At 43.6% G+C, this 125,891-nt stretch overlaps 2 protein-coding genes across 4 annotated transcripts; one reads left to right on the top strand and one right to left on the bottom strand.

Moving 5' to 3' along the window:
• Positions 1 to 17,617: 17,617 nt before the first annotated feature.
• CYFIP2 (cytoplasmic FMR1 interacting protein 2) lies at positions 17,618 to 112,723 on the top strand (the record flags this gene model as incomplete). Of its 3 annotated transcripts, XM_080942033.1 has the most annotated exons (31): positions 17,618 to 17,734; positions 19,518 to 19,607; positions 23,124 to 23,201; positions 24,970 to 25,071; positions 29,015 to 29,196; positions 30,957 to 31,053; positions 32,190 to 32,318; positions 34,126 to 34,230; positions 36,262 to 36,353; positions 38,232 to 38,349; positions 41,558 to 41,677; positions 42,314 to 42,439; positions 46,484 to 46,650; positions 47,136 to 47,283; positions 49,348 to 49,422; positions 50,390 to 50,543; positions 53,949 to 54,105; positions 54,538 to 54,634; positions 55,865 to 55,941; positions 58,986 to 59,094; positions 61,236 to 61,355; positions 65,398 to 65,597; positions 68,040 to 68,127; positions 84,450 to 84,593; positions 86,068 to 86,158; positions 87,197 to 87,327; positions 100,260 to 100,332; positions 101,171 to 101,265; positions 108,037 to 108,275; positions 109,717 to 109,864; positions 112,556 to 112,723. In XM_080942033.1, 31 exons carry the CDS (start codon positions 17,618 to 17,620, stop codon positions 112,721 to 112,723), a joined length of 3,837 nt encoding a protein of 1,278 aa, XP_080798159.1. The 3 variants fall into 3 exon arrangements, with proteins under 3 accessions (XP_080798159.1, XP_080798160.1, XP_080798161.1); XM_080942034.1 differs by lacking the exon at positions 49,348 to 49,422; XM_080942035.1 differs by lacking the exons at positions 23,124 to 23,201; positions 49,348 to 49,422.
• On the bottom strand, positions 70,171 to 70,821 carry FNDC9 (fibronectin type III domain containing 9; the record flags this gene model as incomplete). Its single annotated transcript, XM_080942217.1, has 1 exon — positions 70,171 to 70,821. One exon carries the CDS (start codon positions 70,819 to 70,821, stop codon positions 70,171 to 70,173), a length of 651 nt encoding a protein of 216 aa, XP_080798343.1.
• Positions 112,724 to 125,891: the final 13,168 nt, after the last annotated feature.

Consider the following 125,891-nt stretch of genomic DNA (forward strand, 5'->3'; position numbering starts at 1 on the left):
TGATGCGGGGACCGAAATGCTGCCCAAAAGGAGGATGCGCTCCTGAGGATGCGCGAAGGGCAGGCGCCACTTCTCCCAGCCTGCTGGGGGCGCTTGGCTTGGCGCCCGAGGCTGCAAGGCTCCGGGTCCCTAGAGGCCCAGCTGCAGGCCCCGCGTTGCCCCCTTTCCTCTCGGCCGTACTGGGCGCCCTGGGCAGGCAGCGTCTCCCGGGAGTCGTGGGTACAGCGCCGAGCCTCAGCCGCAGCCGTAGCAGGTGCGTGGCCTGGGCCAGGGCCGCCCTCCCGAAAAGGAGACAGGGATATAAGGGACACCTGCAGGGGCCACGAGCCCAGCGTGGGCCACATCCCTGCGCCCAGGTGCTGCAGATCACCGGGCGGTCCCCGCCTCTGCGGTCGCGGCCGTCATCTTTCAGCCAAGGCCAGAGAGAGCTGCCTGGGCCCGCCTGGCAGGCAAGGGGATACTGGGCGCCCGCGGTGAACCGAAGCCGGGTGGGGCTGGGGCCGCAGCGGACAGTTTGGGAGAGGAAGGCTCTCATAAGCCGTGAGGCATGGCTGACCTGCATCGAAGCATTCTGGCCCAGGGTAGAGTCTCTCCTCTGACTGACTGTGGGAAGAAAGAAGGTGGGGTGATGGAATCCTAGGGGACAAGGTTTCCTTCGTATTTTGCTGCCCACGGGTCTGTTGTGGGAGATTTCCACATCACCTTCAGGAAGGTAAACCCTCCTGTAAGTACAGGAAGGGAGGGAATAGCTTGTGGCTAAGGGTGGGGGCAGGGAGCGTGGTTCAACCGACGGATGGTTTTCTCCTGAGACTGTCTGGGTGTTTTTCAGCCCAGACTTTGAACTTGGCTAGCCCAGTTCCTTAGTGCCCACAGCCCCACAGTTGGGCAGGAAGCCTTAAGGGACAGACTACGGACTGTTGGTTCCTAAACTACCATTTCTACCTCTTGCCCCCTCCCCTTAGGAGTGACCAGCATTACTCTTAGGCACAGGCCTGGCTAGAACCCATGCCTAGCACTCAGTGCACCCTTGTTGGAGGACAAAAATATAGATTAATATCTATAGTCAGAATTGTAAAGTCCTTAAAGTAGTTGTCCCCTCCACCATCCCCCTCTGTGGCTTTCTCCCCCCTCCACAAAATGCTCTGTGCCTCCCTTCTCTCCTGTCAAACTTGCTTGAGAAAGGAGCCAGTGAGTGGTGTTTATCTTGAAGAGCTAAATACAAAAGGTTTCCCCATTGGATGCAGAGCAGGTGCTTCATAAGTCATGGGATCAGAAAGGAAGCTGAGGTAGGAGACATTTTAATAGGAAGCAAAGTCAAAATATTTGGTACCTCTCATGGTTGACTTTCTGATGTAAGCTAGATGTGGCACTGATACTGTGGCCCAAATGACATATCTGGCAGCTGTCAGCTTCGTTTTCAGTCAGGGCTGCTTTGGCCTGGTGGAGTACTGTAGGAGAGAGAGAGAGACAGAGAGACAGAGACATCACCAGAAGGTTTTTGTTGATCACCAGTCTCTACTTGCAGGGTGTGAAATTTACCCATAGAGACTTCCTCGCTGGAGCTAGCTGCCATCTGCCCTGACAGTTATGAAGCCACAGACAGCAAGCTGCTGCTTACAAAGCCAGTGCTGCTGCGTACTTCTGCTTGCTGAGCTCCAGGCTTGTGGCATTAGCTCACTAATCTTCTTTATTATATTTCCCGGACAGTTCTGACTGGTTATATAGGGACCCAAGACTGCCTTGTTCCCTCTGTGGTGGAAAATGGAAAGTCATGAGTTAGGCATTAGGCTAGAAGGGTTGGGGGGGGGGGTACAGCTGTGTAGGTTTGGAGACTCTTGCTCAGATCAGATCACATGGAGAAGCAATTTAACTAGTGAAGGGCCCTGGTAACGGAATGTTCACCCTCCGATTATGGTGCCCCCTCAGTGATCACTGAGCCTCTGAAGCCACCATTGACCTGAAAGCTAAATTAGGTGATGAATAGGCAACAAACTAATTAGCATTGGGAACAGTGTTGCTGGAAAACAGTATAGGGCTCCTGTCCTCACATCTCAGCTTCAGCCTCCATGCTCAAAGGAGGCTTCTTTGGCCCACTTTAGCCCCAGGGTTCCACCAAGAGCTTCACAAAATGCCCTTTTTGTAGTCTCCATGTGGCCACCATAACAATGAGTCTATTTCTTTACTGGCAAGTATTAATTATTCACTTATAGTTGACGAAACCAGACGTCAGTCACCCAATTGGAGCCTTTGTGAAAAGCCTTTGGTCTTGTCAAGTTGAGAAGCAAAGCCATATCTGGAGTCCAGCAAATGTCCTTGTGTTTGTAGCTGGAGGTGGTTGGTGGATGGGGAAGGCAGCAGTATGTGTCTTGCAGGCTCTGAATCCTGTGAGTCCCAGGCCAGCTGTGGTGGGGGAGGGGCTGGTACATCTTTGGATGTTCGTATTAAACGAAGGATGCATGAAAACACTGAATAGAGTGTGTGGCGCACAAGTGCTCTCCTATTTATATCCTTATTGTTGTGATGCATTATTTACAAGATAGCTGAGAATCTGGTTCGTGTGGGCAGTTAATTTATGGTCCTCTCTGACTTCTCCATTTCCGGGGCTTACCTGAATCTTGCTTTTTCAAGGGGACTTGGTCTGCAGGATCAGTTGAGGTACGTGCCAAAGACACTGGAAAGGCATGTGATCAGACAAGGTGTTGGCCAGGGCTTCACCTGGCAACTGCTGAAAGTGAATGTGGTTGAACTTGAGTAAGCAGGAGGAAGGGGTGGGGGTAGGTGAGCAGTGGTAATTCTCACATTTCAGCACACAGAGCCTGGGAAGAATGTCTTCCACTGTGTATTCAGCATTTTGCAACCAATTCGAAAATATCAAGGGCAAGCTTGGCTTTATGTCTGGGACAGAGAGCAGCACGGTGAAGTTAGGATATGGGGATTGCTCCTTGGCTTGCTGTGTGCCTTTAACATGACCACTGCCTTTTCTGACTTCAACAATTGAGCAGTGGAAAATAGTCCACTAAGCCTGTCACCTGTCTGTCACCACCAAAGCCCTGGAATGAGATAATGTCTGTGAACCTCCAGGTGGAGAAGAAGTCATTGAAAGAGGAAGAGAACGGGGTTCCTGAGCATGGCTCTTTTGGATTCGTGCCTCCATTCCTGAAGGAACTATTTATTAAGTGTATTTTGAGTGTCAGTTTTAAGAGCTGGTTCTGTGGCTTCTCTGTTCCTTGGAGCCAAAAGGAAACTGAAAGGCACTTTGTGGCTCACAGGTTTTTTAATGTCCTTCTCTGTATAAAGACACATCAGGATTCACTCAGTGTGTGGGGGATACCTGCCAGGATGCAGAAGTTTAGGCCATAGCGTTGGAGCTATGGCCATTGACTACAGACTGTGTGTGATTTGCTTCAGAAGACATCCACTTAAGCAGTGCTTTTTGGGCACTGGCAACAAAGGAGAAATGAGTCAAGTACAAATTCTTGAGAGAAATGGTTAGAGAGGACAGAGCTGACTGTAGCTGACTTTCTTAAAGGGCTTGTGCTGCCTGGGTGGTATTTTGAAAGCCTCATGTCATCTCAGAAGCAGTATGATGACAGAGGAAAGCAAATAGAATCTTCCACAGGAAGAGACCCAGTGATGACCTCATGAGGGGAGTTGATTGGGTGCTGGCCTCAGCAGCCAGTCTCCTCGCAGTAGAAATTCTCAGACTCCAATCCCTTGGTGGAATGGAGGGACTTTGTATGGTTGTTTTTAAATAAGTTACTTTTCTTGTTCTTACAACAATAGAAACAACTTCAGGAAGAAAGGATTTCTTTTGGCTTACAGTGGAAAGGGGTACAGTCCGTCGTGACAGCAGGAGCATGAGCAGCTGATCACATTACATTCTGAGTCAGGAAGTAGAGAAAGATGAATGTTGGTACTGGGCTTGTTATTAATTAATTATTATTATCACTATTTCTTTTTATTGATTCTGTGATCAAAGCCCATGGGATGGTGCCACTGCTCAACACTGAGGGTAGACTTTCCCTCCTTAGTCAAACCTTCCTGGAATCACTTTCAGAGTTTACATCCTGTTATGTTGACAGTTATTATCAACTGTGACAAGATGTGAGATGCTTTCCACAGAAAATAAAGGTGATGACCTATTAGGAGACTTTGGGAGACTCCCAAGTTTGGACCAGTTTCCTCTGGGAGGATTAAGAAACAAGCTAGGGTTGACTGAGAGACTTGCCCAGCTTTCCCTGAAGGCCCATGTAATGGTTTGTATATGCTTGGCCCAGGAAGTGGCACTGTTAGAAGGTGTGGCCCTGTTGGAGTAGGTGTGTCACTGTGGGTGTGGGCTTTAAAACCCTCAGCCTAGCTGCCTGGAAGCCAGTATTCTGCTAGCAGTCTTAAGATGAAGATATAGAACTCTCAGCTCCTCCTGCACCATGCCTGCCTGGATGCTGCCATGTTCTTGCCTTGATGATAATGGACTGAACCTCTGAACCTGTAAGCCAGCCTGAATTAAATGTTGTCCTTATAAGAGTTGCCTTGGTCATGGTGTCAGTTCATAGCAGTAAAATTCTAAGACAGGCCATAAGCTCAAAGAGCATGCAGGGCAGAACCTCATCACAGAAACTCATTATCTCAGTACTAAGGCATACTGAGAAATCTTCTGTTTGTGCTTTTAAAATGTGATGCTTTATGACTGACTCCAGCAAAGTGTGAGTCATGAGGTAATAATTACAATCTAAAAGTCTCCCCTCAATGTCCAATTCCGTTACAACTCTATGTGGGAAGGAGACATGTGGCACTTCTTATAATAGGGACTGACTGTATGATGGAAATCACCTACAGAGGTTTTCTTAGATTCTTAGAAGAGTAGACAAGTAAGGCTTCTGTAGATATGGTACCTCAAGAGACCCCGCTATTGTTTCAAATTCCTTAAAAAAAAAAAAAGAAAGAAAGAAAGAAAGAAAGAAGACATGAATTTGGGTCACTGACTCATGTAGTCAATATATCATGAAACACTGATGAATACTCAGTGCCCAGTGCTCCTCCCCCTGTGCTAGTTGGAGGAATCAGATCCAGAAATGAAGTCTATTCCTGGCATCAGTGGTGACCCAAAGAATTTGTAAGTGTGTGAAGCAGTTTGTGACGGAATGGAAGACAGAAAGTTTCACGCTATGAGTTCTGTGGAATGTGGGAGAGTGTAGTTGCTGTGAAACAGGCTGACCTGTTTATTCTTGTTATTCTAGAAAATTGGCTTCCAAAAGGCCATTTCCATACAAGCATGTAGTATACTTCTAGCATCCCCCCCTCCCCGTCACCTTTCTCCTCCTCCCCCCTCCACTTTAGTTCTGTCTCTTCCTCTAGACAGTTTTGCTTCTCCTTTTTTGTCTATCTGTTCATATGAGAATTTATGCATCTGTATAAAATCTAGGACCCACAGATGAGAGAAGACATATAACATTTGCCTTATCTAAAACTGACTTAATTCTCAGGATTTAATGAGCTCCAGTCTCGACCATTTTTCTGCACACAAAATGGTCTTAATTGTACAGCTAAAAACCCATTGCATTGCATACATAAGCAACATTTTGTTATGCTTTCAGAATAGGTTGATCTAGACTTGGGTCTTGACACAGGGTAGGATTTGAGAAGGGGACCGAGTAAGCTACTAAGCTTAGGTTTGACCAAAGGCACACAGCCAGGATATCCTTGAAGAGACGGGTGACCCTGTACACTCTGGCCACTGTAGGCAGATGGTTTAAGCTATGGAAGTGAAGCTTTAAGAATGCCCCTTATATGGAGCTAAATGTCCCACCTAGCACCAGAATCATTTGCCTATGGATTAGAAAGGCCCAGGGAGAAAAAATTAAATTAGGTAATTTTTTTCTTTATTTTTCTTTTTTAAAGTCTACATGCTGTATGGTAATCACATGATTGACATCCTACATTGCTTCAGTATAGTCTCTGCAGAAAGGATGAACATATTAGAAGTGACATGGTGGGGGCATTGAAATTTCTCCTTGTGCTTTATAAAATGTAGCTTGTTTGCAGATCTACTTCTACAACAGAGTCTGATATCATTGTGGAGGCTACTAGCTCTTCAGTTTTCCTATATTTTCTTGTGTATGTGTATAGGCACGTGTGTGTGTGTGTGTGTGTGTGTGTGTGTGTGTGTGTGTGTGTGTGTGTGTGCATGCATGCAAATGGAAACCATAGATCAACCATGCAACCATGGGTATCATTCCTCTAAACGTTGTCTATTTTGCCTTGATGATGATAATGATGGCTATTTTGGAGACAGTTTTCATGGGCAAGGAGCTCAGCAATTAGGCTGACTAGTGAGCCCCAAGGATTTGCCTGTCCTGGCCTCTCTGGCACTAGCAATACTAGCAAGCACCACCACCACCAGGCCCAACTCTGACTGTTTAAATATGGGTCCTGGCAATCAGACTCAGTTCTGAATGCTTGCACAGTAAACACAGTACATACTGAGCTGCCCTGCCCCCCATCAACCCCCCCCCCCAGAGCTCCATCTCCATATTTCACAGTGAGTGATTTGGGAGCCAAAGTCAGTCTTGTGTTCAGGTTTCAGGTCCCTAGTGATGGAGGCAAGTTCTGCATCCTCTAACCCAGAGACTAAGCCTGAAAGTCTCCTCTTGGCTTCCTCAGTAGATGGTTTCTTTAGCCAGATCATCTAAAAGCTTCTTTAGCCAGAGTGTCTGAAAGCTTGCTCCCCTCTCCACATACAAGTCCCATTAGGGTTCCTCATGTGGCAGTGTGCTGTAATCCCTAGTAGGGGCAAAATCAGGTGGGCACCATGGATAGATAGCCTCCCCGTGCATAAAGGACTGGAGACTGTGGTCCTGAGCTTGCAGCATCTGCTTTCCTTTTAGTTGTCACTAAAAAGCCTTCCTTGAGCCACTCACACAGGAAGCAACTGAGAAAAGCAACCAATGAAATGGCAAGGCCCTTTGCCCCAATGTCTACTTCTCTGCTTCCTTGTAGAAAAACAAGCAGGGCGAATAGGCTTTCTGTAGGAGCTCAAATGGAGGCTGACTTGGGTGTCTTTGCTTCACCCTCTGGCAGGGCCTTTGCTCCCAGGGGATAGGCAGTGAGGCACTGCTTAGCCAGCAGGTGCTGTGTACTAGCTAGAAGTCTCAACTGCTCTGTGGGTTGTTGTATTTCAGAGTAAAATTTAAAATTCTGCTCCAAGCAATACATGTACATGCTTTTGAAAAAAGAAATGAAGTATTGAAAGACTCTGTGATGCAGGACAGCCTTGCTGAGCAGGGCTTCCCTTGGGGGCTGTTTCTTCCAGTAGCTGCATCTTAGTCTCTAATGTGTTTAGACTACTGCTCTAGGCTTAAGTTTTTTCCACATTGATGGTCACCCTGTTGCAATAAATCACACCCCGTCCCCAGACCCCATTTCCCAATCTACTGAGATCTCCGTTTTAACCTAAACCACATATAAAACATTTATATTAATAAGGTTTGTCATCGATGTGAGCAAGCCAAAAGTGATATTCTATTTCTTTTCTTATTCGGTGTTTTGTTCATTGGAAAGTTTAGATTTTTTTTCTTAACATCAAGTTAAATGTCAGTTGTTGTATCAGACATTATCTTCCCAGATTGCTGTGTTAGCTCCTAACTGAATTCAAGAGTCCTGTCTGGGCCCCAGTTTTTGAGTCACTGGGAAGAGAACTCTGTAGGATAACTACTCTTATTTTGTTGTTTATTTTGAACTTCAAAATCTATCTCACCCCTGACTCAGCAATTTCCTATTATCTGGAAGTCTTTTCTGCAGAGTGAAGCTGAGATGAGAATTGTGGGGGTGGGAGTGGTTGTGGGGGTGGTTATGTGCACCTGTCATTCCAACACCAAGAGAACTGCTGTGAGCTCTAGGCCAGTGAGACTGGGTCTCAAACAGACAACAATCAGGCAGAGAAGAGGCTGAACAGCCAATTTAGGGGCTCTCCACGGGACAGGGTCACTTTGCTTATCCCTCCCATTGTTTTCTGCTTCATCTCTGGCTTTCTCTGTACCCTATTTGTTTATGTTATACTCATAGGTTCATAAAAATACTAATTTTGGGAGAGGCAGTGACAACTTTATTAAGACATAGTTGGATTGCTTGACAACTCACCATTTAAACCTATAGTAACTAACAAACCTGTGCAATAACAGATAATTTTAGAACATGTCTGGCATCCCAGAAGGAGACCTCATACACCAATTTCCTCCAAACCCACACCCAGTTCTAGGCAACCACAAGTCCATTTCATGTCTCCATAGATCTTCTAGACACACTGTATAAATGGATTCATGCACTATGGATCTTTTCGTCCTTAGCATGGTGTTTTCAAGGTTCATGCATGCATTTAGGATCATAGCATGTATCTGGACTGAAGTCCTTTCTGTTGCTGAATACTATCATGTTGTACAGTGGTACCAGTTTTCTCTCTGGGTCAGTTGGAAGACATTTGGAGTGCTTGGACTTTTGGGCAATTGTGTATAACATTGCTATGAATGTCCATTTACAAAGTTTTGGTTTTATTATATTTTATTCATTTATTATTTATGGACTGTGTGTGTGAGTATACATACACACACAAATGTACATGAGCATGCACTCATGAATAGCAAGTTTGTGGATATTCATAAATAACAAGTTGCAGGAGTCAGCTCTCTTTTACTGTGTGGTTTCAGAGACTGAATTCGGGTTACTAGGCTTGTCAGCAGGCACCTTTACCTTCTCCAACCCCTCACAGCTTTTTTTTCCCTTTTATTTAATTTCATGTAGATGGGTGTTTTGCTTACATGTATTTCTATGCACTACATGCATACAATGCTTACAGAAGCTAGGAGTGTTGGATCCCTTAGAACTGGAGTTATTGACAGTTGTGAGCTTCTATGTTGTTGCTGGGAATCAAACCTGGGTCCTCCAGAACAGCCAGTGCTCTAAACCTCCAAGCCATCTCTCTCGAACCAGTTGTAGTGAGTTTACTTTGCAAAGTAAAAAGCAAAAACTTTAATTACAGAAAGCAAAAACTTTCAACATTTTCATGATGTTGTTCCTTAGCATGTAACAAATTAATATACCATTGGATTGCATTGTGCTAGAATGTTTGGTTGTTAAAATTGATGTCTGAGTTACTTCATTTGGGGGAAAAAGTGTGAAATGATTTTTGACTTGCAATTAGGACAGAATTTTCAACAATTCTCTAAATGACTCTAAACATGCTTTTGTTTGCTGTTGTTTCTTGATTTGTTGTTGTTTAGTTGGTTGGTTTTTTCATTTTGTTATTTGTAGTGTCTGCTTATGAAGTGGTGTTCTCAGCACTGACAATCAGAAAAACAAACTGTAGACAAACTGAAAAACATTGACAATATCCTGCATCCTACGGTGTGAAATGTTTATGTAAAAACAAATAAGTACAGTGTCCCCTGAGATAGCTCAGTGAGTAAATAAAGGGTTTGCAGGAAGGCAGGAGAACCAGATTTTGGTTCCTCAGAACCTGTGTAAAATGCCAGTGGGCATGGAAGCTGGAGACTGGCTCCTTTGAGCAAACTGGCTAGCAAGACTAGCCAAGTTTGCAAGTTCTGGATTAGAGAGATATATAATCTGTACCTCTGTATATATGATAGAGAGTGGTTGTGCAGTACATGCAGTGTCAGCATTGGTCTTCCACATGCATGTTCACACATGCACATACTAACATACTCATGCTTCTACATGTATGCACACTACACGAATTTATCTCATCAATATGTAAATTGACTTAATCTTTGATATATGATAACATTATAAGTAATGCCAAGAAATTGTTTGAAAATAAATTTCCCTGTGGTTTATTACTATTAAACATTTGATTTGCACACCTGTTTTAAATGCCTGTATACCCATAGTATACATTTCTTGGGTTGAAAGAGATCATAGAGAAAACATTTAAGAAGACCCAGTGTACGTTATCCCCCAAGAACAGCTCCAAGTGGCTCCCAAGGGTTGACAGCTGGGATGCCTGACCTTTGTCTACGCAAACTGTTCCTATATAGCTCTTCTTGTCCAACCCACTCAGAGAGGTTCCATGGCCCATTATGGTAACCCTGGTATCTCTGTAAGATGAGCATACATAATTGTTTTTCTGCTCTGCTGGTTCTGAGGTCTGAAGGGGCTCCATTCCATAGGGCATGGGTCACCATGGAGCAGTACCCTGCCAGGACCACCTTCCATTCCTGTAAAGTTTCCTGCCACACTCTGCTACACACAGGATGGATGGAAAAGCAGGCTGTGCCCTTGGGATTTTGCTTGCTCACCCAAATGCCATCTCATTTTATCCTAATGGAACCATCTCCCTTTTAATTGTTTTATATTTTAATATATCTTTGTATATGTTTTCTATATATATTATATATGCACATATATGTATGTATGTGGGCATGTGTGTAAATATGTGTGTGTGTGCATCCTCTACCTGAATAGCTGGATAGATGGAGAAAATATTTCCTGGCCTCTACATGTTTATGAATCTCCCAAATGACAGTTTCCTAATTTTATCTTTCCAATTTAGGAGAATTTTTGATTCTGAGGAAGGGAAACTCAGCCAACCTGGGAGGGAGATGATGTGCATAGCATTTTCCAAAAAGGTACAATAGCAGGCATGGCCTAAAATAACACAGAACTAGAAAGAAAGATATTCTGTGAACCTGGCCTCTGCCAAACACTAGCATGAATGAAAGCATTTATTTCTTAGTAATGGTGATCTGAGAGAAACATCAGATAGTAGCAGCCCTCTTAAATTTGTGGGACAGTGCTGATGGGAAGGCAAGATGAAAGAGCCATACAGAGCTAACATCTTAGTGACCACGCCTGCCTTGATGGGGAAGTAGGGAAATCATGGCAGTGTTCACCTTGTCCGTGGTTTAACCACCATGACCTTCAGTGCTGGATAGGGAGAAGCCATTGCTTTAGTCTGAGCAGAGGGCTGGATTTCCACACAAGACAGTTGTGTTGATTCTTCTGAAGACAGGAGATTGTAATGTGGCTGTGTTAGCACAATCAAGAAGACCCTTCAGCTTTAACTGTTACAAAAAAGCAATCTCATGCAAGCCAGTCTTTTAAAAGAAATTGGTAGGGTGCAAGTGTATGTGTGTGTGTGTGTGTGTGTGTGTGTGTGTGTGTGTGTGTGCATGTATATGTATGTGCACTGGTTAGGTTTTGTCTGTTTGACACAAACTAGAGTCACTTGGGCAGGAAGAATCTTAATTGAGGAATTGCCTTCATCAGGCCTGTGGGTGTGTCTGTAAAGTATTTTCTTAATCGCCAATGATATAGGAGAGCCCAGCACACTGTGGGAAGCCCCATCCCTAGGCAGGTGGGCCTGAACCTTATAAGAAAAGTCGCTAGCAAGCTAGTGAGCAGTGTCCCTTGTGGTTCCTGCTTCCGGGCTCTTGCTTGAATGCCTGTCTTGACTTCCCTCCATGATGATCTGTAACCAGTAAGGTTAAATGAACTCGTTCCTCTCCAAGTTGCTTTTGGGCAGAGTGTTTTCATAGCAACAAAAAAGACAAACTAGGAGAGTATATGTGTATACACATTGCACGTGCAAGGAAAGCCACATATGCATGTGTGAAAGGCAGGACAGCTTTGGAGTTGGTTCTCTCCTTTCACCTTTATGTGGGTTCTGGGAATTGAATCCAGATCTCCAAATTTGCACAGCAAATGCTTTTAGGTGAGCCAGCTTGCTGTCCTGTTATGTTTTTTCACAGTGCTTATCTTTCAGCTCCCACCTGACCTGCTGTTCTGCACTTGTGTAGAGAGCTCTGTCTGTTTCAGAGAATGGAGGCTTGCCGAGATTCATGAATTGTGACTAAGAGCCCAGTAAGCTGATAGATAATTCGTACTTTTATCTTTTGACAACTTATTTCCTGAATACTTAATCTGGTGCAGGCTGCTTTGTTAAGTATTCTGCATGCTGTAAAGTTATAAAATACTCAGAACAAAGAGCAGGCACTATTATAAATTGTGGTCCATTTACAAATAAGGAAACTGGGGTTCCAAGGGTTAAATAACAAGGTTATGGTTCAGTGGCTCTTCAGTGCTGAACAACAGGTCCAGACCCTGTGCTCAGACCCACCCACTGCTATTCCTCCTAGGTAAAACTGCTTTACTTTCTCTTTCCTTCCAGAAATTGTCAAAAAGGAACATAGCAGTGAGATCCTACTTTAGCTGCAAACGGCAGAACCTGCCTTTCCAAAGCCAGGTTCTCCTAACTCCCATCATGCACTGGTGCCAGGACTTAGTGTTACAGTCTGTCAGTCATCTCAGCCTTGGAAGCTCCTCTGCCTTCCCTCTCAGAAGCAAATGACTCATCAGCTTAGAGCTTCTTTGTCTCTTGGGACAGCCAGGCCACTGACTTTAGGTTGGTTATGAAGACACTGAATTAAACTAACTTCCCTGAATCCTCAAGCTGAGAAATCACAACTGCCTGAGGTAAACCAGGCCTCGGGTGAATTTGGAGTAATTTATTACTCTCCTTTCCAAAATGACAAAACAGCCCATGAGCATGGACTGGACACATGGAGCTTTCTCAGGTTGCATAACAGGCTGGGCTCCCGGGCCAGAAAAGGCATGCTTGGTTTCACATATACCTCTGTTCTAGAACATCTTCCTTTCTGATTTATTTAGCTTTGGCACTGACTTCCAGCACTTGAACTAAAAATGTCTGATTTCCACCTCCCTTAGGCAATGGATGATCTACAGAGGCAAATTCATTGCAGAAGCTCTGTTCCCAAGAAGAAAAAGAAAGCTTCGTTATGTAAACAAAGACTTTTAATTTGTTGGTTTTTTTAAAGGCTGCTCGCTTACTGATTTTCTTCAAGTAAACTATGGGATGCTACCGCTTTCAAGGGGAAAACCTTAAGGGCTAGTCTGGTAAATGGATGTTTTATGAAGCAGGTGAAGTCCTGAAGAAGCCCAGGTTTTAGGAGAAAGGTGAGAGAAAGGACCACAGTAAATGACAGTGGGGACAGGGAGGAAAGGAGAAGGGAGTTCCAATAAGAACTGGGTGCCAATACATTGAGCTGGAGGCTTTTATAGAAAGTTCTAGACAGACACACAATTGGATGGGGGGGGGTATTCTTACCAATATCACAGAGCACTAACTTACTCTTGCCTGATTATTAAAATTATATTTATGGTTAAAGGACAAATTACATGAATCAGGGATCAAACTCAGATCACCAGGTTTGGCTGCAAGCTCCTTTACCCACTCAGTACTTTTATCTACCATGATTATGTTTTATTTTTCCCATTTTGTATTATTGGGAAATAAACCCTGTATCACTTTGTTCCTATTTCAGTAGATATTTCTAGAAAACACTTTTAAAACATAATTTTGATGCTATATTACAGATAAAATTAGCAGTTTCTCCCTAGTATCAAGCTGCACTCTGGATTCAGTTTCCAGCTTGTTTTTCCCTGAGTGTTACAGTTTTGTTTTCAGGGGGGTGAGTTCAAAATAGTTGAACCAGGATCCAAATAAACATTGTGTCAGATTATTAAATCTCCCAGCTCCTAGCTGTTGTGAGTCTTCTGCACTTCCCACACCCCCACTTTGCCCCTCCCCTGCACCCCTTACACCCCCCCCCCCAGCTTCAGCTTATTTGTTGAAGACATTGCTATGTTGCTGGTATGTGTTATAATGTGAATTGAAATCAAAGGATCGAAGAGATTCTGGTGTTTCTTTTGGGTTCAGCATTCTTCCCAGGTGATGGTGTATCCATCCTTTAAGCAGCACCCGGTTAACCTGGCTGTTTTCATTCAGAGATGCTGGCCCTCTTGAGGACCAGTGCATAGATCCACTTAGTCATTAGGAGTTGGAAAGCAAGTGCTCCAGTTGGCATTGTTTCAGAAAGGAAAACAAATATTGTCTCTTTTCTTCTGATTTAGTTACCCTACACAGTAGTCTATCTTGTTTAGGAAAGGCAAGTTACCTCGTTGTGTTTTCCTGTTTTCAATTTAACAGTTGGATCACAGGCACCATCTAAGTGATAAGAGCCAGGAACTCTTATGATCTCAGTGATGTAAAGGCATTTACTCTTGTCCTGATCCACTGTGGCTTAGCTAATGGTTGCATGGTCCCATCCTGGGAGAGTGAAAGCTCAAGTCAGGATCTCTTCTGGATCTGTTGCGCACACAGCCCCAGTATCTTAGATAGACAGTTTCCTTGCTATGCCAGGAAAATTCTCAACCTTCTCAGACATTTTCTGCCCCAGACCTGGACCCACATATTTGGTTCCTTAGTAGAAAGTCATAATTGTAGACTGGAATCCAAGCACTGAAGGTGCTTGTTGCTTATGGGTTGGGATTTGTTTCTAGGTCTTTTTTTTTTTTTTTTTTTTTTGGTGGGCAAAACCACCCAAATATATTTATATGCTTTATATCTGTACATATAAACATCATATTTATATCTTTATATATGTGTCATGGTGACTTTGTAATGTGTTTTAATTTTACATGCAAATATAAACACATACATGCATGCATATTAACATGTAAGTTCTTCTGAGGACTTCTTACCCATATTTTTGCTAGTTTCATTTATATGAAATTATATATATATATATATATATATATATATATATATATATATATATAATATATATATATATATTAAACTATTTGGACAAAAAGCAACCTGGGAAGAAAGGTTTTATTTTAGCTTACAACTCCAGACTGCAGTCTGACTCCTTGGGGAAGACATAGCAACAGGAACCCAAGACAGCTAGTTACATTGCACACTCAGAAGCAGAAAGAAATGAATGCATGCATACCCCCTTATATAGTTTAGGACACCTTGCCTAAGGAATGGTGTTGCCCACAGTGAGCTGGATCCTCCAACATCAGTCAACTCAGTTAAGACAGTCCTCTGTAGACATGCCTACAGGACAACCCACTGTAGCTAATTGAGACTTCTCAGAGGTAATTTCACATTATATCAAGCTCATAATGGAAGCTAGCCACCACAAAATCTTTTCCTGTGGTATTTGGGTCTTAGTGACTTTCTTCAGTGGTAACAATGTACCTCCTTTCAGCTACATCAAGACTGCCTTTGTCTCAACACCAGGAACACATCTCATAATCACTCCTTTCCTCACAATACATTCAAACATCACAGTAAAACACCAATGTGGCATTGAAAACAAAGTGAACTTGTGTTTTTTTAAACTTTCTTTTCCCCTTCTTTAATTTTTGTCATTCTCAAGATGTGTCCCAGTTGGATCTACCATCTGATTACTGAATTAGAGGTTGGAGAGATGGTTCAGTGGGTAGGAGTGCTTGCCACACAATCACCCATGTAAAAAGCCAGGCATGGCCTTGTATGCCTATAATCCCAGTGCTGTAGGAGACAGGAGACTCTGAGGTTTATTGTTGTTGTTTGTTTTGGGTTTTTTTTTTTTTTTTTTTTTTTTTTTTTTTTGGCTATCAGCTTAGCTCTGGATTCAGTGAGAGACCCTGTCTCAAGGAAGTAAGTAAATAAAGTAAATGGAGAATAGGAGATCCTCCAGTGTCCCCATTGGCCATCATAAGTACCTGGTATACACATGCACACACACACATATACACAGACACACACAGACAAAATCATAGAATCACTTGGAACAGTTCTTTGTGTGACTATTCAATCAACTTGCTGACAAACATACTCATTTCTTTCTTTTTATCCTTTTTTAAGTTACACACTTATTTTATAATAAGGTAAAATCTGGAAAGCCAGATGTATTCAGGAAATGCTAGACTGTTTCCATGCCCCTGAAAGCCTTGCTCTTCTTCCTTCTCCTTCCTCAAAGCTCAGCTGTCTTATATAGCCTTCCCTTTGCAGCTTTGTTCCAGTAAGTGTGTTTGTGAGCATGCATGCATCCTTCTCTCAGATGAATGGACTCCTGAGATTCACATACACATCCCAGAGCTCACCACTGCTTTGTCTTATTGCTACCCAACCTTCACTGAGGAGGGTTTCAGCAGTCCTGTGGTCACTGATGTTTTTTCAGGCTGCCGAAAGTACACACTCTATACCCCAACCAACAGCATGATCAATGGCCTGCTCTATGCAACCTGGCCAATGGCCTGGTGGTCATAGCAGTTTGATCAGTAAACTGAAGTATGGCTTTCTTACTGAGATGGAACAGTATGCTTTTAAATAATGTCATCTTGGTCTTAGGGGTAGAGCCTCAGAAGATATTGATAGAGCTGTGTACATAATTTTTGGTGCAAGCAGAACCAAAACCCATTAATATCATGCTTCTCTAAATACGGAGTGTCCAGTCATCTCTAAAGCAGGGTCCCCATGGTACATGGCTGAGAGGATATGTAAGCCAGCAAATGCTAGCTGTGTCTGGCACCAAGAAAGGTTTATATTATTGTCTGACATAATGAAGGGAATTGTTGGTCTTTGTAGTTGTAGATCATGTACCCTATAAATCATTTTCCCTCCCTCAAGTAGACTTAATAGGAATTAGAGAGAAGCTAGAGAGATTACTTAGAAGTCAAGCAGAGAATATCCAATAATTTTTTTTAAAAAAAGGTATCATTTTTGGAGGCTGTTTATGGGAACATGATTTATACCCTAAGTCATACATTAGAAGTTTTTGATCAGTTTCACCTCTAAATTTGTGTTTAAAAAAATGAATCTGCTCACAGGGTGCTATATTCTTAAAGCAGCAATTAGCTTGGGTTAGTTAGCTGCCCAGCTGCCCAGCATACTCCTTGCTGCTTCACTGCCTGACAGAGTTATCCCACTAGCCGCATTCTGCCTGGATCCAAGACACAAAAATACCTAGTGAGGACTGGTTTGCTTTGATGTGGTCCATAAAATGTTCCCAGGTCAAGGGAGACATGACAGCTTCTTCATTGCCTCAAACAACTCTTGTTTATAGGAGTTAACAATTATATAGTCCCTGCTTAATTATCCTATAAAACCCAGACCCATGTCCCCTTGATCATCCTGGCTGTTCTTTGATGGATCATCCTGACGTTCTTTATCCTGTACGATTATCTAAGAATGAAGTTAATGAATGTCCTGGCCCATGTCCCCAAGCCCAGAATCAATCTAGACTCTTGCTTACTTGAGCACATGGCTGTTACATGTCACATTACTTCCCAGAACTGTGCTTCTCTGCTACTCATGTGGGGACACATTCTAACTTGCGTGAGCTTTAGCCAAGACATCCTCAATATGTACTTATCTAATTTATTATTTTTGTGTGTACACATGTCATGGTGTCTGGTTCAGGCCATGGTGGGTGTGTAAAGGTCAGAGGACAACTTGTGCAGATCAGATCTCTCCTTTACTACGTGGGTTCCAGGGATTGAACTCAGGTCTTTTGGCTTAGCAGTGAGTGCCTTTACTCACTGAGCCATCTCACTGACCAATGGACTCAGATTATAAAGCAGTAGGTAGAAGATACTCATAAGGAAGTGGTATTTGAGAGTGACCTTGGTGACACTTGACCCTTTCTAACCCCCAGAAGGGTCTTGGACAGGGTAGAAAATATTTGGAAGTCCCTGAAATTCTCCCTTGTCGTTCTCTTCCTCTCCATTAGCGTGGAAGACAGACACTGCAGCCATGACCACCCACGTCACTTTGGAAGATGCCCTGTCCAATGTGGACCTGCTGGAGGAACTGCCCCTCCCAGACCAGCAGCCATGCATCGAGCCCCCACCATCTTCCATCATGTACCAGGTAATGGAAATAGCAGCATGCCATGGAGAGACCTGGATTCTGGAGGTCTTGTAAGAGGACCTGCCCTGAAGTACAGGGAGGAGGAAATCTGTATTGTGAAGGTGAAAGGTCAGGAGATGATGAAGTCCCTCTGCACTCTAGGAGCCCAGTGGAAGAAATAGATTAACTAACAAATGTGTACCAGGACCATTTCCTTCCCCTAGGGAGCCTTTGTTGATCTGTTCTGACCCCAAATTCCTTCTGGACTGTTCCTGTTATTGCACTACCAGGATTATGGCATCTCTGAGCTCATGAATTAAATATCACAGCTTAAAAGACTCCAGAGTCTGCCTGGGTAATTACTTTTCCTTCATGTGCATGACAAGAGCTCACATAAGCCCACACTGCAGCCCGTGGCTTGGGGAAATGGGTCAAGGTTGTTGGCTTTAGCCCTACCTAGATCAGATCTTTTGATAAACCCCCATTCCATTCCATACAGCTATGACTCTGGCAGGCCCAGTGAGGAGGGCATTCATGCAGCTAGAGGCAGCCTGGCCAAAGACCCTTGTCTGGGTGTACCAGGCTGAATGCCATGTTAAGAAGAAATGTGTTAATTTGGAAATTGGGGCTATACTGGGCTTTTTTTTTTTTTTTTTGTGCTAAGTCAACTGATGAACTATGAATAAATATAATTACATTTTTTTTCATTTCATTTAATAGTTAAATGTATTATTCACATACTTGAAGATTCATTTCCTAACTTTGATTTGTTTGTAGCTTTTAACATAGATCACAATTTTAATTTTATAAGTATATTTTAATTTTAGTTATATATAGATTTTCATTATAAACAAAATGGAAAATATAGCATAGAAATTTCTTATCCCAACATACCCTTCTCTGTGTTCATAAACATTTTATTTTATTAAATATATATGCATATATTTATTCTTTTTGCTAAAATAGGAAATATATCACGTATATTTCATCTTTTCCTTAAAATGTATTGTGGAGCCAGGTGTGGTGACTCACAGCTGTAATCCCAGCATTCAGGAGGCTGAAAGAAGAGGATTGCTGTGAGTCTGAGACCGGCCTGAGCTATAAAGAGAGCCTATATCTCAAAAATCACAGTGACAAAAGCTTCTGTGAATAGTACTTGGGCATCAGTGCAGTAAGGCCACCTTATGGTTAGGTGGCCCATGGGTCTTTCTAGCCCATTGTACAGACTGACATCTATTTCAGCTTTTGCTGGGTGTTTCCATTTTTCCCATTTGTTTAACTGTAAAAATTGCATCAGTGGCCTGACTTGTCCACTGACACCTGTGCACTCTCAGGCAAGTGTGTCAGAATGGTTGGATAAAAGCCATGCATGCCTTGACTTTTAGCAGCTGTTTGGACTTGCAAGGTTAGCTGGAGTACAGTTTCCTTGTGCTTAGATTTTTTTTTTAAATTCATGATGACATAGCTATAAAACAGATTAATGTCAGTACATTTATCACATGAACAAATGGGCAAAGTTTATCAGCAAAGAGCCTTAGTAACTGGAATTTAATAGTGTCGGTGCGGAATTAAACCGTTACTTCTGAGGCTTGGTTGAGTGAAATTGGTCACCAATGAGAAACAGGTGCTGCTCATCTGTCCTCAGCTGAGCTTTGGGTATGAGGTAATATTTGAAGCCATGGGGTAGTAGATTTCCATAGAAAGCTCATGGTTTTTGTTGGCAACTGTTTGTTCCCTAGACGCCCAGCCAGCTTGGATGTGTTTTCCAACAACCAAATGCCCTTCCTGTCCTCTACCCCCACAGGCTAACTTTGACACAAACTTCGAGGACAGGAATGCATTTGTCACAGGCATTGCAAGGTACATTGAGCAGGCAACGGTCCACTCCAGTATGGTAAGTCTCTGTGACCTACATGTGCAGGTGCATACCCTGCGGATGCAGGAGGAACCATGGGTAGCTTCCCATACCAGACCTGTGTTTAGCTACCCCAATATGCTCGGCCTTAGTCAGCTAGCCTATGAAATTAAGTTTCTCCTAAAAATGACAGTGACATGGTTTTGCAAGATTTTATTTATTGACTCAAGGAAGCTGCTGGCCTAAATCATTCATAAATGGAGTCAGGTGTTTTCCAATCCTCTTATGCTCTGACCCTAAAAGGACAGAATTTTCTTCTTCCCTTTTATCCCCATAGACATTTGCAGAATTCTAGATTCCTCATCTGTGGGACCCTGCATGTATTTCCCTGGATCATTTTCACTGTGTGGGATATGCATTGTGTGCCTGCTATGAGCTGATTCCAGAGTTAGTGTGGGGCCAGTCTCAGTTCTCAGTGAGTCAAGTAGGAAAGAGACTAAGTCAACCAAACACCTTTTCTATGTAAACATTTCAGGTTCATTGTCTCATTTAATCCTCAAACAGACCCTGTGAGGTCATTGGCAGCCCCAATATCTCAGTTGACCAATACTGGAGCCTCTCAACTGTTAAGAAATTGACTCAGGGTCTCACAGCTGAATGGTCGTAGTTCTAAACTTAGGACTCTCTGGTGACAAACCTTGACCCTCTGTACTATTTTTTGCAGGCAAATAAGGAAATATATAAATGTTCCACATTGTGATGTAAGTTTGGAGTTCAGCTTTTCAAGGGGCCTTGAGAAGGAAGCTTAGAAGAGGAAGCCATTTTTTTTAGTACAGCCTTAAAAGAGGGTAATGATAGGTATGTGTTGTGCACACTGCTCTTTGAAATGTATGCAGGGCAATCTGCTGTGTGAGAGCATCAGAGCCTCATTATAACCCTGGGGCTTGTAAAGGGATCATTATACTTATTGTAGAGATGAGAAGACTGAGGTCTGGAGAAATTAATAAGTGAGTTGCTCATGGTCGTACAGCTAGTAAGTCCTTGCATGAACCTGAGAACAGTCCTGACCTCTTTCTGTGGTTCTCTCCATCCCACAGAAGGTTGAAGCAGTCAGAGATGAGATGGGGAGGGGGCTAGCAGGTGTTTATACATGAGCAAAGATAGAATTCTCAGAATGCCCAAAATTGGGGTATGTCTGTGTGTGGTACTGTATTTATAGAGTACCTCATTTATAGAGAATGAGGTCTATACATGGAGATTATATTCCATGCCTAGGCTACCATAGCAAAATACCATAAGTGCATGGTTTAAATGATGGGTGTTTCCTTTCACAGCCCTGGAGGATGCGATTCCTGGACCAGATGTCAACAGGGCTGCTTTCTTCTGATGCTTCTCTGGTTACTCTGGCCTATTCTTCACACACTTCTGGTTGTCAGCTGTCTCCATATGTACCCAAGTTTCCTCTCTTTATAAGGATGACAGTCAGATTGAGTGAGAGTCTGCCCTTAGCTCCAGTCACCTTTCAAAAGGGCCCACTTAGAAGCAAAGTTGCAGTCTCAAGTCTAAGTGGCATGTGAGGAGCCTATAACAGGACTTCCATTCATTTTATCAAAGTGCAGATCAGAGGCTGGAGACGAAGCTCAGTTGTTTGGGTGATTGTCTAGATCTCCAACACCAAGTAAAGTGGGCGTAGCCTGGCAAAAGCTTGTAACCTCAACTGTGGGGAGGTAGAGGCAGAAGGATCAAAAGTTCATGATCACTTTCTAAGCTACTTGGGAAGCATGAAGCAAGCTAGGACTAGAGACCCCATCACAAACAAACAGAATAAATAAGTAAATAGCAGTGGAAATTTTTCAATCACAGGAGAGAAGGAGCCAAACTTTGGCTCAGCCATGCTTTATCCATAATTACTCTTGGAATGAGCTGTAAAGAGGAACAAATGGAACACATGCACTGGATGAGAGTCTCAGAATGATTATTACTGGAGGCATGAAAGGGTGGGGGCAGGGATTTTAGGGGACAGCTGAAACGATCATGCATGTGAGAGAAACCAGACATCAACTCCAGCTGGCATGTTTCTTTAGGGTGGGGGGAACCAGAACCAGAACCAGAACCAGACTTAGGTGTCTCAGAAACACCAGGTCAGAGGCTCAGACAGGCAAACCTGAAGGATAGACTGGCTCTAAACATGATTCTATTTGTTTTCTGATGTTGCTGTGACAAATTGCATAAAATTACTGGCTTAGTAGATAGATTGCTTGCCTAGCATTCATAAAGCCCTGTTTGGTCCCTAACACCCACAGAAACTGGGTATAGTGGTAAATGTCATAACCCTAGCTCGTGAGAAGTAGAGACAGGAAGATCAGAAGTTCAAGGTCATCCACAGATGCCTAGAAGTACATAGCTCTAGAATATATAATATACATATATTATACCTATATAATATACATACATACATATAATATACATATAATATATGTATATAAAAGGTGACCCTAAGAAGAACCAATAACTCAAAGTTCCCAAGGCCTCATCCGGAGCTCTTTCCGACATACCATCTTGACCTCTGTATTCTGGGCTTGTTATGTAACAGCCATGGCTGAATTGTCCAGAGGGCAGAGTACACATCTTGGTTCTCAGTCCTGTTTCTGGCACAGAGCCTGGGACCTGAAGATGCTTGCTACAGCCTTTTTTTCTTTTTTTTTTAACTGAATGAAATTATGTGCCCTGAGGGCATTTGGGGGCTGAGAATAGCCACGTGTTCCTTACATTACTGTCAGTTCCTCTTTTAGACATGTGTCTCAAATAGAAGAGAAAACAGTCTGGGTTGTTTCCACCTCAGGGACAGCATGTTACTGACTTCTTAATTAAGAATGGAAACTGTTGCTGTTGAATAGACTCACAATAAGTAGCAAACTCCAAGTTAAATACATTTCTATCCTAAAAATGTATTATAAAGTGAAATGATAAATAGATTTTAAAATGTAAGTTCATTTTCCCTAGATATATTTACAAGGAGAGGAAACATAATACTAATTCTTGTCTCCTAATAGTCTTTGAGGTATGCTTTCCATAATTGGAAACCATTTAAAATATATGTGTTGATATTTTAATCATCTTCACAGTATTATACAACTGTCACTGCCATATAATTTCATTACCCCATACAGACACCCTAAATGATTAACAGTCATTCCAGATCCTCTCCCCACGTGTTCCCATCAACTACAATCGGTCCATCTGTAAAGTTCTCCCTCTTGCAGGTATTTCGTCCAAAAGAATTGTAGAGTATGTGGCTCTTCATCTGGCTTTCACTGAAGTTCATATTTGATCAGATATTGTAAGATGTAAGGTGTATGCAACTTACCTGGGGACTTTGATGGAATATAGGTTCTTATTCATAGGCTCAGGCAGACTTGTCAGCAAGCTCCCCCTCCCCAGGTGATGCTGCTGTTGCCTGTCATGGTCCACATCCTGGGTGGTACAGATGAAAGTCTGGAGACATCTGTGGCCCTAGTGTTATGTCTCCCTGATGAATGTGCTCTGCCGTTCCAGAATGAAATGCTGGAGGAGGGCCACGACTATGCTGTCATGCTGTACACGTGGCGCAGCTGCTCCCGGGCTATCCCACAGGTGAGACCATTTTCTGCACTGCCCTCCAACTCGAGCCCAAACCAGAGAGCCAAGTTCTATGTGGTAGGGAGTAGATCTGGGCTTTTGACCCAAAGGGCTTCTGTAATGCTACTGACAAGCTCCACACCCAGGGTCTTAAAACCAATTTTCTGGTACATACTGTGCACAATATTTTATTTCAGAAGCAGTAGATGCCTCTTGCCACCTAGGCTGTTGCAAAAGATCTAAAGTAGCAAGCATGATATCGTCTCACTTCTTCACCTAAACCCTCTGCTTCAGATGGTTCTGGGTCTTTTTATTGCCACAAACATATTTTATAAATCCATATTGTTACCACAAACCCACATTGTTTCTCATTTTTTACACTCTTAGACTTGATGAAAATGCAGATAGTTTTATTATTACTGATATTTTTGCTTAATTAGTGGGTTCCATTGTAACAAAATCAACAATCAATGTGCACATCAAGTAAAAAGAGGCATTCTTCTCTTTTCCTTTTAACCCTCATATTTAGGAGCAGCTATTATTAATAAATTTTTTTGTACTTTCACATTTTCCAAGCCTGGTTTGGTTTTCCTAAACAGTTGTCTTAACATTTTTTTTGTTACCTTTATGTATTCTTTTCTTAGGAAGGTATGTATGTACCATGGCATATATGTGTCAGTCAGAGTACAATCTGTAGAAATTGGTTTACCCCCATTTAGACAATCAGGCTTGAAAGCAGGTACCTTTCTCCATTGAGCTGTCATCTGGCTAGCCTCAGAATTTTGTTTTTCTGGAGAAAGGTACTAAACTGGAGCTGTGGCTCATTGCTAAACATACTCAAGGTCTTGGTGCCTTGAGGCCTCAATTCTTTCCCCAACAGTGTAAAAACACAAAAACAAAAACAAAATAGGTATCAAATCATACTTAACTGTTCATGTCGTTTTTGCCTATCAGGTGTGGTGGTACCTATTCATAGTCATTCCAGAGATCCACCTTAGCCCTTCTAATGTTTGTAATGGTATATGTATACAAATTTATATGATCGTATCATTTTGTCCATTTAATGATCCACTGTCAGTTATCTAGATACTTATAACCATAAAAGATTATCCTTGTCCAGTGTATGTGGTGTTCACCAGTAATCCCAGCACCTAGGAGGAGGAGAAGGCAGGAGGATCTTTAGTTTCAGGCCAGCATGGGCTACATAGTGAGTCACTATTTAAAGAAAAAAAATGCACTGGCTCACTTAGCAGGCTTGCAGCATGTGTGTTCACAGAACATATGGCATGTGATACTAAGGGTACATGCTGACTAAAAGCACCAGGCAGAGGAAATGGGTTCCTGGATAACACAGCTTAGGTTATCCATCAGTAATTTGGATATGGCTGGAGAGCTTTGCTCCAAGCATTCACATAACAAGGGTAGACTGGTTCATACAAGGGCAGACTGGTTCATACAAGGGCAGAATGGTTCATGGTTTGTGCATCAGGATAAGGGAAGAGAATATTGCTGATCTCCATCAACACATGTATAGCCAACTATAAAGGTATAGGCCAACAGGAAAAGGAACAGAGCCCAGTATTGGGATCAGCTGGCTTCTTTACTACAGCCAGTCTCCAGGAAGCACCTGTGGGGCCTCTCAGTTGTCTACAGCTCCCTCTCATTAGGATGACCCTACCCATTGTCACCCATAATAAGATGCCACATGTGCACTACAGGTGAGCCATACTCATGAGATAGCAGCGGGGAGCCTGGATGATGAAGCTGCCTCTCATTTTCACAGGTGAAGTGCAATGAGCAGCCCAATCGGGTAGAGATCTATGAGAAGACAGTAGAGGTGCTGGAGCCAGAGGTCACTAAGCTCATGAAGTTCATGTATTTTCAGGTGAGTGGGGTGTGGGTGGAGGTGAGTGGGGTGTGGGTGGGTCCACAGCAGAAGGCTCACAAAGTCCCCCACCCCTCTACATCTAGACTTTGGTGCCGTGTCATTTTGTTTCTATCCAGCTAATATTTTTGAGAGCCACCTACACCCCTGTGGGTGAGCCAAGCCAACAGGTGTTCCCACCTCCACAGAGGATTCGTCCTAATAAGTATGTGTATGCTTTGAGCACAGAGTGACAAAAATACACAGTAGTTTTTAGGACATGTGAAGGGCGTGAGTAAAATACGATTTACAACAGTTGTGGGTTGCAGAGTATCTACTTGTTTAGGGACAAGGCATGGAGCTATGACCTGGGTGGTCATGGAAATGGCTCCAGGAAGATGGTGCTGCAAACCCCAAGGCTGGTAGTGTTTTCAAGAAATGGAGGATAGGAAGGGGGAGAGCTACAAAACAGTTAAAGCAAGGAAGTGATCCAAAGGGCAGCTGGAGGGGGACAGGGACCCATGAGACTAGCACTGTGGGCCTGGAGCTTTGGATTGGATGATGTGGGCTGACCTGAGCTTTTAGGATATCTGACCAATAGGTAGGAAATGCTTGGGAGATGGAGGTAGGAAGTGGCTGGGATAGAGGAAAGAGGAGCTGGGAGGAACTCTAGAAGAGTCATTTTTAGAGGAGGAAGAACAGGGAGAGCACCAAGGGTCTTTACAGTGATGAGGAAAGCTAGGCAATAGCATAAAAGGACAGGAGGTGTGAGCAGCCAGTCACTTCCTGGAGTCTCAGTGGAAACTGCGAGGATGGCAGGGAACACTTCAAAGCTGGTCTGTACCCCACAGTGGGTGACATAGCATACACAACCCACACCCTACATATTTTCCATTCATAGAGTGTTGACAGTAACCAGGACCCACCATGTAGTCAGTGTCTAGGCAGAAATGGGACAGCACTGGGGAGGTGCCTCAGTGTGGGTAAGGAACAATGCTAGGTCAAAACCCAGCTCTGCAGTTTTCTAACTGTGTGTAACTTACTTCTCACATGCACACATACACATGTGCGCCCACACAGACAGGTGCATGCACACACCAGCACAGAGAAATGAAGCCTGCTTCTCAGGGTGGTGGAAAAGATAGACACTCTCTCTGTAGGAGCCCAGGAAGGCCCTATGACAGCTTCAAGAGTTTCGTCGTGGTTGTTAGAATCGCAGATGGCCTGACACCCCTGAGCCTAAAGTCTCTTCTGGGAAGCAAATCCAAGAGAGAAGAGCCATCAGAAACTAGGTGTGAAATGAAGCACTTCCCCAAAAGAGGTGCATATGGAAGGAAGGGTCTGGGATGATTCACAGCCACGTGTCCAGCACTGTGGCTGTGAATGAAATTCTTCAGCAACACGAGGCTCACTCCAAGCAGCCACCATGGCCATCATAGTAGTTACTCTAATGCCTGATAAAGCATCTCCAGGAATCTGAAGGAAGGGCAGGCTTACTTGGCTCACAGTTTAAAGGTACAATCCATCATGACAGTAAAAGCGTGTTGCAGGAGCGTGAGGCAGCTGGTCAGGTTGTGCCCAGGTCAGGAAGTGAGCTGGTGCTCAGCTCACTTTCTTTTGTTAACTCAGTCTGGGCCATGCTATATACCTTGCACACATTCAGGGGAAGCTTTCCCTGTTCAGTTAGGCCTTTCTGGAAACATTCTTCATAGACACATCCAGGGGTATGTTTCCATGGCGAATCTAAATCCCATCAAGTCAAAAGTTGAGAGTAACCATTACACCACTGCAAGCATTGCTGGTGGTGAACAATTCCATCATGAAAGAAAGCCTAACCGAACTGACTGTGGCCTGCTGGTCCTTGATGAGAGGAGCTGGCAGTTGGGCACGGTAGGCCTTGGGAGTAGAATAGAGCTCACATCTGCACACAGAACCTCTTCTCCACACACCTCCTTCCCTGTGTTCTTTTTCTTCTTCTTCCTCCTCTTCAGCTTCCACTTAATCCTCCTCCTCTTCCTCCTCTTTCTCTTCTTCCTCCTCCTTCTCCTCCTCCTCCTATTGTTCACTTCCCCCTCCATTACTACTGTTGTTTCTTCTGGCTTTTGAACTACCCCCCATCACACACAGACACACACACACAGACACACACATACACACACACACACACACACACACACACAGGTGACAGATTTTTTTTTTTGAGATATCATATTTACTCTTGTGATTCCTCCAGGCAGAATGTCCGCCTAGCATGCTTTAGTGTCCACAGAGCTGGATGTTCATCACGCAATCTATTCTAGAATGTTTTCACCCCTCTGAAAGAAATCTCCTGAGCCATCACCCCATACTACCTCATCATCTTCTCCTTCAGCCTTAGGCAACTACTAAATGACTTTTTATCTCTGTGAATTTCCTGTTTGGACATTTCCCTACAAATGAAGTTATTCAGGACATGACTTTTCAGGCCTGGCCTTCTGCAGTTGGCAGGGTATTTTTACCTGTCATCTGTACTGTAGCAGGTGACAGAATCTAATTGGTTTTGTTGTTGTTTTTATTTTGTGATGGAACACCATGTCACTGTTACTGTGCACACATATACACTGTATTTTTTTCACCCATTAACCAGGTGATAGATGTGGGTGTTTTCCTCTTCAGGTCTGTTAGGGATAAAAGCTAGACACATATAAGAGCTTCTGTGTCATTATAGGCTCTTCTGTTTCTCTTGGGTTGTGGCTGGTTAGGGTTTTGTTAACTTGACATAAGCTGGAGTCATATGGAAAAAATGATTGACTGATGAGATTTCTCTACTGATTGATCTATAGGCAAGTCGGTGGAGACTTTTTTTTTTTTTTTTTTTGATTATTGATTGGTGTGGGAGGACCAACTCACTGTGGGCTGCAGCACTCCTGGGCATGCTATCCTAGATTATCTAAGCAGCAGACGGACGAATCAGGCTGTGGGCCCTCTGTGGTCTCTGCTTCAGTTCCTGCTTCTGTTTTCTTGTCTTGGGTTCCTGTCCCAACTTCCGTCAGGGTGGACTGTAAGCTGTGAAATGAAGTAAATCTTGTCTTTCCCATGATGCTTTTCACCATGGTGTTGTTTATCACAGCAGTAGACAGCAGACTAGGAAAAGCAGATCCCTGTGAGTAGAGTGCTGGGTCACTCAGTGTCTCCACCCTAGGTGTGCATGTTTCCTAACTGCCCCTGCAGTCTGCTGTTACCTCTTCAACCACTGTATGACTGAGGCACACTATCACTGTCTGATGCAGGCCATACTAGAATGCTAGAGCTCCAATGTTCCCCAGATCATTTGGGGTCAAAGCACAAACCCTCATAAGAGCCTCTAAGAGCATACAGCCTCTCCATTGTTGACTCTGTTGCTTCCCTGTGCTCACTATAGCCCAGGCCAACCCCACGCTTCCTTAGGCCTTGGACAGCCTTGGGGCCCTTGCAAAGCAGCTCATGCTTCCTTCCTTCCCTTATCCCTATCTTTCTCCTCTTTCAAATTATTTCCTTAAAAGGTCATTTCTTGGTGATTTCAGTCTTTCTCCCTAGAGGAACAGTTCTTGTGAGCCCTTCCCAACCTCCATCCCTTCTTCATTTCCTGCCATATCAAGTATGAAATTCTGCTGCAAAGAATGTATTTTGTTTTCTACTAACTAATTGGAATACAATTCTTAGGGCAGTTTATTTTCCTTGTTTTGATTTTTACTTGACCTCAGTCCTTAAATGGCTGCATAGTATATAGTAGATGCTCAATAATCAGTTGCTCGTTGGATGAACCAAGATCTGTCTCTCCCTGTATTTCACACATTGGGAACATGGTGCTTTTTAGCACCTAATTCCTAAGGTATACTCACTTGAAACAGGTCCCAGCACGCTATTGCATTAGCTTCAGAAACAGGGACATCTTAGAGAAAGACTGGCACAGCAGCTGAGCCCTTACACTGTTTTCTGTCCCCAGCGCAAGGCCATTGAGCGCTTCTGTAGTGAGGTGAAACGTCTGTGCCATGCGGAGCGCAGGAAGGATTTTGTCTCCGAGGCCTACCTGCTGACCCTGGGCAAGTTCATCAACATGTTTGCAGTCTTGGATGAGCTAAAGAACATGAAGTGCAGTGTCAAGAATGACCACTCTGCCTACAAGAGGTCAGAAGCCCTGCCTGTTCCCTGGACCCTTCTCACCAACTTATTTCCTAATAATAGAGTAGCCTTTCTCAAACCCAGCTGTTGTGTCAGGGTGATCTGAGGAAGACATGTCCAAGCTGGGACTTCAGAAGAATTGATGTTGGTTGGCTAGACTTGATGTCCCAAGATGGAATCTGGTCCTCACCTTCCCCCATCTAGAGGACAGAAGCGATTTCTGCCATGTCTACAGGACAGCAGAAAGATTATCATATGGCATTGCATTGTTGTTTTCTGTGAGAAACAGAAGCCATCTTTTATGTCCCAGAACTGAAAAGTCCAGGCATACATTTCTCTAGTTATCCCAGCAGCCTAATTTGGCTGGATCTCTTTTACCACCTCTCTGCCAGACCTGCCTCTCCATGGTCTCCTTTCTCAGGCAGGCCCCTGCTGTGGCTTCTTGTGAGCCCATAGCATAACTCCAGGTTTTCTGAAATGAGCACCTCCTTCCTCATGCATGCCACGTTCTCGCTAAGGTTGCTAATTGATCCAGTTTGCTAATCTCTCTGTCAGACACTGGGTCAGGTGGAGGCAATCTGAGTGTATGACAGAATTAGTTGAAAAAAGGGTTTAGGATTTGGAGGTGGCTATTCATTTCCAGAAGCCAGGATATAGCCACCCAAAGACAGGGAACACTGCAAAATGGCAGATCCTGGCGGAGTTGGTTGAGACTGTGCTGAATGCCAGTGTCTTCCTATACCTCCTGGAAGGGTTGCCCACATCACTGTCAAAGAAGGACCCTATCCCTGTTTCACCATACCTCTCTCAGATTTCAAGTCAGCTACAGAAAGAGGAGGGCAAATGTGAAACCTGGATTGCCCAATAGTTAGAGCCCATCTCAAGGCCAACTCAAGATATCACAGATGGTCACCAGCACAGCATCCTTCCCCATGTACTTCCTGTTATGGCCCACCACTTCCATCATGACCACAGCCAACATCTGTGTCCTAAAACCTGTTCTCACAAGTTATTGTGACATGAGCTATGCCTTGCTGGGTTAAGTTGGGACACGGTTAAACCCAGCCTGTGTTCTCTGTTTTCCTATGCAGTGCTGTGCATGAGAATTTTGAAGGAAAGCCAGAGCTGTGATCTGTGCTACAGGAGAATCATCAGCTGGGCCGAGTGGCATAGGACTGAAATCCTTGGTAGTTTTCATCAGTTCAAGGCTTAGGCTATAGAGTGAGTTCAAGGCCAGCCTGGAAAACTTAGCAGGACCTTATCTCAAAAGTGAAAAATAGTAACAAGGTTAGGGACATATTTCAGAGGTCAAGTGTTCGCTCAGCATGCACTATGCCTTGCGTCCAATCCCTGGGACTACAAACCAACCCAAAAGTAGGATGCTGAGGTTCTCCTATAATGAACAGAACACATGGAAAAAATGAAGCTTTCTGCCTGTGATCGTTCTACTGGACTCACTGTGCAGCTTCCTGGAGGTCCTGGCCAGGCTCAAGGACACTGCCCCCACTGTCTCATTTCTTCCTGGTTTCCATTAAATGCCCTGAGACTCTGGTAGGTTTTTGCTTGTGTTTTCATGCCCTTTAACTCCCAGCAGCTGTCATGAGGGTATAATCGGCCTGAGAGAAAGGCCTGCCAAACATATTTTCCTTTGACCTTGGGGTCACCTTTAGTGTTCAGAGCCTCATGACATTAGGATGGGGTCTCTTGTTGGCTGGGTGGGAGCAGGCTCCTGTGTACTCTGTTATTGCTTCTTTTCTGTTTTTTAGAGCGGCCCAGTTCCTAAGGAAGATGGCGGACCCCCAGTCCATCCAGGAATCTCAGAACCTGTCCATGTTCCTGGCCAATCACAACAGGATCACTCAGGTGAGGACAAGCCCCCTGTTGGTCCTGTCTGGAATCCCAAGGAAACAATACTAGAGCCCAAGGCTCAGAGGACACCAAAGGACAGGACACAAGCTCAATCCACATTTGTCTCCACTGCCCTTCATGAGAGTAAAGCTACAGCCAGTGACCTCCCCCTTCCTGGCTCTCTGGAAGCTTCCCAGAAAGAACTGTGGGCCTCACATTAAGCTCTAGGTTGAGAACAAGCCTTAATATAGGTCCATTATCATACTTTGGCAAAGTCAGAGATTCAGTTTACTCATCCGTAAAGTGGGTATATTATTTTGAGACTTTTATGAGAATATACCTCACAGGACTAGCTTGGAAAATAAATGAAGTAGATATAAAAAACCCTCAGAACATGACCAAGAACTTGGGAAGGCACAGTTATAGTTACCACCACCAGTTTGCCAGGGTGTATCCACTGGGCCTCTCTCCTTCCATTGTGACCATCATAGCTGGATCTATCTCTTCAACAGTTTGGTAACAAGAGTGTCTGCAGGACCCAGGCCAATACAAGAGGGACTGTGATGTTCCCAAGGCATCTCAAAGGCCTGGCCATAGTAGTAGGGCCTTTTTTGTCACTAGAGAAGGATATGAAGTCTTAGCCCCCTGCTGTCTGTGGAGAGTTCCCCCAATGCTATCCATGAGTATCCTGTAGTAGTCCAGTTGGTCTCTGGGGAGAAAGGGATACAGAGAAGCCTTCCTTACCTGTTTTGATGCTCCTGAATCCTGCCAGGAAAGAGATACCTACCTAGTCTTACTTCTTCCCTGGGTGGTTTCCCCTTTCTTTGTCTGAAGAAACCTCACAGAGACCCTCAAAACTAAACTACAATTACTGTGGGTCTGATCACTGTAAAGCTGGGCTCAGAACTGGCAGAGTTAGTGTGGGAGACTCAAGGGGTTAGGTTCCTGCTGGGAGAGGTAAACAGGGACAACCAGTTAATGCCTAACATTCAACAGGAGTCAGGTGCCAGCAGGTGCTGGCAGGAAAGCTCCCTCCTCCTGGGACCTCAGTAGGGACCAAAGTGCTCATTCATTCTGCCCAGCTCTGGGCCTTCTGGGTGGTTCAGGAAGATGTTTGCTCTGCTTGACCAGTGGGTGGCGATGTTGTTTAGTGTCTTCACCAGCAACTGGAAGTGATCCCTGGCTATGAGGAGCTGCTGGCTGACATTGTCAACATCTGTGTTGATTACTATGAGAATAAGATGTACCTGACACCCAGTGAGAAGCACATGCTCCTCAAGGTAAAACTTCCCCTTCTCACACTGCTTCCTTCCAGGTGTGTGTGTGTGTAATTCTTCAGGAGCCTTCCATCTTTTTTCTTTTTCTGAAGACTTATTTTTATTATTTTAAATATGCATGTGTGGTGTGTGCATGTGAGTACTTGGATCCTTAAAGGCCAGAAGTGTCAGGTATCTTAGAACTGGAATTATGGGCTATTGTGAGCTGCCCAACATGGATGCTGGGAACCAAATTCATGTCCTCTCCAAGGGCAGTAACTGTTCTTCACACACTGAGTCATCACTCCAGCCACACCTTCTTTTCTGACAAACTGTCTCTCTCTGGGATCTGGGGTTCACCCATTAGGCCTCGATATCTGACCAGCAAGCTCAGGAATTGGCATGACTCTACCTGTTCAGCATAGGGGTTCCACATGTGCACCACAAAACCAATTTTTACATGGGTGCTAGAGATTGAACCCAGGTCTTAGACTTGTGCTACAAGCACATGACTGATGGGGCCATTTTAGCCACTATGTTCAAGACTGAAAGTGATATTGGGGTTCTTTGAGGGCATCCCATGGTGGAACTATTGTGTACAACCACCAGGATTCAGTCTTGGAGCCTCTAAAGATCTAATCCAATGATTTTCCAAGAGGCCTTGTCTTTATGAGGTTAAGTTTCAACCCCTTTTTATTCATTACTTCTATATTTTATTTTTGAGACATTCTCTCTGTAGCCCAGGCTGGCCTTAGATTCTCAGTTTCTCACCCTCAGCCTCCCAAATGTTTGGGTTACAGGTATATGCTACCACCTCCATCAGGTTTCACCCACTTAGTGTCATTGCCCTATGACTTTGAGGCTTAAATGCTTACATGAGTTCAGGGGAATGAAATGTATTGATATCATAGCACAGGGCAGTGTGTGGCTTTTGTGACTTGCTCACTCCAGCTTCCTTGGGTTATCAGTTCACAAGCCTTCCTCTCTTCACCTGCCTTGAACTGTGTGCATGGATCTTTGCAGTTGGTTGATGAGCTTAGATGCCACCAGGGGGCACTGGAAGCCCTTACAGGACAGTTGGTGCTGTTGCAGGACAGAATGCACCAGGCAGGAAGCAGCTGTCATAGACATCCTCTGCTTCTTCTCTTAGCTACGCCCACCATGAGAAATAACAAAACAGAAAGGAGTGACTTCCTGTGTCTCCACAGCTGTCCCTGTTCCTGTGGCTGCTCTTTTACCTAAAGGGACTAGTAAATGGGCTGACAGATCAAGACTATCAGCATCTTCAGATGGAGGTCTGCTCTTTGACAGTGGCCCCCATGACTCTCCCAGGAGCCTTTACATTGTTGTTTTTCTGGGGTATTTTATGTCATTTATCATTATTCCAGTGTCTGTCTCCTGACACCTCTGGGAAACAATAAGGTCTTTCCTATCTCAGAGGATTCATAAGTGCACATTTGGATGGAGATCTGGGGCTAACCCTTTGCAGATAGTCTTTTCAGCATATGTGTGTGGTTCCAGCAAGCTCTCTAGCCTCTCTATGTCTCTGATTCTTCATCTTTAGAACCAAGACTACACTTGTTAAACCCATAACTGCTGGCCCAGAATATACTGTAATAATATATTAACTTTCTTATTGAGATTAGGCATGTGCTTTTGTTTTAATTTGGAGATAATGTTATGATTTTGAAGTAACATGCATGTCCTTACAAGAGGGCAGTGAATTTGTGCATGTTCACACGTATGTGCACACTTGCATCACTAACCCCTATGTTTGTTAGTCACTCCAGAGATATGATGAGTTTTGTACTTGGCCCCTTTCTTATTCTAGGTGATGGGCTTTGGTCTCTATCTGATGGATGGAAATGTCAGTAACATCTACAAACTGGATGCCAAGAAGAGAATCAACCTTAGCAAAATTGATAAGTTCTTTAAGGTTAGTAATTGGAGCTGGGGCAAGGCAGGAGAACCGAATTGCTAGAGCCTAGATCCCTGGGGGAAGGAAGGGATGGAATTAGCCAGAAAGCTGTGGAGATGGTCATGGACATCTAAAGATTCTCGGGGGAGAGATAAAAGCACAGGCCCCAGCACTCTCACTGAACAAGGTCTACTGCCCACATATGGGTGATGCCCAGCCTCTGGACTCAGCTGGGATTCCATGGAAGCCGTGTAAGTCTTCCTGCAGGCTCCATTTCCCTTTTCTAAAATCTTTCATCTAAAGACAGAGTTAAATCCTAGAAGACAAAGCCTGTCTTAATTTTTATTATACCCTATAGCTCATGGAAGCAAGACTAAAGACTAGAATTTTTTTTTAAGGTTTACTTTTATCTTACGCGTATGGGTGTTGTGTCTGTGTGTGTCTGCACCATGTGTATGCAGTGCCCACAGGGATCAGAAGAAAGCATTGGATGTCTTAGAACTGTAGTTACAGATGGTTATGAGCTGACATGTGGATACCTGGCTTCAAACCCTGCTCCTGAAAGAGCAGCAAGTGCTCTTAACTGCTAAGCCATTTCTCCATCCCTGAAACACTAGACTCTAAGTGGATTCATATTTGCCATTTTAGCTTCTCTGGAGCCCATGACAGTCCACCTGCCTGCACTATTTAGGCACAGTAATTAACAGCATTCTGCTTAAGTGCATCTCCTCAAGCACCTCTTAGATCTGAACATTTGGCCCTAAAACATTCTAAGAAAAACTTGCAGGTAAATTTTAAGTCTTTGGAGTTTGAACAAGCAGATGTCACATCTGGTCTCTCATTCTGACTTGACTGTACTTTTGAGTCCTACAGATGTGAGATCTGTCCTGAGGGATGTTGTGTTGTGACAGATACTAGGTGAGATTTAAGGAGAAATGTCAGTTACAGGGGTCTTGTGGCTTGATTTGTTAGCTTTTCTCCAGAGGTGCCCCTGGTTAAAACAAGCCCCATGTTGGAAAACTGCTATGTCTGCCTTCAGGCAGCAAGAAGGAAGGTAGAACTAGGCCTACACAGAGCCAGGGTTTAAGCTGGCTCTACTACCTTATGAGTACCTTTGAGAAAGTCATAGACTAGGCCTCCTCGAGCCAAGGGTTGTGATCCTGGCTCTCACTCTCTATCTGGTCTGGTTTTCTGAACAGACCAAGCTCCCTATGTGCTAATCCCTGGGTTGAGTACTATGGGAGACTGGACCGACTCTACTTGGTTATATGTGGATGGAGACAGTACTTAGAATTAAACTTAGGGCCTTGCCCATGAGAATTAAGTCCTCTATTACTAGGTATATTCCAACTTTTTTCTTTTCTCTCTCTCTCTCTCTCTCTCTCTCTCTCTCTCTCTCTCTCTCTCTCTCTCTCTCTCTTTCTCTCTCTCTCAATGTTTTAAGACAGATTCTCACTGCGTTGCACATGGAGCCTGTGAATATAAGAACCTCTTGCCTTTGAGTCATGAATACCTGAGATTACAGGTCTATGCAGCCAGGCTCGGTTGAGATAGTGTTTGTAAAGTGCCTGGTCCTGTGTTCACTTCAGGAGAGTCAAATGTAGGAAGACAGTAGCCTTCCCTTCACATGTCCTGAGCTATCTGCACTTTAATGTTAGGTATCAGGTGACAGTCTCTGGTGCCAACCCAGGCAGTAGCCTGCTGCCATCTGCTGTTAGTCATGTTTGGAACAGCAGAAATCTTCTGAGCTGTAGAAAGGACCCTGTGTAAGGAGGCTAGCTATCTGGTCCTTTGCTTCATCTAGTCACCTATGTGACCCTGGAAAGACTGCTTTCTGATGTCAATTGCTTGAAGTATACAGTTTGTTGAAGGCAGGGGAAGGACCTGATGCTTGCTGGGATTCCTCTGGATGCCAGGACCCCATGGCTACCCCATTAGGAACATTTCAAGCTACTGGCCCCATATCCATACTGAAGCCTTCCACCCTGACGGTACAGCAGCCCCAACCTGCAGGTGCCATCTCACATGCTCTGTTTGCTTCCTTTGCAGCAGCTGCAGGTGGTACCCCTTTTCGGCGACATGCAGATAGAGCTGGCCAGATACATTAAGACCAGTGCTCACTATGAAGAGAACAAGTCCAAGTGAGTGCCTGCCGTAATGTCTCTTGGCTCCTGTGAGGACGCCCAGCCTGGGCAGGAAGCTGAGGGACCACTTCAGTCCTTCCTTCCTCTCCAGAGCCCTGGGCAGGTGGATTCCTGCAGTGCCAGGAGGGGGAATAGCTTGGGTGCTCTGAGCCCTTTTGCACCAGCCCTTAGCTGCCAGGCTCTAAAGGGCTCAGAGCACAGCCACATCCCTTGTCCTGCTCTGTGGTGACCCCCTCCCCTCAGTGGGACAGCAGGAGTCTAATGATGGCAGCAGTCATCACCCTGGTTCAGGTCTCTGCTCAGGTTTTGTGACTCTGCAGTAAGTACCTGGTTAACAGTGTGGGTGTGACTTGGATGGTTTCAGCTGTGGCCTGGGTTGGTAACTTCCCACTGTGTCATCTAATAAGCCATGGTTCTAGGGAATTTATGCTAAGGCCTGGGGGTAAGTCAGTGGCTCCCTGGGGGAGGTTAATCTGGCTCCAGCCTTAGCCCCTCTGATCTCAGAATCAGATCTACATGCATATTAACTGCAACTAAGAGACCATGGCTTATCCATGTGGATCTGTCCTTGCTGACACTCTTTGGTCAGTGTCTTTCTTAGTTTTGCATTGCTGGCAATTAAACCAGAGGTCTTTTACATGCTGGGCAAGCACTCTACTACTGAACTACAGCCTTACTTTTTATTTGGGGTCATTACTCATTAAATAAATTCTGTCTGTAGTCTAGGCTTACCTTGGCCCTGTGATTCTCTTACTGTAGCCAGTCTGAATAGCTGGGATTAAAATGATACCAGCAGAGCCTGGGTGTAGTACAAGCACCTATAATCCCAGCAGTTGGGAGCTGGAGGCAGGAGGATCAGGAGCTCAAGGCCAGCCTCAGCTATAGTAGAACCCTGTCCCCCCAAAACTAAGATATCTGCTTCGAGGTTCTTGACCTATATTTACCTGGAGTCACAGAGATAAGTCCTTGGGGAAATTCATGTATGGCAGTCTTAGAGAGAGAGGCTGGTTGGGCAGATACCAGTTTATCTCCAGGCAGAGTCAGAAGTTTGAGCAACAGTGTCCTTATACAAGTAGCTCAAGATGAAAAGCTAGCAGAGTCTAAGCTAGAGGAAGGCTCACTACTCATAATCCTGAAGAGATTCCCTTTGCATCTTCTTTTGAATCAAAGTTCTGTCCAAACCCTTCACCTGCCTACTGGCTTCCCATTTTCTTGGGTTGTCTATTGAGCCTCTAGTTCTGGACAGAGAAAGGGGGCAGAGAGTGAAGGCTTTTCTTTATTTATTTTCTCCTCTCCATTCCAGGGTGATTTCCCTAATGACGTCTTTCAAGAAGACACAAGAAAAAAGAGAGGAGAGGAGGGAGGAGAAAGGGAAAAGGGAAGGTAGGAAGGAAGGAAGGAAGGAAGGGAAGAAGGAAGGAAGGAAGAAGTAGTGGGGAAGAGGTACCAACCACACCTCTCAAAATGATAGGAAGTCTCTCATCATGGGTACATCCATGTCACCAGGTCCTTGTTGGGAAAGACAGGGAGGTTGCCCACCTTGGTTTTGCTTGGCTGTGATTTTTATCCTTTTATGGCCACAGAGGCTGTGATCTTGACTTTTGCCTTCTCACTTACCTGGTGAGTATCTTTGCACTGGTGTCCAGAAACACCTGTGGTAAAAACTGGAGAAGGCAGAGACAGGATTCTTCTTTCTAGCCATGGTGCCTACAGAGCAAGCTCTGGGACACAGGTGGTCACTTTACCATTTGGTTTCACCCGGAAGAGCCAGCTATGTTGTCTTGACCAGGAGCAGCTAGTGTGCAGAAGGAGCCTATCCCACGAAGGTGCCAGGAGCCGGGACCCACACACAAATCTTGTGGTTTTCTCCCCCAGGTGGACATGCACTCAGAGCAGCATCAGCCCCCAGTACAACATCTGTGAGCAGATGGTTCAGATCCGGGATGATCATATCCGCTTCATCTCTGAGCTGGCTCGCTATAGCAACAGCGAGGTGAGTTCTGTGGCTGGTCCCAGACCCACAGCTGTACAAAGAGGCTGGGCAAGAGCAGGCAGAGTGGGGTAGGGGGAACACACTGCTGGTGGCAAGCAGATGCCTTGCTGGAAGTGTGGGTTCAATGTCAGACTAGGATGGATGCTCAGTATCTCTGTGCCTTGATTCCTTCATCTGCAAAAAGGGCAAATTTGCTAGTTATGCCTGAAGAGGATGGGAGTGGAGAGGGAGTCAGTGATGGAGAGAATATTGTTAACAGATACAGAGGTACAATTGGATAAGAGAAGAGATAGTTTCTTTCTTCTTGGGGTATTTGTACTTTTATTAAATAGCAAATATTTAAGAAAATATGGGTTTAAAATAACCAAGTTTTAATATTCTATCATATAGTAGAGTGCCTCTGTTTGATAATAATTATGGTCCTTCATATGAGGAAAAGCCATCAGAGGTGATAGATATACCAGGTAGCCTATCAGATCATCACATAGTGTATACATGTGTTGCCTGTTTACACTGTGTCCCATAGATATCTACAATTACTGTGCCAATTAAAAATAATTCAGACATCTTTTAAATGGAGGTAATGACAGAGTTTAGGTTGAAAGAGTCATTAAGATAATCAATGGGGTGACTGGCACATGTATTAATGCCTGGAATAGAGTAAGGTAGAATAACCATTCATCGGCTGCACAGGATTCATCATCCCATGTCACCTTCAATGGCTAGAGATGGTGTTGTGAATGCTCTGCTCCTAATGCTGTTAAACATGCATAGCTATGTAATAATATATGATCTTTGCAAAACTAATGTCAGTGGAATCCAAGAAAAAGAAAAAAGCCATAAAGGGCTGTGGAGATGGCTCAGTGGGTAAAATATTGTCATGCAAGAAAAGGAACAATTGAGTTAGGATCTCCAGAACTAACACAAAGCACACGGCTGCAACCTCAGAGCTCCTGCAGAAACATAGGATGTGTGTGGACAAGACAGCCTGGAGAATGCAATGGCAAGCAACAAAGAGAGCCTGTAGCAGAGAAAACGGAAAGTGCAAGCTGACACCTGCAGTAGTCCACATATGCATGTTCCATAAAGATAAGACCGTATCAACTATATAATATTAATTCACTGACAAAAAATTAGATATACAAAACCAATCCAATAGAATTCTACCATCTCAGAACTAACTTTGATAATATATGTCTTTGTAGGCACCTTCCCATAGATGCCTTTCTCACAGGTACATAACAAGTGTTTAATCCTAAATAGGTCCCCAATCTTCCATATTGTGGCAGTTTTGCTCACTGGCACCACCGTGTGGCCAACGTTCATAGCAATTATCCTTTTCCAAACCCCAGCTCAGGAAGTTTCTGTGATCATAACCCAGCTCGTTTGAAATGTCTGACAAAATACAGGCAGTGTGGTCAGTAAGCCCAGAGTTCACAAGGACCAAATCTAGTCCAAACCTTTATCTGTCTTTCTAGATGTGTCAGTAAGCTGATATAAGCAGGGAAATCATTTGTCCTGAGACTAGAATTTCTAGTCGTAGTAGTCGTGGTAGTTGTAGTATCATTATCATTATCATCCTAATAATTACCTCCTGGTATTTATGAGGGATTGCTTCAGGATCTACTATTGATACAAAAGTCTCTAGATGTTCCAGTACCTTATAGAAGTTGCTGTTAACCTACTTGCATACTTGAATATATCATAAATTGTCTCTATTATTTATAAAACTTAATACAAGGTGTAAATACCATATAATCTAGCTTCCTTTCTGTTACTATTGATAAAATACTCTTGATAAAAAGCAACTAAAATAATAAAGAGTTTTTTTTAATTTACAATGCTAGGTTAGGGATCTGTCACTATGAGGAAGTCACAGAGGTAAGAACTTGAGACCACTGCTCATGTCACATCTACAGTTAAGTATAGAAAAAGTACATGCTCTCTTCCTTGCTTACTTATGGTTAGCTCAATTCCTCTACTCAAACACAATTCAGGGAAAACTCCTATTTAGGGAATGACACTACCCACTGGAGGCTGGATCTTCTCACATCCAGTTAACTTAAGGCAATCTCCCATAGACATACCTACAGGCTGACCCACTGTAGACAATCTCTCATTGCAACATCAATTCTAAGTTGTATCAAGTTGGTTGACTAAAACCAAACATCACATTGTAAACAGTTGATTTTCTGTATATAGAGGATAGTAACAAGATCTTACAATACAGATACAGCATTTTAAAAAAATATTTCCCACCTAACATTGCAGGAATTAATTGGATATAGACGTCTTCAGATACACAGGGCCAAACGAACGTTTCTATGTGTATATATTTCACAGTCCTTTATGACTTTCAGTAGTAATGCTCTACAAAACACTATAAAATTTGAATTAAAAAATAATGAGTCATTGTCCATAGAGAAAAATCAGAATTCCTGTAAGCCTCTTGCCACAGTGTTTTTATCAGCAGAGAATGTTGTTTGATCTCCATTTCTGTCTAAAGATAGATAATTTTGGATGATTCATTGAGATTAAATGAGGGTCAACAGCACCATGACTTCTGTTGGAAAGAAGTGTTTTTATACATATCTATCATGGCTTTCCTGCAGGTAGAGCACTATATAGCACAGTGGTTCTCAACCTGTGGGTCATAATTCCTTTGAGATTAAATGACCTTTTTCATGGGGTCACCTAAGATCATCAGGAAGCCTAGGTATTTACATCATAATTCATAACAGTATCAAAATTACAGGTATGGAGTAGCAACAAAAATAATGTACGTGTTCGGTATGGAATATTATACATACAGACATCTGTGGCAGATTTTCTTAATCAGGACATCAGAGTAGGTGAGCCGTGACACCATTTTGGTGATATGTGATTCGCACTGTATGTGAGGTAGAACATGAAGCCAGGATTCCTCTGACATCACAGTGCTATGTGAAAGTCATTGCTTGCATATTTCATATCCCTGCAAAAATGTGACAGTTCCTAGTGCATACGTCCTATTGTAAATACAGTCGAGATAGGATTAAAGCCTTTGCTGCAGGGCTAAATGGGGATCTACGTGACACTTCCTGTGGCCTTCAGCAAGACAGAGAGAGCATAACAGCTGCACAGTTCTTGCAGGGACTCAGAGGAGGATTGCTTATGAGGCCCAGGTGCATGGACTATGAGGTGAGTGCGAAGTTCTGTGTCCCCCCAGGTGGTGACAGGCTCAGGGCTGGACAGCCAGAAGTCGGATGAAGAGTACCGGGAGCTATTTGACCTGGCCCTGCGAGGCCTGCAGCTTCTATCCAAGTGGAGTGCCCATGTCATGGAAGTGGTTAGTATCCTGAGGTGGCAGGCCTCACACTGACCTGATTCATAGAGCATCCATGACCTCTGCCTCTAGTTTGTATTTTGTCTTTCAACATAAAAATATACCACACTACTTATCCAATTGAAATATACATCGAGCATATTTACAGAATTGTATGACCTTAGATTAAGAATATCTTCTCACTTAAAAAGACAAACTAACACAAAACCATATCTGGGACCCAGCACCAATATTTGTTGGTTCCCAACCTCTTGTAACCCCATCACAGCAGATCATATGCCTCCGGCTTCTGTGACACCCACACCCATGCACATCCCCACAGACATATAGACATATAAACATATAAACAACATTAAAATTAAATCTTAAAACATATTTTTAAAAACTCACATCTATCACCCTGACCATCCAGCCTTCGATATTCTGTCTCTTTGTTTCCCTGTTTTAGAGATTCATCATATATAGATCCGTAGAGCACCTGTTGTGTTTTGTGTCTCGAGTTGTTTACATTGTGTTTTCTGGGTTCATCCCCAGCCTGCACAAGTCAGTATGTTCACTCCCACAACCCATTATTATTGCTAGACCATTTTGTTTACCATTCCTCAGTTGATGGGCATTGGCTGATTCTTCTCTCCCCAGTACTCTTGGAAGCTGGTTCACCCCACAGACAAGTTCTGCAACAAGGACTGCCCAGGCACCGCAGAAGAGTATGAGAGAGCCACGCGCTACAATTACACCAGCGAGGAGAAGTTTGCCTTTGTGGAGGTGGGTGTGCGGATGCCCTACTCTCCCCACCTACTCCTGGACTGCTGCTTTCTGTGGCTCCTGGTTGGTTGTGATCCCACAAGTCTGTTCTCATTTTAACTTGATGCCCATTATCTAATTTTTATCCCTTCCAGATTGTTCTCTGTCAAAAGCTACTAGGAAATAATGAGGGATTGAGGTAATTTAAGATGCCAACATAGACTATGGAGGCCTCCTGAGGCCCCACCCCTAGCAGAGAACAGTTACTAGTTCCTGGAGTAGTAAGACTGGCTTTTCTTTAGGAGTGTGGCTATTGGTTGGTTCCCCATGCCCCAGTGGTTGACTCCATGTGCATGGGTGTATGGGTAGCACTGATTGTACTGAGTTAAACCATAATAAATAGTGAACAAATAAATGTTTATGAAAAGAAGATATAAAATTGGAAGGGAGGTCCTGAGGGAGGCTGGAGGGAGAGGGAGTGAGGATAAATACAATCAAGATATGTGTCTTAGGGTTTCTGATGCTGCGATGAAACACCATGACCAAAAAGCAAGTAAGGAAGAAATGGGTTTATTTGGCTTACACTTTCACATTGCTGTTTATTAATAAAGGAAGTCAGGGCAGGAACTCAAACAGGGCAGGAACCTGGAGGCAGGAGCTGATACAGAAGCCATGGAGGGGTGGTGTTGCTTACTGGCTTGCTTCCCCCTGGTTTGCTCAGTCTGTTTCCTTATAGAACTCAGGACCCCCAGCCCAGGGATGCACCCCCCATAACAGGCTGGGCCCTCCCATATCAGTCTCTCACTGAGAAAAGATCTACAGCTGGATTGCATGGAGGCATTTTCTCAACTGAGGCTCCTTCCTCTCTAATGATTCTAGTTTGTGTCAAGTTGACATGAAACCAGCCAGTACAACCAATACATAGTGTATGACATTTTCTAAGAATAAATTAAAATTTTAAAAAGTATATGATGAGGGCTGAGAAGATGGCTTAGTGGGTGAGGGCACTGGCTCCACAACCTTGGGGGACCTACCCAGAACCTAGTCACAAAGCAGATCAATGATCCCACTAAAGGATAGCTGGACTAAACACTCAATTCCCTTGCATTTTTTGTTGGTGGTGGTTTTGTCGACATAGAGTCTCATTAAGTTGCCCTTGCACTCACTTGATAATCAAGGCAGGTCTTAGGACTACAGACTTGTTCTGTCAAGCCTGGCTGAGTTTTAGCTTTTTCCTGGAGTACTCACACCATAGATGTTCCTTCAGTAGCCATACAAAGGAGAATTTCACACAATCTTCAAGTCTCCCTGAGAGTTTCATTGTTCTGTGTCCTCTTGGGCCTTGGCAGTGGCTGTCTTACGAAGGATCTTGGTCATTCTAATGGTCATACAGGTGACTATCATTAACCCTCTTATTCTCTTTTCCCACAATCTAATGATACCGAGTATTTTTTTATGCTTTTTGTTGGCTGTTCTTCTATCAGTCTGTTGAAAGTATTTTGTCGAAGTCTTTGCTCATTTTTAAAGGCTGTATTCTGCCTTCACATTACTAAATTGTGAGAACTCTTTCCATAACCTCACCACAAAACTCTCACCATGTATGCAATAGAAGTAGCTTCTCGACTTGGTAACTTTGCCTCTGTTTTTTTCCCTTGACAGTACTTTTTGAAAAGCACTAGTTTTCTATTTTTCCAGAGTCCAATTTATTCATCTTATTATTTTACAGTATGCAAATGAGGATTCTAGCTCAGAAATCTTTACATAGTCTCAAGTTGTAAAGACTTTTCCCTCTCTGATCCTATACCCTTTCCCACTCTGTGTTTAGAATTATTCTGAGCCCTTCTTTATTTGTCTCAGTGTCTTAACTATGGGTTTGTCTGTGTGAGAGGCTGTGCACACGAGTATCTTAGGAGGCCAGAGTCATCAAAGGGCCTTGGACAATGGTAAGCTCCCAGCATGGGTGTTGGGAATTGAACTTGGGTCTGCAAAAGCAATTAGTGCTTTTACTGCTGTACCAGCTCCCCACTCCCTGTCTGGATGCTTTTGAATTTCACTTCTGGCCAGGAGCCCAGCTCTTTGAATGTCTCTCTCATTAGCTTTTACTTTACTTACTACGGCCAAACATTCTACTTTTTGGCTTCTGGGGATGTCTTCACCTTCTGACAAGGTTTCTCACCCTAGTTGCTACTGTGGTGCTTGTTTATTTGTTTGTTTGTTTTGTTCTATTTCTTTACTGTTTTACAGGAACAAGCCTCATGTGTAAGCTTCAGACTGGTGCATGCAGTCAGGCACATCACTGTGTGGGTATGAGAGAGTGTGGCCACTGTGTGAAGGCTGATTTATCATGTCCCCAGTTTGCCATGCATGTCCCCTCTGTGTCCTCACAAGGCAGTGTGTTACAACTCGAGACTGACTGGTAATACAGGTTTACTGCTGGTAAAGATGGATTAATAGACTGTGTCTCCTACCTAAGCCCATCATTGCTATCCCCACTATACTGGGTTCAGTATACCCACCAGTCTTGAGTGTACCATGGCACAAGCCCCACTTCCCTCCTCTGCACATGGAGAAGCAAAAGTGTCCTCAGGACAGCTTCAGGAGAAGATTCCAGTTTGGGGCTCAGGCAGCTATTGATCACATGGGGGTTGAAACATTGATCTGAGTTAGTCTATTTTATGTCAGTGTTTGTAGAGAGATCTCCAGAAAGCACAGGAATGCCACCCAGAACGTGGTCCACGCACCAGCAGTGATTTGTCATCAGTCATCAGTGAGATTAGAGCATGGATCAAGATGACAATGACCTGCTTCATGAAGCACAGCCATGCTTTTGTGGCAGGATACTAGTATCATTTTCTGAGTATCACTTATTTCTGGTTGACACATGATGGCTATAAATACCCCTGAGGTCCACTGTGACATGTCATTGCTTTGGATGTGGTACATAAAGGTTGGATCGGCTCATCCACATTTCTATCACTTTGAGTTATTATTGCTGTTAGCATTCAGAATCCTCTCTGAGTGACTATTTTGGAATATGCAGTAGCTATGTGTGCAGTGTATCTTCCCCACTGGGACACAGTACAGGAAATTGTCACTCCTATCCAACTGCACATGAACCATCCCATCCCTGTTACTGCTGTATCCTTCCAGGTTTCCTCTTGTGTGTGTGTGTGTGTGTGTGTGTGTGTGTGTGTGTTTATATGTGTGTATGTGTCTCTGTGTCTCTGTGTGTGTGGTGTGATATATTCATGTGCCTATGGAGGCCAGAGCTCAACTTCACGTATCATTTCTTAGGAGCTGTCCACTTGGGTGTTTTTCCCCAATTAAACTAGGGTACCTAGGCATTGAGTCCCAAGAATCCAACTTGCTCTGTCTCCCAGAACTGAACTACAAGCACACCACCATGCTCAGCTTTTTTCTGTGGTTTAGGAGTTTGAACTTGGGTCTCATATTTGCAGCACAAACACTTCACCAACTGAGCCATCTCTCCCGTCACCCCTCCCTTTCTTTTTTTATTCTAAGCTTTGTAATACACCTTATAAGATATGATGAATGTCCTCTAATTCCATCCATGGAATGTTGCTGCATATGGAAAATTTCTTCTTCCTGGCTGCATTTACCATGGTTTGTCACCCCACTCACCATCAAGGTCCACCTTGGTAGATTCTCTCCTGGCTGTTGTGGCTAGTGGTCCAGTTAACATTGGGTTCATGTGTTTCTTCAGCATAGTGGTTTCATTGCCCTCAGTTACACCCAGAAGTAAGATGGCTGAATCATGTGTGAATCTATCCTAGCATCTCAGGAAACACCATCCTGTGTCCACATGGCAGTAATTGACATGGCTACCCACAATGCCTTGGAGTTCCCCTTTAACATGACTACTGATGTGAGACTAGAGCTCTGGTCTGTGTGATTTTAGCACCATTTTTTACCTGGTAGTTTTAGAGGCACTGGCCTCATTCTCTGGGGTATCTTCAGCACCCTCTCCCAGCAACATGGAGAAGCATAGTGAGCAGATGGCTTGCTAAGTGACAGCTAGGCTAACGCTTGCCCTGTGCCCATCAGGTGATTGCCATGATCAAGGGTTTGCAGGTGCTCATGGGGAGGATGGAGAGTGTCTTCAACCAGGCCATCCGCAACACTATCTATGCAGCCCTGCAGGATTTTGCCCAGGTGACACTTCGGGAGCCGTTGCGACAAGCAGTTCGAAAGAAAAAGAATGTCCTTATCAGGTGAGTCTTTGGCATCACTTGGGACACTGCAGGACTGATTATAGGGCTAGAGGAAGATTGTAAAATGGGGTCATTGTATCCATAGCCACGGGAAGATGGAATGAGATAGTCCACATGCAGACTTTAGCACACACCATGTGTAGCAAGTAGGCTATGAATATAAACGGTTGTTAAAACTTTATTCTTGAAGTTAGTAATGCTAATGAGATGTTGCTATAGCTCCTTCCTACTCTCCCCACCCCCAAGTCCTGTCCTCTTGTACCCTACATGACTCAAAGCTGAGTTCTTTGGTAGTCAATGGCCACCAAAGCCATGGCATCCACTTGTTAAAAGCATCTTAACAGTGTTTTAGCTTCCCTGAGTGGGTCCAGGAATGAATGCATCACAAACACTCAGCACTGTACTGCAGGAGGTACTGACACCCTGTTGGGTCTGGAAACAGCCTTGCAGACACCTGAGCCAACTCCCTGTTCTTCTTTCCCCAGTGTTCTGCAGGCAATTCGAAAGACCATCTGTGACTGGGAGGGAGGTCGAGAGCCCCCCAATGACCCATGCTTAAGAGGAGAGAAGGACCCCAAAGGTGGCTTTGACATCAAGGTGCCTCGCCGTGCTGTGGGACCGTCCAGCACACAGGTGAGCGGTTCCCAGGCAGCCTGGCTCCTCTGACTCCAGGCCAGTCGGACCATGGAAGGGCAACATGCTTAACTGTGGGGTTAGTGGGATAGGGATCCTTGTGAGGAAGGGCAGGACTTAAGCAGCTGCTCTGGGCTTTTTCCTGATGTTTTGTTTTGATATTTAAAAAAAGGAAAACCACTGGCCTAAGATTCAGGAGACCTGGGTTCTAGTCCTAGACACCTGTGTGACCTTGGGCATGTTACACAATCTCTCTGTGCCTCAGTTGTCTAGTCTGACCAGAGGTGGTAGCAACATGTCCACCTACTCAGCTCTCTTGTAGCCCTGTAAAGCTCACATATTACAGTGCAGGAGAGATCTGACATGGAGTCCACATGCATCACTCTGTGTATTATAAAAACACCAGCCCCTACAGGAAACTTACAAGTTCTGCCCCGACCTGCTGTATGTTCCCAGGCAAGAACCTTAACCTTTCTCTCAGCTCTGATTATCATCTAAAAACAAAACTTTGGATGAGATTTTTACCAACATTTAATTTTTCTAATTTTTTCCATCCCTCTTCCAAAGACAGCCCACAAGCTTGGCAAACCTCCTCCCCTTAGAGAAAATCTCGTTGTCAGAAACACTCTGGGTTCCCAGCCAGAGCGCCTGCCGTAAGATGTTGTCCTTGTTTATCCAGAGCAGTCTTAAAATTACGTGGGGGGGGGGGGGGGAAGAGTGGACCATGAAGTTAAGTTCTCACTGCTGGTGTAGGAAAAGGTCTACTTTCTGTGGTGTTTGAAAGCAGATGAGTCTGTACTATAACCCCCAGGATCTTGCAGGCTCCAGAAACCCCAAGCTGGAAGCTCCTCTTTACAGGGCCTTTCAAGCCTGTCTCTGCTCTGAAGTGGGCCATCTGAGGCCCGTTCTTACCCATCCTTCTGTGTGTGTCCGTGTCTGGGCAGGGCTGGGGCTGAGCAGGCTGTTGAGTGTTTGGCAGGGTTATTGTTTATCTCTGCAGCCTCCGACGACCAATCTGCACAGACTGTCTTCTGCTTGTGAGATATTCTAGAGAAGCCTCCATAGACAGCTCTGAAACATTTGAGAGTCAGAGAGCTTCCTAACTCGGAGTGCCCTAATGTGGCTGAATGGCTCTCATGCATTTTGCTAAGTTCTGAGAGGTTGATGAAGACAAGGTCTGGGAGGAGCTAGGATAAAAGGATTGGGAGTTTGGGGGGTTGGGGTGTGTGTGTGCTATAGACAGAAGAGAGAGAGCATCTTGTGGACAATTTGAGAACTGCAGGTTGGTCTCCAAAAGCTAAGGTTGATTGCAAAGACATATTTAGTTGACTCCTAGACAGCCTCAGAGCTGGAAGAGTACGGAGAGGTAAACTCATCTCTTCCCCTATCACAGATGGAGAAACTGAGGTCCAGAAAGGGGAAGTGACTTGTCCAAGTCACAGGAGGAGTACCAAGTAGAGGTGGGACAAGAACCCAGGTCTCCTGATGCCCACCCCAGGGCTCCATCACAGCCTTCAGACGTAGTAAATGTAGGCATCTCAAAGAGTTGGGCAGAAGGCTGTTCTGGTGGATTAAATGTTGAATTAATAAGGTTGGCTAAAGAATTGACACTGTTCTGATTGAACCCACTTTGCTAATAGTCAGAACTAGATGTGATCCAGTCACCATAGTCCTCTTTCTTTGGGGACTCCAAGGCTATCATTAGCACTGTTCTTTGGTAGTCAGAGGGAGACAGGCCTACTGTCAGGTTCATAGAGGGAGGAAATTAGCAACAGTGGTCATCCCTTACCCCTACAGAGGGGACCCTTTGTAGGGTACCATGGCATGCTGACCTGTGACTGCCAGGCCCACGGTGGGTAAGATGCTAGGCCCATCCAGAAGCAGCAGAGTGTAGCATGGTTGTTGGGAGGTCGGAGTGTGTCACGTGTGGCCCCTGCAGTTGTGGTGGCTTTCCCACTGTATACAATACCTCTTGCTTTTCTCTCTCTCTCTTTCTCTCTCTCCCTCCTCCCTGTCTCTCCTACCCTCCCACTCCCTCTTCCTTCTCTCCTATCTATGTCTTAGGCCTGCCAGTGGTCCCCGAGGGCTTTGTTTCACCCCACTGGTGGCACACAGGGCCGAAGAGGCTGCCGATCCCTGGTATAACACCGCCTGGCTGGGTTGGTTTGGGTGCCTTCTGCGGGAGGCAACAGGAACAAACTAGACTGGCTCCTCAAGGCCATTTCCGGCCCTCAGATTCAAAGATAAATGGTGTGGAAAAAAAAACTAGAATAGCAGAAAGAACAACCCTACTGCACTTGGGCCCTTTGCATGTAGGGCACTCTGTAAGCAGGCGTTAAGTGTCTAATAGCTTCCTATGTAAGTATGGATTCCTACCCAGAATCTCTGGAAGGCTGTGCAATACATTCTAGGCCACCAGAGGGCACCAGCATTCACTGACAGATTCAAAATACAAGGTGGTTGGGGGGCACCTGTTTTGAGCTTTGTCTATTGCATAACTCTTCCCAATGTTAGAGCTGAAAGAGATTGGGTTGAGAACTTATCTGGTCTAATTCTTCCTGTGAGAAAAGGCAACTGGAGCCCAGAGTGGAAGCTTTGTTGTCTAAGGTCACACAGCAAGTCAACGGCAGTGCCTGGCTTTGAACCTGGCTCTTTTGATTCCTGGTTCAGTGCCCCATCCATGCTGTTACCATGGTCATCTGGGAGATCAGAGAGTGACATGGATGCCCATACCCCTGGCTAAGCAGGGCAGGCAGAAACCTTAACTACCTGCCATTGTCAGCTCACCTAGGGGTGCCGTGGGGCCTAGGCAGAAAGCTCTGCAAAGCTGGTCTCACAGGAGACAAGGGTGGGTGGTAATCTCAGTGATGAAATGTTTGCCTGGCATGGGCTGGGTCCCAGAACAGCAGAGAAAGAGAGAAGAGGTTTTTGTAGTTCCAAAGTCACTTCTCTGCCTAAATTAGTGCTTCCTTAAGACAGTTCACTTTACTAGAAACACACACACACACACACACACACACACACACACACAAGCAAGGTAGGAAGGGAAGGGAAGTTCTCCCTTGGTGTGGCGGGCCACACTGACTCTTCCCCCTTTCTTTTCAAGCTGTACATGGTGCGCACCATGCTTGAGTCACTCATCGCAGACAAGAGTGGCTCCAAGAAGACACTCAGAAGCAGCCTGGATGGCCCTATTGTCCTTGCCATCGAGGACTTCCACAAGCAGTCTTTCTTCTTCACACACCTGCTCAACATCAGCGGTGAGCCTCGGGGCCTTCAGCTGCGGGAGAGAAGACAGGGTATCCACCTCCCAGGGCAGTGAGTTCGATCTGGATGAAAGCAGTAGAAAAATGGAATCAGGAACTACAGGGGGCTTACCTTTTGCTCCCAGGGGCAAAAGAATTATTTAAAAGCATAAGGAAGGAAGGAAGGAAGGAAAGAAAGAAAGGAAAGAAAGAAGAAAAGAAGACCTTTTTGTCACCTTGAAGAGGCGGGAAAGGCCAGACTTTGGTTTTTTTTTTTCTTGTTTGTTTGTTTAAAGATTTATTTATTTATTTATTTTATGAGTATATTGTGGCTGTCTTCAGACACACCAGAAGAGGGCATTGGATCTCATTACAGATGGTTGTGAGCCACCATGTGGTTGCTGGGATTTGAACTTAGGACATCTAGAAGAGCAGTCAGTGCTTTTAACCACTGAGCCATCTCTCCAGCTCCAGGCCAGACTCTTTTGCACTCATTCTGACCCAAATGAATTTGTCTCATAGACATTCATTGCTAGGTAGGAGGGGGAAATGACACCAGGGATTCACTGGATCAGACTTTTGCTGGTAAGCAGCAGCTATGAACTCTGTAGAACTGTCTTAGAGGGTTTCCATTGCTGTGAGGAGGCACCATGACCACGGCAATTCTTATAAAGGGCAACATTTAATTGGGGCAGGCTTACAGTTCAGAGGTCTAGTCCATTATTGTCAAGGCAGGAAGCATGCTGTCATGAAAGCAGACATGGGGCTGCAGAAGAGGCTGAGAGTTCTAAACCTGGATCCTCTGGTAGCAGGAGGAGGCATTGCCACACTGGGCCTGGCTTGAACATCTGAGACCTCAAACTTGCCCCTCAGAGACACACTTCCTCCAACAAGACCACACTTCCCACTAGTGCCAGTCCCTATGAGCCTATAGGGCTCCTTCCTTCTGTCCTTCCTTCCTTCCTTCCTTCCTTCCTTTCTTTCTTTCTTCCTCTTCCCACCTCCCCCCTCACCCAGATACTTTCCTCCTCCACTTCCCTTCAGAAGAGCAGGCCTCCCAGGGAATCTCAACTAAAGATGACATAACAAGCTACAATAAGACTAGGCACATCCCCTCATATAATATCAAAGCCACCCAATAGAAGGAAAGGGGCCCCCAAACAAAGCAAAAGGGATTAAAGGCAGCCTCTGCTCCCACTTTTTGGAGTCCCACTAGAACTCCAAACTATAACGTATATACAAAGGATCTAGATCAGACCTATATAGATAAGCTCCCTTATTATTGGTTCAGTCTCTGAGCCTCTGTGAGCCCTGGTTAGTTGATTCTGTGGGCTGTGTTTTTATGGTATCCTAGTCCTTCCTCTTCCTCTTCTACAGGATCTCCCAAGTCTGCCTAATGTTTAGCTATGGGTCTCTGCATCTATTCTTATCAGTTTCTGGGTGTAGTCTCTCTGATGAGAGCTATTTTAGGCTCTGATCCAAGAATATAGCAGAATATCATTATTTTGTTGACTTTTTTCCCCCGTCATGTTTAGTTTTATCCTGGGTCTCTAGGCTATACAGCCTCTGGTTTCTGGCCCTCCAAGCAGTGTTAGGTGTGGGCTCTCTCCTGTGACATGGGTCTTAAGTTGAATGAGTCATTTGTTGGCCACACCCACAAGTTCTGTACCACCTTTACCCACCATCTTGCAGGCAGGACAAATTGTAGGACTAAGGTTCTGTGGCTGGGTTGGTGTCCTAGTCCTTCAGCTGTATCCCCCATTACTAGGAGTCTTTGCTAGGGTCACCCTTGTAGATTCCAAGAAGTTTCCATTGCACTAGATCTCTGTTGCCCCTCCAAAATGACCCTCCCCCAGTTCCAGTCATCTCTCCCAATACTTTTCTCTTTCTATCCCCCCATCTGACCTCTCTTGTTCTCATCCCCACTCACCCCCAGTTCACCCATGAAATCTATTCTAGTTCCATCTCCCAGGGAGATTCTTGCATCTCTCTGTTTCCTGAGCCCTCCTTGTTATGTAGCCTCTCTGGGCCTCTGGATCATAGCATGATTATCCTTTACGTTATAGCTATCATCCACTTATAAGTGGGAACATAACATGTTTTTCTTTCTGAATATGGTTCACCTCACTCATCATGAGTTTTTTCTAGTTCCATCCATTTGCCTAAAAATTTCATAATGTCACATTTTTTAGTATAGAATAGAGTTTATTCAGGTCATGGGGAGGGGAGTTAAGAGGATAGTAGTGGGGAGAGAGAGAAGAAGAAGAAGAAAAGTAGAGGCTGGCCATGAGCACGTAGAGGGGGAGAAGGGAATGGGGAGAGGAGGGGCAAGGAGGGGGGAGAGCAAGGGACCAAGAGAGCAAGCACGGTGTCATTTTTAACAACTGAGTAATATTCTATTGTATAAAAATTCTATTATATCCATTGTACCACATTCTTTATCTATTCTTGAGTTGAGGGTTTATCCATTCTAGGTTGTTTCCAATTTCTATTAGGAATAAAGCTGCTATGAACATAATTGAGCAAGTGTCCTGGTGGTAGGATAGAGAGTCCTTTAGGTATAGCCCAAGAGTGGTGTAGCTGGACCTTGAGGTAGATCAATTCCCACTTTTCTGAGAAACTGCCATATTGATTTCAAAAATGGCTGTACAAGTTTGCACCCCCATCAGCAGTAAAGGAGTGTTCACCTTGCTCTACATCTTTGTTGGCAGGAGCTCTCACCTGTTTTTTTTTTTTTTTTTTTTTTTTGATTTTAGCCATTCTGGCAGGTATGAGATGGAGCCCATTTTCATTTAGACTACCACAGGTGCCCATTACTCCTAGCAGGGGAAGCTTCCAGGCTGCACCTCAGTCTCCTGCCCTCCTCTTCTCTCAGAGGTTTTTATAGAACAGGACAAAGAGAAATAGAAACCCAGTGACATGGGAGTCTCAGTGTACCTGTAAAAAAAAAAAAAAAAAAAAAAAAAAAAAACAAAAAAACAAAAAACAAAAATCAACAAAACACAGTCTAGGCATCCCTGTTAGAGAATGACCTAAGTTGGGCTTTCTAGACCTCCCAACAGTAAGGGAGACAGAATTACCACACACAAGAGAAGAGGCAGCCATACTTTTTTTGAAAGTGAGCATTGGTAAGTGTGTTCTAAAAACACTGTATACAAATCACACTTCTTTAGAGTAGCTCTGTAGGGATTTAGTAGAAACAGTAGAATGGCAAATAGTCTAAAAATAACCACCCTTACCACATAACTTGCCCTGTCTCAGAAGCTGACAGATACCATTTGCCATAGACGGTACTAAGCTGGCTTCATGCACAAGACAGAAAGATCACGGAAGAACTGTGTACCTGGTGACAGCCAGTAGACAGCAAACACTGATGTGTGAGCACTTTCTGTTAAGCCAAGGCTCTCCCTGTGCTTTCAGAAGCTCTTCAGCAGTGCTGTGACCTCTCCCAGCTCTGGTTCCGAGAATTCTTCCTGGAGTTGACCATGGGCCGGCGAATCCAGTTCCCAATTGAGATGTCCATGCCCTGGATTCTAACAGACCATATTCTGGAAACCAAAGAACCTTCCATGATGGAGTAAGAGACAGGATTGGGCCAACCAGGAAGTTCCCGGGGTGGAGTGGGAGGGTGGCTTGCTACTGAGCTCTTTGATTCACAGAAGAAACTACTGAGTAGAGATTAGGCAATGTACTCCACTCCAAGGTCATTTGTCTCAGCCCCACCTTCCCTTCATGTCTTTGTCCATCCTAAACAACCATGTTCAGAAAATCACCTTCTCTAAGAACCAAGAAGTATCCCCCTAAGCTAAAGGTTTTAGGCCAGGGGGTCTATCAGTATCATCAATTCTGATATCTGTGTGCAAATTGAAAAACAAGTCTTTCCTACATGGAGGCACAGGGAACACCGGAGGGAGGAAAGTTGTCTTCAACTCTAAGCCATCTGTCCCATCGCTCACCTCAGTTTCCAGCTACTGTAACTTGCCCTCCATGACTCTGTGTTTCTTCTCAGGTATGTCCTCTACCCCTTGGATCTGTACAACGACAGCGCCTACTATGCGCTCACCAAGTTCAAAAAGCAGTTCCTGTATGATGAGATCGAAGCTGAGGCAAGTGACATGCTTCCTCTCTATTCCTGCAGTTTCCTAAGATGATGGACTTATCCAATAATTAATTATCAAATGGGGGAGGAGGGTCAGTGACTCTTATCCAGAGAATCAATATTCATGATTGCTTTCACTGTCAAACATAATAGTGTTTAATGGCTTGCTCTGTTCTCTCCTCACCCCTAATCTGTGCTATACCATGAGGGACTTCAAGGACTTTCATGTACATATACACCTCAGCTTGCAAATGGTGCCATCTAACCACTCACAAGCTCCAGAAAATACCATGGGACCTCTGGAGGGGATGGGAATGTCTGGACAAGAATTCAGAGTTGGTTCTAGAAAGGGAACATGGGGTCTAAATGAAACTCCTACTTTGACCCCGTAGATTCCTTATCTCTAGAGGATACATCACGAAGTTCAGAGGCCCAGGCAGGAGGTCTGGGTATGAAGCCAGCACCATGGGTTGAAACCAACACTGTGCACAGCACCCACTGTGGGTTTTGCTCTATGTAATATAGTGGGTGTCAAATACAAGTACAGAAACTTTTAAATAAAGGGCTCATCTTACAAAGCTGAGGACTTAATAGGAAGCAATCAAAGATTGATCTCCTCCTCTGGCTTCATCACCTGCCTTGCTGTTGCCAGAGCCTGTTCTCTTTAAAGTCCCACATTGGCCCCTTTCTGCTCTGCTCATTGAAAGAAGATTTGACTCTGGCACTTGATGTTGGGTGTGACTTTGTCTTCCCACAGACTTCATAGTCTCCTATGAATATTGTAAAACACTGCGGGGCAAGACTTTGTACATTAAAAACCAGAGGGATTTAAGGAAAGCTAGAAGAAAGGGACTTTTCTATTTCTAAGAGCATTCCCAAAATTAACTCTACGGAGCAAGGAAAATCAAATACAAGGAGGAGACAAAGTCTTCAGGTTTGCAGGCTGCTAGGCATAGTCACAACATCAGAAGGCAGCCGTTCCTTTGTGTTCCCTGACCAAGCAGTGGGGAGCAATGAGGAGGCTGGTTTCTGGGCTCCTCTGAAGCCACTGAGGGCAAAGGGCCAACTTCAGTACCTGTGCATGGCCACAGGTGCTTCTTTGTTTTTACCCATTCTGTCAGGGCTGTTATGTTGCCCCAGAAAGCACTTCAGTGACCCCTGCCCTGGTACCCTCCCAACTGCCCATTTGGTGATTAATCCAAACAAGACCCACTGACCTTCTGCTTTTCCTCACCAGGTGAACCTGTGTTTTGATCAGTTTGTCTACAAGCTGGCCGACCAGATCTTTGCCTACTACAAAGCCATGGCTGGCAGGTAAGGGGAGCCTAGGTTTGAGCAGTGTCCTTTCTTCAGCCTCATACCTGGCTCTCTTGTTCAGTCCTGAAGTAAAAATCAAGCAATTTCCATGGGCTCAGGCACTGCGACATGTTGTAAAGAGGAACAGATGGATAGGATACAAATACACTACACTTCAGTAGAAGGGCAGAGAGTGACTTAAAATATGAAGGACATTCATGAAGGAAGACGGAGATTCTGGGAATAAATGTAGATAAGTCTGAGCTAGTCGAGACCATCTTAAGGAAACAGCATCTTGGGAGGTCATTAAAACAAAGTGAAGGGTAGGCCCAGAGTGTGCAGGCAACGGGAACTTCTTGCCTAAGCCTTGGTGTAGCAAGTAACAAAATTAATAGCTTGCCTGCCTGCATTAGGCTGGTGAGAAGCCTGAGTTACTATGGCAGTGGCCACTAGAGGGCGAGCTCTGTCACCTGGCACCATAAACACTTGATCCTGAGGAGGCATCCACCACAGCAAAATGGTTTCCAAAGCACAAGGCTTAACTTGATTTTTTTTTTCCTTTTAAACTTCACTTTTTAAAACTATAAATCTATAGAATGAGTATTTAAGGTGTGTTGCGTTGGAGATATGTCAGGTTTATAGACTTACCAGTATTTACTAAAAAATACTGATTTAACACCACCCCTTTCCTTCATCCTCAGCGAATTCCTGGGTTTTAAAAACCTACAGTGGTACCATTTGTGAAGGAAAATATGTTTATGTAGAAGTATTGTGGTTCTTTCTAGAAGTTGAGATGCATCAATCAACCATCCTAAAGGTCATTCACCTCCTCAGGTGCTTCTCCTCCCCACCCCCATGGAAGTGACTTCATTTGACTTTGACAAATTTGACACATTTCAAATAGGAGTTGGCATGTACTGTACATGAAATCTCATGAGCATGAGATCTTCAGTCATAAAAAGGATGGATCCTAACTGATAAACGGAAAGCACAAAGGCACATCTATTACTAAGTAGTCATAATAGGTGTGAGCAGATCAGATAGGAAGCAGTTACAACAGGGGAGGCAGCATTTCTAAGAGACTCTGGTCCCAAATATGCTGATACTTTCTGTGTAAACAAACTTGAACGTGTTACATCCTGGGAACTCTCTATACTTGGTTTATAAATTCTCCCCATCTTAGGACCTAGAAAGATGGTTCAGTGGTTAAGAGCTCTTAATGGTCTTCAGGACCTGAGTTCAATTCCCAGTATAGCTACATCAGGTAGCTCACAACCACCTGTAACTCCAGGGGATTTGATGCCCAGTTCTGGACTTCTCCCTCTCTCCCTCTCTCCCTCTCTCCCTCTCTCCCTCTCTCCCTCTCCCTCCCTTCCTCCCTCTCTCTCTCTCTCTCTCTCTCTCTCTCTCTCTCTCTCTCTCTCTCTCTCTCTCTCTCTCTCTCTCTCTCTCTCACACACACACACACACACTCACACACACATACATGTAAAGAGTTGGAGGTAAAAATTCATCTTTAAAAATATATATATCCCCAGCTGGGTTAGCTGCACACACCTTTAATTCCAGCACTCAGTAGCAGAAGCAGGCTTATGAGTTTGAAGCCAGCCTGGTCTACAGAGCTAGTTCCAAGACTACCAGGGCTGTTACACAGAGAAACCCTGTCTCAATAGATATACACACATGCATATCCCCATTTGAAAAATAGCCCTCAACAACTTTCCCTGCAAGATGGGTGCTCTTCAAAGGATGGAAATTGAGGGAAGCTGGGGAGTTCAGAGAGAGCACTGGAAGGGAGAGTAACCCAGGCTGATCCATCTGAGGTAAAACAATACCACAAGTCAGAGCCACCTGTGATGCCCTTGGTATTTAACAGTCATATTTTAATGAGGGAAACAGCTGACATTTTAATATATTTTATTTTATTCAACAAACTTAAGCCACCAAAATATCAGCATGGAAACACTGTAGATACTATTTAAAGAGATACCTCTGCTTTCTTCTAGGTAGCCTAAATCTAGTATGCACATGGCAGTGAATCTCAGTTTGGGCCTGCCTCCTTTGAAGCATTTAGTAGGCACCATAGTTGGTGGCTGCAACTTTGAACTGTGCTAGTTTAAATATCTCTTTCCCACTTAAAGTCTATAAATGTCTCGTAGTCCATCTAGACGTCCCAACTCTCTACAAGGGTTCTGTGGTCTCACAAGATCTGGCCTGTAGACTAATATGATGAACCTGACTTTGCAAAATCTTCTTTTCTGCACCCTGACTATCTTCTCTTTTGTCAAACAGACCACACTTATTGTATGTGTGAAAATCTTACTTTGGCCCTACTATTATCACTGAGTCTCTGTCCAAAGAACCACATACAAATACTTTTCATAATCCTAACTCCAAATGATCCTACATTGTTGTTTTCAAGTACTAGGGATACTCTATAGCCTATTTCTCAACGTGGAGGATAAAATTAGTTACACATGACTTATAAGACTGTTGTGACATTAAAAACAAGTGTATATGTATACCCTTATGGGCATGTGTGTACGTTCATGTACATAAATGTGTGTGTGTTTGTTCCTGTGCATGTAGTATGTATATATGATTCTCCTTGTATATGTATGTATGCATATGTATGTGTTGCCTGGTGAATGATAAAAACTATGTACATGTTTCCTACTGCAAACCATTTTTCCCTTGATTGTTCACATTTATCAGTCTCTCTTCATTGGAAAGTCTGTACCATAAGGACAGGAAGGACCTTGGCATCCTCAGTGCCTAGAATTTTCACTGGGCAGTACTAAGGATACACTCAAATGTTTTTTTGTTATAAATTAGGAAAAGAGTATCCACCCTGGGTTGCCCATCTCAAGAATTTAGAAATTCTATTTCACATATTGAGATTCTGCATCCAGAAAGAAGTTTGGGAAACCATGTCTAGAGTGACCTCAGTCCCGTTTGAGATATTTAAGGTCATGTGTTTTTGGGTGGACCCTGTGGCCTAGCATAGACATGGCTCATTTGCTACCATGTCTAATGCACCTCTACACGTTTCTCTCTTCCAGCGTCCTGTTGGACAAACGTTTTAGAGCTGAATGTAAGAACTATGGAGTGATTATTCCATACCCACCATCTAACCGCTATGAGACACTGCTAAAGCAGAGACATGTCCAGGTATGATGGGAGAAAGCCATGATGGGGAGGAGTGGGAAGAACAGATTCTATGGAGATAGTGTGGACTTTCACATGTGCCTGAAGTGTCTGTACCAGGCATAACAGCATCAGAATTGTACAGAGTACTGAGCATCTTTTGGAGGAAGTTTTAAACTTCCTGGTTTCTCTGCAGCCTGAGAAGCACTGAGCAGCACCATAGCCTACCACCCAGAAGTCACCTTTTTTCTCACCAGCACTATCACACAGAGACAGGTAAACTCACTCCTGAAGTAAATGAGAAGCGCTAAACCCCATTTAAATGAAGCACCTGATGATAAACCTGGGGTAGAAACTGTGCTGTAGAAAATTTTAGTCCCAATTCAGGCTTTCTATCCCTTGATCACTCAGTTCCCAAATAAAAGATAATCAACTTCTATTATTTACAATAAGCCTTAAACACTACAAGAGGTGGGTAGATATCTACCCTCTATGCTATCAGAATTTGCTTTTCTATTGATAACCCTGAGTTATTACTTACTGTTTTATTTGGGCTGCTCTTAACTCCAATTGGCCAGCCCTCAGGGCCATGTTTTCATGACTCACCCAACCCATGGTGGCTTATCTCCTCCCTTCTTCTCCCTCTTTGGTTCTCTCCCCCCAACCAGGTCACTACAAACCCACCTACCTCTAATCCCTCCAACAACTGACTTTAGTTAATTTTGTTTAACTAATAGTTTTAAATCAAGGAACAAGATTTGTACAACAAATGGTTGTAAACATGAAAAGTTGTTAAAAAGATTTTCGGATATAGAATTTAACATTGTAATCTATAGCAAACCTCACCAAAACGGGTTTGTTTTTATTTAGTGGTTTTCCTTAACATTTGGCCCAGGGGTAGGGAAGATAACCGCTGGGAACATGAACACATATTCTGATTTTAAAATGCTAATCTAAGCTAGAAAGGCATAGTGGGTATCACCACAGACCCTAAACCCTCCCTTCAGGTGGCTAGTAGCAGACCAGCCTATGTGCTGTTATATCTGTGCGGTTGTTGTGTGGTCCTTGGTCTCTGTGAAAGAGCAGAGCTGAAGCCATAGGATATTGAGATGAACAGGAAAGAATCTGTATTGAACTCTCTGGACATCCATTGCCAGTATCTAGTAACAAGAGAGAAAAAACAAGGCTCAGTAGACGAACATCAGAAGTTGCAGTGCAGCCAGAATTTGCCACAGGATCCCATTGTGGAACCTTAATTGGTTAGTAGGAAATTTACTAAGATACATAGTACCTAAGGATAATTATGTAGTGCATGACAAAGCATAGTGCACACAGCAGGTACTCAATAAGTGGCTATTGTTGTCCTCCTAGCGTCTGCAATAATACTCATGTAGATCCCAGTGGGAATTACCTTTAATAAGCCCTTCATATGCTTGCTTTTAAAATCACTCCCATGAAGGCATAAAGTAAGCCAACACTAAGGTGGCTACTGCTCCCTGGAGACTATGAACAGGAAGACATGGAAGGCTGAATCTAGGGTGTCAACAGAAGCATTTACCAGAGGTCAGAGCTTGCCCCAAGCCTCTTCCTACAGCCTGAATGAATTGTATTCTACCTCAGTGGGTTTTATGTAAATCAGTGGTTTTTAACCTCCCTAATGTTTCAACACTTTAGTATAGTTCCTCAGGTTATTGTGACTCCCAGCCATAAAATTATTTGTTGCTATTTTATAACTGTTTATATTTTATTTGCTGCTGTTATAAATCATAATATAAATACCTGATGCAACCTTTAGGAGGACATGACCCACAGGTTGAGAACCATATGTATAAAGCCTTCCAGTAGTGTAATATATAACCATCTCTAGGTTAGCCAGGCTCGTGGTGATGAGTGTTTCACTGTATTGAGTTCATTTCTCTCTTTCTCCCACAAGCGTGCATACCCATTTTACATACACCATATATACATATAATATTCCCAAAATAAAAGGTTAAATAGAATTACCACTGCCAAGAGATTTTGTGATGCTGTCTATATTCTACATACATACATTCCTTACCCCAGTAATGCTTTTTATAATTTTATTATAGTTTTCTACCAGTGCATTATATTTAGTTGTCATATTTGTATAGATAAGTAACTTCTACACCCCCTCTGTCATTCAGCTGTTAGGAAGATCAATTGACTTGAACAGACTCATCACCCAGCGGATTTCTGCTGCCATGTACAAATCCTTGGACCAGGCAATCAGCCGGTTTGAGAGTGAAGACCTGACCTCCATTGTGGTAAGAAATGGGATGCCTGTAGGCTCTCTGCTCTTGGATGCCTAGTTGGAAATAATTGTTAGCTTTTCTGGCCTAGTTCAAGAGAAGCAGGTGGTTTATTTCACACCTGACCAGAGTAGCTGGGTCAAAACATCTGGAATGGAATAGAAATGATTTTACCATTTCTTACTGACTGGCAGCCAGATGTGCAGAATGGAGGAGAGACTCTGGAAGGTCAGAGGTGGCTATCCTCCAGGTTGAGCTGTGTCCTTAGGATATGCAGAGTAGATCAAGCAGGCAGAGTCCTAAGAAGCTAGACAAAGTATCACAAGGTCACTTGAAGGGCATGTGGGAGTTGAGAGACTAGAAAGGCTCTACGGTGGGTTGTTTGTTCTGCTTCACCTCCATTCTGAAAGACTGAATGGTTTTGAACACCACCCTGTGTTTTTATTTTGCATCATTTTGCCCCATAGAGTTTTTCAGCTGTCTCTGTTACACAGTCTTGACACTCCCTGTCAGTCTTCTTTCCAAGAAGTGGCATAAAGTGCATTGAAATAGGTCACCAGAGTCCCACAGACTCATTCTCCCAGTCCTGTCCCTGATCATTACTAGCTCTGTTATCTTAGGCAAGTTATATATCTTCACCAAGCCTGCTTCCTACCTCTAAAGTGAAGGAGACCTCAGAGTCCACTTCAGAGAGTCATTAGAAGGATGTAGTAGAACTCATCTAGAGAAAAGTTGGAATGGGTCTTTGTAGTTGATAAATGCTTAATAAGTAATAGCTTTTTTTTTTTTTTTTTTTTTTTTAGAGAGAGAGAGAGAGAGAACTATAGGGCTACAGTGTTCTCCTGGGGTGAGGGGTGGGGTATCTACAGCATCTGTTAACAAGATGTGACCCAACCACTCACCTGAGTCTTTCATCACTTATAAGAAACTGTAGAATAGCTCACATTCCTGAAATCATTTGGCTGCCTCTTGTCCTTGGTGCTTATCTCTCAAGGAGTGGGAGTTTGAGTTTCTTCTCTTTTGTCTATCTGTATATTCTGGCTTTCTGCTAATGTGCATGTCTGGTGGGTGTCCATGGCCTCTCCCCACTCCCTGGAAGACACTGAGTGTTCTCTTGGCTAGAACAAAATGAAAACTTGAAGTGTAAGCCCTTGTTTAATCAGATGAGACATTGATCCCCACCCAGAACATCCTCTTCCTGAGAAACCTAGGAAGGACCCCCTGGGGAGACTTTCTCCTTGTGGGTAGGTATAGTTCCTGTGGGCCTTGACTGACAGCCTCTGTCCCTTGGCAATGGCAGAAACAAAATGAGGAATGTTCCTTCCCCTCCACCTTCAAAATTGTTAGTGTGGGAGTCACCTTGATATGCAAGTGTGCATAGCAGGGAGTCTCAAAGACTTGCAGCCTGTGGGCTGTTTGGCTTACTGTGTACTGGTGAAATCTTGAGTCAACATGTAACATTTGGAAGCATTCAAGTAAGATTCCAGGAAAGCACCAGACTAGCATTCCTAGATGGCAGCAATTGCTGTGCTGACTACAGACTTATTTCAATAGGTCCATCTCTCCTAGTCATCCCCAGAGCCCCACAGGCCCACCTGACTGGCAGCCCACTGGCCCCTGCTGTGTTTAATTCTCAGATGCTGGCTGGGGTCTCCCTGACCTCTCAGAGCTGGAATTGCTCTGGTGCAACTAGCCCCTCCTTCTCCTTTCCACTCTCTGTCCACTAGTTCTTCAAAATTGCCCACCCAGCTATCTTATTTTCCCATTTTGCTTTTGTGCCTCAGTTCCCACATCAGAGTTGAGTACTGGCTCCTTTTGTCCACCCTTGTAACACTAACACAAATTCATAGAACTTAAAATCATAAGACAGACCTTGTTCCCTGGCTTTGTCTTCCCCCAAACAGGGTACCACAGCATGCTAAAAGAGCTCAGTGATCTTAGAAATGAACTCATTAGCAGTTGCCTTTAGAGTTCGTTTACTGAATTAAGTGTCTTTATAGCAGATGGGAACCAGCTCAGCCCTAAGAGACAGAAGCAGAGAGCTGAATCTTTATCTCTGCCCTTTATTCACTCCTTAGTGCAATGACTAGGAAAGTTCTTCTGACTGTCACTCCATGGTTGAAATCCAGGTTTTAGCATTCTTTAGGAACATCTAGGGTCTGCTATCCTTAGCCTACTGTAGCATGGCAGCAATTATATTAAGTGTCAAAGCACCAGGCCCAGTACTATATGATAGGGTCCTCCACCCACCACAATAACCTATCCTCTAAGACTCCCCCTTCCATGCCACCTAGTGTCCCATCTGTGGTGTGCCTGGCCCTGTTGCTGTTAGTATTTACAGTTATAACCCGCACTCCCAGCCTACAGCCATGCAGTGTAATTTTCAGAGTACCCTAGCTGCAATGTTGGATGCATGAGCTGAGGCCTTGACCCCATCAAAGTGGACTTGTCATGTGGGATAGGAGGAGTTGTGACTGAAGAGACAGGAGCCAAATTTTTGTGGCTGGTGGCCCACTGAGCTCCCTGGGAAAGCTGGCCCCCACCATGCCAATGTGGTTTTAAAATATAAAAAGATATAAATATATAGAATATAAATATAAAATTTATATCACATTATTCTTTCAAAGGACCTCCAGCCTCTTTCATTTCTCCAGGCAGCTGCATCAAAGAGACTAACAACTCATGATTTGGAATCCAAAGACCCAGAATGCCATCCCAAGCACTTGTCCTTGTATGATCTTGGGCATGTGGCCTTCTGATCTTCTCATTCCCCACTCTGTCACAAGAAAAGTAGCATGAAGGTGTAAAGCTGACCTCACCAAAGCATGGCCAGAGTGGCCAAGGATGCCCCAGAGCTTGAGCTTCCCCCCCCCCCCCGCCCCCTATTTAGATTGTGGTTCTTTTGGATAACAATGATTGACAAGTTGCAGACCAATGAGAAGTGAACTCAAACCAAAAGAGATTATCACTTTATTTCCCAGCAAACTCAGCACCCCACTCTATGCTGGCCCCACACTCTGACCTCACTCCCTACCCGAAGGTGGGAGTACAATGATCAGAGCTTCTGCCACACACAGGACACAGTGACAGTTCCTAGTCATTGGGGTGGAGTACAGACTGCAGGTGCCTCAGTGACTCCAGACCTGCAGTCCAAAAGAGGAAGCATTCTACACACACAGACACAGACACAGACACACACACACACACACACACACACACACACACACCTCCTTTAAACATTCCATTGGTAATTTGATCATAGTTAAAATGTTTTTTGAGAGCCTAGTTCCTGAATCTGATGATAAGTTTCTCAACTACACAAAGCCTCAGTTGTCACATGTGTAAGGCAGCAATACTGGCCTCACAGGGTTTTGATGAACATTTAAATAGCATGAACGTATATTGGTGCATACACACTCACTATTAGAATATCCTAATTGAGTTAAACTATACAACATTGCAAAACTATGGAAATGCCATACTTCAGCTGACTAATTAACCCTAAATAGGTGGTATCTCCTATTTATTTGACACCTTCCATAGGACAGAGAAATAACCTCTACCAAGATGTAGTCACAGTACTACTTAGGACATTGACAGTAGCAGACAGGCTTTTCCCTCACCAATTAAGAAATCAGAAAGATACAAACATGCTTTCTATTCAAAGGCCTGCAAATTGGGCTTGCCTATGGTCGAATATAGCCCTTCTACCCTCTCTTGTGTCTTGAGATTTTTTTTCATCCCTACTTCAATTGGGATTCTTAAGGATAATAATGATTGACAAGCTGAAGAGCAACAACAAGGAAATGAAACCCAACCAGAAGTGATACCCAAGAGTAACAGAAGAAAGGAAAATTGTCCTATGCCACTGAAGGGGGTCCTAGTCCTCAGATAGGAGGCCAAAGGTTGCCTGAGAGAGGTCTCTAGATGTAAGGAGTGTTTACTCTGTGTGTGTGTGTGTGTGTGTGTGTGTGTGTGTGTGTGTGTGTGTGTGTGTTTGTATGTCTATGTGTGTTACTTGAAACTCTTTAGCAGCTCTGTGTTCTCTCTCTGTCAGGAGCTAGAGTGGCTGCTGGAGATTAACCGGCTCACACACCGACTCCTCTGTAAGCACATGACCCTAGACAGCTTTGATGCCATGTTCCGAGAAGCCAACCATAATGTTTCTGCCCCCTATGGCCGAATTACCCTGCATGTTTTCTGGGAGCTCAACTTCGACTTCCTCCCCAACTACTGCTATAACGGATCTACAAACCGGTAAGGGAATCCCTGTACACAGAGTACTGAGCAGGGCATTTGCCTCCAAAATGGACCTAGTGGTTCTGTTTGCTCTAGACAAGTGTTCATCTGTGTGGAGCTGCTCCTGGGTGTAGGCTCTCTGCTGGAGGTAGCAATGCCATGGTGAACATCCACATACCGTCCAGCTGCTTGGTGCCTTCCAACACAACTTGACCCAGTCTAGAAATGATACAAACCTCAGGGAAAGCTCCAAGAAAGTGATGCAGGGGGTGAGTTGTAAAGGATCAGCAGGAATAGGTAAGGCACACAGCAGAAGTCTATTATGGGCAAAACTTGTACCTAACGGAGAAGCTGGAGTTGGAAGTGGATGAAGGGTAAAGGCAGCTTGGGGAGAGCTCATGGAAAAGCCAGAATTATTAAACATGCAGGCTTTTTCTTCAATATAAGAAGTTGGTTTTCCAGCCAGAAAGCTGGGAATGGATACATTAATACCTGATATGGTTTTCTGTTCTGTGAAGTCAGCCCTCACCAAATCTCCCAGAATCCTGAGCATTGTTCCTCAATCAGTAGAACCCATCCTCATGAAACTTTGCCATGTACTTTGCCAAAGAATTCATTGTCATACTTAGTACAAACCCTTCCTTCCTAGGCTCTTATCCTGAGTGCTGTTCCGCCATCTTGTAGGAAAAGTCACAGGTGCTTTGCTGAAGAGACGTACTTTGCAAAGCAGTTTTGATGTAGCCGTGCCTAAAGCTTTGTTGTGATAATTTCTACAAGGAAACTTTTTCCCACAGTCTTACTGTGCTTAAACGTGTTTAAAAAAAAAATAGTAATAAGCCAGTTGGTGTCAGAGTTCAGAAGTATTGACCCAGTACCAGGTAACTGAAGTTGAGCCGAACCTCTGTTTTATTCTCACCTGACCTGGATCATTTCCTGCTGGCTGTAATGCATTCAGAGACCCCCACAGCAGCTGTGAAGATAAAGTAGGGACGGACCATGGGCTCCCTAGGCCATGATACCATCATGTGTTCACAAGGCCTGGGAGAGTCTAATACAGGGCAGTGCTCTGGTCACACTGTCTATTTGTAGGGACATGCACATACCTGAACATGTATGTACAAAACAGGCCCCTTTGCAGAGTAAAACTTGCCTCCTGGAAGGGACACACAGCTCTGGTGTACTAAAGTAGAGAAAATACCTAATCCTTTTTTCATGCAGAGCCTTATCAACTATATTCACAAACCATGAAAGAAAAGAAGGATGGGTGGAAATGTGTGCAGGTGAAGTCTTCGAACCCCTGGAGCCTGGGTCAGGGTGGTGTGAACTAAATCTACACTGGATGAATAGAAAGATATGAGAAGAGTCTACACAAAGATGTACCTGAATCTTTACATTGAGCAAGACATGCTCAGCTTTATAAAGATTTGACTTTATAGCACATTGAGTCAGGCCTATAACTATAGCCTGACCACAAACTATATATCCTATCTTGTTGCCCACCATGACACCAGTCACATGAGTTGAGACTGACTGTGAACAGCCCATATATTGGGAATGGTGCCATCTCTTTGGGGTGGATTTTGTGTCCCCCATTTGTGTGTGTGTGTACATTTTTGTATACATGTATATATGTTTTAATATGTGTGGGCATACAAGTAGATGGGTATGCATGCATGTGCATGAGGACACCTACATGGAAACCCTAAGTTGATAACTGGAATCATCCTCAGAGCTCTTCCCCCTTCACTGAGACAGGCTCTTTCAATCAATCCCAGAGCTTGCCTTTTCAGCTAGGTTGCAGAGCCAGATTTCTCTGGGGAGTCTCTGAGTCCAATTTCTACTTTCTGAGGCTGGAATTATAGGGGAGCACCTGCAGCCACTGAGCATTATTATGTGGGATCTAGGGATCCCAACTATGGTCCTCATGCTTCCATGGCAACCCACGGCCTCCCTAGCCTAGTACTCTCATCTTAGTGGGTAATTAGGTGAGAAACCCTAAGAGCAGTAGTCATGACATAAAGATGATTTAAAATTCACAATTCTACTGGAACTCAACCATGTTCACTAGGGTGCTGTTGTCTATGATATTTTCATGCCCAAGGACAGAGACATCTGGGTTGATGGATACAGAGTTGAAGGATTTTCTGCTTGGTGCTTTACAGGAAGAGTTTATTAACTCGGTTTCTAAAATACTTAGGAGGTAACAAATAGAGCCCCAGAGAAGGCCATCTTCAGATCCAACACACCCTGACTTTTGTGCCTCCTGGGCCCCAAGTTTTCCCATTTTTGAGTAAAATGGGAAAGCATGCAGTGATCAAAGAGGAGGGAGTATCAGAAGAGTCTAGCTCTTCTGTGGGCAGCAATCTAGGACCTGCTGCAGGTATCAGTGGGTGGGGCTCCTGTCCCTTAGAGGATGTCACCGGACTCAGTTAACTACTTGCCTGTCTCTTTTTTTTCCAGTTTTGTCCGAACTGCCATCCCTTTCACCCAAGAACCACAACGGGATAAACCCGCCAATGTCCAGCCTTATTACCTCTATGGGTCCAAGGTAAACAGTCCTGTCTGTTCCTTCCCACCTGTGACAGACAGAATGAGAAAAGACAAATGGAAAGGTGTTCCCAAAATCAGCAAAGCCACAGGGTATGTTATTCAAGAGGAACATTGAGAGCCAGGCAGAAACCACTGCAAGTACATCTGTCTTTATTGGTTCGGAGGTAGCAGGGATGGGGTAGAAAGCTCTGGCTGGAGGGAGCTGGACAGGAGCTGAGGTGGGGGATGAATATATGCTGAGGTTGGTGGGTAAATGGGTACATGGGGAGTCTCCTTGTGACTTCCCAGTTTCTCCCATTTCTTGGTTGATTTATCATAACATTGTCTAGCAATTCTGGGATTCTGGGCTCTGTAAGTACAAGAGGTTTGCAGACAGAGCTTGAAGGTCATTTTAGATGTCTGGAACTATCTCTGAGAGGAAAGTCTCCTACCTCATGTGGCTTTTCTTTCTTATTCATGCACATCTTCATTCTGAGTAATTGCTCCCACAGGGTCCACTCTAAATCCTCAGTTCTTCTGCCCATTCATTCAATGGCATTTAGTATATACCCCTTGTAGACCAGACATGAGTTAGGTTGTATATGCTCAGTGTCCATCAGGCATGAAGGGATGTAACCTACACCCACTCATACTCCCATTTCCACAGTTGTGTAGGGAATAGTTTTCACCAAGGTCACAATATGTACAATTTAATCCTTACATAGGGGCTCATGAGGAAGAAATAGAAAAACGTGTCTCCCACGGAAAGAAGGGGCCAGTGATTTTAAAACAGCCTCCTTTGATCCCATTTTCAAACTAAGCAGAGAAAAGCTGAGATGACTATGGTGGTGTGAGGTCAGGAGAGCTTTAGAAGTGTGGTGAACCCAGAGAAGCTCTGGCTGGGGCACCTACCAGGTATGAGGGGGATGCTAGAGAGGACAGGTGTCTTCTCCAGAGAAGTCAGACTGTTTGAGGAGCAGCTCATCATCCAGGTGTGGTAGCACTCACCTGTCCCAGCTCTGAAGGGACTGAGGCAGCAGGACTGCTCTGAATTAAAGAATAGTGTGGTCTATATGGCAAGTTCCAGTCAGTCAAAACTGTGTTGTGAAACTGCACCCCCATACACAGAAAGAAAAAGAAGGAGGGAGAGAGGGAGGGGGAGGGAAGAGTGCAGAGAGCTTGCAGATGTCAATTCAAGAGGCTCACAGTCATGGGTCACAAACTAAAAATCACACTTCCCTTCCCAGTTCTCTTTCAAAGCTTATGTTACATAAAGGAAAGACATTGATATTAATGTTAATGCTAGTCTCTTCAGCACTGCCTGGCCTCCCTTTGTATCAAACACAAGCCTGGAGTCATTGGCTGGCACGTAGTCATCAAACTTAATATTATTTTGGATGTTGTATTTATTCATACTTCTGTTCCCTTTTATTTACAATAGGGGCCTGGGTTTTTGTTTCTGGGGTAATACAAAGCTGTCTTCTAAGAGTCTATGTTTTAAAGCTGTGATTTATTTACATAAAAGGTCTTGATTGCTAGTGATAGTGAGAAGCCCATCTGTGGCTTTCTTTATTTTATTTATTTTTTTTTTTTATGAACCTGGAGGTGCAGGGTGTGGTTTGCAATTGCCTGAAAGTTAGAACAGAGCCTTTGGACCTTTTACAAAGAACAACTGAAAACATAAGCTGGTGATCTGCCTCTGACCCAGCATTTCTTCCAAGTACTGTGCCAAATGCAGGTCTAGTTACTCTCACTGTCCATCACACAGCCATGGTTGATTTTAATACTGAAATGGGGTCTTCAGTTCTTCACTAGGCCTCCAAATGGACAGTACTGAAACAATGACTTGTTTGCCCCTGATGTACCTTGAGGGTCTGTGTTTTCCAGCTTGGGGACCGTTGTCAGTGGCATCTATACAGCTGACATGTGAGAGGACAGAAGCGGGAGGTCTATAGACAAATTTTCACACAGGACCCACTATGGAGAGCATTTTAAGCCTTGGGAAATGGGGCATCTCCTTACCGTTGCTCATTCTCTATAGTGAGGCAGTATGGCTGGCTGGTTAGTCACCAACCTCTCTAGCTAAGGCTACCACATCTAAGACATTCTGGCTGACTTTGGCTTCTGGTTCAGCTTCGGCTCTGGCCCCAGAGTTCTTATGTGGCAGTTCCTCCAGAGGGAACCCCTGCAGGTCTTCTTCCCTCTGACCAAGAGCTGGGGTCTCCTCGGGCCATCTTACCAACCCATTGGCTTCCTCCATGTGGCCAGCTCTGTAAGACCACCGAGGTTCGTGACAACGGATGCACCAGAACTGGAGGCAAATGAAGGCTAATACAGCAGTGAAGCAGGCCAGCAAGATGGCCATCAGCACCCAAAGAGAAATTTGGGGGTCTACCAGGGAGCCCCCAGCAGCCAGCGGACTCTTATCCAGGGTGTGGAACATGGTACAGTAGTGACTATATGGGAAGGCAGCCTTCTTGCAGCTGATACAGAGGAAGTAGAGAGTGGAAGGAGCGAGGTGTTCCAATGCCACAGAGGTGATGGTTCGAGGCACCTTCTCCTCGTGATGGAAGCTATAGCGCAGATAGCCAGAGAAGATGCTGTTCCAGTTGGGCCTGTACATAATATGATAATAGTCCTCCAAACAGGGCTCTGAGGATGACCAGGAGATGATGGCTCCTGTATAAGACACGTTCCCAACCTCAATGTTCATCCCGGTTCTGGAACCAAATCACAGTGAAGAGTGACATCCTCCTACATCAGTATTTGATATAATCCTAGCCACTGCAGGCTGAGCACATGAGATGGACACAGATACTGACTTCATTAGATAGACAAAAGAAAATGAAGGTCCAGCAGGTAAGCTAGCAAACCAGTGGCAGAATACAGCAGCATTGTTCCCAGCTCTGACAAACACAGGCAATGGGAAGAGAGCTCAGTGGATTCTCAGAGGGCCTACCTTACTCTTCTCAGCTCAGTTCCTTCCTGACATCCTGCCTCTGCTGTGAATGCTATGAACTGTTACCTAGAACATTCTGCCCAGTGGCTTTTTTTTTTTTTGACTCTAAGTTATATTTCCTATGACTAGTGGAGATTTACTCTGGTGCCCCCCAGCAGCAATCCACCTCAAAGCTTCTGCTAGTGTTTTGCTTTATCAAGAAAGTTGTTTCCCAGGTCAGTTAGTTTATTAGTTCCCAGGGTAGCTTAACTTCTAAAAGCCCCATAACTTCTAAAAGTAACAGCAGTACTATGACTTTTGTGCCTGTCTAACCCATTGGTTCTCAACCTTCCTAATGCTGCCATCCTTTAATAAGGTTCCTCATGATGTGGTGGCCTCCAACCATAACATTATTTTTGTTGCTACTTCATAACTGTAATTTTGCTACTGTTATGAATTGTAATGTAAATATTTGTGTCTTCCAATGGTCATTTGGCCCCCAAAGGGCTTGTGACCCACAGGTTGAGAACCACAGCAAGTAAGCAGTTGGTGGATCCAAACTGTACTAGATGGTTTCTCTCACAATAACAGAGTCTATTCCCATCTTATTAATGAACACCCTGGAATATCAGCTAACAGGAAGAGAGAGAACTTACCTACTTAGCCACAGTATTTCAATGCAAAGCCACTGAGTTTAGTAAGAGATTATTATTGTTATTGATTATTATTTTATTATTATTACTAATTATTGCTAAATGAGGTACTCTGGTTGGCTGTTTGGCAGATGATCCCTGTTCAGATTGTAAGTCTTTCAGCTTTGGTATCAAGAGAAGAGGCATCAAGGTTTTTGGTTTTTCTTTCATTCTATCTGAGAGAGAGAGAGGTTGCCTTCTGAATTTCCCAATCAAAAATCTAGACAGGGATAGCCAGCCTCTACATGTTTCTGTCTCCCCTGCCTTCTTCTCCATTCCCCATCCCCAGCCAGAAATGCAAATGCCATGGTAGATTGAAATGGCACAAATGGGCACTTTTAGCCCAAAGTGAATATTAAGCCAAGCTGATTTCTGTTTTTATGCCTGTGTTGTTAGGGAAGGTAAGCCAGGGAAAAATGCAACAGCGTGAAGTGATTTTTCAATCCTTGGTTTTCATCTCTAAAGACAGTGAAATGCTTGAGAAAGCAGATTACTCCTTTTCATGTGCCTGGGAATTTCCACCCAGTAAATGGGAAATGCAAAAAGATGAGACAGGGGTGTGCAGACCCTTCCAGGGATGGTTGTTGGAAGGAAACTGATTTACTCTCCCTCCTGTCTCTTGATGAATGCCCACCTCCCCACCCAGGGACCTAAAAGCCCAACAAACACACTTCCAACCGCCATAAATGGGGCAGAATTTATGCCCTATATTGCACAGGCACCATGCTCTATAAAAACCCCCCATCAGGGTAAGTGGGAATCCTATTCTTACACACATACCTTCCCTTCTGTTTGACTCCCCTCTGCTGCTGTCTCTCTTATAGCCTGGGTTCCCTGCAGCAGACATTTTTAAGAGCTTCTACTGAGGATGCTTCTATAGCATCTTAAGCTTCCAGGGACAAATCCATCTCCCCGCATTTATTTTTCTTCCTCTCTCCTGTTTTTAAACTCTTCCCATTTTTAAATATTCAGTTCCCATAACCTGGCCCCTCTCCAGGCAGAGTGTGAAAGAAAAAGCCATTTTTATTTACAAGATAGCCATCCATGTCTCTTACCTGATGTTCGCAGTATATCTGGTTTACTTCTCTCCTCTGAGACAGAGTGGACCAGATCCGAAATGATGTGCTTCTCCCTCCTCCGCACCAGACTCTTCTTGATGTCTCTCTCACCACTGAGTAATGCTACTGTCGCCCCCCCAATGCTCACATTATTCATTCTTCAGATCAGCATCATTCACCATGGCAACCAGCAGTCATCTACGCACAATGCTTTCAGGGACCAGTCTGAGTCGGCTTTTGCCAGTGAAAAGAGCTTTGGTTCCTTCAGCTAAAAATGGGCAGTATTCTGCAGGTTGATCCCCAAGATGGCATATTCTTTTGGTGTGTTTGTATTTTCTCTGTAGTTGGCTTGTTCTCTTCTCACCCCCTCCCTCTCTCTCTCTCTCTCCCACTCCCCCCGCTTTCCTTCTCCCTCTCTCTCTCTTTCTCTGTCTTTGTCTCTCCTCAATCTCTCTCTCTTCTCAATCTCTGTGTGTGTGCATTTGTGCATGTGTGTGTGCATGTGCAATTGTGTTCAGCTACACATGTACATGTTATACCTGTGAAGAGATCAGAAGGCAGCCCTAAGTGTCATTTCTCAAGAACTGTCTACTTTCTGTTTGAAACAATGTCTCTTATCAGTCTGGAATTCCACCAAGCAGGCCAAAGCTGCTGGCCAGTGAGCTTTGCAAATTCTGAGAACACAAATGCACACCACCATGCCTGGCAGTTTTATGTGGGTTCTGGGGATTGAACTCAGGTCCTGAAGCTCCCTGAAGTAAGGGGTTTACTGCTGAGCCATTTTGAAGCCTGACTAGTGATCACTTTCTTATTCTATCAATATGTGTGGATAGTGGTGTCAAATGCAAAGATGCCTTTCTCGGTTCCATGGAGAACTGAAAATTCATCCCCATTTTTTCCTCTTCCACTCATCCCTTCCCTGTATATCCCCCTTCTTCTTCTCATTTCCTGCATTCTCTCTGTGTTATAGTTCTGGGCAAGATTATTTTGTCATCTGTATCCCAGTTCCTTCATCTGTAATCTTTGAACACATCAGGGGAAAATTGTAGGTACTAACATATAAAATACCTGTACCCTTGCTAAGATTGCTCAACCATTGTATCCCTTGAACTGGGTTGAATAGTGGCTCTTCAGCATCAACTTTAGAACATGACTTATTTAGAAGTAGAGTCTTCATGGGTGGTAATTAGTTAAGGATCTCAAGATGAACTCATCCTTGATTAAATCTATTGACTGGAGTCTTTTTAAGAGAAAGGAAAAGGTTTGCACCAACATGTAGGGGGAGGCCATATGGAAGCAGAGGCAGGAGTGAGAGCAATGGATCCATAAGCCAGTGACCATGAGAAGTAGGAAGAAACAAGAAGCAGTCCTGCAGACATGTTGGCTTCAGGCTTCCTGTCTACAAAACTGTATAAAAGGCATTCTGTCACTTTTGAGCCACAATGTTTGTGCCAACTTGTCACAGCATTCTAGGAATTTTAGCACAGCTCTCCTGGTTTGCCTCACAGTCAGCCTTGGAATTCTCAACACAGACATAGGAGCAGCTGCTTGCCAGTCAGTCACCTGAAATTGACGTGAAAATTGGAAGCTGGTTAGTGTTCTTGGAGCAGATGGAACCCATACTACCCATACTGCCTTTTCTTTGAGGACCCTTGAGGACCCTTGACTCTATTTATCCCACATCCCTTCCTGGTCTCCTCAACATTACAAGAATATATCACCGTCATTTGTAAAAAAAAAAAAAAAAAAAACCTGAATATGTGTGAATGGAGTGTGGGATGAGCTCTGAATGTGTGTGTGTGTGTGTGTGTGTGTGTGTGTGTGTGTGTGTGTGTGTGTGGCGTTCTGGTGTATGTGTGCAGATGCATGTGAACGTGTGTGTCCATTCTGATGCCAGAAGCTGATAGTGGATATTAGATGTCTTCCTCAATCACTATCCACTAACCTATCAAAGCATAACGTCTTACTTGAACCCAGAGCTCACTGACTTCACTGATTTAAACTAGCCAGCTTGTCCTGAGGGTTCCTTAGCTTTCTGTGTGCTGGGATCACACGCAGGCCATGTTTGCCCAGCTTTTCATGGACGCTAGAGATCTAAACCCAGCCCTCACACTTGCATGGTAAATGCTTCACCCTGAGAGCCCTAGATTTGGATTTTATAACACACACACACACACACACACACACACACACACCCCTACATGCTCTTGTCTTTTAGTGCCTGGCTGTGATTGACCGTGTGTGTGTGTGTGTGTGTGTGTGTGTGTGTGTGTGTGCTTCCATCTTTGTGAGAACTAAAAAGTTAATTTCAAAGAAAAGAAAACAGTGGTCACATGAGCCTGTGGAGGTTAGGAATCAGAGGTAAAGTAGGAAAGGCGCAGAAGGAATAACTTTTAGTGCTCTGTAACATGGCAGGATAGCTGTGATTGACAGCAATTCATTGTTTTCAAGTAACAATAGAGAGGATTTTGAATGGCCTCAATACATAAATATCTAAGGTCATGGATATGTCAGGCCTCATTGAAATCTGAATGTCACACTGTATCCCATAAATACATACAACGCATAAGTTAAAATATATTTTAAAATTCAGCTTTATCCTTGGTTCTTGGACAAAGCATTTAAGTCAAGCTATGAAGGTCACTTGATGAGCCAGAAGAAGCTGCCTAGTGAGTCACCACTGCCAGGGCAAGGGACTCTGGAGGCGTGGAATTCCAGGGTGCATGATGTTCTCCATCAGACAGGTGCTCATGGTTTTCTCTTGGCATTTACTCTTACCAGGAGCCTGCCTTAAATCTGCTATAGGCAAGCTCACAGCAAATCCCTTCTCAAATGCCAGTGGTGATACCCTGCAGGGCTTCCTCTCCATAGAAAGGCCAGCACTGCAGTTTGCAGGTGTCCTTTTTAAAGGTTATTTTGAGGGGAATAGAAATGCCAGAATTAGCCTGAGAAGGGATGCAACAAAACTCCATCCTTCTTCCACAGATTGAGAATCTGTTTTTAACACTCTAGGGTGGCATCTGCTCCCGCAGGCTATTCATTTGAAGAACTAAGAGACCCAGAGAACATGAGGCCCAGCAGCCCCCTCATTTCCCAGTTCCCCAAACCAAAGGGATTAGGAATGTAACTCAACTGGTAGAATGCTTGCCTAGTATGCTGGGCTTAATCCCCAGCCCTTCACATTACCAGATGCAATGGGATCAGAAGTTGCAGGTTGTCCTGGGCTATGCCAGGCTGTTTCAAAAACAAGAAGACATGGTATTCCTCAGCTACATGTCTGATAAGTGGCTGGCATGGAATCAGAGTCCCTGATTCTGGTATTACCACTTGCCCAAAGCACCTGAGCCAGTGAAACTTCAGTGAATAAAACAATTTATCACCTCCTCTCTCTACCACCAGACAACACTTTCCATGTACAACTGTGGCCTCTTCAGCCATCCAGTCAGGTGCTTCCCAGTTGATATGTGTATGGGGCAAATTCCTCTCAGAGGGAATCAACCTTGAATGGGGGTTCCTGGCTCCTACTGGGAGTAAAGAATCGACTGGAGGGTATGCCTCGATCCTGAGCTAGGTTGATACTTGGGAAAGGTATGGTACTCAAGCAGCAGGCTTTAGGACAGTGGTTCTCAACCTTCCTGATGCTGCAACCCTTTAATACAGTTCCTCATGTTGTGGTGATGCCCAGCCATAAAACTAGGTTCATTGCTACTTCAATAACTAATTTTGCTACTGTTATGAATTGTAAGTATCTGGTATGCAGGGTATCTGATAAAGCACACCCTGTTGCGACCTACAGGGTGAGAAACACTGCTTTAGGGCATTCAGCTCAGAGGCAAATTCTGGATGTATGACCTTAGACACTGTCTCTCCCTTTCCCGTTCTTTGATTTACTCAACAGATACAGCAAGGATGTCCGCAGTGCCTGCTTTGTGGTATTGGTGAAAGCATCCATGTCTGTGATGAGCTAGGCTTGCATACAGTAGTTTATGCTATTAAGGAAAACTCGTTGGGTCAAAAGTATTCTCGGTGCTACTTGAAGTTTTGTGTTGAAGGCCTTCAAAAACAAGATTCACAGCTGCACGCACTGCCTTGCTTTGCCCCCTTACATCAGCACTGTGGATTTTAATTTTCTGTTCCATCACTTGTTGCACATAAATGAAAGAATATAGAAAGGTTCAAGTTAGCATACAACTCAGAAATAACCCCTGGGAACACTTGGTACACTTTTCATTTTCCTCTTTCTATTCACATGACAGCATGAGTTTTCCATCACTATCAAACACAGCAGAGATGGAAAGTCAGGCTGACCGGACTCTCACAGGACAACAATGGTGCTTCAAGCCTAGGCCAGATGATCACAGAGTCTGGGCTCCTGGCTGGCCCTCAATGGCCAGTGGCATTGCTTACATTCAGATCTCTATCTTACCCCACCTGCTTTGCCTTGATGTTCTCATCTCTTGAGAAGTAGAGGGACAAGATAAGGCATAACGGATTCCAGAACGATACGGACAAGCAAAGAGATGAGAGACCCTTCAGAGAACATGCAGCTGCCTGGATGTAACTGAGGAAATCATGGGAAACAGCAGCTCACTGGGGGACCCACCAGCAAGCATTTTCTCTTCAGAACATCTTGTGCTCTGGAGTCCGAATACATCTGCCTCAGAACAGGAGGATGTCATCAAAGCATATATATATGAATGGATACTTTAAAAATCTCTTCCCTGAGCTCTACAGTATCACAGAACTGTCTTCAGAATGATACAGATGTCAGCACAGATCATTCGCTCTTTTAATCACTTACCAATATTCCAGCTTCTAAGAGCTGTCGGCGCTTCCTTTTGTTAGCACGATCATCACTAGCTACACACTGCTTCTGTCTCAACCATGAACTGATTATAGGAACTCTATCTACCTCTCCCAACACATCCTCATTAGGTCATGGTCCAGAGGGTCCAGGCCTGTTCAGCCAACCAATTCTTCATCAGCCTGGGTGTCATCACATCTCACCTTAACTGAGCTAGGCTAATGGCACCAACTAGCCCTGGTGATAAAACTATCAAAAAGCTCACAAGGACACAGTCACCTCCCCTCCCTCATGTCCCTGGGCTCCATAGCATGGCTTCACCCATCAAGACTTTTATGATTATAGCTGCACCTGCTTGTCTCAACATGCACTTTGGATCTCCTACCCTAAGTGGAGATGGTGTTGCCTTGCCAGCTGTCATGGCTAATAATAGTTCTCTCCTGCAGACAGTCCTCATCATGGAACTTACTGTTTTAGAACAAAGTCTTTGATTAATGAGAGATCTTAAGACGGACAGAGGAACCTGCATTGTCAGTGGCCTTAAGGAGAATAACCTAGCAGGGGGGTGTGATAGGAAGACTGAGAATCTAGGAGAGAGATGGTCACAAAATAGAGGTCCTAGCACCTTGAAGAAGTGAGTCACAGATTCTCTGCTGGAGTCTTCAGGAGAAATTCAGACAAGCTAAACCTCAGTGAGGGACCAGAACTGCTAATTTTGGATTCACAGCCACCAAAATATTTCAAGATACTGGGTTTGTAGTAATTTCTTATGGTGGCCACAGAAAACATGCTGGGCAGCATGAAGGAGCTACAAGGTAGAAGATATAGGTATATTAATACTTTAACCCCAATAGTCAGGAGCAGAAGAAGGCTGGTCTGTGGTGATTTTGATGCCAGTGTGGTGTGCACAGAGTTCAAAGCCAGCCAGGGATACATAGTGAGACTGTCTGAAAAACAAAAACAAAAATACCTTTGTCAAGAAGCAAGACACCCTTGAGTGTCTGTGTGTCGTCAAATGAGTGCCGATTATAAAGGATTTGGGGGCTGGCTCAGGGGTTAAGAGTATTGGCTGTTCTTCCATAGGTCCTGAGTTCAATTCCCAGTAACCACATGGTGGCTCACACCATATATAAAGAAAGGGGGTTTGGGTTAGACATGGCTTTGGTTTCCTCCAGAAATTAACCTATCATCTGACATTTCAAATGTTACAGAGTGGGCATTATCTCTTGGAGCTGAGAGGTTCTGTTTTTTTTTATTTTTCCAAAGACTTAGCTCATGGCTCAAGAGAGAAAGGAACATTGTTTATTTAACCTTCTCTAGCAATGCCTTTGGGTCTACCAACCCATGGACAGAGAACCCCAGGAAGGAACTCAGAGGCTGAATGAAGCCCCAGCCCCACAGCTAAACATGAAGAAGTGACAGGCAGGCACGTCAGTGCTTTACCTAAGTTCAAGCAAGGGATCTGAATGAACCTACAACTGGGTGGATCTTCCTGTCAAGGGTGGTGTGGTGTGTTATTTGTATATCCTGCTGATCTGCAGTAGTTTTAGGGAGCTGAGCTACAACTAGCTAGCTCTCTAGCCCCAATCAGACACTCATGTTTGTGGACTGCTGGCACCCACTAGGAGAAACAACACAAACAGAAAGTAGGGATGGGTTTTAGTTCCTCTTTGGATCCCTGAAAATAGTAAATGTGGATTCAGGGAGCAGAGATACAACATACTTACAAACTGGGTTAGCCATATAATAAAACTCATTGTTTGCTGTGGCTGGGGATGCCCACCATCTGGTGAGAAACAGAGGTGCAGTGTTAGGTTTGTTTGGGTTCGGTTTGGTTTGGACTCTGGTAGGGCTTGAGTCTCCTGTAGACTGGCCTTATACTCCTGATGCCCTGTTCCCACCTCAGATGTGCTGAATCACAGGCCTGAGCCATCACAACTGGCGTGTGTGGTAGAAACTGTAACATCGGGTACATTTTCCCCAAGATTGCTTTTGTTTGGTTCTATTTTGTTTTAGAAGTTATCCACTAGTGATACTGAAGAGTGCCCAAGAGCACCCACCAGACCAAACTCACCATTTTTTTTTCTTAAAATCTAATGGGTAGCCCATCATGATAACCTAGTGGGTAAAGGCTCCTGCTGCATAACCCTGATGACCTAAATTCAAAACTGACCCTCAGAAGTTGCCCTCTGACTTCCACACACTCACTGTGGGCATGCACTAGCACATCACACATATACATAGGATACCACATAAAACTAAATCGAAAGAAAAACATCATTTGCTTTTTCAGAAACTCTAGTTTAAACAAGTCTGGTTTCACACAGGTTACGTGGCATCTAGTTAGTCTCCCATCAGACAGCCTTTGCAACCTGAGTCAGTGAGCACAATGAGTGGAGATGGTCTGGTGTGAGAGATGAGTGGCAAATGTCCAGAGTCCCAAGTCACATCGCATTCCTGTTTTTTCTTTGCTGAACGTCAGAAAATGCCCAGGCTCCCCTATTCCCACATTTTCTCAATAGGGCCCAGCCTTCTGCTGAGCCAGCAGGTCAGAGGGGTGCCCTTCGGGTGTGTGTGTGTATGCATGTTCTGTTCTGCACGTGTGTGTTTCCTGTTGCATGCGTGTGGTGGATTTGAGGATGGGTGGGAAGCTTGTTCACTTAGGAGGTGGAATGGAAGTATGCAGATTTCATGCTGGTTCTACTGCCATGTAAATTTCCCATATAGCCTGAGGTAGGATTGGCACCAGAGCCCTCCTAAGTGCACCAAGTGGGCTGGGTGTGTGTGTGTGTGTGTGTGTGTGTGTGTGTGACATTTTGTTTAACCCTTGTATGGCAAAATCATTCCAAAGTGTTTCCCCTCTGCCCAAAACAGGGAAGGCCTGCTGAATGGTCCCCATATACCTGAAAGTCTGTTTTCTTTGAGCTGCTATGAGGTGCTTGGCACTGGGAAGTCCTTAGGGGAGGAAGGAGGCTTGGGGGATGGCTATAAACCAAGAGAGCAGCAGGGATGACACCTTGGAAGGGAGTGACTGAGTACCTCTATCCTAGCTTCCTCCCTAAGGTGAGGACACCTGGGCAGTACTTACTTCTGTGATGGTTTTAATGTGGATCAAAGTCTGCATTTGAAGGCATGTTCTTTCAGCTGCTTCCACTCTGATTTCTGTCCTATCCCTTGTGGGATACACACTATATTGTATGAAATTAGACCTCATGTGTTAAACCTGTCCATATTTGAGGGAATCATCACTGTGGCCATAGTTGCTCAGGGGAGAGGGCTGAGCAAGGCACTGTACTTTCTTAGTCTTTATCAGAGAAGTAAGATCAATTATTTCCACAGGTGCTTCCATGGCTAAGTAAGCATCTTCCTTACTGTTTATGTATTTTACCTGTATCAAGTACCATCTTCTTAGGAAAGACCAAGGGTTGGAAATATTTTTTTCAAGTACATTCAACTAGTAAATTGGGGCTTTGCAGGAGAATACACTGTAAGTTCAGGGCCAGTGTGGGCTGCATAGTGAATACCAAACAAGCCAGAGCTACATAACAAGTCTGTCTCACAAAATAATAATAAACAAAGACCCTGGGATTTGAACCTAGCTGTGACTATGCTTACCCTAGGGTATATCGGGAAGTCTCAAGTTATGAAAACAGACTCAGATATGACAAAACAATAAGCTGATTGTGATCACCACTCAGTTAGGGTTTTACTGCTGTGAGCAGACACCATGACTTATAGGCAAATCCTATAAGGACAACATTTAACTGAGGCTGACTTACAGGTTCAGAGGTTTAGTCCATTATCAAAGAGGGAACATGGCAGCATCCAGGCAGGGATGGTGCAGGAGGACCTGAGAGTTCTACATCTTTATCTGAAGTTCACTAGCAGAATACTGACTTCCAGGCAGCTAGGATGAAGGTCTTAAAGCCCACACCCATAGTGCACCTACTCCAACAAGGCAATACCCTCTAATAGTGCCACTCCTTGGCCCAAGCATATACAAACCATAACAACTACCCTCCCCCATATCCATCTGAACTTCCCTACTGTGCAGAGGCAGAACCTCCTTTCATGGACCTTTGGAGATTTAGGGCAATGTGCTTTCCTGGGATTATAGGAAAAGCCCAGAATCCTTTTTCTAAGCGTGAATGAGGAGACTCTTGGGACAAGGCAGGAACTCTGTCACATGTCTCCCTGGCCACAAGCATGCCAAAGCTTTGTCCTCTAGTGTACCCTAGTATCCTAAAACTGCAGGAGGAAATTTGTAGCATTGGTCTGCATTTTAATCTTTAAAAAGTAAGTTAGGCTATGGTATAAGAAGTAGGGGATTTGTCAGTTTTATATAGGGATATATTTTTATATAGTAAGATGTCCTTGGCTTTGTTTGGGCTATAAGAACAAGAAGGCCATGGCCTGACTGACTGAAACAGAAAGTTCTTATTCTTGAGCCTGGAAAGTCCAAGTTCAAAATCATAGACTAGGGTCCTGGCAGATCTAGGTCTGGTCTGCAAATGGGTATCCTATTATATGGCACAGAGAAGGAACAAGCTCACATGTCTTTTCTTATGGAGACACTAAGTCCCATTTGCCAGGACACTACCCACCCAAAGACCCCAGGTCTTCATGCCACCACATTTGGGGATTCGGATTTCAGTGTGTAAACTGGAGAGGGACACAACAGCAGGTTCATTCTTGCACAGGTCATGATTTCCCGAGTCATAACGACTGTATCAAGCCACCCAGGCAAGACATGGTACTTTCCCATCTCACTTGAAAGGTCCCTGCCCTTTTCCAGTCAAGCCTGTTCGGCCACTGTGTTCCTCCACTCTGAAGGACACAGAAGGATACAGAATAATGCTTTGGTGGACCTGAACTAGATCACACCTCACAGCTCCCTCCACATGCTTGCTGCATAACATAGCCTGTTACAGAAGCACTGAGATAGGTTTAGTCTTCACAGTACAACATCATAGGACCAGACTCAGGGTTCATACTGTCACAGTCTGCACACTTTTAGGAGTCAGCATGGACATCAGAGGACATCACACTCAGAGATTTTCCTCCCTACATAAACCACTCCACACATTTAGAAACAACATAGGCTATATGTCCTTCCCTGTGTTTAGGCAGTTTGCTGTAATAGATCCAGATCTTCAGTCGAGAATACTGTTCTTTCTCATCCTTCATGGTTCCCTGTATGCAGGTATGTGCTCACCAGACAAACTCAATGGGTGTTCCAGTTTAGCATGCATCTAAGTTACTGATGGAAATACTAACTGTTGTTCCCAGCCTCACATATCCTTAATAGAAAAGAATCTAAGGACCTCAACACTCACTTTGTGAAGGTTAGGATAATCCATGTATAGCAAAGCATGCTAAAGTCAGAGTGTAGGCTGAATCTAATTAAATCTTCCCTGATGACTCAGGAGGAAGTGTATGCCTCTTGCATGCCTCCACATGCATTACAATGGTTTCCATTTAATTTGTGTAGAATTTCTAACTAGCCAACTAACAGAGAAGTCAGCTAATAGAGTATCAGTGCAACCTTCTCATATTGGCCTGCTGCATACAAGATTTTATTAATGGGTATGAAAAGTATGCCCAGAAATAAGGTGAAACCTTAGCAAATAAATTGAATATCGAAGTAAAATGATTTCAACTGCTAAAAAAGGAGAGGTAAGAGATAGATGTCAAAGTCAGCCATACCTGCTTCAGGTCTGAGCTTAGCCACTTAGGGACTGTGTAACCTTGAGCAAGCAGCTGACTACCTAGAGCCTTAGTTGCCTCATCTGTGAAATGGGCCTAAGATGGTTACAGATCTCATTCATTTGTTGTGTGCCTTGAATGAAAGTGCACAGGCAAGCCCCACAGAACATTGTATGAGCCTTTCACAAACACCAGTCTAGGACCTGATGTTTTGGCCACACATTCTCAGGAAGACAGGCATCACCTCTGTCTTCACCAACTGTGCCAGGATAGAACTCAGAGCCTTGTTTATGTTTAGGCAAACAGGATTCCACTATGTATCCCAGGCTGGTCTTGAATTTACAATCCCCCAGCCTCAACTACCTAAGTAATAGGATTACAGAGGCATACCACCACACCCAGCTCAGAGAGAGCTCTTAAACTCTGTCTGATTCAGATAGGGTTTTCCTCAGGGCTATAGGATGGTGTTAGTCCAAGGCCAGAGCTATAGGCCCCCCAACAGTCCCCAGCCTAGTGGTTCAACTGTGTGTATTCTGCATCTGAGCACCTGTGACACCTGTCCTGTGATGGAGCACTGCTCTAAACGTTTTGACAATGATAATGTAACCCAATGCCCATCAGCCACAGAACAGGAAAGCAAGGCTCAAAAAGCCTGCTGACCTTCCTGGGCTCCCAGACACAAATCTGTCTTCCAGGAACAGCCATCACCAACAGCCCTCAGCTCATAAATGGAAATGGCTAAGAGCAGATAATCCAGGTGCCAGTCAGATATCCAGTTTTATATCTAATCTCACATCCAATCTCTAGATACCAGATTACCTCTGGGAGGAAGGCAGTCACTTTATCCCAGACCATGGCTTGATTTTGAGAAGCTTTGGTTTGTCTGTGGACAGTTAGAGGTGGCAGGCTTCTTTGTATTCTTCATATTTACCTGAGACCCCTTACCCTTCTCCCACTGGGCAGCAGCTTCTCCAGCAAACTACTGATGTTTGCTCCATTTCTAGTAACTGGCCACATCTCACTCCAGGATCAGTGTCTTTAAGAGGTCTCAGAGAGGGAGACCTGGTAGCAGCAAGATACCAGCAGGACTAGAGCATCCATTAGGGCTTCTCTCACTTATGTTATATCAACCTCTGTTCCCAGCCTCTCAACATTGCCTACAGCCACATCTACAGCTCTTACCGGAACTTTGTGGGGCCCCCTCATTTCAAGACCATCTGCAGACTGTTGGGCTACCAGGGCATCGCCGTGGTCATGGAGGAACTGCTGAAAATTGTCAAGAGTTTGGTAAGGGAAGACTTGGGTGCTACTGTGGATGGACAAAGGGTTAGCTTTTCTGAGCTGAAAACCAAACCTCAGCTGCACCAACTCTGCCAATTGATGTCACCCCAAGGAGTCCTTGGTTCTTATTTCTTGGTGCTTCCTACATATCTTCTGGCATATTTCTTTATTCCTCCTTTTAGATATCTTTCATTTTTATGTGTATTTATGTGTGATTGCCTATATGTGTATCACACATGCAATACCAGAAGAGGGCGGTGGAGTTTCCCCCAGAACTGGAGTTCCAAGCATTTGTGAGCCACCAGATATGGATGCTTTACCAAGAGTAGCCAGTGCTCTTAACCACTGAACTTTCTCTCTATCCCCTCTTAGCTGTACCTTGATCTGCACCTTTGTCTCCCCATCTGAGGTTCAGAACTCACTTCTTGTTTTTGCTGACTGAACTGAGAAATCCTGATTTTGACATTCAAAGTTAGATCACCACTCATTCTGTCCTGCTCTGCTCTCTGGTTGAGGACGATGGGCTGGGTGTGAAGTTGCCTGATGTGTACAAAGTCTTTGGTTCAATCTGGTTGCTGTGGTGATACCAACTTGTAATCCCAGCATCCAGGTGGAATGTGTGTTCAAGTTCTTCCTTAGCTACATAGTAAGTTTGAGGCCATCTTGGACTACATGAGACCCTTTAAGACAAACAATAAAAGTTTTAGTGTAGTAAATGAGTTATGACTCATGTGGGGCCATTTTTTTTCCCATGAGCATGGCAACATCTCTAATCAGTCAACACACTTTGTACCCTTGGGCTATCTCATAGACCACTGCAACCAATATTACATTGGCTGTCAGGAAGTTCTGTATCCCTTTACTACCATTCTGTGTGTGCCCCAAGTATGGCCATCTGTACCTTCATTTAAATTTCTGCAGTGCTTCTGAAGCAGGGCCAAAATGTGGAAATGATTTCTCTGGAAATCTGAGCTCCTGGAGAAAAATAACTTATAACCAACCATATACAGAATAAACCAAACCTAATTACTCAGTCTAGTTCTTGAGAAACAACCCTGAGAAACTATAGGTCATTAAAGACCACCATGCCAAGTTCTAAGTAAAATAGGAAGATGTTGTAATAGATTAAAGATGTCTTGTCTTAGGAATGAGAAGAAGGAATGTGCTATGATTTTTTTCCCATGCCTAAATTAGATTATGTGAAGTTATCCTGCAATTCCCTGCCTACATTACATTTAATCTAGTATCATCAGCATCTCCAACCCTGAAAAAAAGCCCATCCCACACCCATCATAAAGGTTACTCCAATTTTTTCTATATAGACAAGAGGAATATTTGCCTTCTTTTAAATGCTCTGCCCATAAGTCTCAACAATAACCTGGTACCACACCACACATGTGCCCTGCATTCAGCCCAGAGGTACACAGAGTGTCAGTGGGCTAGCCTATGACAGCTCATTCATCTGTATCTTATCTTGCAGTTGCAAGGTACCATTCTGCAGTACGTGAAGACGCTCATAGAGGTGATGCCTAAGATCTGTCGTTTGCCTCGGCACGAGTATGGCTCTCCAGGTGGGTGAATGGAAAGGAATGCTCACCTGGAGTAGGGCAGGACTTAGCCTTCTCCAGGTTTCAGTCTATAAATTACCAGGTAATTGACACCTTTGGCTGTTCCTGCCACTGATTGGTTAGCCTTTAATCACCTGAGCCGTGGTATCCTCCTGTGTCAGGAACAGCATGAGATCTGAGGATACCCACTGGACAGCTGGAATTACACTACAAGTGGTTCTCATCCTGTGGTTCAAATGACCTTTTCACAGTGGTCCCCTAATATCACTGTAAAACACAGATATTTACGTTACAATTCATAACAGTAGAAAAATTATAGTTATGAAGTAGCAATAAACATAATGTATGATTGGGGGTCACCATTAGAAAGGAAAAGCTTTACCTGTTTGGTCTTCAGCACTTCTTCCTGTTTTCCTATTTAGAGGAGGCAGGTACCCCAGGATGGCATAGATAAACTGAGGCTGCGGATGGGCATTTGTTTTAACCACTCAATATGGGAATAAATAGAAGCTATGCATTTGGTGCCTCATATTTTTTGTTTCCAAAAGTTAAGACATAATTTTTCACATGCATGATTTAGAACAGGAAGAGGAGAAGGCTAGAGGCTCTGGTGCCCACGTCTAGCTGTTCCTCTTCCTGGCTATGTGACTATGGGGGTGTTACTTACCCACTCTGAACCTCATCTGAAAGAGGTTGATAGTGCCTAGTTGATACTATGATGAGTAATAAAAAGAGATACCATAGGTAGAATACCTAACTCTATAAATAATACCTATAAATAATCTTTCTGTTAAAAATTCAGGTTCCTTTTGAAGGGACAGATGAGCCACAGCTATTCCATTAGGGATTATAGGTGTGTTTTATTTTGCTCCAAATAATTTGTGTCAGCCTCCTGAGCTTTGTGTAGCATTGATCCTTGCATGGAATCCACTCTCACACTGGCATGTTGATGGCTGCTAAGTCTAGGGCTCAGTTGTCACAGCCCATAAACATGACTAACCAGTGTTCATATCCTGATACCCTCCCCCTTGTGGCTGTCAGGGATCCTGGAGTTCTTTCACCACCAACTGAAGGACATCATCGAGTATGCAGAACTCAAGACAGACGTGTTCCAGAGCCTCAGAGAGGTGGGCAACGCCATCCTGTTCTGCCTCCTCATAGAGCAAGCTCTGGTAAGTCCTGAACCCACAGAAACCATGGTGTGCCCACACTGGGGGGATGGACCCCCAACATACAGCCAGATGCCAAGGCTTCAGCCCCAACAAGTATAGTCTCATTCCTGAAGGTCAGAAGACCAGAGAGGACAGAGATTCTGGAGACACTCAGACCTGGGCTCCAGCTCTGGCTGCACCCCTCTCTGGTTGGACCCAGTCCTCAGAACAGGTGGCCAGGGCTCAGTCATCCATTCTTTGTAAAGCACATTGCCAGCCAACGTTGTGCTGGGGAAGGAGCCGTGATTGCCAGCTGCTGCCTGCATCCTGTGTGTGCTTGTGAAGGATGCAGCAGGTTTGGATCCTGCTAAATGCAGGGGCAAAATAGTCACAATCAAGAGTGTTGAGAGCTAACTACAGCAGGCAAGGGGAAGTTAGTTCTCTATGAACAAAGAAAGCGTGGGGACTTTATCCAAGGAACCAATACATATGTATGCAGAAAGTCACATATTTAGGAGCACGCCCACTGTTCCTGGGCATGTTTAAGGCCATAATTTTAAAAGATGTATAAAAGGGTTTTTAAAACAGTATTTTGCTTGCATGTATGTGTGTGCACAATATGTGTGCAGTACCTTCATAGGCCAGAAGAGGGCATCGCATCTCCTGAAACTGGGGTTATGGCTGATTGTAACCATCCTTGTGTGTACTGAGTACCAAATCTAGGTCCTCTGCAGGAGCAGCCAGTATGTTTAACTACTGAGATATTTCTCTAGTCCCTAGAAAGGATATTTAAAGAATGAATGTGATGGACAGAAATGCCTCTGGGCAAGAATACATTGAGGGTATAGGCCCCTAAGGTATCTGCCTGGTTGCCGTGGAAACGATAATGATAATATCTGTAAGCATGGGGCCTGGGGGAGTAGGGGAATAGCCAGTGGTGTGTATATAAACTGACATGAGCATCCCATGGTAGGTTAAGGGGAAGGTTTTTATTGTAGACATGAGATAGAGAACAGCTAGAAGCATCTGGAAGAGTCCAGAGCAGGGAGAGAAAGTAGCAGACAGAGCATTCCCAGCAGACTGAACATGGCTGGGAGAAGCAGAGCCAGAGCTGGGTGGGAGACATAGAAGGAGAAGGGGTGTGGGAGAGCAGAGAGGAGGAAGATGGAGACCAGGAGAGGAAGAACAAAAGAGGGAGACTGCACCAAAGAGAGAGGGGGAGACAAAGAATACAGCTAAAACATCTGGATCAGAAGGGGAATGGATAGCTTCAGGGAGGAAGGCCTGTGAGCCGGCAGGAGTTTAGGGTAGGGAGGAGGCTGGAAGAGCTTGGATGCTAAGGCTTTGGGATGTGTAACAGGTACTTGTGATACTGAGGGAGCTTGGGGGCCAGCATGTGCTTTGGTGTGCTGATGGTCAGCAGTGGCATCATAAGAGCTGAAACAAGGGTGCCTCCCTGTGTAGACACATCTCAGGAAGCCCGGGACCAGCCTGTTTGCTGACTAGTGGGTCATCTGCATCCCTGTCCCTGTTCTACTCATGTGATTTATCCAGAGTCTCTCCACATTCATTTCCAAACATGTGATGGACTCAGTGACTGACTGATACAGTTGTGGGGAGGGGATGGAAAAGGGTACCACCGTGAGGGTGTGGGAATGTGGATCTACATAACTCTTCAGGTCCACTGGAACACACTCTGGGCATCTCCTCCACCTACACAGAAAGTATGGGTTACTAAGAGCTGACTTGATGACTGTTTGACTTCTCCAGGGGTTAGATAAGTAAGTCATGCATCTTTCTGAAAAGGGTATATAAGTAAAGAGCTCCCAAGAAGGTGACTGCATAGGATGCATATGGGGACACTCGCTGTGAGCGATTGAGCAGGGTACCAGCAGGGCTGGGATGAGCTATGGGGAGGGTGTGCTGTTTAAGATGATAGAACTCAGTATCTAGGAACATAAAGCATCCAGGATGAACAGGCACAGAAAGGCCAAACAGGAGCTGAGGGCAAGAGAAAGCCAAGCGGCAGGCAACCTCTGGCCACAAGACACTGGCAGAAGCTGTTGGGAGCTTGTCAGCAGGAGGGGGGGGGGGATCTGACCTTTTCAAAGTATTGTTGGCCATAGGGAGAAAGCAACTGGACAGGGAGTGAAGGAGAAGGGCATGGCTATTGTCAGCCTCGTGGAGGAGAGAAGCATGGGAGTAGTGAAAGATGCTGCAAAGGCAAAGACGAGAAGGAAGAAGGAACTGTGAGGGCTGTGGAGTAAGAGCTGAGATCATTCACTGGTCTGTGTCATCCCAGGTGAGCCTGGGCATGCCATGCTGTTTGTCCTTATGGTAATCTGAGGTACTTGGACCAGCTGCTCTCAAACCCTCGCTGCCCCAGAGGCTCTAAAATGGCACTGTGGTGCATCCTCTGTGGGAAGTAATTGTATTCTCTTTTAAATAGACACTGGAGACAGCTAATGGCTCCTCTTCCAGATAACAGGTTCTTTAATACAGATCAGTAGTCTGGGTTGCTATAGCAACATAGCCTTCTGAAGTCACAAAAAGTAGTAAAAATTGATCAAGGTCTCAAGAGCCCAAGGATAAAGTAGAAGGGGGGAGCATACATGTGAGCCCCTGCTTTCAGAAGCTGTGAGAGCCTCACTTCAGACAGAAGATGATGCTATTACTGTGGGCTAACTCCAGAGGAAATATCTTTCCCAGATCCATCACTAAGGGCAAAAGGACGCTCAGCCTCTATATTCTCCAAGCTGACTCTACCCCACCCAACACACACAACAATGTGAAAAAAAAAGAGTCACCAGCAAAGACAGACTAAAACAGCTATACAAATGTGTGTGCTGACCCCAGTCCTGGATGCAGGGACCATGGGAGAATCCTGTTGCCATATTTTTGCCAGACTTTCTGCCTTCTCCTAATAGATTTTTCAGCTTTTACTTGATAAATTGATTATTGATAAATAAGCTACAGATACCTTTTTTTAAAATTATCTGTGACATGCCCTTCTCAGTCAATGGCAGTAACTCAGCTTTAATTTCAAGGTATAAGATATGTGCATTGAAAATGATAGATGTCTTTTGTTCATTAAATTCTATGTTATAGGTCTCAAAATCAAGGATTAGGTAGGAGTATAAAAGATCATTTTCCTGGCCTTTTTTCTCTTTTGTGGGGTTGTGTGGTATCTTTAAGGGACACATGAGGTTGGTGTGTAAATCTTAAGTGAATTGTAAGTCCCTTATAAGCATCAAGCCCATGTCACCCCCCTGCTCACCAAGTCTAGAAGCAGAACAGTCACCATGGTGTAGGCAGCTCTCTGTGCCACCTTACCTTCAAAGCCCCATGGAAGTGACTTCTGCCCCCAGAGCTTACTTTTCTCCTTGAAGCTCATCTAAATGGAATTACGCAGTACATTTTTCCCTTTCCTGACTGATGTCTATTACTCTTTGCTTTCTGTGCAGCTTATATTATAGATGGTGCTCATTGTGTTAGTAGGTGAGTTAAATGGTCTGTTTTAGAGTGGTAGGTGCTAATGGCTAATCTTAACTTGCAGTTTGATTGTGTCTAGCAGTACCTAAGTAAGAAGTGAGTAAGGCACAGCCTCCAGGTGTGCCTGTGAAGGGCACTTCCAAAAGGACTAAACTAGAGAAATGACAGGAAATGACTCATCCTAAATGTAAATGGCATCATCCCATAGGCTGGGGAAAGTGAGTAGAAAAAAATGGTGGGGGATATGGAGTTGGAGAAATGGCTCAATAATTAATCACCCATTGCCCTCATCAACCATTTAACTCTAGTTTTGAGGTGTCTGGCGCCCTCTTCTGGCCTCTGACAGTACTGCAAGCATGTGCAGCATATACAATATATTCAGGGAAATACCCATGCACACACACACACACACACACACACACACACACACACATACATATGAGAGAGAGAAAGAGTAAATGCAAAAGCCCAGAAGTGAAGGTGCATTCTTTTTCTGCTCTCTGGATGTCATAAATACAGACTTCCCTGCCTTGTCACACACCTTCCCTGCAACAATGAACTGAGACCCCCAAAAAACTATGGGGCAAAAGAAACCATTCCTTTCTTCATTTACATAGGGCATTTTGTCACTAGCAATGAGCACATTTGGGGCTGTTGGCAGGCACTCTTATGAATTAGATGTGGTGAATATTGGATATGTCTATTACCAGGAGTGTGCTCTCAATAGGCAGAGAGTTGAATTTAATCACAGCCATTCTAGGAGTATCCCAGCATCTTGTTGTGGTCTTTATTGATCTAAGGGCACCAGGCTCTCACTGTGTGTGGTTGGTCAGTTGGATTTCCTCTTAAATAAAGTACTGTTAAGAGTTTTTCTTACTTTTAACTTCGGCTTCCCCATTGGTTTGTAGGTGTTTACATATTATGGCTCTATGCATATAGACAGAGTGTAGTGGACTTTTGTAGATGAATTGTTTGTAAGGTTTATAAGTTCATCATTTTTTCTCTTTCTGACTGGTTTAGCCTTTTGAGGTGAAACAAACCACTGAGTGCATTATCTTGAATTCACACTGTGTTTAGAAGAAGATAGAGATTCAGTTCTATTTGGTTTTATATTGGAATAATGTCTTCCTTCTAGGCGCAGGGTAAATGCCATGGTGACTGTTGACACAGTCTCGGGTCTCAAACCTGAGATCCTCCTGTCTTGGCTTTCTGTATGCTGAGATCACAGGTGTACAACACCACACACACCCAACATGATTGTTTGCCAAGTGTCCATTGATGACTGGTTGTAGCAGGCTCTTAACAGTTATTGAGTGGATGTTGTTTCTTCTGTCAACCTTGGTGATTCCTATTTCCCCAATGATGACTCTGTGATTCCCATGTTCGTTCTCACGCTGTGTGGTTTCTTCCACATCAGTTTTGTGTTACACACACACACACACACACACACACACACACGTGTGTGCATTTGTTTAAGACATAGAAGTTGCCCTATCCCAACACACAGGCTGTGCAAGAAGCATCCCACTTACCTAGCTGTTGCTCATTTCTATCTTTGTAGTGCAGTGGGCCACACTCACAACAGCATATTACTGAGAACATTATTCCTGCAGGTGAGGAGAGTCTAAACTCAACTTATTGAATCAGACACAGACCAGTCTCAGCCTCAGCCCTGCTTGTCCTGTTGGAGGCTTGTTCTATATCTTACAGGATGCTGAGCAGCACTTCTTGACTCCATCCACTTGATGGCAGTAGCGTCTTCTTCAGCTACAACAAGGCTGGCTCCAGAAATTGCCTGACCCTGTTGAGAGTGCCTTATCTAGGACAACTTCATGGGATTTTTTACAGATGGTGAAACTAGACACTTCCAGACAATTTCCCAGACTGGTTAATTTTTATTCTCACTCAGCCATAGTACAGAGCTTTGATTTCCTCACATCTTTGTGAACTGTTAGCAGTGTCTCTGTTATCAGACCTTTTGAACAGATGTCTTTTGATAAAACATTTTGGTTCTGATGTCCCCAAGATTATAACTAGCTCAGGAGATGGGCCGAGAGCCAGGTGTGGTTCAGAGTGCAGGGACAAGGACATGTGCATAGCCAAGCTGGTTAAGCTAGCTAAGGAGCTGGTTACGTTGCAGAAGGCTGGGTATCTGACAGCTTTGTATTCTGCAGCTGAGTGAGCCCACATGTGACCTCCTGACTCCTGCTTCTACACATACCCATTTTTCTCTGTTTTCCCTCATTGGGTGACTGAAGTCAATTCCCAGTCGGAAAAAGTCAGATAAGCAGAAACTAAACAGAAATCACACTGTTGTGTTAAGATAGCTGTTGCTCACTTCCTGGAGGATATTTTTTCAAATGCTTGTATACCAGGCATTCTCCTGTAAAACTGGTTGTTCTGTTAGCCAAGAGTAAAAGTGGATGCCTGGTTGTCACACACCTTTGTGAGGGAGGTAGAGACAGCAATGAGAGAGAAGACGGTTTTCAACTTCTACTTTACCTTCTCGATCCTTCAATGCATTGAAGCAAACCGTTATGTCTTCCTTAATAGGAAATGTTTGCACACTTAAAGGAATATCTGGAGGGCTAGAAAGTTAAAGATCAGTGGAAATTGAAAGATGTCTCAACACGGACTGGTTCCAAGTGAAGACTTTGCCCCACAGTTTTGTCAAAAGGAAAAATGCTGGTGGTGTTAGGAAAGGGAGCATTGCTTTGTAGGCCACAGTGTCTTGGCTGCAGGTCTTTCCCTGTTGATCAGATATGACTCTGAGCCAGAATGATAATTCTGTGATTCCCTTGACAGCTGAGCATAAGGGGGAAGGATAAGAGGTGAGTGTCACCTACTACTTTAGTCAGAAGAGGTAGAGAGGATCAGTATACATCACATGTTGCAGCCTACCCTGGCAAGGAGACACAACAAAATGCAGATTTATTTAGTTTGCACTGCAGAAAGCTGCTGGAACCCAGAAGCCTGTGCAGGAGGAACAGACATGGCCAGTCCTGAGTTGACTTTTATCCGAAAATAGAGACTCAGATGAGAACTGAAACCAATGTTCATACTTTCATGCAGAGGGTCGTGGTGGGTGTGGGAAGCCTGATTTCTGGCCTGTACCACAGGCTCTTCAGGAAACACTCACATTAACAACATATGTGCCCATATAAGGAAATGTTTAGAGCTTGTGCTTGCTGACTAGGCCTGGCCCCGAGCCCCCTTCATACCAGAAAGCCAGAATCCAGATGGGGGTAGCAGGAGGCGCTTAGCCTCATTTACTAAGTTAGTTCTTCGAGCATACTTGACAAAGACAGCCACCTAATACATGAGTGGAATTTGTCTTTTTATTGCCCGAAGACTTAAAGCCAGATGTTACTTAAGAAAACACTCTTTTGAGATTAGCCTCACGATTCTCTCTAGTAAGTCAGCTGAAAATGGTCATGTTTTTTAACCCAAGAGCAGAGCTTAATAGAGTCAAATGCCATTTTCCACATAAATCTGACATCATTACAATCACATGGACTTTTTAAATATAAGCATAGTGAATCTTTGTAATTAATTCCCTGTAGCCAAGAGAAGCCCTCAGCCTCAAAGACTCAACAAATTGCCAACATACTGGACACACACACACACACATATACACACTCTGACCTCTTCACATGCACACAAAAGACTTTAATTAATCATAGTTTTTTTTTTTTAAAGCTATAGAAATACTTTATGAACAAAGGATGATATATTCTGTGTTGTTGAGAAGTCCTTACTTTTAGCTGATCTCAGTGCTTGGTGTTGAAGGTAATCATGCAGCAATGAGATATGGCTTTTTTTTTTTTTTTCTGTGATTCAGAACAGTCACAACCACAGTGACAAACTACCCCCCTCCCAAGACTTTTCATGGATGGTCTAAGGCTATTCATCCTGCAGCGATGGAGGAGGGGAAAGAAAACCAACCAGTAATCAAAAAACTTAGGAAAAGAGGTCATGAGTAGTTACAGTAGTTAAAACACAGCAGGAAGATGCAGATGTGAAGTTATGAAAACTTGTGTTTCTTCCAGCTACCTCCACTACAAGGCAGATTCTCTTTGGTAGCATGTACCTCAGAGCTACTTCTGTCTCATTTGTAAAGCTCGTGCCTCTGCTGGTACTGAATTCCACCCTAGCTATCTGATTCTTTGCCAGGAAGCATCAGCTCAAGATCAAGAAAATTCTAATGAACTGTGAAAGTTATTCAAACCAGATTAGGAAGAGGCCATGTGGGACCTACAGGTAGTTCAAGAGAACCTTCTGTTAGCCACCATTTTCCACAGGTCAAGCTGGATGATTTATCTTCCATTTTGGAGGCTTTTAGGGGAAAAAACAAACCAATTCTTTCTCATTGTACTCAATATGGGAAAATACTTAAACCTAACTTCTCTGAGGGCCACCCCTTTTCATGGCAGAGCTGAGGCAGGAGCATGCTAAAAGGAAGCTTTACAGAGCCAGGTATGACAGCACACACCCATCACCCTGGCACCTGGAAAGTAGCAGCAGAATTCAAGGCTCAAGGGTATCTTTGATTATGTATTAAGTTCAAAGCCAGCCTTAACTACATGAGAACTGTCTCAATAAACCAGGAAAAACAAGAAAGTGGTTGGTTGGTTTGGGTGGTAGGTAAGTTAAGTGTTAGGACACAAAATGATACAGCCAGTTTCTCCAGGGAAACATCAAAATAATCTACAAACAATTATTCAGTTGTGTTGCCTTAAAAGTGACAGGCAGTCTCTCATCATACTGAAATTCAAACTCAGCTCTGACCCACAAGCCCTCTACCAGCCCTTTCATTGCCTCCCTCCCTCTGCTATGAGGTCCAGCCACATGGCTGAGTCTGAGGGTCAAGATGGCTAGATAAACTAAGGTTCAATCTTTACAGGTCTGCATCAGAGCAAGGCCAGATTCTACTGTCCTTGAGAGCCACCAGCTTGTCACTGTCACCACGACCCACATGCATCTCTTCTAGGATCCTTCTAGCATACTGACTAAATTCTGTGACTCACTGCTGGTTTAAAATGTCCTGACTAACATGGATGTAGATTGCTGTGCCCTTGTATACACCCCAACTGACACACTTACATAATTCCCCACTTTCTTGTTTCCTCCTCTGTTCTTAGAAGGACCATGTATCAGATCCGCCACACTCACTGCTCCTTCTCCAGCATCCTGCAGAACCTAGAGTCTAATTTATCCTACTGCTGTGTGAGTGAACAACTTAAATCCCCTCTGCCTAGCCCACCCGCCCCCTGCCCCCTGCCCCCTGCACCCACCCCGTCCTAGTACTCACTGTGTGATACCTCCTGATGGTATTGAACCTTTGTACTAGACATTCTTCTCCCTGACCTCTTATGTAACAAGACATTCCAGTCCTGGACACCTGACGGTCCCTGGTCGGTGTTTGCCAGGTCATTGATTAGCTTTGCATTAAAAGTACGGACTATGGCTGGATGGTTTATTCTGCAGCTTAGAGTGGGCCCTGAATAAAAGGGAGCAGTTTTCAATCTTGATGGAGGGGAGTAGTGTATACTGGAGGGGCTTGGGAAGCTCCTAGAGCAGTGGTTCTCAACCTGTAGGCCACGATTCCTTTGGGGGTCAAAAGACCCTTTCATAGGGGTTGCCTAAAACATATATTATGATTCATAACATTGCACAATCCCGGTTATGAAATAGCAACAAGTGTCACTGCCTTCTGCTCCTGACGCCTGCACCCTTGTGTTGTCACAGCCATGTTTTTTTAATAATGTGTATATTTTTATTCTGTATCTATGATCTGCTCCAAGTGTAGGCTAAAACAAAACCAAGTCCTATTTTCAGCACACCTACACAAACAGCACTCTTGTCTGTCAGCTTCTCAGGAGATACCAGAGGCTTTTGATTTTAAAATTACTTATTAGTTGCTTTAGGGGATTTTTCCCCCTTAGGTTTAGTTTTCAGAGTTACATATACTTGATGTAGAAAATATAGATATTCTATACATATAGCTTTTTAAAAAGTGAATGTAGGGAAGAAAATGTAAAAAAAAGAAAAAACAAAAAACTGAAAATTTACTATATGAAGCATTTGTTAAAAATATTTCATAGTTCATGTTGAAAAGAACTTATTTCCATCATTAATGGAGAGAAACTTACAGGCTTACATAGGAAGACCCAAACTCCTGTTTCTCACATGTCTGCACACCTAACTTTAAAATAAAAAGAAGAAAAGACAGGACTTCCTGTAGTCCAGATTGACCTCCAACAAGGCGTATAGCCAGGGATGGCCTTCAACTCCTGATCCTCTTGCCTCCACCTCCCAAGCACTAGGACGGATGCTAGACAGGCATCCTATAACCTAAGCTATATCCCTAGCCCCTGAACCTTCAGCTTTTATTCTGTGATTATTGATTACTTGTTATAAAGCCAACACTGTGCTCCTTTTTTGGTGGTATAGCAAAAAATGCAGTCCAATATATAAAGGAAGGTTGTCTCTACATTAGGGAGATTGGATTCCAGTGTGAGATAGGTATTCGTTAGTCACAGAGTATAAAACAGACTGAGCTCAAATGCTGAAAGGGAAAAGAATATGATTCTTAAAGGATACTTAATGCCACTGGGTTTGGATGGGGGGCAGTTAAGGAGCTCCCAGAAGTGTCCTTCAGGGGGTAGTGTTGGAACTAAAAGCTAGAAAAAGGAAACTCACTAAGCAGAGGAGAGAGGTGGGTTCCAGAGCATGCTGGAGAAAAGAGCAAAACTTCAGTGGTGGATACACGGTGGACACAGAGCTAGGGACACATGTTAAGGACCACTGCTGTGTGGGATTCACAGGATAGGAAAGGACCTTGTCCAGTGGGGAGCAGCCTGGTAGGCTCCTGATAGATGCTTTGAGATACTGATGAGAGGAGAAGAAAGCCAGCTGTCAGCCCAGCCTCCACAATGGAAGCTTGTTCTGTCCTTCACACAGGCTTTTGTCTGTGCCTACTGGCTGTTTCTATCTGTGACAATGATCTCAGCTAATGAACAGCAAGCAAGTATCTCCCACACAAGGTGTGTAGCCACCTTGTTATACAAATGGATACTTAGTTCTTCCTCCTCCTCCTCTGGAACCTTCCTACTTCTGTCAGAAGGCTACTCTCAACTTTCCATCCCAACCTCCATGACCAAACAGCACTGCAAAACAGAAATGTGGTGCAAGCAGGGTACCTACATCCAAGACTCCCTAGTCCTCTAGTTTGTAAACTTTGGGCAGAGAGGGCTTCAGAGTGGAGAAAGGAAATGCCCTCATCTCCCGCAAAGACTCAACATTTTCCATGTAAAGTTAACTGAGTTACTGTGTTGTTCATCTAGAGCCTTTTCTTTCTTTTTCTGAGCTCTTGGGTGGCCATTATTCTATGGGAATAGAGTTGAACATGATGGTTTAGGCAATGGACAGCCTTTTAGCACCGACCCTAAGGTCATAAGAATATTTCTTAAGAAAGACAAGACTGTGTGACTAGCTGTGTGGTGACTGGGTGATGTGTACTTGTAATAACCTAAATATCTCCTCTCTGCTGAGAATACAATCCACACTTAGCCCAGGCCATTAGACCCACATGATGTCATGGCTCCCCACCTTTTAGGACCTCATGCAGTATATACTGGGAGTCCCGTGTAGCTGTATTCCAGCTTATTGGTCACCCACAGCCTTTGCACTGGAATGCCCTTACCTGAGTTTATGTGGCTAGCTTCTGCCATGCCTATCCTGTGCTCAGCTTTTACTTCTTCCTAGGGATTTTTCTAAGTGACCCTACTTAACTTTCACCTCCTTCTCAGTGCCTCCCGTGAGCGATCACTATCTGAAAATTTCTTTGTGTTCATAAGTCTTTACAGGGGCTTAAATAGCATGAGAGCAAAGATCTAGTCTAACTTGTTCGATATCATATCTGCATAGCCTAGAATTTTATAAATTCTATTTATAAATTTATTTATGTGCCTGGTATTTTATAAATACCTGTTGGGTGAATGAATGGATGGATGGCAGTTTTTTCATGCTCGGATAACTATCTTGTGGACAGATGACTTCATTTATTCATGTGGGGTAATAAGCATTTACCTACTTAAGTGATTATTAATAAATTATTGCCTACAAGGCATTTCATCATAAGTGATTGCTGGGAGTAAGATAAAAAACAGAAATGCTTCATCTAGTATTATAGTATCCAATAAGGAAAGAGTCAAGAGATGTGGAGCAACAGATGGAGCCAATGGGGTAAACAGAGAAAAACCAACATTTAAGGGACAGTCAGAAGTATCACCTGCAGAGATGCTGAAAGGGGAATGTGGATGGGATGGGAACTGATCTGTAATTTCCAGAAGGTATTTCAGGATTCTTCTCTTTGCTGCTGCTCTTCCAGATGGGAGGGCTCCATCCAGATGGGGCTAGAGGCAACCCAAGAGCCCCTACAGTCCCGAGTTTTCTGTTTCTTATAACTCCTAAGAGTTAAGTTTGACTGCATTTGGGATTTCATCTCATGTGGCTAAAGAAAGGAGAGGGAGACGCACAGTAGAGGAGCCTTCTCCCACTGCCCCACCACCACCACATTGTCCTGAAATCAGCAATCAGAGGCTGATCCTTAACTAAGTCTGCTAGCCATGTCTTCCCTTCAGCCCTAACCAACTGTATCCTCCCATCCCTGTGGTATAGGCTTCCTTTTATTTGTGTGTAACTTGTGTTCATTAAAACCTACGTTTTAGGTTCTCTTCTCTTGCTGGCTGGTGTCTGATGTGATGAAAACTAATCCAGGAACACAGACCTTTGCTCAGATTTATTCTGGATAACGGATGGCAGGATGGACCAAAATACACACACATGCATGAGCGCATATCTGCACATACACACACACCAATGATTCTCAGACATCATTCCTCAAGAGCAGTTCACCTTATTTCTGAGATAAGGTGGCTCACTGAGTAGACTAGGCTAGCTGCCAGCAAGTCCCAGGGATCTATCTTTGCCTTGCCAGTGCCGGAATTATATGAACAAATTACCATGCTTGGCCTTTAACATTGTGCACCTTGCCGACTGAGATATCTTCCCCATCCTCAACATATTCTTAATTCCTATGGACCTCATGATCAACCAACCAGAGTATGGTAGCCCTCAGAATTGTCTGGTCCCTTTACCCTTCATTCATCTTAATCCTTCAGCAAAATCCTATAGGGTGATGGTAAAATTGACTTGAGCTCTCATGAGCTGGGCTATGAGTCTATGGATTCTCTTGGTCGTCACAACAGCCCATTGAACCAGATTCCGATCCCATCCTCGTTTTGATGATAAATAGACTCACAGAAACCAGTAAACTACCACTGCTGATAAGAATACCCAGAACTTGAGCACTAGAACCAGCAGAACTGGGGTCAAAATTTTAGGAATGAATTCTTATTCAATGTGACAAACGTTTTCTCTCCCTCCTATACCCGCAGTCTCAGGAGGAAGTCTGTGATTTGCTCCATGCTGCACCCTTCCAAAACATCCTGCCTCGAGTCTTCATCAAAGGTAAGAAAAACCTCTGGCAGTGGTGACAACCTTCTTACATTTGAATAATACTTAAAAAAATATTGGCATAAATATGACATGTGTGTCATGGAATGTACATGAAGGTCAGGGGACACCCCAAGTATCATCTTCAGCTTTAAGTTTGAGACAGAGTCTCTTTGTGGTTTGCCATTGCCTGTGCCAGGTGGCCTGCAAACTCGTAGGAAATCTGCTGTCTCTACCTCCCATCTTTGCCATAAGAAAGCTGGGTTTACAGTTGTGTACAACTTGGTCCAGCTTCTGGAGATTCGGACTCAGTTCCTCACACATCCCCCACACTCATCCCATCAACCTAGACTGCAGTCATCTAGGAAGAAGTGTAATGTTTTGGACGCCTGTCGAATCATTAAGGGATTGGAAATGGTACTCCAGTTGGGTACCTTTATCTGATCTCTCTGCCTATTTATTTATTTATTGAGATAGGTTCTGTCACTGAACCTGAAGCTTGCTGTTTTGACAAGACTGAATGCCAGTAAGTCCCAGAGATCTGTCTGTCCCCTCCTCTATCCAAGCCTTGTTCCTTCGAGGCTAGCCTTACTGTGTTGCTCAATCTAGCCTTGAACTTCTTGAGTGACAGATATCTCACTATTTCACTAAACAGGTGGGTCTGTTATTGATCCAAGCTCATGGGAGATATCAATCCCTCAGGATGAATTCTCATCACAGTCTCCAGAACCAAGGAGAAAGTTCTGGACACTCTATCCAAGTTTGGGGACACAGTTATAGTATTGGGTACTCTGAGAAGTATTCCCCTACCCCCACCACACATTCACTTTCTGTTTCTTTGCCTGGTCCACAGAGGGGGAGCGACTGGAAGTCCGGATGAAGCGCCTCGAGGCCAAGTATGCCCCACTTCACCTGGTCCCCCTGATAGAGCGGCTGGGGACACCTCAGGTACAAACCCTATATCATAGACCCAAAGGATCCCAAGTATGGAGAGTTTGGGGTCCAACCTCCTCATTTTACAGATAGGGAAACTAAGACACATAGAAGGGAATGTATGTCCAGTGCCATAAAGCTGGGGTGGGCTGGAATGAGGTTTCCTTTCAGGCTTGAGTTCTTTTCTTCTCTACCTAGTGTTGTGAGTTCTGCTAAGAAAGAGGGAAGGAAGTATACTTAAAGCAGTATCCATCACAGCCCTGCCAGGTACCAGGAATTCTGCAGCACTGTCTATAAAAATTAAAGCTCCACAAGTTCTGAGTCCACACTTTACATCAGGGTGTCTTAAGAAACTCAAGATCAGGAGACACTGTGGTCATGTGGTTTGTTGTCTATGAGGTGTTAGTCTGACAGTATGTGGCATTCTATGTAAGTACTCTGTGCTTGTAGATTCAGCATTACTAAATACATGGTAATGGAAATGAAAAATTAAATCCAAATGCATCAACCAATGTTGCTAGATCTTAAAGTTATATTTCTCACAGTGTTTCCAAAAACATTCACATATCAAAAGCATGTCAATAAAGTGTCCCCTGAAAACTTTTGGAATGTTCCAAATCCAATTGTCTTAGTTAGGGTTTCTTATTGCTATGAGAAAACACCATTATAAAAACAAGTTGGAGAGGAAATATTTATTTGGCTTACACTTCATGTCTTTGCTCATCATGAAAAGACTTCAGGGCAGTCCTGGAGGAACCTGGATGCAGGAGCTGATGCAGAAGCCACAGAGAGGTGCTTTTTCCTGGCTTGTTCTTCATGGCTTGCTTAACCTGCTTTCTCATAGAACCTAGGACCACCAGCCCAACCTAGGGGTGGCACCAACCCAAAATGGGCTGGGCCCTCTCCCATCAATCACTAATTAAGAAATGCTTTACTGGCTTGCATACAGCTCAGTCTTATACAGGGTCCCTCTTTACACTAGCCAGCACACTGGTTCATTATGACGGTAGCCTCTGAAGCAAGGTCGAGGTAGAGACTTGGTAGGAAGACGATGAATCAAAGATTATTTGAATTTTCCTATAATATTCCAATATCTTCAAAGTTGCCTGGGTGGGCTCATTTTTAGTCTGTAAAAGCTAACTTTAAAAAATAATGATAACAGGACCAGTTACTATGGGCACTGAATTGGATAAGAGAGGATGCCTGCCCTCAGAGCGCTCTCAGACTCTGTCAGGAAGCAGGACAGAAGAGAAATAGGGGGAGAAGCACCAAAGTGTCTGCTTCCATTTTCTTTCAGGTTGATTTAGGGAAGCCTCCCATTCGGAGGCAAGCAGGGGATGGGGCGGCACAGGACACTTAGAGATGATCCAGGTGCTTTATGTTGCTGGCCATACTGACTGCTGTCACAGTTCAGGAGTTAAAGCCACCCTTGGACTCAGGTTCCTTACTGGGCTTCTCATCATGATCAGAAAAACCCACATTGTCAGCAGAGGCTAGTAGGTAACCACTCTCCATTAGGCCAAGCCCCATCTGCACAGAGGCCCCGCCTTAAACAGTGACTAACCATAGGAGGAGGCATTTGGGTCTTTGACTCATAGCAGGGAATTAAGACTCTGTAAAGAGTCTTCCCACTTTGGGTACAGCAAAGTTGAACAAAGAAAATCCTCTAAGATGATTTCCTTTTAGGGAGAAATCTCCTAATCCGGTGGCATTCTGGCATGCCTGCTGCTCTTGGGGTATCATCCTGTAAGAATCAAGCTTTGTGAGTCTGAGGGGCCTGGCATGTGTTAACGCTCATGGCTGTGCATTCCTTCCCTGTTCTGCTGATTGCCATTTCCTTTCAACTGACAAGAAATTTCAATTTATCCAGTGTTGAGTATGTAACAAGATCCTAGTAAGAGAGGACATGCCAGTTTGATAAGTCACCTGCTTCTCAAGGGATAGTCTAACACTACAGTTAGGTCAACTTGAAAGTAATCAGGGGTTACTAGGGAGTGGGAAAGGAGAATGAGGGGTAGATCAGAGAGTGGGATTGAGGTACCCTGTACCCCATTAATGTGTGTAGGTGATGTGTGAAAAAGAAAACTAAATTAAAAAGTAAATTCTGGGCCAGTGAGATGGCTCAGGGGGCAAAGGCACTCACTGCCAAGCTTACCAGATTCAGTGTGAGCCCCAGGACCCACAAAATGGAAGGAATGAATGACTTGATGCAAGTTGTCTGTTGCTGTAAATATTTAAAGGATGACTTTTATCCCTTTATCAGCCCCCCACTGTCTCACTCTGAGGATGGGACACAGTTCTCGTACGGAGCCGAGCACACACATGCAGTCCCCACACCACTTGGCACTCCAGGCCACTTCTAAGAACTCAGGCTCGGTTCACTCCACCACCCCTATTGTTTCTGTCCCAGGTGGATACGACTGCCCTGGCATGTTCCTTTACTCCACCACCCAGTATAAACATGACTCCAAAGCCCAGTAGCTTTTCAAGCAGGTTTATGTTAAATTCTCAATCCACAAACTCTACACAATAAGCTTACATCCAATGGACAAAGATACAAACTGCCCTTCTATGTAAGATTTTTTAAAAACCTATAGAAAACATTAAAATATTTATATCTACCTATTGTCAATTAAGATTACCTGGATCTAGATCCTCCTTCTCTAGCTCTATCTTGATTCTTCCCAGAATCTTTTTCTCCTCCTCTTCCTGTTTCTTATCCTTTTTCCCAGCCTACCTCTCCACTGTCCAATCACGTATCACCTTAACATCAACCTACAAGTTGTCCTCTGAGCTCTACACACTGAATATGAGCACACTCGCTGAATATGAGCACACATAAATAATAATAAATATAATTTCATCAACCCATAGGCTAAATAAATAAATGCTAACAAATATTGTGGATACTACAGCTGGCCAGCTAGATGTTCTTCTACTGGATCTTGTATGGTGTCTCAGTCAGTGACAGAGGAAACCATCCAGGCAGATTTAAAGCAGGGAAGGCTGTGTGGCCTTCACATTTGTTTCTGAACAAACTGAGGTGACCTAGTTTTCAGCCAACACCATTTATTCCCAGCTTTCCCCTGAAGTGTCACATAATATTATATGAAAATTTTACTTCACTGCCTTTGTTTTCCCATCTCTGAAATGGGATGGTAGCTGTTTCACCTCCCGAGCTGGCCTGCCTTTTTAAAATCCATATCTTTTCTTTTGAAATGTGTTACATCATTAACAGCTGGGAAAATAAATCATTTCGAAGATAACAAAGGGTTGAGCCACTGATCAAGGAGGGAAAGTCTCTTTGCCAATATTCCACTTGGTAAAATATCATTATGAGCTTTGTTTACTTTCCCACATACTCACTGTAGGTATTCATACCTGCTCTCTGTCTGGGCATAGCCTTTTGCATGTTACTGAGGAAAGGTTAGGGAATTTATACACACACACACACACACACACACACACACACACACACACATACACAAATTGGTAGGATCTGCATTCCTTGCCTCTTATGCTCTGCATGGAATCAGGTGTTTCGTGTAATCAGACTTTTCCATGAAAATGAGGGGTCACGCTTGGGAAAGACCCCCACTGAGTAGAACAGAAAGTAGGTAGGAGCTCTTTTAAGCACCATTCTTTATACATTAGAACAAACCACAAAATAGCTGCATTTGCATCGAGCACTAGATGGCCTCTTTTTCCTGTAGAAAGTGAGTGAGGTTGGGGTAAGCATTCACTGGGTGAAGCACTTTCTGTGTTCAGATCCCCAGCACCCACGTAAAAGCCTAGGGGTGGGGAGGGTAACAACCTGTCACCCTGGCAATAGAGGAGGGGACAGACAGACACCTCAGGGGCTTGCTGGCAGCCAGTCTCAACAATACAGTGAGCTCCAGGTTCAGTGACAGATCCTATCTTAAAACATAGGCAAAGAAATCAGATAAAGGTACCCAAAGTAGACCTCTGACTTCCACATGCGCACACACATCTATGTGCATGTATGAACAAAATGATGTACCAAAAATAGACTCACATTCAAATAATAAATATGCCAACAAGCAGGAAAAGTTTCATGTTGCCATCAATCTGTGAAATGGGAGCCCCAAGACTAAGGCAGCTTCTAATTTCCCTGTTTGAAAAAAGACATTTTTCTGTGGAGCACATTTACAGCTGAGAGTACAAGGCATGGGCATCACCTGGGAAGTTCTCGGCCAGCATCCTTGAGACTCAGTCACTGTTATAGCAAAAATAAACTTTTTGTTTTGTTTTTTGAGACAGAGTTTCCCAGTATATCATTGGCTGTCCTAGAACAAACAGCCTGTAAACCAGGCTGGCTTCCAACTCAGAGACTTCCCCTGCCTCTGCTGCTCTAGTGCTGGGATTAAAGGAATGTTCCACCACCATCCAGCTAGCAAAACCTTTCAAAGTATTTACATTCTCCAACACCCAGTAAGACTAGAGATTTATCCAACAACATAACAGGAGACAATGCTCACAAAATATCATATCTACAGACAACTGCTTTAGAATTGTCCCCAGTAGTGAAGATTTGTGAACATTTTAAAATAACCAGTAGGGGTAGAGAACTAAATACATTTATCAGAGGCTGCTTTGGGATAGCCATCTAAAAACCATGGCACTGAATATATTATGAAAATGAGTTTTTAAATTAGAGATATGTTAAGGAAAATGTAATAGAGATGATCTGTTATACACATGCATTTATCCATATTCATAACTGCAAATGATCTTCATATATCTGTGTTTTAAGAAAGCTCCTCGCTGCATAGGGGGATAAGTAGAATCATGTCTTTCTTATATGTTACTTAAATTTTTCCCAAATTTTACCCAGTGAATGCATACTACTTCTGTGGCTCACAGAAAGAAATGGAAAGGCAAACACTTCTTCAGAGAAAGGGGTCAAGGCCCCTTAGGTTAGCTCTAGTGGGTGGAAAACTGAAAATCAAGCCACAGCTTTTATAAAAATCATTTGCCAATATTTTCAAACCATGATTCTCAGGTGCTGCCCTGATCCAGAATAACTAGACAGATGACAGATTAACTAGAATGCTAGAAGTACCTTAATTTGCTGATGAGGACATACATGGGTCCCTTTATTTACTAAGCATCCCTAGGGAGCCATGTTCTTCACATGTAGAGAGATAAGCAGAATAGAGCAAACACAAAAAACAAAAAGACAGAGTCAAGCTCATGCTATCTTATGAGTGCTTTAGCTTACTAGCCATGGCAGCTCGAGTGGTCTCCTGTGCCATCAGCTGTCTGCTGTGCAATCAAATTGACTCCACATAAATTGGAGTGCCCTCCTGATTCATGAGACAAAGGTGTTTCAAACAGATCCACCAACTCTTCCCCAACTCATTTTCTTCCTTCACTTTGTAGTTGTTATGACAACTACGCTCAAGGCCCATGTTCATCACAAGCTCTGCTTCCTGATTTATTTCCTTCCCTGGATTTACTTGGAGGCTGCCCTCTGTGGTTGGGGGGAGGGGAAGGTCTCCAAGTAATAGAGCTTTGAGGGGGCAGTCCAGTGGTCCCTTCCAGCTTCCTACAGAATGGGCCCCTGAGAACCTTTCCTCCCACTAGGAGCTGATCCCAGATGTGTCCTGTAGGTCTGGAGTCTCAGAAGCCAGCTTTCTTTAGCTTTGTTCCCAGACAGAAAGACCTGACTTTGACCTCAGACTGTAATGAGTGTTCTGCAGAGGCTTTCGGCACCTTTGCTATTAGATGTTTTCACTCACAGCACAGACCCTTGTGGGAGATGGCCATGTGTTTGATGTGCCTGTCTGCCTGTCTGATTACTCAAGATGCAGTAGCCAGGACCAGATGAGACGCTTGTTTGAATTACTAATAGAGACCATTCACCATTGTCAAAGAAGGGTTTCTAACTAGAGGAAATAATTCTCTGAAGCTAGTGGCAAATTGTAAAACAGTAACATACGTTCCTTCTAGCACATTCCATGGTACAGAACTATTTTTAAAATGAAAAGCTCACCCATTTCCCACAGCCCATCTGCACCCATGACTAACTTGACTCCTCCTAAAATGTTTTCTGCGTGTACAGCCCGCACATGCTCTGTCCGTCTGTGGGGTTGTGCTGGTGTTTGAGGGCATTGTAGTAAATGTCGTTTTTTTTCCAGCTTGCCTAATTCACTTCATAATTTGTAAAGCTAAGCTTTGTTGAGCAGAATGCAAGCTTTATAGTTTTCCTTGGCTGTACCTCTGGGCCTCAGCTTCCTTGTTTGTGAATGATGTGCCTGTAGAATTGGACAGAGCCACCCCTCATCAGGAGCCCACTGTGCCACACACTTAGTAGTGTTACATTATAAAACTGTTAGGAACACTGACTTCTGTGTACCTAGTTATCCATCCTGGCCTCTCCAGTGCCTCAATGCAAGCATGTATCATGCCTGGTTTATTAATGTGGGTTCTGGAGGACAGAGCTTGGGTCCTTGTCCTTGCACTGAGCCTATTTCTTCAGCCCCAACCAGCCTCTGAGACCAGTATGTGGTCAGATTATTTTTAAAATCAGTCTTTTGTTGATGGGGCCTGGATTTTACTTGCCATGGCTAACAGTTACCATAAGATTTTCCATGCCCTCAAGTTCTTAGGCCCAGTATCCTACTCTAGGAAGGGTACCAGTCCCAGTGAGCAAATTCTAGATGTAGATAGCTGGCACCAGTGTTTGGGACTCTCTAGTGGAAGTGGGGCAGATGGGATCTCAGATGTAGATGATACGATGTTAACATATGCTTCCTGTCTCAGCAAATCGCCATTGCTCGGGAGGGTGACCTGCTGACCAAGGAGCGGCTCTGCTGCGGCCTCTCCATGTTTGAGGTTATTCTGACTCGAATCCGGAGCTACCTTCAGGACCCCATCTGGAGGGGCCCACCACCCACCAATGGCGTCATGCACGTGGATGAGTGTGTTGAGTTCCACCGGCTGTGGAGCGCCATGCAGTTTGTATACTGCATCCCTGTGGGGACCAATGAGTTCACAGCTGAGTGAGTGCACCCTCTCCCCTTTCCTCACCACTGGGATGTGCTAGTCAGAAAGAAGAAGAGGGGCTGAAGTAGCTTGAACATATTGATCACTGTACCAGTGCTGGGTATGACAACAGTGGACTGTTCTTGGCCTCCAAAGGTTAAGGGGGCCAAGCAGAATATGGAAGTACATGTCAGGGGCAGGGGGATGTAGAACCCAGAGAATGGAGCTTAGTTTTCAGACCTGAATTTTCAAACTAGAACTGGTCCCATAACTACATCTGGGATGAGGGTCTATAATGGGGAATAGTAAAATGGAAGATTAGTAAATGGCTGTCAGCAGAATCAAGACCCAAAACTGAAAGAATCCCATAAGTGTCAGCCCCTGAGCATCCACCTCACCCCTGCAAAACTCCACTTAGGAAATGACGAGTCTTTAGATCACCCACAGTCCTGTCGGCAGAGAAAACAGGAGCAGAACCCCACCCCACCCCCGATTCCTGCACCTATCTACCATCATACAGAAGGTGGTGTGTCAGAGGTTATTAGCCAGGGACTAAAAGCAGGGAAGGAAAGAGTGGGGAGGGGATGAGAAAGATCAGCAAGCTGGGGGTGGGAGACTATGTCCTTCCAAGCCTGTGATCGAGAAGTGAGGGAGCTGCCTGGAGCAGGCTGGGCTACTACTACCTTAAAAGAAAGTAAATAACATAAGAATGACCTTATAGTCTCCACTGTCTCCTGGGCATTGTGGCCTATAATAGGACTTCTAAGAGGCCAAGGAGCCAAAACAGCCTCCTCTGACTGGCCTCGGGTGACAAGCCATGTGAGTCTCAAAGGCTGATGAGAGTTGAGGAGATGATTCAGTGCAAGTCTTAAGAACCTGAGTTCTGTCCCCAGAAGCCATGTTTGTTTAAAAGCCAAGGGGAAGAGCTGGAGAGATGGCTCAGTGGTTAAGAGTACCATACTACCTTTGCAAAAGACAAAAGTTCAGATCCCAGCATCCATGGTAGATAGCTCACAATTGCCTGCTAGTCCAGCTCTAGGAGGACCTGTTGCCACTGGCTGACACGTCATTAGAAATACACATTTCAAAAAAGCAAAGTAAGGCATTGTGCTTCTGTGATGCTGACACTAACAAAGCTAACACTGGAGTGTGCCTGGAAGCTTCTTGACCATATTCACTAGCAGATTTAGGATCAGAGACTGAGAAAGCAAGGGAAAGACCAATTAAGAATGACACCCAACCTCAACCTCTGGCCTCCACATATATATGTAGATATATGTGTAGGAACACACACACACACACAGTGGGGCAGGAGGAGAGACAGAGAGGGAGTCTGGTTTTGTTTTTCTTTGTGTGTTCCTCTTTTCTCCAAGTTTACTGTTGTCTCCTTGGGGCAGCTGTACCCCTGGCTTTGGTGAGGGCGTTTCTCCTCAGCTTCTGTTTCCTTCCCCATCCCAGGCAATGCTTCGGCGATGGCTTGAACTGGGCCGGCTGCTCCATCATTGTCTTGCTGGGCCAGCAGCGGCGCTTTGACCTGTTTGATTTCTGTTACCATCTGCTGAAGGTGCAGAGGCAGGACGGGAAGGATGAGATCATCAAGAATGTGGTAAGCAGATATGGCTGTCCTGAGGAGTGAGGCCTGGCAACAGGCTATGTCCAGGATGGAGAAGGATAAACTACTTATGGAAGGCAATAGCTATGTACAGACACAAGTCAAACACATGCTTGGAAAAGGCCTGCCCTTAGCATGCTGTGATAGATTGGGTAACACTGAGAAAACTGGACTCCTGACCTCAAATGTCCCTTCCCTATCCCAAGCATACCCTGTTGGTGCTGGCCGCCATTGCCACAGCACAATGGACACTACAACCGTGGCTGCTGTTTAAACTGAACAGCAGTGGAAGGGACAAGGTCAGAAGTCTTATAGGAGTTGGGACTTGGGTAGGATGGCAGGCAGTATATGGGGCCAGTGGCCTGGATGGATTCCAGACACAGGAATCAGATGCCACACAGCATGGAGGCATATAGGTGGGTAGCTAACACCCTCAGCCTGTGGGTCTCAACCCCTATATGGGGGGTAGGGGTTGAACGACCCTTTCACAGGGGTCTCAGATATCTTGCACATCAGTGGTTTGCATTACTATTCATAACAGTAGCAAAATTACAGTTATGAAATAGGAACAAAATAGTTTTATGGCTTGGGGGGGGGTCACAACATGGGAACTGTATTAAAGGGCTACAGCACTAGGAAGGTTGATCTGTCTGCTCTAGCACAAAGGAGTTATCTAGGAAGATATAGGAGCATCCTTACAAAAAAGGGGCTTTTAAGAGTTGTAGTCATTGTGACCGTTTCCATGTCCAGTTCAGTGTTACTTTAAATACCCTCACAGCACCATGCAACCATCATTCTCAGGCCTTGAACTTTTTTGTTTTCTCCTGCAGAAGCTTTGTGTCCATTTAACTGACTCCCCAGTTCCTGGCAGCCACCATTTGTCTCTAGAAGGACTTTGTATACCGTATATAATGAGAGTAACACAGTCTCTGTCCTTGTGTGACTGGCTTACTTCATAAGACTCATCCATGTCACAGTTTGTTAGAATCCCATTAACTAGTACTTCATCATATGCAAAACACAATCCACTGATGGACCTTTGCATTATATTCACCTTTAGCAACAAGGGATGATAGAACTATGAACTTATGCATCTTACTAAGTCTCTCCTTCAGTTCTTTGAAGTATACACTCAGAAGTCTATGTGCTGGACCATCTGGTAATTTTTGAGTAATGGCTTGACTGTCTTCCCCGATGAGTGCACCATTTTATATTCCCACCAAGAACACAGAGTTCCATATGTCATTGGGTCTTTGTGTGTCTTCTATAGAGAAATGCCTTTGAGTCTATTCTCCAAATGTTAATTGCTGCATAAATTTTTCTCAAATAGTCAAGTGGTAATAGTTGTACACAGCTTATATTTTAAAGTAAATAAAAGGGGTGATATGTAGATTTATGTTAAGGAGATACATGATTGGACAATGGAAAAGTAGGAAAATGGAAGAGGAGCAGAGATTGGGGAGGGGGAAATGAAGATGGAGAAGGGTGATCTGAACCCAGGTGAACTTAATTGGCGCTAGATAAATAGGAATATTTTAAGAGATTCTATAAGTCTTTTATCTCATATAGAAGGGCAGTTTGTATCTATGTCCATTTGGATGTAGTCATATTGTTTAGAGGGTTTGTGAATTTCTGCATAAAAAGCTATCGGGCCTTGGAGTAATGTTTGTGTCAGGCAGTGGGGTAAAGAAACACACCATGGCAGAAGCAGCAGGGCAGACAGAGTGAATCCCCTGAGAAGAATTGTGTGGAGAGGACAGCTTGGACAGAGTGACAGAGTCTCTTTGTTTGGCTCCATATTAAAGTGGCATCCTTGGAGTGAGACCTCGGGAGGCTGATAAAGAGATAAGCCATCCATTTTAATATTTACTGCAACAAGCGTGTGTATGTTCAGAGAAACCTGTCACAGCACATGTGTAAGGATCTGAGGCCAATGTAATGACGTCAGTTCTCCTGACATGTGGAGTCTGGGGATCCAGCTGAGACCTCAGGCAAGCATTTTGACCCATCGAGCTATCTAACTGGCCTTGGATTATAGCATTTATAAATTCAGAATAACAGCTTCTTGCCTGTTTTATAAATACTTCTTTTCATTCCATTGATGATATATTTTAATGCACACAAGTCTTCATTTCCCTCTGCATTGGCTGCTGGAGACTTTGGTGTCATAGCCAAAAACATCACTGCCAAATCCAACATCATGGTGATTTACTCTTGTGCTTTCTCCTACGAACTTCATAGTTTGACTTATGTTGAAGTCTTTTATTCATTTCCAACTTACTCTTGGATACAGTATATAAAATAAAATCTAATATTCATCTGCATGTAGGAATCCGGTTTTCCCATTTGTTTGAAAAGGTGCCCTTGACACTCATACTTACTTCAGATGGTCTTGACATCCTGTTCAGAGTCATTTGATGCAACATGGTTTGTTTCTAGCCTTACAATTATATTCCTTTGGTCTTCATGACAGTACTGCAGTGTTTTGATTATGGTAGAGTTATTGTAAGTCTTAAAAGTTGCAAAGGTTATCAGCAACCTTTAGCATTTTATTTGAGAACTGTAGAGAAGATATTTAAAGAAAATAGAAATACAACTATTGGAATGTCAGGAAACTGAATTATAGCCCTCTCTCTGCCTCCCACTTACCCTGATCCTAACCTAAACATCTTTCTCCTTCTACAGCCCCTGAAGAAGATGGCTGACCGCATCAGGAAGTACCAGATCTTGAACAATGAGGTTTTTGCCATCCTGAACAAGTACATGAAGTCTGTAGAGACAGACAGCTCCACAGTAGAACATGTACGCTGCTTCCAGCCCCCGATCCACCAGTCACTGGCCACCACCTGCTAGGCAGAAAATCCTGCAGACCTTCAACCTGGAGAAGGAGGAGGAGAAGCAGGAGAGAGAACACAGTGGTCAGCCTGCAGCAGGTCCAACTGACAGTGTGTTGGACAGACCTAGAAGGAAAAGAAAACCTCCCCAACACATTTATACCACTTCCAAGGGCTGGGCTCCCGCATGTTCTCCCATGATATCTCCATGGTGGGTTCTTCATAGTGTAAATGAAAAAAACAAAAACACAGGGCAGTGTGTGGTTTTCTTTTTTTTTTTTCCACCTTAACTGTATTTAAGAACTACTGTTTACTGTTTCCATCCTGCAGCTGCCCCACTTCACCTGTGATTACTTCCCAAGACCACCTCCCAAAATTGTAACCTCCTACCCAGTGTCTGTATTTGATCCAGCACTGTAGTCTTAGAGACACAGAAGAGTGTAGCCATAGCAGAGATATCAGCCTGGCCCAATTATATTTCTCAGCACTGGCTCTTCTCCCTCAATCCTGGCCACATCACTTCCTGCTCTTGATGTTAGAGATTCCACCACCAAAGTTTGATCCCTGGTAAACCATGAAGAGGTTGCTTATGTCAGGACAACATATGCAAACCAGGATCTTTTACAGCCTAAGACCCACCCTAGACCCTCATTGCAGGACAGCCCTAGAGAGAAGAAAATAAAGCTTGCAGAACCATACAACCCTTAGTGGAACTAGGTGAAGATTCCCAGCCCTACTGTGAGGAAGAAATATCCGTCAGCATAGGGCAAAACTCCAGATCCCAAAGGCCTTGTCAACAGTGTGGGAAGATGAGGCACTCCTTTTCCTCACGCAGAGGCTTAGCACTGGAACACATGGGAATGTACATGATAAGTCATAGCGCTACACATAGCATTAGTGAGTAACCAAGTTGGTGAATGCTTAACATAGAATCTAATCCAGGAAAATCCCCCAAGAAAGAAAATCTAAAGGGGTTACTTCAATTGGAGACAGGGTAATGAGGGAAAAAAAAAAAACCTTTGTCAACAGGCTTTCAATCCCAAGACCCCTCCCCCCAAAAAGAAGTCTTCTTTGAGCAAACTGGAATGTTCATTATGTCAGCTACTAAAAGATTCTTGGAATGTTTTATTCTTTTGCTCTCAACTTCCGGGTCTCTTCCTTTTGCTCAAGCTCAGTGCTGGGGTAGAGATTCTTTCACAGCGGTGTATTAACTTCTGTGTTCCAGACTAAAACACCCCTGCACAGTCTCCACATGTAGCAGATCTTTAAGGAGAGTGTCCATGTCTCCATACAGAGCTAGTCATCTGACCTGCAGAGGGAAGACATAACCCTGAGCCCTAAAACATAAGAAAGAATGATAGATGTTCCTCTGCCAGCCTGGGGAGGATGAGAGAAGACAGGAGTAACCATCCCCCTCCCCCAGTAAGGTGACTGAGATACATCACTGTTTTAACCACACAGAGACCTGAAGAGATGTGTATAACTAGTGCTTTGACAAACATGGCCACGTACCCCAGGGAGGTCATGTAAATTACAACTTTTGAGTGTTCATTTCTGGACACTAACTCTGAATCTCTGGTAATAGGGCCAGAAGATCTGCTTCTTCCCAGTTAAACATTACTGCATACCACAAACTCAGAGCCCTTGCTTCAGACTGGACAACTCTACAAACTCTGGGCTCTTTGGTCTCACTGAGCAAGAATAGGAGTCATTTGTAGTGTAGGGGTGTGGCTTGAAATGGAAGCTATCCAGTCCTCCTGTCTGGCACTGTTAATTCTTAGTCTGATCGTTTTTCAATGACCATAGATGTATCCCAGAAGCAGATTGCACCTTCCAGATCTTCATCTCTGGCTGGGGATGGTGTGATTAACAGATTATACTCTCTTAATCCTCCCTCACTGCTCTGTAGAGATTTGGGCTGTTCACTCCATAAGGCCACCTTCCTGGCAGCTCATCCCTCCTATCCTGCACTCCTGACCCCAGCGGTTGACCCTCTGGGAAGAGTCACATTCTGCTCAAGAGATTTGATCCCAATAAATTGAGGTCCTCACTTTGAGGACAGAGATTTCATGTCTGCAGACACTGGACAAATGTTCTTTCCTCTACCCTTGCTTCCCATCCGCTCCCCCATTTGATTTTTTTTTTTTTATGTATTTAAAACTCAAGAAAAAGCTTAGATTTTAAAATGTTTTAAAAATGAATTCTGTTTCAGAAACTGTCAAATGTGTACCATATTTGTATTAAGAGTTGTTGGAAATTTTTTGTACAATGAATTTACATTATTTATGGTGAACTTATATTTACGCTCGTGATCAAATGATGATGTTAAATTCTTAAATCATATTTGCTATGCAGCTGAAGATGATATTTTGATTTGTATTTTGGGGGTACCTGTGTTGAGTTGATAAAACATTTTCATCTCCATTAAAACTGCTTCTAAACCAGTCAAACCTGCATCTTAGTCCTGACTTCTTGGCCACATTCCAGTCTTCATTGATCTATGGAAGCCACATTAAAACTAATATCTAGACAACATGAAATAAAATAGAAAACTACAATGTGCCACATATATGCACCCTAAATTTAAAAATTATTTTGTTTTCTACCCAAATGAATTACACCATTAAAAACTAAAACTAGTAGCTGGGCAGTAGTGGTGCACAGCTTTAATCCCAGCACTCCAGAGGCAGAGGCAGGGGGATCTCTCTGAGTTTGAGGCCAACCTGATCTACAGATGTAGTTCCAGGACAGCCAAGGCTACACAGAGAGACCCTGTCTCACAAAACCAAGAGGATGGATGGATGGATGGATGATTTCTAGAAACCCACATAAATGCCTAAACACAGGCTTTTACACACGAGTGTGACCACAGACGATGCAGACATATACAATAGATGCACACCTCACAGAGAAATAGTTTTGAGAGAAAAGATTGGAAAATAATATTTGAGGATGCTTAATTGATACAAGTACCATGCTAAATCTAACCATTCTTCACAAGCATCTCCCATTGCTATGTGGCACACACTTTACACACATTTTCATAGAAGTGTGAGAGACTATTTTCACACAGATGCCAAGTAGCAAAGCTGGAATTTTAAGAGAGTTCCAAAGCCCGGGCTAATCCTCAGACCAGATCCCCCAAACTAGATTTAAAAGTTTGGTCACTGGGCAATAAGACTGATCAGAGTCTGGTATTAGGAGAGAACCCAGCATGATAGTTGCCAAGTCCCCAGGCTCAATCAGCCATTACTTTTATCAATACAGCACTTATTATATAGAAATTAGAAGTGTGTGTTTAAACCAGCATCAGGAACTCAGGGACTCACATTCCAGAGTTGCCCCAGATTCCATAATGACCATCTATTTCAGCTCTATGCTAGAGCCATTGGCATTCACCTTGCTGCTGTGATGTGGGCCAACCTTCAGGCTCCCAGGACCTCACTTTTCTGTCCAAGCTCCTTTCCAGCTATTGTTTTAGATGACTTCCCAACAATGTCCTTTGAGGGGCCTGGCTACCGAACAAAATCCTTCTCTCAACTACCTCCAAAATTTGTCATTTTGCATGGCTGATGTCTGACATTGCCATACATTGGAACTACCATCACAGTTCTTTCTAAAGAGATGCTTAAGAGAGGGCTGTTTCCTCAGTCTTGCAGGTGCCAGTGTAAGGATGCAAAGTTACAAACTTTCAGGAAGTCAACACCACCCACAAAAGAAACTGATAAAGCTCCCACAGTCAACCCAAAGAAAGAGGTCATTATAAAGAATTCCAAATTTCTCCTGAAGGAATTCAGGAAACTACAGAAGTATACAAACAAAACCTTTAAAAAATGTGGGGAAATACATGAAAAAAATAGAAAGGGGCTAAAAACAGAGGGAGAGAGGTAGAAAGAGAGGGGGAGGGAGGAAGGAAAGGAGGGAAAGAGAGAATGGATGAGAATGTTCAGAAAACAGGACAAAAAGAAGGGAAGGACCCAAACTTCCTTAATCTGAAGAGAGACAATAACATAGACACAAGAAGAATAATGATCCAAGCCTCCAAAAATAGTTCACCAAAACCTAGAATATTCTAAGTATTAAAAATCAAAGTTGGGAATTATGGGGAGGTTACTTAATAAATGTTTGCCTCAAAAGCATGAGGATTTTTATTTAGGTCTACAGCACCCATGTATAAAGCTAAGCAGGGCAGCATGTATCTATAATCCCTGCTGGGGAGCTGGTGAGTAAAGGGCCTCTAGAGTCTGAGAGCTGGCTTAGGGTTTGAGACCTGTTTCTGAAAGCTAATATGGCCAGGCACAGTGGCACACACCTTTAATCCCAGTACTTGGGAGGCAGAGCAAGATAAATGTTTGAGTTCAAGGCCAGTCTGGTCTAGATAGTGAGTTCCTGAAGAGCCAGCATGTCTGCGCAAGCATGCACACACACACACACACACACACACACACACACGAGAGAGAGAGAGAGAGAGAGAGAGAGAGAGAGAGAGAGAGAGAGAGAGAGAGAGAGAGAGAAGAGAGAGGGGGGAGAGAGAAGAAGGAGGAGGAGGAGGAGGAGGAGGAGGAGGGAGAGAGAAAGAGATCAAATATCAAAGTCAAAGGGGAAAAAAAATCTGTGAACAGAAAGAGATAAGAAAACATCCCATAAAAAGTCAACACTTTAATTATGAACAGATTTTCCATCAGAAACTCTGCAGACCAGAGACAGAGGGATAATATCTTCAATGTGCTGAATCAAAAATACAATCTTACTGGCAATAAATGTTTTATCAATCAGATTGTCTTTCTAAAATGAGAGAGAATACAAATGCTCCCAGCACTGCATAGCCAGAGCATTTATTACCACTGCAGGCTTGTGGAAATTGATAAAGGAATACTTTAAGCCCAAACAAAAGCCTGTTAACTTATAGAGTCCACAAAAGCACAAAACAATGGCATAAATCATTCAGAGTCATGTTCAGAATAATATGGGGTATAATGGATATAGAAAGTAACTTCAGCCCTACTCTGAAGTTTAAAAGAGGGGAAAAATAATAATGACTCAGCTAAAGTTTTCAAGGGATGTTACAGAGTAATGGGAATTCTGATATCAAAATGTGGGAGTGAGGCTGAGAGTATCCAGCTGTGGGCAACCAATATTGGGCTGTTAACAGCTTGGAATGATTCTCAAACAATGGTAACCACAAAGCAGAAATCTGTACCAGAAATGGAAGAAAAATCAAAAGAATTCAAAGCTACAAAATGCATCCAACCACAAAAAGAGAAATAAAAGATTTACAAAAGAACCAGAAGACAGTTAACAAAGTTTTAGTAGTAAATATTTACCTAACAATAATTTGTCTTGAGTAAATATAGATTGAATTCCACAATAAAAACACTATGAATGAACAGAATCTTTTTTGTGTTTTGTTTTGTGACAGCATCTCACTTTGTTTTCCTAGCTGGCCTTGAACTTGCAGAGATCTGGCTGCCTCTTTAGAGTTGATATTAAGGGTAGGCATACACCATCATGCCCAGCCCAATAAGTGGATTTTTTAATGTAAAGTATTTAAAACTCTGTCAGAATTTTTTAAAGATGGAATTGATAATATATCACTGAATCACTAACACAGAATTCTGAGGTCTTCATCCCAGGCTGGTGAGGAAGAAATAAATTTTTAAAGACCCAAAGATGTATGCATACAAGAGAATCACTTTGCTCTTAAAGATATATAGACAAAAAGTTTGGAGAAACATGCCACACAAATGGGAACCAAGGAGAACAAGGTAGCTTTATATGACAAAGTGTATGCACATTGTTCAAAGACATGCCTATTGACTTTATACAACAAAGGAGCTAGCTAATCAGGAGGATATGCCAAATGTAAATATGTATTCACTCAACCTAGGAGCCTATAAATATAGACAACAAATATTAAAGAATCTGAGGAAGAGATAGATCACAATGTAGTATTAGTAAAGAATTACAATATCCCACTTTTAAACCTACAGAGAAAATGAAGAAGGAAATATGGGAATTAGGCAATGCTTTAAAACTCCCTACAGATGTTAAGTGTACTCCACTGAAAAAAGAAAAGGCAACATTGAGCAGCAGTACAAGTCCCCCAAACACATCTTAAAGAAATTCTTGCAGCCTCAGATGCCAAAATTCATGGATGGGGTGCCAACTGGGCCCTGAATGGCTAAGTGTGAGTATGCAAATAAGATGAAAATGCAACCAATCAAGGAAGAGTTGCCAAACCTGGTTGGGGAGGGGAAAAACCCTAAGCTGCTGAGAGTTACTAAAAGGTCTATGTGTCTACAGAAGTAATGAAACTTAACAGAAAGGGTGGGTCTCCTCAGTTGTAACATTACCCTTACAGTCCTACTAGGGTTAGGGTTAGGGTTAGGGTTAGGGTTAGGGTTAGGGTGAGAGAAACCCTGTCCTGAGCATTATATGTGCTTTTTGTGTAATACAATAGAAATATTTTTTAATGTTCCTGCTGTTGCAATAGTAACATATGACCTTGTCACTGCCATCAAATGTCCCATGTCATGTGCATGATTGGCTTGTGAAGCTATGCATTGTTTTAAAACTCTTATTGGAAACTGTTCCCATGTCAGAGCAGAATTTCTTCAAACTAAACTGAAATTAGTTTTGTAGAAGCCATTCAAAAGCTATAATGATACATGGTTAATCATATTTTTTAAATCCTAATTATGATGCTAATCAAAGCACTCCAGAGGCTGAAGTAGGTGGATCTCTGAGTTTGTGGCCAGCCTGGTCTACAGAATGAGTTCCAGGACAGCCAGAAAACCTGGTGTCAAAAAACAAAAACAAAAAACTGGGCAGAGAATATTATAGGGGATAAAGAGATGGCTCAGCAGCAGTTAAGAGTACTTGTTCTGATTTTTTTTTTTTTTTTTTTTTTTTTTTTTTTGGCACCTGGAACAGCGGAGATCCAGGGACACAGGCCTGGTGAGACTGCACTGTGAGTAACCAAAGCACAGAGAAGGCTAGGTGAAGCACGCAGAAAACAAGGCCCTCTGGTTGGTTCAGTGGAGCCAGAACTCTAGCATAGGGATTCAGCATCCACCTGGAAAGCCCTTGGGCGTGGACCAAATGGGCCATTTGGCACCTGGAACATCGGAGATCCAAGGACACAGGCCTGGTGAGACTATGCTGTCCACAGGAGAGACAGGCACCAATCACTGACAAGACCACATATAATCACAGACAACAACATGGCAAGAGGAAAACTAAAGAACTTAAGCAATGGAAACCAAGACAACCTGGCAACATCAGAACCCAGCTCTCCCACCACAGCAAGCAGTAGATTGCCAAACACTCCAGAAAAAGTCTCGGACCTGAAATCATACCTCAAGATGATGATGAAGATCTTTGAGAAGAGCATGAATAACTCCCTCAAACAATTATGGGAGTATAACCATAAACAAATTGAAGCTTTTAAAGAGGAAACACAAAAAGCACTCAAAGAAATACAGGAAAACAGAACCAAAGAAATGACGGAATTGAAAATGGAATTAGAAACAATAAAGAAAACACAAAAAGAGACAACCCTGGAGATCGAAAACCTAAAAAAGAAATTAGGAGTCACAGATGCAAGCATCTCCAACAGACTACAAGAGTTGGAAGAGAGAATCTCAGGGGCTGAAGACAACATTGAAAACATAGACAAAACATTTAGAGAGGATGCAAAAACCAAAAAGCTCCTAACCCAAAATGTCCAGGAGATCCAGGACATAATGAGAAGACCAAACCTAAGGATAATAGGAATAGAAGAGGGTGAAGAGTATCAACTAAGAGGCACAGTAAATACCTTCAACAAGATCGTAGAAGAAAACTTCCGTACTCTCAAGAATGAGATGACTATGAGCATAAAAGAAGCCTAAAGAACTCCAAATAGAGTGGACCAGAAAAGAATTTTTTTCCGACACATAATAGTCAAAACACGAAGTGTTCAAAACAAAGAAAGAATACTAAAAGCAGTAAGGGACAAAGGTATGTAACATATAAAGGCAGACCAATCAGAATTACACACCAGACTTCTCAACAGAGACTATGAAAGCTAGAAGATCCTGAACAGACATCATACAGACCCCAAGAGAACACAAATGTCAGCCCAGGCTGCTATACCCAGCAAAACTCTCAATAACCATAGATGGAGAGACCAAGATATTCCAGAACAAAACTAAATTTATACAATATCTGACCACAAACCCAGCCCTACAAAGAATAACAGATGGAAAACCCAACACAAGGAGGGAAACTACATCCTAGAAAAAACAAGAAAATAATGAAGCAAGAAAACCAAAAGAAGAAAGGCACACAGACATAATTCTATCTCTAAAAGCAAAAATAGCAGAAAACAGCAACCACTATTCCTTAATATCTGTTAACATAAATGGACTCAATTCCCTAATAAAGAGACATAGGCTATCAGACTGGATACATAAACAGAATCCAGCATTTTGCTGCATACAGGAAACTCATCTCAGAGACAAAGGCAGACACTAAAAACCTTCCAAGCAAATGGCCCCAAGAAACAAGCTGGAGTAGCCATTCTAATATCAAATAAAGTAGATTTTTCAACCAAAAGTTATCAAAAAGACAAGAAAGGACACTTTTTACTCATTAAGGGGAAAATTTATCAGGAGGAACTCTCAATCCTTAACATATATGCTCCAAATAGAAGAGCACACATATTCATAAAAGAAACCCTACTAAAGCTCAAAAAATACATTGCACCACACACAATAATAGTGGGAGACTTCAACACTCCACTCTCATCAATGGACAGATTATGGAAGCAGAAACTGATCAAGGACACAGTGAAACTAGCAGAGGTTATGAACCAATTAGAATTAATAGACATCTACAGAACATTTCACCCTGAAACAAAAGAATATGCCTTCTCAGAACCTCTTCCAAAATTGACCATATAGTCGGTCACAAAACAAGCCTCAATAGATATAAGAAGATTGAAATATTCTCATGCATGCAATCAGATCACCATGGACTAAGGCTGATCTTTAATAACAACAAAGACAACAAAAAGCCCATATACACATGGAAGCTGAACAATGCTCTACTAAATGATACCATGGTCAAAGAAGAAATAAAGAAAGAAATTAAGGATTTTCTAGAATTTAATAAAAATGAAAACACAACATACCCAAACCTATGGGATGCAACAAAAGCAGTACTAAGAGGAAAACTCATAGCTCTGAGTGCCTCCAAAAAGAAACTGAAGAGAGCATACACTAGCAACTTGACGGCACAGTTGAAAGCTCTAGAACAAAAGAAAGCAGATACACCCAAGAGGAGTAGATGGCAAGAAATAATCAAACATAGGGCAAAAATAGACCAAATAGAAACAAAAAGAACCATTCAAAGAATCAACAAAACAAAGAGCTGGTTCTTTGAGAAAATTAACAAGATTGATAAACCCTTGGCCAGACTAACTAGAGGACAAAGAGAAAGTATCCAAATTAACAAAATCAGAAATGAAAGTGGAGACATAACAACTGAAACTGAGGAAATTCAAGAAATCATCAGATCCTACTACAAAAGCCTATACTCAAAAAAGCTGAAAAATCTGGAGGAAATGGATGAGTTCCTAGGCAGATACCAGTTATTAAAGTTAAACCAGGACCAGGTAAACCATCTAAATAATCCCATAACACCTAAAGAAATAGAAGCAGTCATCAAAAGCCTCCCAACCAAAAAAACCCCAGGACCAGATGGGTTCAGTGCAGAATTCTATCAGACATTTATGGACGACCTAATACCAATACTCTCCAAACTATCCCACAAAATAGAGTCAGATGGAACACTACCTAACTCATTTTTTGAGGTCACAATAACCCTCATTCCTCAACCACACAAAGACCCTACAAGGAAAGAGAACCTCAGACCAATCTCCCTTATGAACATTGATGCAAAAATACTCAACAAAATCCTTGCGAACCGAATCCAAGAACACGTCAAAATGATCATTCACCATGATCAAGTAGGCTTCATCCCTGGGATGAGGGTTGGTTTAATATATAGAAATTCATCAACGTAATCTACCATATAAACAAACTCAAAGAAAAAAACCACTAGGTGCAGAGAAAGCATTTGACAAAATTCAACACCCTTTCATGTTAAAAGTCTTGGAAAGAACAGGAATCCAAGGCCCATAGTTAAACATAATAAAAGCAATATACAGCAAACCAATAGCCAACATCAAATTTAACTGTGAGAAACTTGAAACATTACCACAAAAATCAGGGACTAAACAAGGATGCCCACTCTCCCCCTACCTATTCAACGTAGTACTGGAAGTCCTGGCTGAAGCAATTAGACAGCAAAAGGAAATCAAAGGGATACAAATCGGAAAGGAAGAAGTAAAAATATCACTATTTGCAGATGACGTGATAGTATATGTAAGTGACCCCAAAAATTCCACCAGAGAACTTTTACAGCTGATAAACAACTTAAGCAAAGTGGCTGGATATAAAATTAACTCAAACAAATCAGTAGCCTTCCTCTACTCAGAGGACAAACATGCGGAGAAAGAAATTAGGGAAAAGATACCCTTCACAATAGTCACAAACAATATAAAATACATTGGTGTGACTCTAACTAAGCAAGTGAAGGACCTGTATGACAAGAACTTTAAAGCTCTGAAGAAGGAAATTGAGGAAAATCTCAGAAGATGGAAAGATCTCCCATGCTCATGGATTGGGAGGATCAACATTGTAAAAATGGCCGTCTTACCAAAAGCAATCTACAGATTCAATGCAATCCCCATCAAAATTCCAACCTAATTCTTCATAGAGTTGGAAAGAGCAATGTGCAAATCCATCTGGAATAACAAAAAACCTAGAATATCAAAAATCCATCCTCAACAACAAGAAAGCATCTCTGGGAATCACCATCCCTGACCTCAAGCTATATTACAAGGCAATTAAAAACCGCATGGTACTGGTACAGAGATAGGCACGTTGATCAATGGGACAGAATAGAAGATCCAGAAATTAACCCTCACACATATGATCACTTGATTTTTGACAAAGGAGCTGTAAACATTCAATGGAAAAAAGGACAGCCTCTTCAACAAATGGTGTTTGTTCAACTGGCACTCAGCATGCAGAAGAATGAAAATAGACCCTTTTTCATCTCCTTGTACAAAGCTCAAGTGCAAGTGGATCAAAGATCTACACATTAAACCAGGTACACTGAAACTATTAGAAGAGAAAATTGGAAAACCTTAGAACACATAGGCACAGGGGAAATTTTCCTGAACAGAACACAATGGCTCGTGCTTTAAGAGAAATGGGACTAAATGAGATTGCAAAGTTTCTGTAAGGCTAAGGACACTGTCAAGAAAACAAAACAGCAGCCAACAGATTGGGAAAAGATCTTTACCAACCTCACATCTGATAGAGGTCTAATATCCAATGTATACAAAGAACTCTAGAAGTTAAATGCCAGGGAATCAAACAATCCTATTAAAAAATGGGATACAGAGCTAAAAAAAAATTCTCAATTGAGGAATATTGAATGGCTGAGAAGCATCTAAGGAACTGCTCAACATCCCTAGCCATCAGGGAAATGCAAATCAAAAGAATCCTGAGATTCCACCTCACACCAGTCAGAATGGCTAAGATCAAAAACTTAGATGATAGCACATGCTGGCGAGGATGTGGAGAAAGAGGAATACTCCTCCACTGTTGGTGGGGTTGTAAGCTGGTACAACCACTCTGGAAATCAGTCTGGGGGTTCCTCAGAAAATTGGACATAGTACTACCTGAACATCCAGTTATTCCACTTCTGGGCATATACCCCAAAGATGCTCCAACATACAATAAGGGCACATGCACCACAATGTTTGTAGCAGCCCTATTTATAATAGCCAGAAGCTGGAAAGAACCCAGATGTTCTTCAGTAGATGAATGGGTACAAAAATTGTGGTATATTTACACAATAGAGTACTACTCAGCTATCAGAAAGAATGACTTTATAAAATTCCTAGGAAAATGGATGCATCTAGAGAATATCATCCTGAATGAGGTAACCCAGTCACAAAAGAAAAGACATAATATGCAGTCACTGATAATTGGGTTCTAACTCCTGAAAGCTCTGAACACACCAGAAACAACACACAGGCCATATGAAGCCCAAGAAAATCAAAGGCCAAAAAATGAAAGCCTCAGTCCTTCTTAGGAAAAAATAAATGTATAGCACCCTCTCAGAGTGTGGTACACCTGGACTTTAAATCATTAATAATCCAAGAGCTAAAAATATAGCCTGGTGGCAATTTTTGGTATTCAAAGATCATTATGCTTAATCTATACTCACCAAGGAATCTGTTTTCATGTTACATTCTGTCCTACATGTACTTTATGCTTATGGTAACTAGTGAGATTTCAATGCATGCTATCAAACCTCTAAAAGAATTAAGTACTGACAAAAATATTCATATAGTGTTACATCAAAATGCCTTTAAAAATCTGTATATGTACTCCTCTTTTTTAAAAAAAATAAAGTTGTAAGAGAGAAAATAATTAAGGGTACTTGTTCTTTGAATGGACCCAATTTCAGTTCCCAGGACCTATATCAAATGATATACAACCTCCCATAATTACAACTCCAGAGGATCTGACACCTGCTTCTGGTTACCAAAGGCATTCACACACACAATATTACATACACAAAATGTACGTACATACACTTACACTTAGACAAGCACACACATGTAATAGAATAAATTTTTTAAACTGTTACCGTTGCTAACATTAAAAAAAAAAAAGCCACAGAATGCATAGAAAAACAGAGAGTACATATTTTAAATCTAGCAACTCAGAAATATCTAAGGATTATTGTGTTTAATTAGATTGGATTTTTGCCTACTTTATCATATTAAAATCCTGGTTTTACATCTACTTTACTTAATGTAATGAAGTGTCATGTCCTGATGACAGCATATTTTAAGCTTATTAGTTACATAGAACATTTAATTACTTAAAGACATATGGTAGATGCTACCTTTGCCCCCAGACACTGCCACATTAAACAGGATAGAGCCTATGGTGGGAAAGAGATGAACACACTCACTTGATTCATGTAGGAGGCAAGTCACCAACTCCCACAGCCAGCCTCCACTTCCATATGGTTTGATTTATTCCATTTTCCTGGCC

This window comes from Micromys minutus (genome assembly GCF_963924665.1).
Source record: "Micromys minutus genome assembly, chromosome: 31".
NCBI lineage: Eukaryota > Metazoa > Chordata > Mammalia > Rodentia > Muridae > Micromys > Micromys minutus.